The sequence below is a fragment of the Diadema setosum genome, chromosome 20 (genome assembly GCF_964275005.1).
Source record: "Diadema setosum chromosome 20, eeDiaSeto1, whole genome shotgun sequence".
NCBI lineage: Eukaryota > Metazoa > Echinodermata > Echinoidea > Diadematoida > Diadematidae > Diadema > Diadema setosum.
Window position 1 is genome coordinate 32,718,343 of NC_092704.1, and position 144,179 is coordinate 32,862,521.

Consider the following 144,179-nt stretch of genomic DNA (forward strand, 5'->3'; position numbering starts at 1 on the left):
TATACTCTGTACAAATTTTCATGCATTATTTCCGTCACTAAAGAAAAAGAGATGTTCGTTTGTATATCATTATCTTACTGTGGAAAATTAAATAAATATGAACTTGAACTTGAGCAGACTGATTGTTGTCATAATTATAATTTCATCATTATTACTATTATCGTCATTTCGTTAAACAGCTCGTTGGGAAACCTTAGCACAGTTTAATATGACTTTACTCTATCTTCCTTCTCCCAGGTGGGGAATTCGTGCCAAGCCTGCCAGAAATGCAAAGCGCACCTTCTTCTGAGTACATTACTACTTGCAGGTAATGGAACCAAGAACATGGGTTATTAAATAGTTCTTTCATCATTAGTGTTATTATTTTTAATCACTAGTGTTATTGTCGCTATCATGATTTAAACACTATACTTATGTGCCACGTTCGCACGCCCGACTCAGTCGACGGCGTGCAACATTCTGCTCAAACGCTCAAACCCGCCCAAAGCGATCGATAAACCGCCAAATGCCACAGTACAATGAAAGCGTTTATCGTGCTTCCATTCCTGTCACATGCAGCTTGCGTTTTATGTGGTGATTGACTATACAAGGGGCTGTCCCCTACTGGATTTGCATCTGAGCGTCAGTCACTGTTTTGTGTGCAAAAGTCAGGCCTCTACAATAATGTAGCTACTGTTTAAAGCAATTACAGATTTGTCATTTAATAATAAATTATATAAAAAACAAAGCGTGACATTTCCTCTCTATAACCTTGCGCCATACATGTCTAAAGGGTAACAAAAATTTATCAAATCTACATAGATTTGAAAATAAGAACGTTTTCCCAAACATTGCTACGTTTTAGTCTCAGAATAATGTGGCACACAGGGGATTTACACTATGGCACATAAAGAGTTAAGTACCCTAATAGCCTGATTATAAAAATGATCTTTAACCCGGCTGTAAAGTTCTAGAAATAGTCGACTAAGTTAATAAATGTTTTCGGACATTTTCCCCAAAACAAGCACAAAGAAGATTTTATGTTTTAAATCGTAGCTTAACGATGAATCTCGTTTGGGGAAATTTATCAGATTCTCAGTGAATCAAGCACAGACTCTCTCTCTCTCTCTCTCAAAAAAAAAAAAAATATAACTCGAAGCGCTTTCGCCAAGTTGACTCCTTACCTCCATGAAATAAACTCAGTTCGATTTGCATGTGAATGCTCAGTTTCCTCCAATCTTTCTTCCTCTCTCTCCCTATCTCTCTGTCGTTACAAAAAAGAGGAAAAAATGTTTATGATGCGCAAGTGTATGATCAGTATGATGAATATAACTCTGGTACACCTGCCTGTCAAGGTATTAATATCTTATGTCAAAACAGAATGGTCACAGAAAAACTTTACAGGAACATTAACAATTTTGGAAATGCAGTTACAATAATTGGATGCAACAGACTGTAAACTTTCTACACATAGAAAAAACAACAACAACACAAGGCTTTCAGCTTATGAAATTAATGCTTTATATCTAACATGAGAACACCTTGTCGGCAAAATTGTCCTTTGTAGCTGCATCTGGCATCAATTTTCTTTCCTGAGCAGGTAAAACAAAGTGATGGTAAGCATGTAATATCGTGAAATACCGAGACAAATGAATAAAACTCTTGTTCCTATTTTGCACTGACCCCAACATTCGCAATGGTTTCGGTCCTTTGTGAGAATTTGGACATTTTCACTGATGTCAACTATGCATACGTCAACTAGTAATGCGACAAACCTTTAATATTTGCATTCTTTTTTTCTGTTACTGTCATTACTGTAGGTTCAATTGATGATTCAATTATGATTATTACAAGCACACGTCACACGTATACAAACAAGAAGCAAGCACGAACAATGACAAACTGAAAACGACAAGACCACAAATAGGAAACAAGGATAACACTGAATACAAAAGGACATGATATTTTAGCAAATATAGAAACACAAAATTACAACCAAAAAAAAAAGGCAAGAACAAATATGATTATATATAAATAAGATATATATATATATATATATATATATATATATATATACATATATATATATATATGCAAATCATACCAAAATGACGTATTTATTGCCAATCATTGGTGCTTGATTATATCCGTTCAGATGACAAACCATAAAGAACACAAAAAGAATTTAAGGGATTTCTTCCTATTAACACGTGGCACAGCAGATGTAAGTTTCCTTTAATCAGCTTAGTTGATCCGTTTTCCTCCTTATAATTCTTGCCTATTTTATTTCACCAGTTTACCGGCTCTGTTACATTTCTGCTTTGGTCCGTCAATTAAAGCCATGTTTGATTATTCATATATACAGATTTGCTTTACATTGTCACAAGAGCTAAAAGACAATACAGTGCCTGGGTTAAATAACATGGATATAATATCTGATGCTTGATTTCCGGCAAAAGCGAAATAATAATAATGGAAAGAAAAGAACGTGCAGATAGGTTTAAGTTAACAGATTTACCAAGACGACCGACGATACAGACGAGCGCCATCTACGGTTTCGACTCGCCATACGACGCTGTGATCTCAATTCAATTTTTCATTTCATTCATTTCCATACTTCTCGTACATGAATATTACACCAGAAATAATAGTACAAGTTCTTTTACCTTGTAAACAATGTGCAAAAAAAAAACCAAAACAAATACATGTTAATAACACTGTTTCAATTCATTTATTTTCATATTTCTTGTACATGAATATTACATCAGAAATAAAAATACAAGTTCTTTTACCTTGTAAACAATGTGCAAAAAACAAACAAATACATAGTAATAACACATCAATTGCTGTGAAAACTGGTTGAAATCGAAATGGGGTTGAACAACGAGAAGTATGACGGGACCTACATAAAATCTAGCTTGTTTGGCTGTAAGCCCCGAGTAATCAGTGTTTGTGAAAAAGAAACAGAGAACGGATAGAAAATAAGACCAGGCGAGTTATTGGTACCATGTAAGAAAAGCGAGGTATGGCTATGTGATAGAAAAGAAAAAGAAAAAAAAATATAATAAAATGTGAACCGTTATTGTGACCGAGCTATCATTCGTTTCCAGGGTAGAACATGATTTGCATATAGAGCCTACTTTGGTATACATTATAAACTGTTGTTGCATTAAAACTATCACAAGGTTATGTTCAGTAAAACACAAAAAGTAACATCCAAGTCAGCCACTGGCCGGTGGCACGACATTTTGCTCCTGCGACAATAATTTCTCCTATGTTATCTTTCAATACTCAACGTCTGTTTACTGTACATTGATTATACTAAAATCACGTGCAAACTGCCCAAGGTAATACTGTCATCAACTTTTACTTTCCAAAATTCTAAATGCTGTTGGATTTCAACTCTCTACACCGCTGTGTGCAATTTGCTCCTGTTTATATAATTACACGGGTGAGTCCCTAATGAAACCATGCTCTTCATAATTTTTAATCTGAATACACGTGTTACTTTTTGTTAATACACATTGTAACTCACAACTATACATAATAAGTGAGAAGTTATTCTCTTGCCCCTACAACAATAGTTAAAGAGTCCAGAATGTGAGAATACCGAGAAAGAAATATAGGGAGAGGTTGGAGTCGGGGTTAGGATGATATCATACCACACTTTGCCACGTCAGCAAGCTTACACGATCTCTCCTCTCTCTTCTTTAGGTGAGAATTCATATCCAGTGGCGTATCTAGGGAAAACGGCGCCCGGGGCAAGCACGAAAATTGCGCCCCTAATTTCTGAAAAAAGTGTTCAACCCCTACCCCATCCCGGTAGGGACTTTAAACAAAGTCCACATGATGCTTTTTCAAGCACTTAAAAGGGATCTTTTTGAGGGTGATTTAAATGTAATGAATTTTGATAGATTTTGGCGAGAGAGCGCAGCGAGCGAGCCGAAAATTTTTGTATTTCAGCTTACAAAACATGGAATTTTTGTCATTTTTTTGCTTACCAAATCTTACAATTCTAATCAAGATATAGTGACAGCCTTATAGATATCGATTTATACCAAAAAAACTGAGGACTTAAAAAAATACTCTAAATTAGTGCGCGCGAGTGAGCTGAAATTTGTAAATGTCCTCGTCATCATCACGTATTGTTCTTATATTTTTTTTATATAAATTTTGGCGAGCGAGCGCAGCGAGCGAGCCGAAAATTTTTGTATTTCAGCTTACAAAACATGGAATTCTTGTCATTTTTTGCTTATTAAATCTCACAATTATAGTGACGACCTTATAGATAATAATTTATACCAACAAACTGAAGACTTGAAAAAATACTCTAAAGTAGTACGAGCGAGTGAGCCGAAATTTGTATATTTCCGCGTCATCATTACGTTTTGTTCTTATCTTGTTTGATTTGTTATTGTTTTTTTTTGCGCCCCCCCCCCGTAAGTTCGAAACCGTTGACGCCCTCTCTTGATCCAATGGGCGATTGCTTCAGAACGAATGAAATTGCAGCCGCTGCTCCGTGAAACATTTTGCCTGCTAAATATAAAATGACATGTGTGAACACAATAGACACTGCCATTTTGTCATCATCACGTTTTGTTCTTCCTTCTTTTTTATACAAATTTTGGCGAGCGAGCGCAGCGAGCGAGCCGAAAATTTTTGTATTTCAGCTCACAGAACATAGAATTTTTGTGTGAACACAATAAACATTGTCATTTTGTCCGCGTCATCATGTTTTGTTTTTATCTTGTTTGATTTGGTTTTCTGCCCCCCCCCCCCACCATTCTCCCTCCCCCTTCCGGGCGAGTGTTTTTTTTTTTTCTTCTTCTTCTTCTTCTTCTTTTTCTTCTTCTTTTCTTTTTTTCTTCTTCTTCTTCGTTTTTTTTTTCGTTTTTTTGCGCCCCCAAGGAGTGGCGCCCGGGGCACGTGCCCCCTTGCCCCCCCCCCCCTAGATACGCCACTGTTCATATCTGAATTCAAGTCCCCATATTCATGAGTAAGAAATCACCAACATGTCTGAAGATTATAATCCCTTCCTTGAGATATCTTTGAAGTTTGGATCTGAACCTGGTTTTGAAATGATGGAATCAATCTATTATAGACAATCGATTAGGATTTAGAGGGCTAGTTAAATTAAGTACCATATACAGTGCACTCGTGTTATATCGAACATTGTTATAACGAAATTCTCCTTTAATACAAGGAAGTAAAAATTTAAGCCCCGGCAAAATTGTCAATCTTGAAGTACTTTACCATTCGTCTATAACGAAATACCGATACAATGAACATTTGATGAAAGAAAACTGCAGGTCCCTAGGACTTCGTTATCACTCTTTATGCGTCATTGTGTAGACCCCTTGCGTGCCACATTATTCAGAGATATCAGTGTACGCAATGCTTTGGGAAAACATTCTATTTTCAAAATCTATTAAACTGCCATACATTTTTGTATGAAAAGGGAGTCGCCTGTAACATGACATGCTTTCGTTTTGTGTTTATCGACGGTATATCAACCTTGCAGAAAGTCAGATTTAAATCTTCGCGGTGCACCCGGTATATACATGTATCAACCCCCTTCCATATCCCAGAAATCATTGATCCAAACAAGGAGGTACCCAAATAACCACTAGCACTAACTGATCAACCAAGGAGGTTCCCCAATGAACCAGTAGCACTAACTGATCAACCAAGGAGGTTCCCACTTACTGACCTCTTCAACCCGGACAGCGCCCCCTACTCACCCCTCCACCATCCTCGCGGTCCCTGTCGAAGGAGACTACAAAAGAAAACGCCTCCTCAGGCGTACAAACACCTTCTCGTTGTTTGAATACCCCCATTGTTAACGGGTTGCAGTTCGTCGAAAGCAAGTAGGGGTTTCCCCTGATGGCGCAAGACCACGAGCGTGTTGAAGGTGACCATGGTGACTACTTTGTGAAAGGAGTGCGTTCGACCTCTCGGTCTTGCCTATTGTGAGTGAAACGATTAGAGAGGTAATAGTAGACAGACATAGAGAGAAATGGGGGGGGGGGGAGGGAAGGGGGAGTTTATATAAAAAGGATAAAAAGGTAAGAAATCAAGTCGGGACAGTAAAGATAAAAGATGAATAGGTGCAGCAGAGAGGGTTTTGTGTCTACCTTCCTATCAACGTGTGGGAAGCACGCAGTGTTTAGGAGAGAGGGAGAAATTCGGGGTGTATTATAAAAGTGCCGAGATCACACTAAGGATCGACTTGTTGAAAAGTTCGATAAAAATACTTAATAACTTCAAACTAGAAAAAAAAGTCACCAAAAGAGCAAGGAAAAGGTTGAGAATGCCTGGCTGAAGATAATGAACAGAGATAATACAATATTCATTAGATACTACACATCATTTCTGAAGAGAGAGAGAGGGAGAGAGAGAGAGAGAGAGAGAGAAACCCTGGTTATAGATTGTTAAAAATTATACAATCGAACTTGTAGGTCAATAAAACTATCATGTCAGCATATTTTGATGGTGCCGAGCTATAGAAGGTAGAGGCCATTGAATCCTTTGCAATGGTCGCAGTTGAATGGCTCTGTAATGCAAAGAAGGGATTCGACCGGGCATACCCCCAATATACCCCGACTGACTATTAACCTTATCATTCAGACCCTGAAACGTTTATCGTTTTATGACGCGATTTATATGCACGTTATTTTCTCGTATATCAGCAGTTGCAGAGTAAACAATTTTATAATTACGCTTGATTCTCAGCTTATGTTACTCTTATGCTAATTTCAGCACGGGGTTGTATTATTCTGTTATAAATTATAGCCTTTATTTTGTTGTATATTACCTACGGCACAAAACGTTGAAAACACTACATGTAGGTCCTTAAAAGGAATCTTAAATCAATATGTATACAGTGCGTTCTCCATCCCACCCCAGGTGACGCTTGAATGAATCAATAGCTACATCCCGCAGTTAAAAAGTTTTTCATATCTGGGTCTTTCTGAAAAGGTACTACATGTTTAAATACAGACTATCCAAACATGCGTGTATTGTCCACTGAGCGATCGTTGTGCGCACGCACGAGGGTCTGCACGTCTGTGCTTCTGTTCTGTTGGTAGCATTCGCCGTTCACGGAAAGTTACTCCACTTTTCAGATGGTTCGCAGGGATTCCGAGACGTAGGCTAGTTGCTGTGGCGCAACGCAACTGGAGGTGCATTCCCGCTGTTCTGAAGGTGCTGTTAAAAATCAATCTTGTGTTCACTCAGGAAACTGAGACCATGCAACTGCGAATCGCCACGGTTTATATCGCCATCCTGCTTTCATTGGTCATCACGAATGCTGGTAAGGAGCCTGTCATACACTACTCTTACGAAACCTCGCTCTTTGGTACAAATAACAAACAAACAAACAAACAGACAAACAGACAAAAAACAAACAAACAAACAAACCAAACCGAATGCACGTGGAAAAATTTAAGTCTTCTCTCCAGAAATTATTGTATTCTTTATAGTTCTTTATTGTCTGTATTATTCTTATGGTATTTACGAATATTGAAAGCTTTGTTGGGTATGAACACTCTGCTTCTTACTAGAAACCCCCTATTTTTCAAATGTTGATGAAGATGAGCAGTTGGTGCTTGTTTTGATGACATTTGACTGTAATTCGGACAGAAAGACACCTCGTGGCCAGAAAACTTATTTTATGCTTACATCAGTTCCTTGCCCATGCATGTCATCATGTGAGAGAAACGGTTTTGAAATTGAGAAGTTGCATCTAAAAAAAAAAGTTGTAATAAAGTTTAGACATTTTCTTCTCACAAGAACAAGAAGAAGAGGAGCAAGAAGAGGAGAAGGAGGAGGAAGAAGAAGAAGAAGAAGAAGAAGAAGAAGAAGAAAAAGAAAATAACAAGCTATTCCAGGGCAGTGTGCAGTCGACAGTTGACTTTTTTTTTTCATTTTAACACTAACAAGGATTTCTTTCCTCTTTCTCGCATTATTCTTCTTACTTTTCCCCTGTTTTGGTCATTTTTATTTGAACACATGAAAGTCATCATGATTGATATCATGACAGAAATCAATCAAAATCATAAGACAGAGTGCACTGAAAGTCACTGCAACAAAATCGCAGATTTCTGATAAAAGTTAGATAATGTTTTTTGATTGCAACGAGCTGCTGTAGACACAATGTGATCACGTATTTAGTGGGTTTTTTTTTCAGACGCGTGGGGCCGACGTCGTCGTCGTCGTCGAGCGCCGCCCCCTCCACCGCCTCCTGGTGAGTATAAAGAATGTCCTGTCATGTCTAATGGACACACACACACACACATACATACACACACATTATATGATTATAAATAAATTAAGCTTCCTTAATTTGAGGATAATTTCTTTTTTTTTGTGAGTGTACAAAAGTGTTTCTTACCAGGTGGCAGGTTGAATTTGAGTGATAAGGAGGTTCGTCCTTCTCTTCACGTAATTCATTCCTTCTCTCAGACACAACGAGTCCCACTTTTACGTCTTGTGCCGGAAACATTGGCAATCAGTACACTACATCCACCTCTCGGACCGTGACATGGTCTACCCCAACAGCTACAGACAACAGTGGAACACCCTCAGTCGGGTTGGAAATACATTGCCTTCAGCACATTTTCTACAATATTATAGTCATTCACGCATATAATAGAGATTAAATTGATATTTCTCATTTATCTAACCCCATTCTGGTGAACTCATATTGTGGCACATTACTGTTTTTTGCCTCATGTTGCTTTGTAATGTATAGCATAATCATCTCTGCTTTCTGGATACGTTTCACTACCTGATTCACATTGTATTTATCAATATTATTAAGGGGCCCATGGAAGACCAGTGCTTATCTGAGGATTGGCTGCTCTGACAAAAGATCAGAAATAGATAGATAGACAGATATATAGATAGATGAATAAATGAATACACAAATAAAAAGATAAATAAGAACGCTGTTTGCATCTCTTTTTTCCCCCCCTTCTCCTGCTAAAACGTTTTTAGTCATATCGGTAACCTCTGTATTATAATGTTGCCGAAATTATTATTCTCCTTCTCATAAAAACAAAAATTTCAGCTACTTCAGAACCGGTCTTCATCACTTAAACAATGAATTCCTCTTAGAATTGTACGTTCTGTTTTATTTCATAAGTTTTTTTTTTCATCATTTCACAAAAAAGTTAGGAAATCTGGAGCCCTACCTTAAAGCAAAAGCGTACAATCCCTTAAAACTATGTGTATGATCATGATGATTATGTGTCTATGGAGTCCGAATGTGTTTGTGAATCCCATGCCTGTACAGTGTCGGGGTGATCGTGAACGGGCCGTTAACGATCGCCCCGACACTGTACAGGCATGCTAACCTGGAAACATTGAACTGCACATTACTTGAATATGAGACCATTCTGAAGCAAATAATTTTCCCACAACAATAGATATACAATGTACTCTTAAATGAATCCCACAAGGATTGGAACAATCATCCCCAGCATTCCCACTGAATAGTTACTAGCCATCCCCTTTTATGATGATTATAAAACATGTGGAACTCCCCGGTGTGTTGGGGATCAAAATAATGTGTAGCTGTAATACAGAGCGCGGGTGGCCAAGAGATGTAAGGTATTCAGAACAATAATCATTCCATATCTGTTATAGATAATAGAACTGTACCTTATTGGTTGTCATGAGGTCTGCTGGCTAATTGGAACAAATGAAAGGTTTATACTTTCTCACCTCTTTTCACATACCACACTACTCGGCTGAACGATCTCCAAACAAGTGCTAAAAAACGATTAGGTGGGTCTATTATCCCTGCCTCAGTGGTTTCTTCAACAAGACGCGATTTTTATATAATCGATTTTAAGTCATGTATCAAAAAATAATGCCAGAATAATAATACACCACGTCAAAATTCTCAAAATATCATACTTTGCGGGCAATGAACAGGACATATTTAAAGAGCAGTAATTCAAAACAAATCGAATATAAGGCCAACACTGATATCACTTTATAGCAACCTCAGTCGAGTGTCAGGGGCAAACCCGGGCTCTACTTTCAACGAGGGCTCCCACACCGTCCAGTACCGTGCTACGGATAGTGCAGGGAACTACGCGACCTGCACAATACGATTTGTGGTGGTTGGTAAGTGTAATTTAAAACATTACATGTAGTTGACTTTTTTTCAGCCCTTTCTTTTCAACCAGGGCTTGGGAGAAGAAGGTTAACTGAAGAATAAAGATCACTAAAGAAGAAGATTTTTTTTTTTGTCATTTTTTTTCCAAGTAGACCCAAGACTTTTCCTCCATAAAAGAGTACTAACCCTAAAATGTCAAAGCATAACCTGGGAAATCAATTGTACGTCTTCTTTCAACATTTTGAGTATGGAAGTTTTACAAAAAACCTGGCTTATCAAAGTTCAATTGCAAACCTTATAAGAACAATCTAGAATAAGGCAAACCTGTTTGCTGGCAAATTTGAAAGTAATGTTGACTCTCCTTTTCGCGAAATACAGTGTTTTAGCCGACAAGCTTGAACATGTTTCCTTCTTTCAATTCGTTACCCCACTAGTAATTCGTTGTTCCTCTCTATCGGCGCCATCTCACGGGAGTGTTGGGTGCTCAAACGATCGGTATGTAGGCTCGACCTGCACGTTCTCCTGTTCGACAGGCTACTACGTCAGCGGCGGATCCTCGTCTAGAACCTGTCAGCAGACGGGTAACTCAGGTGTATGGTCAGGATCAGCGCCTTCCTGTGCACGTAAGGATTAGAGGAATTAACTATCAGGTCATTGTCCACTGTCTAGCAGACAACCGATGTAAACTTGCTCTCCTCCAAACTTACAACGTGTCACGTTTACTCTCCATGAACTCACGCTTTTCTACCGTAATTCTTCCAATTTCTTGCATCCAAAACAAATGACTTTAACTTTAAATATTACAAAGACCCTCCTTTTTTATCCAGAAAGAAAGTGAAATGTTTGGGTGCGCCTTAAACACGAATGCAAGTATACCCTTTGTCGTTAGTTGTTGTTTTTTTCCGCCCAATGCTCACAGTCGGGGTGATTCTTATGGATGAGAGCGCCGTATACATGAGTGTTTACAACATGTGCTTTGAGATAGTGAGTTCTGAGAGAGTAAGCATGGTATATCTGACTAAACAGGAAGCGACTTAGATGAATTAGGAAAAAAAGATATCGAGCAGGAAATGAACATGATGCACGTATCCATCAGTTCTTAAAAGCCACAAGCCCCAATCAAAATAAGACCCCGGACTGATTTCACCATTCTTTGATATTGTAATTGAAGTAACAACGTTCAAAAATAAGAAAATCACTCTACCACAATTACCTTTCTGACAATCAAGTAATCGGAATGGGCTTCAAGACTCTTATAGAATAAAATTCAGATAATGTATATTGTAAGAAATAACCTACCTATTGTGTATACAGAGAGTATAAGTCGAGGCCATACTGGTTTGAGTTTACTTCCTCTTACGTCACTGTGTCAAGTAGTTAGAATGCAATTCTGCATGGTACCAGATGACATGATGCCGAGAATGCCGTATCAACGTAGTTGACAATATTATTTATTGTCTATAGATAGAGACCATTTACTGTAAAGAAAGTGATGACGTAGCTTCACTCCTATCATTACACGTCACTCCAGGGGTGACCTGTTCGTCGCTCAGCGCCCCATCAAAAGGAAGTATAAGCTGTACAGACGGCAGCTACTATAATAGCAGATGTACGTTCTCCTGCAACCAGGGATACTCTCTCCAGGGTTCCAGTTCACAGTGGACCTGCTTGAGCTCTGGTTCTTGGTCCAACTCCGGATCGTCTCCGACGTGTGCTGGTAAGAAGGCTAGACTATGACAAGTTGCATTATCGTCCAATCCAAAATAAAAACACTGATGAAGACAAAGATCAACATCAAGCTGTGAGCGTCCGTGGGATGAGGACTTTCCAAATTATGTTTTCCGATCTCAGTCTAGATTCTCAATTTATGGGGGAATTGTCATATGCCAGTTTAAACTAGGTCTGAGGAAATAAGAGTGAAATGACAAGCACAGTACTGAAATTTGATCGAAATGGGATATAAAATGAATAAGATATGAAATTTCATTCTCTCATTTTTGCATAACAGTTCATGAAGAGTTGATGATGTCATCACCTTGCACTTTTCTGCCGTAAAAGTGTGATATATACTGTAATTCCATGTTTAACAACTCCAAAATTAATATGATCATTGAGATGTATCAGGATTTGAGATTGTGGCATTATTGGCTACGAACGGAAAACTGGAAATGTCAAAATCTTATTTACAAATTTTATGGCAAGTTGTTAGGGAAAGACGTCATGACTTCACTATTTGCATTTGATCATTACAACGCAAACAACCATCCAAGCAAAGACTTAAGAATGAAATTGCACAGTGATCCCGATGCATCTCCAAGGTCCCTAACTTTAGAAACTGTAGCCAGTACGGATTTTGTGATCGTTTATGTAATCATTTATTCATTTATCTATTCATTTATAATTGTATTTTTCCATTAATCGTACATTTAACTGTTAACCTCTTCATCTATCCGCAATACAACGTGGATCGGCTGCTTAGTAGTATGCGCGCGCCAGGTACCACAGACCGTAAAAAAGAGAGGTTTGTAATTACTGTAAGTGGCCAAAGCTGCAGTTACTACAGCAGAAGCCTGGAAACATTCGGTTGTGAGTGCAGTAACTGCAATAGACTTAACTGCTTCTTGCAATAAATACAAACTTCGCAATGAAATAAACCACTCAATGGGATCGGGTAAGACTCCAGTAACACTCGGCACGAGTGACAAAGGGTTGACGTCATTGCTGGTTCGCGGAAAATTGTGCGTCTCCTCTACGTGGGCATATAAGGTTAAAAAATCGTACTTTGAAACTCATACTGTAATTTATGCGTTGACATCAGACAACTTGTCAGAGGCCGCCAGTGTTGACATGGAGAGATTAACTGATATACGTTTTATGACTTAATTTCCAAACATCTATGGGACATGATACTACATGATATCAAGTGTTCTTGTAAATAACTATATCGGTATAATCAAGACACCATAAAAAGTTAACTCAACTGTTTATTTACCTTTCCTTTTGATAACAGACACCACGGCACCTTCGTTCACACATTGTCCGACATCACAGAGCGTCTACGCCCCAGCACTTGCTACTAAAGCTACGGTCACGTGGTCAACTCCCACGGCAACGGACAACTCTGGAGAGACCATAACTCCAGTCAGAGTTCAAGGGTCGCCTTCCGGGAGCCAGTTCAGTGAAGGCGTCCATCACACCCAATACCGTGCAGTGGACAGTGCTGGAAATGAGAATACTTGTTCCTTCTCTATCACAGTTGAAGGTGAATGCCACTGTCTCGAAGCATAACATGCCGAGCACCGCCGATAATGATCAAGTTCAGTTTTGTTTGGTGGAAGTTAACGTATGATTAAAAAAACAAAAGACAAAGAACATAAACATAGTCATTGACTGCTTGGAAGTCATGTTGACGGTCAGGTTATCACCCATTCTAATAATAGACAAGAGTGCCTTATAGAGTACCAAGTGTGACACCATGGCCATTCATTGCCATAGAAACTAGCTCTAAACAACCTCAGGCAACCTGAATAATCTGTGAACATAACGTTTGCTAACAATGCTAGTATCAGGCAAAATCCCAATGCCCGGATCCTTGAACAAGCGCTAAGCTGGAATAAAAGACGCATCAATTCAATACTTTCTATACCCAATTATTACAACCATTCTTTCCGCGGATAGAGAGAGCTTCGAACATCATTAAACCTGCAAGCTCACACTTTTCCCCCTGCTTAACAGCTACTAAGAAGAAGCAGATCTAACAGGAATAGAAAAAAGAAGAATATAATTATCCCGATTTATTTCAGATTATTTTTTTGATGAAGCAGAACAAAATTGACTAATTTTAGACTAATATTTTCTTATTTTTTATAATTCAGGTCAGATTTGACAGATTACTACTGGCATGCTGCTGTCATATTTATACACTGAATTTACAAAAATTTAGTTGATCTTTTCAAGGTATTTGCAAATTTGTTTTCCTCTTATCTTCAAAACTAAAATTAGGAAAAGTTAATATTTTGTCAACAAACACTTATAATATCGATTTGTCAGCGGTCGTCTCAGTGATATACTTTATTTTGGTCATAATCATATAGTGTACAATAGGTACTAAATCTGCTTGCAGGGTATAGTTAGGCTTACACACTAGGGGTGTATAAACTGTCCACTGCCTACAATTTAGATATTCTTGCCACACTTTGTTCTACATTTCTTTCTCTTAACGAAATACTGGTGTTTTTATTCAGCCTACACAACCTATATATTGGTTTCTTTCCCCTTAGTTATTCAGTGTTCTGCGCAGTTTGTGTCCACGCCCCTACGTGTCAGCTGTCCCAATGGAAATATCCGTGGATCTGTCTGTTCGTTCAGCTGCGTTGTGGGGTACAGTCTTCAAGGTGAAGGGTCAACAGAGTGCCAACTTCAGGGGTCAAATGGAGTCTGGACTCACGGACAGCCATCATGCCAAAGTACGGTCAGAATTTGTTAACATCACAGAGGAATACGCGTAGAACTAGTTTTTTTTTTTTCAATATAGCTAAAAGGATATGTCGAAGTTGTTTTGAATTCGGGTAGTGCATGGTGCGTGAATAAAACTGTAGCATTGTTCAGTTTATCGATCGACATTAACTGATTCTTTAATTCCCAATCTAGTGATGGGGCTCTATCACCCGAATTTACCACACATAATGTAATGACCACACCACTCTGGTCTGTGTTCATGACAGCTCCTTGTGCAAACATTTAAATTTTGGTTCCTGTCACGTTATGACGTCTGCTTTTCCTACTTCTTTATTTCTTTTTTTTTTCGAAGTAAGGATGATGACTTCTTGACAACAAAAGGCGGTAATGAACTAAATAGAGTCTATCTTCAGTAGATATGGAAATACGTATATAAAGCTTGGCGATATACAGTAATAACAATAATCGTATTTGTCACACTGACCCAAGAAGTAATGCATCATAAGACAAAAGGGGCTGAATAGATTGCATTGCTTCACCAAAGACCGCTATTTCCATTTTAGTTTGGTGCTTGAACACACATGCTTGCTATTATTTTGATATTTGGTGAACTAGAAAACCCGACTACATCTATTCTGTCAACTGCTCATAAAATGCTGTTCTCATAATTGACCTTTATCTCTGCTATCAGTTCTACAGTGCCCAAGTATTTCACTACAACATGGAACAGTAGTCGGTACTTGCTCCAGAAATTATGGCACGAAATGTCAGTTTTCTTGCAATACTGGCTATGAGATTAACAATGATGAACTGACATGTACCGCCCAGGCAGGAAGCACATCCGCGTACTGGGTCGGGGCAACCCCCGTTTGCTCGAGTAAGTACTGTTAACACCATGGGGGTGTTTTGCAAAAAAAAAAAAAAAGAAAAAGAAAAAAGAAAAAAGAAGTGAAGTCAACCTTTTAAGCTCATTCTAAACTTATGGTATGCTTTGAGAGTTTTCAATGATGTTCTCATTATGATAACTTTCGAATTCATGTGACAATTTTGGAGACTTTTGCACCTAGTCTTAAATGTACACAATAGAACAGTCGACAAACGATTTATTCTCAAAGCAATAATGGAAAATGAACAGGGAATCCATTGACGTACCATAATTAAAAGTTGAGTTTAATTCATATATCATCTTTGACCTTTTGCGCAGCTCTCCATCTCATTATTTACAGCGTTTTCTGTGTTTACTCTGCTATAGTTACAAAAGGTACAAAATATTTTTTTTAATATTATGTTTATTTTTTCTCAACCCGTTTCATACGGGAACCATGGTGATCTATGTATTAACCCTATGGGGATTTCAGAATTCAGTATGTAACTGGTTTTCATAACGGCTTATGTTGGAAGAAAATAAAGTCGTGCTGTAGTCTTTATCGAAGTGCTCGTGATGTTCCGGGAAATATATCAAATTTGGGTTATGTGTAAAATTATAATGGTAATAAAGAAATAAAGAATATAAAAGCCAAGGAAACATCAGCAGAATTGTGATGAAGGGGAAGTAGTAATTACACGTAATTTAAACGACTTTAATTTCACAAATTAAAATGTTCAGTTACTTTAACTTTTCAATGAACATCCTCATGTCATTGATTAGCTTAAAAATAAAATCCTACACTGTTATATTGTCTGTTGAAAAGCTCAAATGTTTTTATTTATTGTAAAGAAAAAATAACAGTGCTGCATGAAAAGAGAGTTTTACCAGGATCTAGTTATATGATGTTTTGTGGAAATTAAGATAATAAAAGATTGGATTTTGCCATGATTTCATTCCAGGAATACTCTGTACTAAGCCACCACTGTCTACTGCACTTCAAATGGTGGCAACCAGCGCCTGTCCAGCTGGCAATGTTGTACCGTCTGGAAATCAGTGTCAGTTTAGCTGTGCCCAGGGTTACTACCTCCAAGGAAACACTGCTCTCACATGTAATCATGATCGCACTTGGAGTGGGAATCCGCCATCTTGCCATTGTAAGATACTTTTCTTGTTGAATTTCTCCTTCTTAAATAGTGGAAATGATCACTACATTTTTGTTGTTGTTGGTGTTATTAGTGCTGGGTGAATTGATACTAGCCATGTTGAAGTCTTTTCAGCACAAAGGATGATACTGACACAGCACCAATGCTAACTCGTAGAATTCATTACTTGTCTACTTTTTTTTACTCGTCTACTTTTGACTTTCCTTTGTGAATCTTTTTGTAAAATTAATCTCAAGACATTTAAAAAGTAAATACTCTTTCCTTTAAATTTCAGTGAAATTGAACTTAAACTTGAACACAATTTATTATGTCTGCTGATTATATAAAGTGTCATTCAATGATATAAGAGCTTTACTATATATTAAAATCATGACTTGTCTTGTCATCAGGATTGCATGGACCATGTGTGCAACAGATTCATCCTGTACGGCATTTATAAATAAAGATGCGGAATAAGAGAATTGCAATAGGTTTTTATATTTAAGTAGTACCAGAAAACTTTAATTATCATCTTATGTTGGTTTTTTTTTTTGCTCATGTTTTAATTGCATGCAGCGCAAATGAAAACACGTTAATTAGCAAATAAATTCTAACTCCAGTAACGTGTGTATTATCATCGCAAGCATTATATTTCGTTCTTCAGCAATAGCAGATGACGTATAGTACAATGCAAACACTCATGTTCCTTGCTTCTCATTTTCCTGTCAGTGATAACCTGTTCTTCTGACGACCTCCCGGCCCCCGATCATGGAAGAAAGGTGGGCTGCTCAAACGACAGAGAAGATTACGGAACATCATGCACCCTAGCTTGTGAAGATGGGTATGAACCTAAGACACCGGTATCCAAAACGTGCTCAGATGATGGTGACGGGGATGATGAAGGCATTTGGACAGGAAGCGACATTGTTTGCACAAGTGAGATTTACAATTTATATTTAAATGAAGTGCAGCGTGTTTTCATTCTACGTATGTACAAGTAGGGACTTACATTTGTTGGCAATCCCTTCTCATCAGGTCTGCAGACAATAAGGTCCCCATGAACAGCTGCAGTAGACACCCAAAGAGTTGCATTTCATTTGACAAAACATACCCGATATGAGGGAAGCGTTTAATAAATTGAATCTTCAGCTTCCTCAGAAAGGTGGCGACCTCCAACCGCTATCATCAAAGGCAGATATGCACCTGTTGCATCGTGTTGTGAATCAATGGACAACTGAAAGCTGTATGAATTATCATAGCAGGTTGGAGCTCTGACTATCTCTTGTACCGTGAAGGAGTTACGAGAATTTGATTTGATTTGATTTGATTTAACCATGAGAGTGTTATAGACAGTGAGAGTGGCTCGGCACTTCTTTGCAAGTGTTTAAAGTTTCTCAGTCCCGTCATATTTCGGCAAACATTTTCCTATTTTCATCGTATTTCTGCAATGTTCTAGTCGTGACGTGCCCTGCCATGACCCCTCCTACGAATGGCGCCATTTCCCAGTGCTCTTTCATGGGCGTGGTCCAACCCACCACTTCACCGAGTCAAAACTACAGTGCCGTCTGCACGATAGCGTGTAATACTGGTTTTACTATGACAGCGGGCTCTGGGCAGAGAACGTGTCTTTCTACCGGAGCATGGGAAACCCCTGCGACAACTTGTTCAGGTAGTGTCGATCAAAGTCCATAAGTCTTTAAACACAATCTGAAAAATTCTAATGAAGATAATTCATATTGGAAATTATAAGTTTAAGATATTTACTATGAATAATTTATTTTTCATAAAACCGTCATCATAAGTCATGAATCTTTAATCATGATTCTTTAATAAATCAAAATCTGTCCCTGACTTATTTTTCATTACTGTTGCTCCTTGTGGGGGACAGACCAGTTCCGGGTCAGTTTTTGTGTCAAAAGGCTTAATTCTATCTACCTGTAAGATATCTAACATTGCAGATGGGATATGGAATGTGGTAAAAAGAGAGTAATGAAATCAGGCTTGGACCATGGAGCATGTGAAGAGTTTGTTCGCAAAAACCGATAAGTCCATTTTTGAAGATTTGGAAATACGGTCTCTGTCATAAAGTGCAGAATAATACCTTTTAAATGATACATTGGTCACTACATATAAAGGTACATTTTTGAAGATATGGTAAAAAAAAGCAAATTTTTTCTTATCATTCTCTTTATTTTTCTTGACCTTTAATCGCAATTATCTCCATTTGGCAAATATGGACTTATCGTGTTTTTTTTTTGTTTTTGTTTTTTTTTTTTGCGAACAAACTCTTCATGTGTATAATGAACCAAACGTTGTTCGAAGTGATTAATGCCATATTGATGATGTCATAACTGTCTTCCCATTACAACTGAACTTAAAATATGAATCACACTGTTCAACATCAGTGAAAATGGTGGAGTTAGTCTTTTTTTTTTCGTTTGATCCTCCAATCAGATATCACGCCACCAGTAATCACCTGCCCCCTTGATGTGGAGCTCATAGCGGAAGCAGGAACAACATCAGCCACTGTTCAGTGGACCAACATGACCCAACCCCAGGTACCATCAGCTGCCGTTTTATACGTATATATTATACACATGCACACACGAGGACGCACACACACATACACATACAATCTTCATGGATGTAATATACTTTTGGATGACATGTTAGTTATTCTGGACACCGTTTCATGAAAGTTGTCAGTTTCTGAACATACTAACAATCAGTGACCACAGAGCTTCTCATCCAATCAAAACCATTTTTTTTTTGGTACTGAAATAATAGACCAATAACTTGTCAGGGCTGCCAACTTCGAAGATACGCTGCTCTGATTTTCACCGACCACATTATGTATAGACATCATGTACATAGCTGATAATGGAAATCCGTGATATGTGTGCCTTGATTTCATTTATATCTTAATTTTTTTTTACGTTCTCTGCTGTTGTGACTGTGAACGAAAAAATGTCTTGAAGTGCACGATTATCTATAATGATTATATATTTCGCATGCGGTGTATCAATATATTTTGAGAAATACGGCAATGATTCTAGAAATAAGTCCATTATTCGAGCATACTGATGCTTTCTTTGCAAGCCACTGAAAGTGTAGCTTGACTTCCCAGTACACCACGTATATCAGACCATTTTCACCTCGTTTGTCTGCACAATTCCATAATTATTATTTCACATGAAACAACTCTTCACATGGACTTACAAAATAATACAATATTCAACCTTTTCGATTTCAAGCGTATGAATAATCACAAGGACAAAAACTTCGCCTTGGCGAAACTTGAAATCTAAAATGGTGTATACAATCCACATAACCAGGAAAAAAACATACACAGATTATTAAAACGAAAATGATATAGAAATTAAGCGAACTGCTTTAGACGTTCCGTGTACGCTCTTTGGCAGTGATCCACTAATCTCCATAAAAAAAAAAATGATTCCAGTAGATAACATATTGTTCCTTGGAAAATGGTCTCCGTATGACAGTTATGACAGAGCGCTGGTTTTTCAACTCCAAGCGGATATGCTCATCAAGGGTTATCGAAATTTGACATGATGTTATTTGAAGCTAAACTGTCTTGTTCTGCAGGCAACAGATCGAGGGACTGCCATAAGTACACATGTATTCAGCATAGACTCAGTGCAAGTGGCGGGAAATAGTCTGCCTACTTCGCTTACTGAAGGGGATCACACTGTTGTACACCGAGCAGTGGACAGTGCTGGAAACTCGGCTACGTGCTCACATAATGTGAGGGTCAGAAGTAAGTAAGATTTGCTTGAGTAGCAGACCTTCCAGTGCTGAAAGTAATTTGTTAGTCAGTTATGCAGCTGTTGAAGCTCTATTGCACCACTATGCCCATATGCCATGCTCACACCAACAGGTTCTCCCGTGGAGTTCATGTCTCTCAACACACAGCAATGGTGTTAAAAATCACGAACTTGACAAAATTTCCTGGGCAAAGGACATTTTTTTTTTTTTTTACAATGTCTACATAATAATAAATTTACGCAATTATGATATGCCAAAAGATTTAATGGACTCCACTTCAACGTGGTAGCATGACGACTATAATATTATTCACAAGGAAGTATTTGGAGTTTCACTTGAGCACATTTCAGAGTTACCCGTTGAGGACGGACTGATTTTGCTACAACACGCATTTCCCATAGACACCTGCCTGAGTATACCTGGACTATTCCCTGAAATGAACTTCAGCCTATACCTCTCCTTGTTGCCAACCAGTCATACGATGCCCTCCAGTCCAAATACCGGACGATGGTTCGGCCACGTTGACGGCAGGGCAGGGCAGCTGCCAAGGTGGGGTGGTGTTTGGCTCAACCTGTACAATAGCTTGTGACTCTGGGTACCAGATGTACCCGGGAGCGGGCCCCACGTTGGAGAGAACCTGTGATTGGTCAATGGCATCTGGAGAGACAGCTGGCTTCTGGACAGAATTTAATCCAGCATGTTACCGTAAGTGTCATGTACCAGAAGTAATCTTCACCTTCCTATAAAATTAAAGATTAAGAATTAACGACATGATGAGCATTCATCTCATTGTGTTTCTCATTTTCATTTATTTTTTGAAGGGGGTTGGAAGGATAAGGATATGAGTATTGCAAATTCATTCCTAAGGGGTTTTAACAGAGCAGCTCTGGAAGTTAAATCCAACATTAACGGGTATGAGTAAACGTTTTATCAGGAAAAACACTTGTGTATAAAACAACATTATTCTGACAATATTAACATGTTCAATTTCTTCTGTTTTTTATTCATGTTCCAGCTGTGAACTGTACTGTTCCTTCAGTGACCAATGGTCAATCTTCAGACTGCCCCTCTGCTACTGCCGAGTTCAGAACTTCGTGTCAGTTCTCCTGCAGTCCAGGTTACACATCACCCTCTGGGGTTGTCACTGTCGCAAGAACCTGTCAATCCGATAAGTCCTGGAGTGGAAGCGACTTTCAATGCACTGGTACGTGTCAGTGCTGCCGTGAAGTCTCACAAAGCGTTTGAATTCATGCGTTCAGATTCATAGATAAGATATACGTTGAAGCTTACACTGTTAGGGTTTAAAAAATAAACCAAAGAAGAATGTAGAACCATGAGTGCATGAAAGGGATTTTGTTTTGTTTTGTTGTTCTTGTTGAGAATCACCACGAGAGCTTGAATTAAATAGATAGATTATTTCAATAAATGTTAATGTGTTGTGTTTTCTGATCAGTATATTCAAAAGGTTGATTTCTTCACTACATTAGCACAAGATAGCCTTCTATGAACAACATGCATTATTGGTCGTACTGTTCCATCCTGGGATTCATTTTTCTTTTGGCTAAACAGGGCTAAACATCACACTTATTGAACTCTCAGTGAAACATTTATAATATATACATGTGACAGTGAGATTTTGAAAACTCACTACCCTGCGTCTTTCCGTTTAAGAGCTTACAGTGCAAACAATACAGTGCGTGTCACTGCAAGAGTAACGAAACTTTTATGTCCCACCAGAACCGAAGACATGCCCAGGCAATTTTAGCATTTCCTATGGCTCCGTGACGCCCCAGGAGTGCAGCGGCACACATCCCGTGCTGTTTAATACCACCTGCTCCTTTGTCTGTGATGATGGTTTTCGGCTGGAGGGACAGGGGAATATTGTATGCAGCACCGAGGGACAGTGGAGTTACCCGTCCGCTCCAACATGTATAGGTAATGCTCATTTAGATTGAACATTGATATGGACTTATAATACAGGAACTCTTACTTTAAACATGCGACTCCAACAGTTAGCCCCGATTGTTCATAACATCTAGACTTTGGCACATTGATTTTCGTTGGGTGGTAGAAGGCTTTAACGGTGCACCACGTATTCTTTCTAGGGTATCTGTTTGGCCCTGAAAAGGGCCTATACCCAAACAAATACCCCAGAAAGAATACGTGGTACCACCCAACGTTCTACCGCCAAGGAAGCCTTCAAAGATTTCAATATTGAATTTTGTCTGCGTCCAGTGTTAAACCTTTGCCTCAGTTGTCTATTTGATATTCAAAACTATTTCATTAATCAACTTGCAGGTGATCTGCACATCATCAAGTGTCGATCAATATTCACCTTTATCACCATTTAATGATATCATTGCAAAATATCTATTTGTGCTATGTTCACTGCTATAATCAGATATCCAGCCACCGAACTTCAACTCTAGCTGCCCCTCTGAGATCAAGATCTTTGCTTCCATGGGAAGCACATCGAGTATTGTCAACTTCCAGGATCCAATTGCAAGTGACAACTCGGGAAATGTACATGTCAGCAAGTAATTATGTCTCATTTTTTAAAGCTTTGACTTTAATGTATACTAACGCATAGATTAAACTTGCTATGGCAAAAGGCAAAAAACGCCCCCTCCCCAAAAATAAAGTCATTATTGGAAATCAGTTCTTCACATCGAGAGTCATTTTGAAGGTCAAAATTGTGAACAAAATATTCTGATGTTCTATTCATTGTCCAATGTAACATGTGTCTCGGAAGAATGTTTGTAGATATAATAGAACCCATAAATAACCGAAACGCTCAAAGCCGCTGGTCTTAAATTTTTACTACCCAAGACCCCCGAAACCGCTTGTCCGGGTTTTTCTTTTTATAGTTTCATATTTTACTAATTTTTTGGTTTCATATAGAATTTCATATACATAAGAGGTTAATGGTCAACAAAAGTTTGCCAGAATTACTTCTGTGAGACACCATTCTCTTGGTAAAGTCTTAATAGGCTTTCAAACGAACATAGCTTAAAATTGTCAAAAATAAACCTACAGTGAGCTTTTTGACATCATGTTTAATAGAAAGTTGTCGTAACGAGAGCAACATAGCTGTACCTTCTATGGAACCATAGACCATTATTTACAGAATTTTCAGTTGCTAAAGGGTTAATGTATTTTCTTTTGGCGGTAAATACCTTTTATTTTTCGTCATTCTAATCGAATTTGATTTCATCACCCACCCTCCTCTATCTCTCTTTCATGACATCGCTTGTAATCAACAAAGACTGAATACCCACTTTCGACCAGGAAGCTTATTTCCAGAGGGAGTAACAGTCAATGGCTACCTTGCAACTGATGCTGCTGGGATGACAACAAGATGTGATATCACCATTACTGTACAAGGTAAGCTCATCCGTACTCTGCCGTTTAGAATAGTTGCCAGCTACTTGTCTTACGTGTCATTATTTTCATGTTTAGACATGGATTAACGATATTTTTTTTTTTCATGTATTCATTATTTGCCAGCTGTTTTATGAACGTTCACAATCAAAGCAGAACCCTGAAAGACAAATCATATAAAAGTCTCATTATTTTCCCTGTGTTTTTAAGGCTATCTACACATCTTCTTTTAGTCCATAGATGTCCTGCACAGCAACCTCTTCTCCATGGCTCGGTGGTCAACTGTACGGATCCTTTCTATGGCAGTAGATGTTCTTTCTCTTGCGATGAAGGCTACGATCTGATTGGACCATCTGCTGTGTCATGTGACCTGTCAAGCGATGGAAGCCCTGCATGGGAAGACGCTTCTCCATTCTGCCAAAGTGGGCAAAGTTTACATTCTGTTGTAGCTCAGTATGAATTAGATAAATACAGTTTTGATAAATTCTAATATCATATTTACGCTTTCAGATTTCGATTAGAGCAAATTACTCTGTCAGAATACACATCTAAAAATTCAAACTTTAAACACGTTGAACAAAACACAACTGTCAATCTCCTAAAGAGCCGTGATATATTTGTACATATACAGTATATATATATATACGCGTGGTCATAATTGTGTTGCTTTGATTTAAAAAAAAAAATTGTACTACCATGCATGTATGCACGTCTGCAATGTTTAGACATGATTTTAATGTGTGACAGAGCTAATTTCTTTTTGTTTTGATCGATTCAATTTCGTTTTTTGTAAAATCACATCAGATCATCAACTGCTGTTGTTTAGCTGTTGTGCATGAGTTCCTTGGAGAACACCTTGGATATCATTTGCCATTCGTTGTTCTCCTGAGTGAAAAAAAAAATGCTGAGAGTTGAAAACTAGGAGATGCTTTCTTCCTGCTAATCGACTGGTATCTAATGCGGTGAACCCCCCCCCCCCAAACAAACAAACAAGCAAACATAAAACGTGATATTTACCCTACCAAGTTTAGTTATCGTCATTCTCCTCTCTCCCTTGCAGTCCAAACATGCCCCCCTCTCCTCCCGACATACCCTGCTACAGTGGTAGGCTGTGACCCCACGTCCCCAGTGCCGTATGGATCAGAATGCACCATGCAGTGTCCCTTCGGCTTTGTTAGTGTCGGCGAGATCCTCAAGAGGTGTCTGGCCGATGGGGTCTGGTCAACGACCAACTTCACCTGTGACCGTGAGTCTATACCTGATTCTATGAAACTTGCATATTTCTTTTCATGGTTAAGTGTGTATGGACAGTGATGAATTCGGGTATCACCACAGTATGTTTGTGTAGTTTTGTTTTAGTGCTCTACAAGGAGCAATAGTTTATCGCGCAGTTAACCGTATTATATGAATGTAATTGAATCGACGGCTGTTTTATGTTAATAATTTTAGCATTCTTATTTTAAGTGTTTCAATGCATGCTGCTAGGCTTTCTTTGTAGACAATTAAAACTGTTTAAGCGTTTGTTGGTACATGTATGTTGCATTTTCAAGACCTCCAACCTCCCAGGAGAAAGGTCGAGATACAAGGCACACATTTAAAGATACTGTATGTGTGCTAAAAGAGTTTTGTTTCACGCATAGATACTTTGATGCAATGTAAACTTGCACAAAAAAAAGACGTACGCAACATCAGAACTTTTGACTAAGATGAAATAGTCACTTCCCACTACCTTTTGATATTATCTAAAGTAAGACATAAAAATGGAAAACAGTAGGAATGAAATATTCATCAGGACATGCCACCATTTCCTGTGCAGGAAAAGCTTGCAGTCCATTGGTTGAAACAGATGTCATTTCCATCACACCATCCACGTGTCTGTCTGACCCACGTTACCAAGACACATGTCATTTGGAATGTCAAAGGTCAGGCTTCCAAATATTTCCATCTGAATATGTGGACACAACATGCACTGGCGCACAAGTTTGGAGCCGTAACGTAACTGTAGCCGAATGCAAAGGTGAGTATAAGCTTGCTTTTGACCTCCAATTACTTTCACTTGGCCGTGTTTGATGAGACTTATGTATTAAGGTAGACGATGATTTTAATGAATATTGTATATAAATAATATATAATACACATATATAATTGACGTTTCTGTTTTATAGTAAAGTCTTTTATTAAACGTCACATTAAAAGCAAAGGAATTATACAGAATTATTTTGATTTCTGGTAATGCTGTCTGAATAGAGACATGTTTGGAGTATGAGATACTCATGCCTTGAAAGAGGTTTGCGTAGATGTTTCGCAGTGGAGGTACGATCATATACACGCACGATGAATGCTCGTTCGTGGGATTTGAAATTGCATTATGATCATTTACTTCTTTCATTGTAGTCATGGAAAATTTAAATTCACGATAAGTCTATAATGATAATCATTAGTTCGGTAGTTCTTCTTAATTATGAGTCTTTTGTTTGTGACAACACGTCGAGTCCTCTTTCCGAGGTTTACGTCATGTTTTTAGAAAATGTTGAGAACAGTAAACCAGTAAAGGGTGAATACATGATGATATAATAATTATCGAAGTATACCGCTACTACAGTCATGGAAGAAATGTATACTCTGTATGGACTTCTCCTTCAGATACTCAGCCACCGACGTTCGGCCAGTGTCCGTCAGAGGTTGTGGTCTATGCACCTCGGAGCTCGGACACAGCTCTCGTCGGCTGGAATGTCACTGCCATGGACAACAGTGATCTCGAGCCTACCTTGTCTTGTGACCTTCAACCCGGGGTCATGACCCTTGGCATATACCAAGTCAAGTGCAGTGCCAGGGATGATGCTGGTAATGAGAATGACTGCAGTTTCACTGCGGAGGTCAAAGGTAAGCAGTCATTTTGTCTGTGTATATCATCTATGGGGGGGGGGGGGGGGAGGGGACGGCCGTTCTCCGTTCCGCAGCTTCGAAGATCTCTGCTTTCAAGGAGTTTAAACATACTCTGTACATTAGACAGCTTTTAATATGGACATTGATGTGTAGATGTACACCCGTCTCCGTGAGAAGGTCTACAATAACAACATTGAGAACCCAATGCAAAACTTTACGTTTTATAGACAATCCCACGCAGGACCAGGAATAAGTGATCTTCTTACATACGCAGTATTCATTCAGGATTTTGTCCAATAACGACTTTGTGCGCGAATCCTTGGTCATTCTTTTCGTGTGTGCTTCACAAATTTAACATATAACAACTTTAATTAATCACGGTTTATCTTGCTAGACCGTCAATTAAGTCATGGTTGTGAATGGAGCCTAACTGTCAATGTGTTCCATTCCAGTTCGACGTTGCCAGTTTTTAGTCCCACCCGTTCACGGAATCATTGAAGAGGCCTGCAACAATACCTTTGGGGCAGAATGCACAGTCTCTTGTTCCGCTGGATACAAGCTTATTGGATCTAGCAGGGGGAGCTGTGAATTTAATGGCACTGATACCTTTTGGTACTTCGAACAGGATCCAATTTGCGAAGGTATGGACAACCTAAGAAGAAAACTGCAGCTTACAATGATGCATTAACTCCTTCCCCCGATATTCTTTATACTGCATAAAGGGTGTGTACAGTTCTGGTCGAGATGAGGATTTAGCATTTCACGTTTTGCGTTTTGTGAAAATCAACTGTAGATATGAACTTTGTAAAGACCTAATTATTTATCAGTGTATAGGGGTACCAGTCTGGATTAGAAATGTAAAAAAGTCATACTCAATATGGCTATGTGTGTTGATTTTGAGTGAAAGCAAGAACACTATGTCGACTGTGTTCATATCCTTTTATGAATTCCAATCCGTGTGCATGTGTGTGTTTGTAGAGTTTCTTTTACAAGTCATTGAATTGTCATGATTCATACTGTCCATGTGTCATATGATTTTGTGACTATAACTATGATTACATTTTGACTTTGAGATCAGCATTTTAATAACTCTCCGACACATATCTTTATACGATGGAAACGTGTGAGTGCGTGTATACGCCCGCATGCACGCGCGTGTGTGGGTTTGGTCAGGCACAGATTTGATCTGCAGAATATAATGAAAGAATACCAATTGAATTTAAGTTGTTTTTTCATTTGATCCCTTTGGTTCATTTGCGAATGCGTTAATTCACATTAATATATTATCTACCGGTGCATGTCTTAATATTTTCTTCTTTGAACTTTTGCCTCGTTCCCTGGTAGTGATGGGATGTTTCCCACTCCCACTGAACCGAAGCATTCTCGTAACACCTGCTGACTGTGCGCTAGCCAGCAAGGTTCCCTTGGGAACCGTTTGTGTACTGCACTGTGACCCAGGTTTGGTCTTAGAAGGCGACGGTCAGCCGTTGACCTGTCTTACTTCAGAGGAGTGGAGTCGTCCTCTTGACGTGGAGTCACTGCTTTGTGCTGGTGAGGTTCATATTCGGTCACCTTTACGAATGTTCTTTCATAAAGTCGTTTTCTTATCTCAAAGGATTATGTATAGTTCCATGCAGCAGATTACACATGGAAAAAAGAATATTGTTACAGAAGCATGCTATTAGTTTGTTTTAGTGGTAATATCAAGGCAGTATCGATATATTTTTTTTTTCAAATACTGCATCGAAATCGTTTCGTAATGTCAAAAGTACTGCTTCAGTCATCTCTCTGACGGAGCCTTTCGGGTTCTGTATAAAGAATATTATTATTTTTCTATGTCAACTTTACACACCCCAGATCGCACACCACCTGCAAACCTCTCCTGCCCATCAGCACCCATCATGGCTGTCCGGAAGGAGTATAGTGGAGTAGAAGTGGCCTTTGACCTCCCCTCTGCGGATGATGAAGTTGACGGGACAAATCTTATGGTGACGACGGAACCACCTGATTTGAGGACCCCGTACACCTTCGTGTCGGACACCGTGTGCCGATTCACGTTCACCGACTCATCTAACAACAGTGTCGTCTGTGTTTTCCATGTCTTTGTCAGTAGTAAGCTTGAAATTCAAATGAATCTTATGTCTTACCCATTTATTATTTTGTTTGTTTCTTTGTTTTGAAAGTTTGTGTAGCATTAAGTTACATGTCACTCCCAACAGGTATATTTCCGAACTCAAGTAAAATTGCAAAAGTTATTCCAATAAACAAAAAAGATGACTCCTCTCTTGTAATCAAATTACCGTCCTATCTCTATTCTTCCTAGTATTTCTAAGGTAATAGAAAGACTTGTTTGAAACAGACTGTACGATTTTTTGATACAAAGTGATATACTTAACCAAGACCAGTGTGGTTTCAAGAAATTTCATTCTACAGATATGGCAGTAGCCCAATTATACGATAGAGTGTCGACTACCTTAGCTGAACAAAAACATGTCATCCGTGTTTTCATGGACCAGCTAAGCGTAGCATTCGACACTCTTGACCACACTGTCATCAATGATAATACAGAAACCAATAAATCAAATCAAATCAAATCAAATCAAATCGAATCAAATGTTTTTGAAGTGCAATTGGTGATCAAGATATGCGAGTCCTTCCATGTCGGACAATTTGAAAGTTGTTCTGTGCCGAGTCTCAGGGTTTGCTATGTTCGTGTCTCATATCAGATGAGGTGCAGCCAGTAATCGAAGAGTGTCCACCCATCAACGACTCCATTACGGCATCTCAAATCAGCAGTATTCCCTGGGAGAGTCCCTCCTATCTTGAGATCCCTGGTGTGGATCTCACCATGGACTGTAACATGCCTAATCCTGCTCAACTCCCCTGGGGAGACTACCAGCTTGTGTGTCAGGTCATTGACCCACAGAGCGGCCTCTATGCAGAATGCTTGCGGAACTTTTCCGTAAAACGTGAGTTGGTACTCAGCGTACACACAAACACACATTGTAACATGACTTTCGAACTAAAATCTTCTAGTTTTAGAGACCGCCAAGAGAAAACTGACTTCAAAGTTCAAACTCCAGTAAACCTTAAGTTAAATGCTCATAATCCCTATAGGCATTACAGTGAATGTAATTACTTATTACAAGTTACAGTATGCGGTGGATTATCCTTCCTGATTCCTCCCCTGCATGTTATTTTTTTTTTCTGTTTGTCTTCAGCTATACCTTGCCCCCCACTTCGGACACCAACCCACGGCTCTCTGGCCTGTGATACATTTGCCTATGGGAAATATTGCAGTATTATGTGCCAAGAAGAGCATGATATTGGTAGATCAGTAAAGTTCAAGGGAAACTCCTTGTACATTTGTGGAAACTCTGGCCGATGGTCTCCTTCGACTTTTGTACCAGATTGTTCAGGTGAGGAACAGACTATAAACAGCGCAGGCACATTATTAAGTTGTATAACACGCGCTGATAAATACACTTTGGCATTATTACGATACGGAGTGCATATTAAAAAACATACACTTGAATAAAAAAAACCCGCATATGTAGGAAATTGTTATCTTGTATAATTTATTTTGTTGTTACATAAATCTTGTTAAATAGATATAACGAATTATGCATCTTGAATGGAAAATGAATCTTTTAAAATTTGCTTATTCCGTGCATAACCTATCCTCAGGTTATCATTCATTGTGCAAGAACGTACAGATAGTAAGGGGTAGACAGTTCCCACGCCATAAATCTAGTCAAACAAAAAGGAGATATTATGAAATCAATTTAACGGAAGGTATGACAGGACAGAATGTGGCGGCGAGTTCTCTGGTCTTAACGCATTATCTGCATCAGCCATGAATGTTCTGCAGTTCCGTTTAAACAGGACCTAATAATCCACAGAATTATGGGTAATTCCTCCTTCATGTGTGTTGTATCAAAATCAGCCTGTCGTCAATGGGTTAACCGGGTTATAACAGAAGAGGGATACCAGCTCAGCATTATCTGTTGAGTCTACAAGCTTAGAATTTACACAAAGTAAATATTTGATTTATCTTGGATGAACCTGACATGTCTGTCTTCCATTGTGCATTCTCTGTCTTCACCCTTAGCATGCAATCAGATTCCAATTAGAATGCCCTTTAAATGCAGATTGATATTTCTCCACTTCGAATGATCCAGATTACTGTTAGCGATAAATATCCGCAAATACAAGAATTGTAAAATCGAATACTGAACAGACATCATGTACGATAAAAGCTAGATAAAGTAAAATAGGGTGTCAATGCAAGTTCCTTTTCTTTCTTTTTTTTTCTCTTTTTGTCATTCGACAGCAATACGGAAAGGAAGGAGATTCAACCTACCGCTTCGGATCATGTACTATGCAAATTCCTGTCAATCCGGTAAGAGCAATGCTCTTCCAGCTATTAAGGACCAGTTCATTGACATCATCAATGGCAGTCCTTTCCAAGAGATCTGTACCGGGAATCAGTTGTGCACAGCAGATAATGTGAAGGTGGAGTGTGGACAGGGTGACAGTCGAAGGAGACGAGATGCCCCCGAGCTAGCGGACGGGACGGTGTTGTATCAGGAGAAGAACAAGACCATCTTAACCGCTACCATATCACTGGTAAGCAACAGGAATGTATCAACTCTTAAAGACTGACAAGTACAGATGACCATAATTATATTGAATTAACTATCATGTTATACACTAAAACAATGATAATGGATATCAAGTAGCGCCAATTCTTCCAAACATCACTTATCTACTGAAAATTATACGGTAATTTGGAATTGTGTACATAGTTATGTGATTGTGTATGTTTCTGTCAAGGTCAATAGATACAGAAAATGGGTAATCAACTAAGTTATGTTTGGTAGCTTGTAAATGATTTCACTTTGCAAGTCTTGTTCTCAAATTATGATGCAACTTTCGTAGTTCTGTATCTGTGTCAGATGAGATAGGCAAAATAGATATGTTGCGTACTAAATCATATTCTTATTGATCTCCATCAGGTCCTGCAGGATTCATCCGGCGATACTCCTTTGACAGAAGAAGATTTCCCTCATCACCATCACAAAACCCTGGAGAGATTGGCACATGATATCTATCACCGAATCAAGGGTGTCGTCTTTACTGGTGATGATGACACCAACTCTCGTCCTACCCCATCCCTCCATCTCGGTTCTGCATCCACAGACTGCGAAGCTGGCTTCGTTGCTGATGAAATGACGCATATGTGTGGTGAATAATCTATGGATGATTGTGCGTTTCATCATTCTGAAATGATTTGCAATGTCTTTTTGATGCAGTGGCAACAAGAGTGATTTTCGTTGTCAAATTTTCGTTCAGTTTATATTCATATTTTTCGAAGATAAACTGGACCATTGCAGTTACACAATATACGTAACATGCACAAAACGTCGTTTTTTTTTTTTTTTTTAATAAATCTCATAAAAGCAATATACTGTGAGAATCGATACAGAAACCAATAAATCAAATTAAATCATACATGCTGATGTTATATATATGAAAGATCAGAGAGAGAAACTTGAGGGAAGCCTAAAGCTTGTAGGGATTGCAAATTTACAAGGAAATAAAGTTCTTCGGATCACATGAAAAAAAAAAAACAATTGGGTGATTTCTAAATTGAAATGACTCAGAACATGTGAATAGGTGCACTTGGGTCGCCGGGGACTTTTTCCCCCACTAGATACTGATGATTTATTCTTTCTTATATGCTTTATTTAATTCTGCAGCAGCTGGTTGTCACATTTGTTTGTAAAACTTGAGTCACTGATTCTGACAGTATCTTAATCTTATCTGCATCATTTTCAAGTCGCTTGTCCATCAGGCCATTACTTCTGGGGCAAACTTAGCCAGGGAGAGTGCATACCGTGTGAGAGGGGTACCTACCAGGACCAGCAGGCCCAGACTGAGTGTAAGCCTTGTGGTAACGGCAGAGGGACTATTGAAGAGGGGGCGAGGTCTTTCTCCCAGTGCGTGGGTGAGTCCTGAAAATACAAAGTTCGAAAGGCTTTGGTACAGCATGCCATGTCAGCAAACCGTGCTTCTGAAATGAAACTTGGCAAAAAGTTGTGTATGAAGATTAAAAAAACAAACGTAAAAGGAAATCAGAAATACTGATACTATGTCCTTCAGTTAGATGCACTCGAAATTTTAATGATCCATGCAACCTGCCTGACGTCAAGTTGAAATACTAGATGTAGCCATGATTACTTACCACCAGTCTTGTAGTCCTGGTGACATCCTAAAACAAATAATATATATGCAAACAAATCCCTATACTGCTGCAGGACATCATGTTTTTAGGTTCATGTTGGAGTTTGTTAATTATCTAACATCCACTCAACCTGTCCTATATATCACCCTGTCTCTTTAGCGTTGTGTCAGCAGGGCTCGTATTCAGCCACCGGATTTGAGCCTTGTGTCCGATGTGAACGTGGTACTTATCAACCAAGGTCTGGCCAGTCCACTTGCTTGTCTTGTCCAGCCGGCTTGACCACGCCTACTCACAGCTCACCGTCCATCCATAGCTGTCAAGGTCAGCTCATTTTGTTCTCCAAAATAATCAATTTACCGTTTAGCTCTGATTATGTCAATCACACCTGATTTCACTATGTATTGAATTCATTAGATATGAAACATGACCATGGATTTTCTCACTTGAGCAAGACATAATGTTCACCATCAAAATTGTGGGAACTCATGGGATAAAAGTTTGTTCAAATGGTGTTGATAACCCCAAGGGAAACCTATGGCCTAAAATTGGGAGGGTAATGGGCCATCAACGATCCCGGAATCTCAATATTGTTCAAACAATGTACCTCGAGTGGAGAGCCATGAAAGTAAATATGCACTGCTTAAGTGAGCAGTAGACTCTGGGTCTACAACTTTTATATCTAATTCTACGAAATTTTACGACTCAGAGTCTTGTGTGCATGACCGAAGCCAAGTATTTGCACACTGCCAAAATTGAGACTAAAAAATGTGCCTCTGGATTATGTTTGTTACCATTTTTGTTTGTTTAATAGATACTTTATTTTCTGCAAATCATAAAATCAATCAGCAAATCAATATGCATTTTCATGGACATGTGGGAAATATACAAAGTAAATTCGAAACAGGGTCGTTTGACTTGCATAAACAAAGATATATAAGGAAATCAAAGATATAATATACTGTATGCATGTCTATGCAGCGGGGATTACAACAACAAGTTTAGTTAAGAAGCGATTATGCAGAGGGCCGTCATTGTAAGCATAGCTTGAAAAGATGGCCGGCCCGAGGAAAAGGTAGGGACGTACTAGATTCGTAACAGTAAAAATTCTGGTGCGAAGATAGCAGGGGAAAATAAACTCTGACGTGTGATGGTGATAAATGTTTGTGCAACTGCTTGAAAGTGCACGAGGGCAGATAGGCTGGAATTTAGAATAATAAAATTGGTTTGCTGGAAGAGGGAACAATAATTATGCGATGTTGCTATCGGGAGACCAACATTAGTCATATAAATTATTTGTTTTTAGTTTGTATACTGTGATAAAATGTACTTCTTTAAGTTTGCTTTGAATGAAAACAAGGAGACACACTGTTTCAACTCCTCAGGAAGAGTGTTCCATGTATCCGGACCGTGATGTCTGATTGACTTTTGAGCAAATAGAAGCTTTGGATTGCTTAGATGAAAATCTTGGATATGGGTGAATATGGTCATTAGTTACTAAGGCATTATGAAAAAGATGGTAATACATTTTGAGTGTATTTATACATAAATATGACAGTTAGAAATAGATATATATCATGAGCCGTTAAAGTTTTTAGGCGATAAAATATGGGAACAGTGTGAGCCAGGAAATATGAGTGTGTGCATATACGAAGAGCCTTTTTCTGGAGAGTAAAAATTGTGATCAAATTAGTTTTGCTACAGTTACCCCATACAATATTGCAGTACATTACATATGGTAAAAATAAACTGTTATTTAACGTTATTAAAGTTTGATCGTTAATTAAATACTTTATTCTCCTTAAAACACCAGTTGCTTTATATATTGCTGTTGTAATATTCTGGACATGAGTATTTCAAGTTAGAGTACTATCTACGGTCACTCCTAGAAACTCGGTTGAATATTTCTCATCAATGTTTATATCATGAATATATATACTTTTAGGAAGGGTGGGTTGAGATTGAAGAGTATGAAAATGTATAAAACATGTCTTATCAATATTCAATGAGAGCTTGTTACTTTTAGATTCAGATTCAGATTCAGATTCAGATTCAGATTCAGATTTATTCAACACTTTCAATAAAAACAGAGAAAAAATACAGAAAATTGACAACACCATACCACAACAAGAAAAGAATGATCACATTACAAGCATCAGTATCATTACGAATACACAATACCTTTGAAAGTGTTCGGAGACAGACAGAATATAAAAGTCCTGCCCCCATACTATTCCATTTATAAGATACCAAAATATTGATCAAATACATTTCCTTATGAAATAATACACACACACATATGCACACACACAAACACACACACACTGACATATTTTATAAGAGAAAAGTTATCACACCATTTCGGCATACTGATTTAAAACATGCAATCTTAATTTTCTTTTAAACACATTCAGCGATGAACTCTGTCTTATTTCGACCGGAATAGCATTCCAGATTTTGGGTCCATTAAAATATAGAATTATGATGGCATAGTTCTGGCATAAGGCAATGTGAATTTATCTTTAATTCTCATATCATATCTTCTGTTATCACTCATTTGAAAATAGTTAATCACACATTTTGGAAGCATCTTCCTTAAACATGAGTACATAAAAATTGCACCTTTAGAATAATATATATCATTTGATTTTAAGATCTTCAGATTAAAAAATATAGGCGATGTATGGGCAAGAAATTTAAATTTCGATATGTTGCTTAATTCCATATTTTATAGTGTATCAACCAGTGTTGCAATATCCTTGTGGGAATAAAAAAACGTTGGTGTCGTCCGCAAATAAGATAAAGTTCAAACGAGGAGAGGAATTGATAATATCATTAATGTAAATATATAAAAAAAAGTAGGGGCCCGAGGAAAGATCCCTGAGGGACACCAGATGACACGTTAGAATATAATGAGTGACTGGATTTAAACGCAACGCATTGTTTGCGATGACTTACATAACTTCTGAAACACGACAAAGTAATCCCTCTCACGCCATAATTATATCATTTTTCAAGTAAAATGTCATGATCAATAGTGTCAGATGCCTTACTAAGATCCACAAAAACTCCAGTTATGTGCTCCTTTTTAGTAAGCGCATCAATGATATTGTCGACAGATTTGATTGTAGTATAATCGGTAGAAAATCCTTTCCTAAAACCAAACTGATTCATATTTATTATTTCATTTTCAATCATAAACGAGTAGAGACGCTTATAAACTACTTTTTCTAAGATTTTCGATATTACAGGTAACAATGAGATGGGTCTATAATTTTTTTTTTCACCGTTGATGGATCTTATCTTTTATACATGTAGATGGGGATAACATTGTAACACTAATGTACATGAGCGTATTTTGTAGCTACATGCCTATAATCGCTTTTCTCACGATTGTTCTTACATTCACAATTTAGACCCATGTCCAGCTGGTCATACATCTAGCACTGGTTTCCAGCCATGTTTTCCATGTCCACTAGGATTCTATCAGCCTCACCAGGGACGCACAGCCTGCCGCAAATGTGGTGACAACACAAGTACTCAAGATGTTGGCTCAACATCCATCATAATGTGTCGTTAAATGTCTTTTTAAACAATATCATCGTGTCAATAACATTGGGTGTCTTACCAGGCAGTTGCATTTAAGAGATTCGTTGGTGATCCGTCCACATGTACTTTATGCTTTATCCTCCATGATTCATGGTTAGTCTAAAAACTCAGTATGTAGTCTCTCTCTGAGCAAGGTACTGTCCATTAAGGGAGATAGTGATGGAAACGTTATTACATGTATGGCCAATAGCTTGATCAAATGGTTTTTGATTCATCTTAGAGCGCGAGATGTCATGTACAAAGTAATGCAACATTGCAATCTGATCATTTTCCATATCTTTCCCAATTTTTGTGCCACTGCAAATTCACTTCGCTCATATAAATATCTCTCTCAGCCTAAAAGAGTTTATGAGGTGTAAAATGGACCATATCATTTTCTGCTAGGTAAACTATTAATATCTGTCACAAGTGCCACATAATCAAGAATTATGTGAAAGAGTCTCATTGCCAGACGTCAAGGCAAATGTTTTTGCAGATAAAAATCGTCATTTCTTCACTATTTTTATTAGTTTTGTTCAGAACTTTTGCTTCAAAGAGAAGATAATCGTCGATGGAATGGGATTTACATTGGCAATTGCTTAATTAGGTTTTTTTGATAACATCATCATCAGCATAAATGATTGCTTTAATGTTTCATTGTATAACTTTACACGGGTCGCCGAAAGGCATTCAGTTCATTTTTTATTTCAAATCTACTGTCAATGACGACATATTTTTCTTTTGTTTCTATTCAAAATACTAATGGTGATCAGATGTTGTTTAAGCTCGCAGTATCTCTTCATCATACTGCGTTCACCAACAATCCTCAATCTGTAGCTCCTCAGTGCAGTATGGGATTATCTTCTCCGGGCCTGATGTAAAATAGCATTGTTTCCTACGTTTTGACAAAGGAAGATACAGGGAAACAGTTTCCTTTGCGATGTTGTTTGAAACATCTTGGATATCTATTTCATCACGAAGACTTCTTAGATGCCTTAAATAACTGTTAATCTAGTACCGTTCTTGAGTTTTGCAATCTGTATTCTTCTGTTTGCACTCCTGGAAATGAGTTGAATGTTGAAATGAAGTCCTCAAAAGTTTGGATTTATGTATGAACTTAAGAAGGTCAAAAAAGAAATGTATTTTTTTTTTGTCTGTCGTTGGAAAAATGCTTTTGTACTTTTTGTTTTCCTTTATCTCTCTTTGTTGTGCTTTAAGAAAATGGAGGAGAACGGATCAGATAAAACTTAGTTCTCGAAAAGTTTTCGACTGTAGACTTTCCATACTAATTACAACTTTTTGACATACGCCACAGTGTCACAAGACAGAAACCCATATATGTTTCCCACAGTGTGAAATTAATTGACAGTGGATTAGATATGTATGTATTTGACAATCAAATCCTATGCTCATTGTCCTTATCTTTCTACCAATATCTATTGGGTTTACTACATTGTATATTATTTTTATGCAGTTATTCTACATCTGATTATTTATGTTTTAGACGAAATGTGACTCTGAATAACCGAACTGTTGATGGCAAATAAAGTTTGAAATTGAAATAGACATTTTCACACACTTCTGATATGGTTTAAATCTTAAATATATGTCTTTTTTGTAATCGTTCCCATGACGACAAAAATTGTTGCATGTGAACGGGTAACTCTAAGTCTATAAATTCAATTATTATGTCGCTTTTTGACATTGCATAAGGTTAAATTTGTGTTATTTTTCAAACATAATTCGTTGCCATGGCAACGGAGAAGACGTCAGAAAATGACTAGGACTTTAATTGCAATTGATTTGGTAATTCTACATCTATGAATTTAGTCACTTTTATTACACTTTAGTACTAGTTATTTGGAAATAATTATGTGCATTTTTTTCCAAAAATAATTCATTACCATGGCAACTGCAGAAGACAGAGAATAACTAGGACCCTAATTGCAATTGCTTGCGTAATTCTAAATCTGTAAGATTAATCATTTTTCTTACATTTTTATTATGTTATGTTTGGTAATATGATTTTTTTTTTTTCAAAAGAGAAATATTTGTTACCATGGCAACGAGAGGAGACGTCAGAATTCCAAAGGGCTCAATATCCAAATCTCTCTAAATGTGTGCTAAATTTGGTACTTTTAGACAAATTTCAACAGTTGGTCTGATATAATCGGCTATGCCACTGGACTATATATAGTTACTTGTTCGAAACATAAAGTCTTGAAAACTCTTAATCTATCTATTTCCACTATCTGCATGTAAACACATTGCGCCTTAGATTTCTAAATCTCTCCATGATGATTTCATTACATTAAAATCGAGATGTGCTATCTTGTGTGCAGATAATAACAATCACTCGTATGCCAGTACACGGTATACATGTTATTTCATAATTCCCTTCCATTACTGATATCACTGATATCAATGTCAAAGTTACAGGCAATATTTCCCCGTATATGCGATGCACAATGCAATTTTGCTACTACATACTATCCCCAGATTATACCGTGTCAGCATAGATGTTCGTTTGTTCGAAGTTATTATCCTTTCCTCTCAACTGTCACGAGTGCATTGTTTAAAGGAAATCAAAGCCCAAAATACAGGCCTAAACGTGGATTGAGTGAAAGCAGCAATATTAGTAGAGGACATCAGTGCAAGTTTGAGGAAAATCGGGCAATCGATTCAAAAGTAATGAATTTTTGAAGTTTCAGCGCCGTCATCGCTGGATATTAAAGGAGAATACTACAATTCATGACGTCATTATGGACAACAACATAAAGAAAATAAAAATAAAATTCAACCTATTTTCACTTTTCTAGCATAATGAAAGAGCACTTGACTTACCTCTTTCAGAAAGCAGGGGGAATAACATTACCCTTAACGCATGTTAGTAACAAATCGATGAAATGTGTACTTCTTATGAAATATGAGATTTTGAAGAATTTTCCTCATATTCAAGGAAACATTGTGGACTGTGCTAACTCCCCTCAGATCTTGATCATTTGATTTGAGATTTCTCAAATGTGACCAATGTGATTTTTAAATGTGCAGAACACATTTTTGTCAATGTTGAACAATGCGTTGCCAAGGTAACAACATTTTCCCAGTAAAAACATACTAAAATACTGTAAATTGAGCTAACTCTCTCAGTTTTTAACATTTGACTTGAAATCTTGCACATGTGACCGCTATAGTCCATGTCCAACAATGTGTTGCAGGGCAACAGACTTTTAATGAAAATCATACAAAAATATTATGAATTGTGTTACCTCCCGCAGTTTTTGATCATTTTGACTTGATATTTGGCACATGTGACCACGATAATTTTTTAATGAGCAAAACACTTCTGACGTCAATGTTGAACAATGCGTTGCCATAGTAACATCATTTTCATGATTTTTGTCAAGAAAAAGTATAATAAAATATTGTGGATTGAGATTACTCCGTCAGTTTTACGTGGGGATATCAATCACATTCAATGATATTATTTTCTTATGGCTTTATGTGCTGGTGCTGAACAAATACTGCGTGAAATGTTGAATGATATAAAACTGTTTCAATGAAATATTGATTATATAGCTGAACCTCATCCCCCACTTGAAAGAATGATTTAATGTTTGTTTTACAGTAATATGATTAAAGGGCCATGGAACCGAAAATCTGTGACTTTCTGTTCTGGGGTGGGGTGTACCAGGAACACCATCCTTGAACACCCCCCTCACCAAAGCAGCCCCACGAGAAGAAAAAAAAAAAATCCAGATAGTCAAGATTTTGCAGTGCGCAACTTTACTTTGCAGCCAATGCAAAATTTATGCAATCCTTTTGACCATGTATAGTATATATACACGTATCCTGGATTGTCCAGATATCATTTTGTCGTACTGTATAATGTGTATCTCTTTATCCATTTCTTTATTCCATTATTCTTGTCACGCATCTGCTTATGATAATGGTCTCCTGCATTTCTATTAGATTTGCTTAATTAATCTCTTGGACCACAGGTACTTAAAATCTTTTAATTTTTAAAAGTTTTAATTTGCATAAAATGACACCTCTCCTTCATTTTGAATTATCAAGAAAAACAACGCAATACATTTAATTCAGTCATACCTGTTTTTAAGTATTTCCACTCTGAAATTCATATACTTCCTAATAACCTTGTTCAATTGACTTTGTGTTATATTCTTCCATGAAATGGGAATGCAGAAATAAAATGAAATACATATATAAGATCAAATTTGATAAATGTATGAAACAATGGTCGTTCCTGACGGCCAGATTTGCCTAACATACCAATCACGAATATATGCAAATAAGATTCCAAATATGAAACTATATCTAGTATAACACATGTGAATGGAATATCTAATTGTTAAGAAGTCCTCAGAGGAAAATGAATCCATAATTTTGAATATTTGAACAAACAGACCTACTGTTAAACAACAATATAATTATTTATTATTTTCTTCTAAAGAATAATAACAATTTTATATCATCCCGACAAACAGCAGACAATGCACGGTAAAGCGTTTTCACTTGAATTGATTCATCCTCAAAAATGTTAAGTTCTCAAATGTTTAATGTGTTTCTGCATGTAATGTTTGTAACAGTATACCATTATTTACATCTGAAAATTAAAGATATATGTCTTTATGAAGGTATTCAGCGTCTCTTTAGTTTAAGTGAATTCTATTTAATTAGAGTTATTTGGATTCATAATCTCATAATTTTGTTGTGAATTTGTTACATTCTTGAATGTTTTATGTACGTTATATCTACTTAGGAAGTTATTAACGATGCCTGAGTATTCGACAGACTTTCCCTTTTACCAATATACATGTCTACATTATTATTTGCTAATTTTCCTTGTTACCCCTGGTTATCAATATTTGATCTTACTTATTCTACAGTGCTATAAGCTGTTTTTTTTCGCCTACAGAGATTTTCGCGAGTGGGGAGGTCACGGACATTTTCGCGAGGTGTTGTTTTCGCGATTTGACACGGAGACTTATTGAAGTGCACTATTAGCCTAGAGTATGGCGACATTTTCGCGTGTTGTTAAATTCGCGGTCCAGCAGTGATTCGCGGAATTCGCGAAAATTAAACCCTCGCGAAAATAACAGCTTATACGGATTTTGTTCGTTAGTTTGTTTATTTATTTTTGCATAATTTCAACCTATATAGCAGTCACAATCATGGAACACAGAATACCTGCCGCACTGTACATGAAACCATACTGTATAGCGGGAATGAGGAAATAACATACCCAAAATAATTTGATGTCGTGCCTTACACGTACTTATCAACATACAATGTACCGTCTCATGGGATTATGGCTAAAAGCGAAGCAGACTCATAAAAGCCAACGGCCTCACCAACAAACAAAAATAAACATATAAGGCGCAAATCTAAAATCATTTTGTATCCGGGTAATGATCTTCACAATAGAATATTCGGTTTCTAAAGTAAATATAGCTGCCTCAAGATTCGGGGCGAAGTGCAAATCCTTGATTTTAAGTGGCTTGCAAGGAGTGGCGTTACAGTCAATAATATTTGCCGATTACTAAGAATGTTTCTTCTTTTCAATGTTTTTCCTTGCAATGATTATCAAAAAATTGATAAGGCTGATGCATGTAATGAGCCATTACGGTTTACAGGGGACAAAGGTCAGTTTCCTATGCAGTTTCATAGGTCTTAAATTTATTTGTATATCGGATAAAAAATTCACATTATTTCCACTTTTCAAATAAAAACATAACAGAAACTAAAAACATGCAAGGATGGAACATGAAAAAGTATTAGATAACAGTTGATAACGTGACCGTGCATCACAAAACCAACAAAAGTCAAACGACCTCACTTTACTTGAGAACTCAAAATAGGTGAAATGGGTCAACCTAGTCAATCTTGAGTTGTTCAGATTTTCTGAAAGAGGAATTTTTTTTCTACATTATTGTAAAGTTTGGGATCATAAAACAAATTGGAAATTGTGTTTTTAGCAGTTTTTAGCAGAACACTTTTTTTGTGGACCAGTGTGATTAGGTCTGTCCTAGAGTCCCCTTTTCATTGCTTGAAAACTCTTTACACACTCTCCACTTTGAACTCAAATTACTTTTTACAGGATAATGCTACTGCTTTTTTGACGTTGGTTTAAGTCATGGATAGAATATGTTAATATAGTATGTTTAATTCCAGCTTAATGTGTTCATCCGTTCATTGTTGTTGCTATGGAGTTTTTCATCCTGTTGTTTTTTTTTTGTCCCATTCATTGCAGAGAGCGCGGCTTCGTAAGATTAAGCTCTTGAATAGACTTTATACTTCAGAGCCTCTTTTCTCAGTACACACTTTTCCAGAGTGTGTGTTTTCTTTCCAATATTTAGATTAGGAGAGTCCACTTGAATGGAGTTATACATCATTTCAAAGCTTAAAGTCTACTTTTTCATAATCTGCCCGCAACTAGAAATCTATGTCTGGCGACATTTTGTTGGTTTTGTGATGCAGTGTAGGGTCACATAATATAGTTGCGGACAGGCGACAAAGGGGACCAGTTTGAAAGAAAATGTGTAATGCATGAAAATATATTATGATCTGAAGTTATTATTATGTTCAATATACAACAATAGGTACAATCTTAAGATATAATGACGAGATAGAAATTAGTGTGTTTATGCGATTAACTAGACTTTATCATCTTTTTGTGTGGGGAAACCTACAGAAAAGCTAATAAGCTTGTGAAGAATACATGTGTACTTCCACGGAGAGAGAGAGAGAGAGAGAGAGAGAGGGAGAGGGAGAGAGAGAAGGTAGAGTGAAACATAAAACAACACAGAAACAAAAAAAAACTACATACATAGAATTCCATTCAAGGAACATAATACACACAACACAGTACAGATGACACAATGTACATCATTCAACTGAATTCTAAGAAATGTCAAAAAACAAAATCAATTGTGTCAGTGACACTAGCAAAACTCCAATTTGCCCGCTTGTGTGCATACGTTCATTCCCTGGTTCACTTACAAATGCTTTTTATCGTGATACCTTCATTGAACATTATACATAAATGATTTAGTTAATACTTTCTGCATATTTTTTATTCACAAAACAGTCCATTTATATCTTACCCGGCAATCCAAAGAATTTCACTTGCCTTCGACTAAGACTATTTTTGCCAAATCTTTATGCTCCTTTTCTGGCCCTAAATTTTGGAATTCTCTTTTTTTATCGAACCGAAACGAAAATCTGTTGTTTTAATCAATGTTCTCTGTCCTTTGAAGAGATCAATGTAACTATCTATGACCACTCTCTATGAAACGTGACACATTTTTTTCATGTCAAGGGAGGGGGGGGGGGATCTTTTTAATGAACTCACCTTGATATTCACTCAAAACAGAAGTAATGGCGTGTGCGCATTGAAACTTCAAGGAAGACTGCAGCCATGTACTATCGCACCGCTATAGGCTCTAAAACATTCATGGAACCACAGAGGTTCCAATATACAAATACCTTGGATACTAAAGTAACGGCCAGACAGCAACCAATCACATGAGATCTTTCCAGCTGTGGTTCCTGATAAAGCAGGCATTGAGCTTCCTCTCATGTAATTGTCTATAGTGACAGTAAACCTGACAGCGTGGAACATGCGATAGGGGATGTTGCCACGACAGTGTGGTTGCGATGGTAATGTTTGATATTTGTCTAAAGCTAGGTTTGTTGAAAGAGGTCTATAAAAAAATTCAAGCTTAAAAAGCGAAAAAAAATGTCAAACTCCTCTGTACAACTGACTCGGATTATTAATCCCCACACCCACCCCCCCCCCCCCCTCCGCTTAACCACTTTTCTTCCTGATATTGATTTTTCCATGGTTGCAGACAATCGCGGAACAAACACGGTCGCTCCACCGGCCACGGGCGCATTGTCAGTCCAAAGAGGTCAGTCTATTATGAGATTGGGATTGGCGTCACTGTGTATTGTGTGCAGTGTAGGCGACTGTGCAATAGGGCCGCAGGAGGGGGAACCCCTTTTTTGTCATCACTATAAAATCGGAGTTAACCTTGGTGCTAATAAAAATAGAGATTGTTGCTGTGATGAAGTTGTAAAAGCTGCTATAATACCTGGCCACCTTTCTCTCTCTTATTCATCACATTTTAAACTCTTAAAAAATCTGCTAGTTATTCAAAAAGGAGATTTTAAAGGGTTGCTCTCCGTGGATTGAAATATATTGTATATAATCATGTTGTCTTGAATGCTCGTCGCTGATATTCTATAGATTTCGTATTACACAGCACACATTGATTGCCTCAGGAAATGTAACTAGAAGACGCGACAGGCTAGACACAACTGCCCTGCTCATGGTGCATTATTGGATAAGGGAGAGTGTATAATATTATGTTCATCTATCATACTTTATTGCTTCTCTGATCTCCTCCCAAGTTCCATATTGCTCATTTCAATCTCACAGACAGAACACTGCAGTGCCAACTTGTCTTTGATGCACACTTTTTTTTAAAGATTGCATTTTGGTTTGGGGTATTCTATGGCTTGATATATAGCTATAGCTATAGCTATAGCTATAGCTCAACTCTAATCTATACAAACCTTTTGTGTTTATACGGAGACAAATTGTTGTAGCATACATTCAGTTGAAGTTTCATCCAAATTATGTCTCTAATTGATTTGGCTGAAATGTTTTCTTTATTTTTTTTTACATTAAAAGGAAAGCTTATACCGTTAAGACATAAAAAAAAAATATTATTGTGATGCGTAGCAATCATTTATTAAGAGAAAGAGTTTGCTACAAACAAATTACCAACCAAAGACATATTAATATTTTGTACATAAGCCAAATACAAAGGAGAACTTTGATGTGATATCGTTATCACCAACTATAAAATTTGAAAAATATGTGGTTGCTACTTGTATCGCTGTTCTTTGAAAACACAAGAAGTTTTACATTCACAGGGTTATTGTTTGTCAAGTTTACGGGTGCGTCAACTAAATCCTGGTGTAGAATTAAGGTTTCCGAACAACCTTCAGGGAAATTTGCAAAGCTGATTAATGGTTTAGGAACGCCATGTTCTGAAACTCCGAATAAAGTGCGATCGCAAACGGTATGAGTACGAAACGCATTTCAGTTGAGTTGATAAACGCAAAGTCTTTTATAGCTTAGACACGCACACGCCAACCATTGCCAACTACACAATGTCATGTTACTGCGCGATGAAGCTGCGCTGTAACAAGATCACTTTTTCTACTCACGATATGCATGATAAACGAAACAGTTCGAAAACACGCAGCCTATGTCAATTTTATTCCCCCGCAAATTCCCCTAGTTTGCTTTTGTGTGATTTAATCTTATTCGTCGATTTAGGTTAACCTTGGGAAGGAATGACACGCCCTACCTTATCTGTATCTTATATTAGGCCTGCCATACATGTTTGATAATAAAAACAACAACAACAACATAGTCGTCAGCTATGAGTGAAACCTATATAGTAGACGATTTCTTGTTTTTCTGTAACTAAAAGGAGTAAATGACATTACAACCACAGCGTTGAAAGAAGAAGAGATCGATCAACCAATAGACTCGAACAGCCGCACATAACAAACTGAATGACACACCCATGGCAAACAAAGACTGTCCGTGGCAACCCAACATTGACCTGTCAATAAAGTGACCATAAAGACCAAAGGGACAGCGGAGGGTAAAGGTGGGGGTTTCCCTTGCTTTATCCCCCCCCCCCCAGAAGGTATTTGACCGTTACGTAAAAACGTATACATTACTCTTTATATTACTTCACGCCGACTTGCCTGCGTCCCATGGTATACTAGTCTTAGTCGAAATTACGCAGGTCACGTTTCCAGTGTGTCAGCTACTTTCGTGGAGTCTACTTCATTTCATTTTCTTTTCATTTTACTTAATTTCCGACGAAAGTATACAATAGGACATTTGCATATAAACAATGTAAATATAGTAAACTACAATGTGACTTTTGAACATTCAAATGAGACTTAATGCACGTCATTTGTTTACAATGAGATCAGAAGCCTTACCTGTAGAATTCAATCTTCCTGTTAGAACGAAACGATAGGATATATTGCTTGGTAAACAGAAAATAAAACAAATACGCACACAAACGCACACACAGACAGAAACAAATCAACTCTCTTTATACATACACGTGGAAAGAATATTTTCATGATTGGATACTTGTTGTAATGCAACTTTTTGGTTCCCAATGTTTTTGTCCCATAGTGAAAAGCTGATTACGCCTTGCGGGGGAGGTTCTTAAGCAATGTAAAACATAGTTATCATTTTACATGTTTCACTACATATTCACTATCCGCAACTGCACTGTTTTTGTTTTGTTTTTGTTGTTGTTGTTGTTGTTGTTGCTGTTGTTGTTGTTTTTTAACAATAGGTTACCTCAACCTCGAAGAAAGTTGTATGCCTTCACAGTTATTTTATTACAGATCACTTAGCACATCACAATACATCTGCTTCCAAGGCCTCTATACTTGTGTGCGCATTGCCTTGGCAACACAGATCCCCAACGTAGCCTTTTATATTGCACAAAATATTTTGACGTTGCTACGAGCAACCACACGTTACGAGCAAGGAATACAAGAAAATAGAATGTTTAAAATGTTTCAGTTAATGGGAAAATAATAGGTGCAAAACCCCTACAAGTATGGTGGGCAGAATTAGATATTACCAATAAGTCTTAGTTGAGGGGTTTATTTTGATAGGTGTTGCTTTAATGCGGTGTTTGATTTTGAGAGGAGTGCTTCAAATTTAAGAAACTGCACAAGTATGACGTGTATCACCTGTACTGTTGGACGTGAGAATGAATAATTTTAAAGGTCTGTAATCACAGGGTTTTGTGAATGTTAATCACTTAGGATTCTTTGATGCAAATCAAGACTAATGTAAGATACAATTACTCGGGAACTTATCCGTTACGTTGCTTTTAATGGCACCATTGTCATGTTTTCTACCTTATATATACATAAGGAGTTTAATGACTTTATTGGGGTTGTAAAGCAATAAACCATCTGGTCAATTTAAACCCTCAGAATTGAATTAAGAACAGCCCCGGCCCTCTTTCGCATATTAGTTGTCCATGTCCGTTGGTGACTGTTGGCTTTATACTTCAGGAGTAAGGCACTTGCAGAACCTAAAGGCCCTGTCACACCACAAGGCCGTGAGTATGCCTAAGACTTGTTCCAGGTGAGTCGCGGGGTGTACCCCCGGGGTCCACGCAGAGCACCAGTAGGAGGCAATTAGCGCCCACTCCCACGCAGGTAACACGCAACTGCAACGCAGGTACTTCGCAGTGTCCGTATATCGCTCGTAACTGAAAACGGATCGGCTTTGAAGCTTTCACGCAGGTCACACGGAATACACGCGTGTAGAAGGTAAGCAGATCTCGTCTAGCAGGTAAGACGCAACTGCGAAACTGTCTCGCCAACATCCTTGTCCGCCCCCAGAAAACTATCCTGCGTGCTGGAAAATCCCTACTTTCAACAAGCCCGCGTAGCTTGCCCGGAAATTAGGTGTCTTAAAGAACGCGTGTGAAGTACAATGATTAAGTGATATTATAACCAAGACTCTTACAAAGAAAAAAAAAGAATGAAGGTCAAAGTATTGAAACACATCAATAGAACTAAAAAAAAAAAAAAAAAAAAATTACTGTGAATACCAACCATACAAGGTTTCATAATGGTTCTTCGGCAGACAAATATACTGATTTGAATTATAAAAAAAAAAAAAATAGGAAAGGTTAATTCGTCTGCTTGTGTTCATTTTTTCCTCTCAGATCGATGAATTTAAAAGTAAAGATACATTGTATATACGAGTTGAAAGAGCGCGAGCAATCAATTCAAAGGGATGGTATAGTATTGGTTCAGGTGAGAATTCAGCTTTTAATTATTTTGCGATATACTCAGAAATCACTTCATGAAATATCAAAACCACACGATTCTAAGAGGAATGCAAAGTTTAATGCCTCAGATATCCAAATTAAAAGTAAAACAAAGCGATCCTAATAAAAGCTGGTTCCCACCCTTTATTAGGATTTCTTCATTTGGGATATCTCAGCTATTTCAAATCCAATTTTCATTAAAATGAACTTTGATTTTATTTTTTTTTTTATGCTACGAGCTTTCATATTTCATGAGAGGTTTCTCATTATCTCCAAAATCATTACCACAAAACGTTGGAAACCTCAAGTACCATCTCAACGGAAACTGTACAATCCCTTTGATAGGACACATCAGGGAAGTGTGAGGACAAATCGGACAATCCGTTAAAAGGTTAAAAATAAAATTCCAAAAAATTTCATGTTTTTTTTTTCAAGAAATGTACTAATACTCTTGTCTTATTACTGAAATATTATTATGTTAAAGTAATCATGGTGTCCCCTGCTTTATGTAGGAGGTGTTTCTCAAGTGTTTTTTTAATGCAAGATGAATGTAAGTGATATTTTAAATTCTCTTTGTAAATCGTTGCTCTGCAGTGATGCCAGGAGCTGTTGTAGCGTCGTCACGCAGTGATGGTAGCACCAAACCGTCAAAAACTGCTGCATTATCTCAACTCAAATTATTGTAAACTTCTCCTTTAATCGCTACTATCTTCTCACAAACTGGGCATGTATGTTTCATTTCTTTGTCCTTGTTTCGTGTTCTATATACCATTGTTGTTGAATTGGTTGTTACGTAAAGGTCCGCAGATGTGAAAATACGACGTTCCCACCTTCCTGACTTTAGGGAGCTTTTGATTTGCGACGCGGACGTTTAAGGCGACGAGTGTGCTGGCCGATCTCCTCTGTCCCTACGTTGTGTTGCAAAGAAGTTTGAGTTAATAATCGAGGACGCAACCTATAAAAAGCAAAATGGCACTCTCATAATATAGTATCATTGCATCAAGTAGCTCTCTGCAGTGTGAATTGAGCGGACGCAAAAATGACCCAGAACCGATGGTGCAAACTCAGACGATGCAAGATAAATTTCATTATTCAGTTATTAAAGCAAATTTGAGCATACGCAGAACAGTTTTTTTTCCCCCTCTGAACGTCCGCGTAGCGAAAACCTCAAGCGCTTGTAAGCATACGAACGTGGGAGAAAAGGGGAATTCCCATTCCAAACTGCATTGCACAGCGCAGTACTGCAAGACCGCAGCCGACGGGATTTGTATTCATAATGTTTCGCATTAAAAAAAAACAACAACAACAACAAAGCAGCATCAACAGCAACCCCTCCTTTCTCGCCTTCTACCTCGCTTTCTCTCTCTCAGACCCCACAAAAGCGCGCACGCACACATACGCTCACGTACAGCGAGCGAGCACCAGTCGCCAGATTTGAGGGAACTTATCGTTAATCTATCGTTGCGAAAGGAACACTGCAATTACCTCATACTGAAACGAAATCATCCTACTCGCGGTTAAGAGAGACTACATGCTATATAGTCAGGTAAAAGAAAAGCTTTTATTGTTCATTTGATCATACTCACTGATATTCCGTGTATGCTTATTTGAGACTTTCATTTCTACCTATCTATCCATTTCGATTCTATGGGGGAAAATGTCCTTACGAACTGATTATTGTTTTTATCTTAGACAAACGGACAATTAATTGCACGAAGTATCTGATTCTGATTCTGATTCTGATTTTATTTCTGAAATTCTTCTTTATACATAAATGAAGTACAAAGTCAATTGAACAAACAAATTGAGCACAGTATAAATTGCATCTGACAATTAAAGCAAATAAATGATTAATTCAAATATTCAACTTTCCCCTGATACAATTCAAAATGAAAATAAACTATTTTGTGCATGCATTTGTGCAAACATAAGTTGCAGTATATTTCTTGCTCGAAGACAAATTAGGCAATTCTTGATATACAGAAATTCAGGAGACCATCGTCATAAGCAAGCGCTTGACGAGGACAATGGCCTCAGAAATGATTGTCTAAACAATACAACATTGTAAGAATATAACATAATAATTATGTCACCACTCACTGAGTGGCGATAAGGAGAAGGGAGGGAAGAATGAGGGGAAAAAGTGCAGTGGTGCATTGTGCATTGTGCAAGATGTGAGGTGTTTGCGTGGAAATATGTTGTCAATATGTGTTAGTGTTCATGCTTGTTGTATATAATATACAATCACTTCGGAGCCCTTACTTTAACTATAGAAGTGAAAAACAATAAAACAAATAAATAGCAACATGCTCTAACATTCCGATACATATTGAGTTAACAACATATTTTCAAGCTGTCTTTTAACTAAATGAATAGATTTACATTGTTTAAGGTCAACGGGTAAAAAATTCCAAACATCAGGGCCATGATGTTTTAAAGATTCTTGTGCTAAAACAATTCTTGGGTTTTCCAGATTTCCAAAAAATACATGCAGACCAAAGAGCAAAAAATGAATCTTATCTTTGTCATACATCTGTTGTTAAAAAAATGTAATTATAATTTCAACATGAGATTTATTTGGTAAAAAAAAAAAAAATCATTCATTTTATTGACATGAGACTGCACCTAATGAGATTGACAGTAACAAAAAAAAAAAAAAATGTGACGCTTGAATGTCTCGTATGAAGGTGGTCAGTGAGTTATTCTTAACAATGCTACCATTTTTCCAACTTTCCATCTTTGCCAATGTCACACTGGGAACACCTTTTTGGGTGCAACTTTGCACCTTTCAGACTAGTGTCACTATGGGAGCGCCTTTGCACCAAGGGGCAGCTTTGCACCTGTCTGGTCTGAAAGGTGCAAAGCTGCACCCGTAAAGGTGCACTCAATTTGAGATCGGTCTGCACCTTAAAAGGTGCGAAATTGAGCCTTTTTTTCGGTGTGTCCGTTATTCAGTGATATCCATGTTTTTCAGTATTTCTCCCTCTTTGTCGGTCGACAGGACGTATATAAGCGAAATGATGATGACACTACCGAGTCGTGTTCTTCTCGTGCTCTGTGTTTTTTCTCTGCTTGTTTCTCAATCAGGTAAGAGACTCTAATAGCCCTTTGTCACTGTTTGTGTATTTTGAGTGCCGATTGACACAGAAAATCCTATTGCATCTTACACACTGTCCAAAAAGTACCTGGCACAGAAAGAGTTAAAAATAATGTCCGCTTAACGTTCTGAAATATCATATAACATGTTGCGTCAGAAACGCAGAGGACCATCCACATAAACAGAGCTTGATAGGCAGTGGTCCCTTGGTGATGTGACAAACATAAAAATAGAATATTAATATTTGATATGTTCAGTTTTTATTTACGTCGATGTAATGTAGGGTTATTTGTCAACCAGTTACATTAAAAACAACTCGACGCGATAACTTCTTCAATTTGAATGATTTCGCATTACACTTTGCATGGTTGTTGGGATTAGAATCAGCAGTGGCCTGTCCGGTTATCAGGAAGTCGTAGGTTCGTATACTTCTCGAGTGTTTAGGCCCAAGCATATCACATTGTATGTGTGCCCACATAGGCAGCTTTTCCCGGAAATCCCCCCCCCCTCCCTCCCGTCTATCTTCTGCTTCTTTCCCTCTCTCATTTCTATTTTGCTTCCTGGGCACACATGGACTGTGATTTACATTTACATTATGCAGCATTCATTGTTGCACTCTGTTATTTTATTGGAATGATCACGGAATGTTTTCGCATACGTGTGCATGCATATTTGCATAATAACACTGTATTACATGTGTGCCCATAGAGGCAGCTGTTCTATGGAACCCTCTCCATCCTTTTCTACCTCTATTCTTTTCTTCTTATTCCTGCTCTTCGTGGGCACACATGCGACATATGATCCCTGGGTTTCTGTATAATGTACATCACACATGTTTCACTCCCAACATATTTTTAGGGTCTGTGCAATTGTGTATTTATGACTTTGCATTTTTGATATATATTTGCCATAGTCAGACGTCAACACGTTTAAAAGATTCAATGCATCAATAGTATATTATAATGTTCTATTTTTATAGTCCCAAACATACCTCTTCATCTCATTAGTATTTCAGTTTAATTAGTTACGATATAGTTTGATGTATCGAATTGTTAATTGATTATTAGTCATTTTGTGTTTATATGTGATCTGCTTGTTATTCTTGTCGTGTTATGCTCTGTTATCTTGCCATTGGAGGAAGATTTTCTGTATTTTGTAAATCAGACAATAAATGATTGAATTGAATTGAATTGAATGACTGATTTCTATTGTCATGGCTACTGCTATAAACACGGATCAATTCAGTGCTTATTTACGTCGATGTAGGGCGATATGTCAGTCAGTAACATGTACAATAAAAAAAAAAACTCGACGCAAGAATTCATAATTTGGAATAGACTATCAGAAAACACATATATATCATAAATCTTGCTACTCACAGAGAGAGTGATTATGTGATGTACCATCTTTACCATGTCTCTTACTCCCAAAACTCTTGGTACTTTGGTAAACTACAAGTTCTTGAAAATATTTGTTTAAACATTTCCAGTGAGCGGGATATATTATGTGTTCATTCAGTGTTCCTTAATTCATATAATAAAGTGAAGAGTTTGTTCGCAAAAACCGATAAGTCCATTTTTGAAGATTTTGAAATACGGTCTCTGTCATAAAGTACAAAATAATACCTTTTAAAATATATTGGTCAGTACATATAAAGGTACAAATTTGAAGTTATAGTCAAAAGAAGCAAAACAATTCTTATTCGCTTTACTTTTCTTGACCTTTAATCGCAAATATCTCCATTTGGCAAATATGGACTTATCGGTTTTTGCAAACAAACTCTTCAAGTGTAATCATGAAGAATCAACAAAGCTAACAATTAACGTTTGTAGCAAACACAATGTAAACATATGTTTTCATCCGTATGCCTTGTGTTCATACTTTCGAAGCGCAACATTGGAATTTCTCTCTCCCTTTCTTATTAAAGGCTAAATGTGACTCTGCACCTCAAAACAAATAAAAAGTCGCCAGATATGAATATTTAGTTAAGACCATATTCTGAAAGAGCAGACTTTAAGCTTTAAAATAATGTATAATTCAAATCCAATGGACTTTCCTAACCTATCTAAATATTGGAAAGAAAGCACGAACTCAGGAAAAGTGTGAACTGAGAAAAGAGGCTCTGAAGTAAAGTGTCTATTCAAGCGCTTAATCTTTACCAAACCGTGCTGGCTGTGCGGTGAATAGGACAAAAAAAAAAAACCAGGAAGTAAACCACCAGAGTAACAACAATGAAGGGATTATCAGATTAAATTGAAATTAGACATGCCTCATCAACACATTTTGTTCATAATGAATGCCAACTTTCAAAGCAGTAGCACTATCCTTCCAAAAGTTATTAGAGTTGAAAGTGAAGAGTGTGGACAAGGTTTTTTAGAAATGAAAAAGGGATTCTAAATACACTGTACACACATAATCACACTATTCTACCACAAATGTTCGAGATAAACTGCTAAAAATACACACTTTCCTGCCCGTTTTATGATACCAAATTTTAGCATATTGTAAAAGAAGACCCGCTCTTTCAGAAAATATGAAAAAGTCAAGTTCGGCTGGGTTGACCCATTTCACTTTGCTATTTTCAGTCCTCACGCAAAATCAGTGTGTGCGACTTTATGTTAGTTTTGAGGTGCACGGTCACAAATAGAGGGAAAAAGGAAAGAAAGTTCTGTAGTGGAACATTTGAGAAGAATATGAACATTTTGCGATCATCAGTTTGCGTAAAGCACTAGTACATAATTTACAGGTGTAATTAATACCACTTTATGAAACTGGACTAATTTCACATGTCAAGTTTATCTTGATTTTTACGAAAAATTAGAAAATTGTGCGCAAATTGGTGAACACTTGTACCATTGCTTCTGTCTAACATTTTACAGATTGTTGCGGACGTAGGCGGAGACGACGGAAGCCTCCAGGTAAGTTACGAAATCATACGTGCATGTTTTCACATTGCTCGTAAATTCAAAGAAGGAATATTCTTTAATAGCAGGACTATAAATATTGATTTTCTTAATCTTTTATTTCCTAGTCGTGTTCCCTTTCATGTCAATCAATTCTTTAATTTGTAATCATCTTTGCTAAACTATGTTTAGATGCAACATCAGTCTTGTATTCTAATTTTTACCATCTTTTGCCATTATTTGCCTGTTCTTCGTTTGTACTTTTAATGATGTTTTTGTACTTCAAGTTTCTTGTGTTTTTGTTCCAAAGATCTTAGTGTTTCATTCACTAAATATGGAACAAAGTGTCATGAAGCAATTGACACAATTAAGCGATAGTTATTCATTACTTTTTTTTTTTTTGGTATATGTATCAGATGGTCATTTTACTATAATATTATTGTTGGCTCTCTTACAGGCCTACCTCCGGTAAGACATAACTATTGCAAATACTTAGGAATGATAGACGTACACCTACCTAATGGAAATGGAAAAAAAAAATCGTTGCTATAATACAATAGACGTTATCGGGGAGTTGGCTCAGTCGGTAGTGCGTGTGCCTTTGACCCAAGCAACCCAGGTTCGATATCCGAGTCTCACTCAGTATATATATGTTGTGTGTAATCATACCGTCCCCTTTAGCAAAAAGCAAAATACTCTGTCCCTCGGATAGAACATACAATGGTGGTCCATGTGTGACTAGTGTGAGAGAGTCACTACTCAACCACGTAAAAGATCCCGCTTCATTCATTCATCGCAAAGAGCAGGGTGAAGCGGTCCTGTCTCACATCCAACTGGACCCCATGGAAGACCAGCTTAGCATAGCTGAATATATGGGCTAGCCAGCCATCTTCTCAGATCGAAAATGAACAAACAAACAAACAAACAAACAAACAAACAAACAAAAAAAAACACAAATCTTACTCAGAGTGATATATGATTGGAGTCGCTACGTGGCCATTGTTTTGGTGCCCGCCTTGTGATCCCAGATATACGTGTGGAGGTTTCTTTGTTTGTTGTTTTTTTAATTCGAAATCAGGATTGAAAAAAAAAAAGAATATCCAAATGCTCAGTTTTGTAGAGCTTCGGAATGTTTATCTAACCCATGATGAGGCTGCAAACTGTTGACTATCATATTTATTGCGTTTTGAGATTCAAAGTTACCATAATATACATTCCAATTTATTTCTTTTAAGGTATATGCACAACAAACCCTTGCAAACAAATAATGTCTTACCATTAGTCTTATGTGAGCGAGATGCGGCAGTGATAGTCTTTGTCCATGGAGCAGACATGTATACAGTCGACTTACTGACATCATATTTTGCTCAACATTATCAGAGATTGCACTTTAATGTCATATCTTTAGCTCGAAATTGTTTCCCTCCAGTGGAGTAATCCCTCTCCAAACCATTGTTTATGGCATGATGATGGACACCGTAATACAGCAAATGAATACTGATCGGAATGTTTTTGTAGAAAGTATTCAGCTTGATTATCAAATGTTTCCTATTAAAGACAACGTTAGTGGTCACAATCCATCCTTTTTTTTTCCATTTTGAATTTTCCTCTTTCAACTCGCAATGGTGTAGACACGACACCGCCAAAATGGAATTCCCCATACACGTCGTGCAACAGCCACCCAAACAAGAAAGATTTGGGAATCAAGCGTGCCGTAGAACCTGTTGCTAAATTCTGGAACGATCCCAAGGCCAGCGAGGGAGGCTGCTCCGTAAAACACTATAAGTAAGACTGACTGTTTCTAATGCTTTTGAAGTTGCCATATGTAAAAAAGAGTTTATCTTCAGGAATTAAAGGGATCGTATAGTTTTGGTTGAGACCTAATTTCAGGCTTCTAACTTTTTTGTGTAAGACAATGAGAAACGTCTTATGAAATATGAAAGAGCATGTAATTCCATGAGAAATCCAACGTTTATTTGATGAAAATTGGTTTTGAAATGGCTGAGATATCCAAAACAAAGCGATTCTAATAAAGTGTGGGACCGACCTTTTATTACGAACGCTTAGTTTTACTTTGTTTTTGGATGTTACAGTCATTCCAAACCTAATTTTCATCAAATAAACTTTGAATTCCTCTTAAAATGGTAGGCTCTGTGTTACTTTATAAGTGTTTTCTTGGTATATTGCAAAAAGTTAGAAGCCCAATTCTCATCTCCACCTATACTGTACTCTGCCCTACTTTGGCAAAAGGAAGTAAGTGACATTTTTATGAATATTGACGTTTTTATTGATTTGGCATATTTCAAGCATGCTCTATTTAACTGAAAAATCCAAAAGGTACGATTTTTGGCCTATTTCTGAGATATTTAGGTGGCAAAAGGAAGCAAGTGCACAAAATTGCATGAAAAAAAATTGGCAAAAGGAAGCAAGTACCAACCTCATATTATAATTATCACTTGCTTCCCTTTGCCAAATCATTTATATTTACACACAATTCAATTCAATTCAATCTTTATTTCCGATTCAATATACAGTATAGATAAAAATACATGTAAATATGAGCACATTGTGCAAAGGTGCAGAAATACAAACAAAAACAATGAAAACATTGACAAAACAGGAAAGTATTATGAAAAAAAAAATAAGGAAAACAGAATATAGGTACAATAAAAACAAAGGCTCATTGACACTATGTTTATATGTGGTTAACCAGAAAATGGTATGCGCGTAGAAAGCCAGAATAGGCTTGTTATGTTGCACATACCCCGTAATATAGTCGTTATAAAAACTAACTCGAATGCTATTATGATATGTACCTAAAATCAATAACAGCAATGGATATACTTTATACAACATACAAATAAAAAAGAAGACTAATTATCCATATCCGACAAATCAATACTTACTAATCAACATCTTCTTATACTGTCTTTTAAAAGTATTATTAAATTGCACCTCAAGTTTGCTCAAATCTAGCGTGTTCCAAAGAGCAGGACCAGTATGACGTAACGAGTATTTACATTTGTCAGTTAAGAAACGCCATCGATGAAAATGAGTTGAGGATCTCGTATAATAATTATGTACATCAGAGTTCAAAGAAAACATATTTTGTATATAAGGCGAGAGAGTTTTTGCATGATAACGTTGCATAAAAGAACATATTTGCATTTTATTCACATCTTGCAATTTAAGGGTGTGTAATGATTTAAAAAGTTTAGATGTTGGAGCTCTATAATCTGATTTTGTACAAATTCGAATTGCTTTCTTTTGAAGTAAGAGAAGTCTTTGTGTTTGGCAAGAATACGTATTTTACCAGATAGAATTACAGTAAGATAGAACAGATAAAATATAACCATTATAAAGAGTGAACAAAATGTAACCTGGCACATCATATTTCAGTCGATTTAAGATGCCAATTAAACGAGAAATTTTTGTACATACAAAATCAATATGATCATTCCAACTCAACTTACTATTCAGTACAATACCTAAAAAATTTACAGATTCATAAAATTTCAAACGAGTTTCACCAATTTTCAAAATTATATCATCAGTAGTACATTGCACATCTCCGCGTTTAAAAAATACACATTGCGTTTTACTTATATTTAAAGTAAGCATATTGCACTTGAACCAGTTATGTACTTGAAAAAGACTTTTATTTAAAGATTCAATCAAAACATTAATATCATTATGTGAGGCAAGAAGTGAGGTGTCGTCTGCATATAAAATGAAATGAGATTCACGGCAAGAGCTTACAATGTCATTTATATAAATTAAAAACAGTAAAGGTCCAAGAATGGATCCTTGTGGCACACTGGTTTCTATATTTTTAAGAGACGAGCTAAAAGAATCATACACAGTAAATTGTTTGCTTCCATATAAATAAGATCTAAACCAATTAAAGCACACACCTCTAACACCATAATATTGTAATTTTTGTAATAAGATTTTGTGAGAAAGACAGTCGAAGGCTTTAGAGAGATCCATAAATACTGCTAAAACATTTTTACCACCATTAATTTCTTGAATTATTCTGTCCTGTATTTCTATGACTGCCATATCTGTAGACAGGTTTTGCCGAAATCCATATTGACTTTCATATAATAAATCATGCTGGAGCAGAAAACCATAAAAACGAGTAAAAACTATTTTTTCTAATATTTTTGAGAAACAAGGCAGAATAGATATCGGACGGTAGTTTGAAAATATTTTGGGATCATCTTTTTTAAAAACAGGTATAACTTTTGATACTTTCATTTTAGATGGTACAATACCAGTACTTAACGAAGAGTTACATATATACAAAAAAGGTTCAACAATAAAAGGCAAAACATGTTTGACCACAATTGAATCAATATCATCAAAACCACAACTTTTTCCAGATTTCAATGCCTTTCCAATATCTAAAATTTCATCTACTGTAACTGGTTAAAAAAACAAAGTATTAGTGACAGGTTCATTCATATAAGTAAGAAATTCATCATTATTTGTATCAGTTGTATAACCAGCGGATATATTTGATCCAATATTGATGAAGTACTCATTAAAATGTTCAGCAATTTCACTGGCATCATCAATATCAGTCCCGTCATACGAAAACGTTTTTTGCTCATTGTTGTCAATCTTTTTTTCCCTAAAACAGCATTAATGAATTTCCATGTCTCTTTTGTATTACTTTTAATCAAATCACACTTCTATCACACAATCTAAAATACTTTGGCAAAATGGAGCAAGTAACATCCTTATGATATGATTGTCACTTGCTTCCTTTTGCCAATTTTTTTTTTTTTATGTTTGCTACAAATCTATGATACTTTGACAAAAGGAAGCAAGTAACATTCTCATGACAGTCAATCGTCACTTGCTTCCTTTTGCCAGATTTTTCATGTTTGCTAAAAATCTGAAATTATACTTTGGCAAAAGGAAACAACTAACAACCTCATGACATGATTGTCACTTGCTTCCTGTTTCCAAATTATTTACATTTACACTCAATCTAAAATACTTCGGCAAAAGAAAGCAAGTGACATCCTTATGATATTATAATCACTTGCTTCCTTTTGCCAAGTTTTTATGTTTGCTACAAATCTATAATACTTTGGCAAAAGGAAGCAAGTAACGTTCTCATGATATGATTGTCACATGCTTCCTTTTGCCAGATTTTTCATGTTTGCTACACATCTATAATACTTTGGCAAAAGGAAGCAAGTTACATAATGATGAATTTTTATGGGATTATCAAAATTCTTCAAATTGTCATAAATGCATCACCATGACTGGCACGAATGCCGACATTATTTCTCATCACAAATTTCCATGTTGAAGGCTGGGCCTACCCAAAAATATTTTATTTTCTTCATTTGTAGCATTTGTACTCGATGTCACTTGCTTCCCTTTGCCAAAGTAGGGCAGTACTATCCCTTTAACTTTTTCTGCAAATGTAAAAAGAAAATATCAGATAAAAAGCAAAGTAGCATCTGATTATTTTCTTATACTCCCGATGGTTGTAAAATATGCATGGAGATACCACAAACGGAGCTGTAGCTTCTTAATAATACGATTATGCAAGGCTCGAAGTAAGCAGTGGGGCGGAGTCAGAAAAATATGATGTCGAAACCCATTTTTAAAGAAATGGTATGATTTACTGGCAGGAATTGGCCACGAAAAAAAAAATGTAAGTGTGCGTATTGTTGTTGTTGTTTTTTTTTTTAATCTAGGCGGCGAAGTAAATGATGCCTACATTTCAGCTACTAACCGCGACCATCGTTGACTGATCAATTGCCTCAAGTCTTGACAGTTAAATTCAGTCTACACTACGCCAAATTCAGCCAAATCAAATTTTACGTCGGAATTGTATCAATCTATAATAGAAATTATAGGAATACTAGGAATACTCCTATGTTTATCACAATCATTTCGTGAGTATGTGCTGTCATGGAAAAGAATGCTTATGCCTAAATATCATAGGTTACGGTCACAAAGTTTCGCAAGAACGAAGAGTTCATACAGATTTGTAGATATGGGACATTGCTTCTGACGGTCTTCTTACGAAGTTCGTATGAATGCCGTTCAATTCTCAAGACCCTTCGAAACGGAGTGATTTTCATTCATACAATGGCCTTAGAGTTCGTACATTTTTCGCAAGAATGTCTTGAGCTGTCATTACCTCATACTTACGGCCATCTTGCGTTTGTTGTCTTTGTTTTGTTCTTGTCGCAAGATAGTCGTAACGTGTATCTCCAAGGCATATTAAAGTCATTCGTATGAAGATCTTCACGAGTTTTTGTATATTTTTTACAGTCTCAAAAAAGCGATACTGTCAAAATGACATAAGTGCCAAGGAGACAACACAACTGTAAGTAGAAGTGGAGGAGGAAAGAGATTCCTCGTCGAACACCATGAACAGAATAAGAATTTGAAATTCGAAATTTTATACTCCAAAAAACAGAACATTTGCACAAATTGGGTACCTACTATGAGCTTGCAGCTAAAGCTACGGTCATCACAAAGACTCGTACGAACTACGCGTTCGTAAGAATCTCCCTGTTAATGAATGCACTACTTCGTTGAGATTCGTAGATATTCGTACAAATGCCGTTTAATTCTTAAAACAATTTAAAAACTTCTTTAGAAACAAGTGATTTTTGGTTACAATTTCCTTAAAGTTCGTCTGTGTGTGTTTTTTTTTCTCTCAAGAATGCCAGCTTTCATTACGCCATACTTTCGACACTAACGGTGGCCCGGTGGCCCGGTGGCCCGGGGCCACCAAAAATGAAAGTCGGACCACCAAATTTCAAAACAGGGCAAATTTGGTGGCCCGCCTTGGGCCACCAAAATTTTTTGAAAAGTATGTCAATAAATTCGTAACTTTTTGCGCCGGAAATTAGCAGCTAAATTTGTTTAAAGGATGGATGAAAAGGACTGAATGAGTGCCTGAGAGTGAGTGTTGCAAGTTTGTTGAAGTTTATTTATTAGTAGATATGTCCAATGTCCAACTGCTAATTCTTACTATCATAAAACTTAAATATTTGACTCATTAAAAAAAAAACAGGACTTTTAATGTTTTTTAATGGGTTTTTTTCGGGACACCAAATTTTTCTCTCGGGCCACCAAAAATTTGAAATTTAGGATTTTGGTGGCCCAATCGGGCCACCAAACAAAAAAGTTAGTGTCGAGCCATGCTTACGGCCATGTTTAATACCATTTTTTTTTTTTATTGAGGACGCGAAAGACAGGCGTTAGTGCAGGTCACGGTATTCTAAAGTCAGTTGTAAAGAAGATCTTACAAGTTTTTTGCATATTAACAGGTCTACCGTATACAATTTTATGATTATTTATTTTTTTATTTCAAAGTTTTATATTGTCAACACTGGTCAATGTTACATTTAGTGTCACTTGTCTTTATACTCCCCAAAACTCAACAATTGCTTAATTTGAGAGCCCTCAGAGTGAACAAATTAAGGGATTCTTACGATCATCTTAAGAATTTGAGGCTTCTAGAATTGTCTTGCAACACTACGAAATCTACAAAAATCTTGCGTGGTTCTTATACGTTGTTCTTACGACTTCCGTACGGCCGTCTTAGAAAGGATCTTCGTACGACATGGGAAAAAAAGTCTTGGACAATACCATCGACCAGTAACAGAACTTACGAACGGTTCAAGAAAGTTCTAGGAACACTGGTTTCGTACGGCCTTCTTCAGAAGATCTTACAATCTGGTATAAAACTCGTTCTTACGGCGTTCGTAGCAGTTCGTAAAGGCATTTGTGACCGAGCCTTCAGACTTTACTTGTCAACTATAGTAGTCACTGTACGTGGTAATTGAATCCTCCTTTCATACCTGACATTCTTCATATTATCATCAAAGTTTTTAAAATGTGATGCTTTATTCTAATGATTTACTTTTTCTGTATTTGCTTTTTCGGGTTACTAATTTCAAAATGCCATCACTTTGGTGGAACGGGTGACTAAAAGGAAGGTTGTCGTCGAGACTTATGTAATTCTTACTACATGTGTATTTGATTATAGTAATGTACTCGTATTATACGGCTGTTTGCACGTGTGTTTGTACTGTCTTTATTTATGCCGATTGTGTGATCCAGGGGCAACTCCAGGGGTGCATGCAATAGATGCATTAGAATAGACAACGTTCAATGCACTTTGATTGTTTCGAAGAAGAGATACTAGTTTGTAAGTATCAACTGTTGCCTTGTTATTACAGTCCATATCTTCCGAGTAGCTTCGGTCACGGGAAGCAGCAGTTCACGTACACAGCCAGAGACTGTGCTCCTGCTCAAAACACAGCCGTCTGTAGAGTGAACATTAATGTCGAAAGTAAGTACTTTTTGTCCAAATGTTATAAGCAATGGTGCATGAGGCTTTGCAACACGGATAGAGTCCGCACTTAGACAGAAAAGCGGATGTTTGTCGGTCGCAAGTCGACGTACACATTCACATCACACGCACGCACACACACACACACACGCACTCTCTCTCATACACACACACACACACTCACACACACACATAATTTATTTCATCCTTATGTTTTCCTTTCTTTCAAAAACATCTATGGATACGAGACTCTACACTATACCACACAAAACAGCGATTAATAAGCCTGGCAACATGTTGGACAATAAACTAGTGAGAAGTATACTAGTAGTCCCATTCAAAATTGTTTTTAGGCAATTAGAAAAATAAAGTAGCCCCTGATAGAAATTCTTCAGCAAGGAAAATGAAATAAATTATTTTTCCCCTTCTACTCAGTTGACACGTGTGATGCCCACAAACCACCCCTTAACGGCTACCATACTTGCTCCACGTCGAACGGAATACCCTTTGGGACGGAATGTATCTACGGCTGTTACGAAGGCTACGAGCTGGTAGGTGGTGCGAGCAACCAGCAGTACGCGCGAAAATGCATCCAGATTCCCACTTCTCCGGAGTACGTCGACTGGGACAGGCCTTTACCGTCATGTAAAGGTATATACAGACAAGATGTTGACTTTGGGATTAAAACCTTGGGAATCAAAGATGTAACTCCCTGCCTTTCAATTGGGATGGTGAAAGCAGTCAAATAGAATTATCTATGTGATATCTCCTTTTATTTTTTGTCTTTGTTTTCGTGGGCCGATGCAGTTCTTAGCTGTTAGCATGTTAACTTTTCCAGTGATTATAAAATATGAAATGAAGACTACCACCATAGACTGTCATGCTACAAATATGGGAAAATATACACCTATGTCAACATCTTCGCTGCTACACTTTATCATGCTTGTGGCTTGTGTTATACGTAGTAGTGTTACGTACATGATATTCGAGCATTTATTGTGATATTCAAATGTGGATAGAAATAACTGCGCAATAATCGAAATTGGCCACGAATACGTTAGATTTTGATAAACTAGATTATGAACGATTTGATCGTACAATAAAATTGGCAGTGTTGATTATCAAGTCATTGTTAACTTAATCTTGTAGGAGAATAAATTCAAGTGTAAAAGAGTGAGGGTTCACATACCCGTTAATATGACCTAGTTAGAAGACTTAACATAGTTTCATATACTACGTTCGACATAGGTGATATCTAAGTAGGATAATACCCCCCCCCAAACAACAACAACAACAACAACAAAACAAACAAACCTGTTTTCTTACACAGGACAGAGATCGAACTATCAATGAAGTCTCTAATAAACAGAATTAAAAAAAAAAGTTGATTAGCGACTTCACTGGTTGATCGATCTCTGTTATTCAATAAAGTTAATTTATGATAGGGCCTACAAAATAACTGCACGAGTCCTTTCACTAAATTTATATATAATATGACTGAAAACGTCTTAATTTCGAGATGCTTGCATTTTGTATCCCCAAAATATTGGGGTTTTATTATTATTTTTTTTGTGGAGGCTCATAAATAAATGAAGAGTTGTGTCTGTTACATTTGTGTTATCATTCATTCAGAAATTGAATGCAGCGTCTTGACAAATCCTGAGAATGGAAACGTGGTTTGTACAAACGAGAACAAGTACGAAAGTGTCTGCTCATATGTGTGCGACACTGGTTTCAGACTTCCGGACGGTTCGCCAAGAGATATGGTGTGTCTTAAGACGGGCTGGACTGCATTTCCTGTCTACAAGTGTGAAGGTAACTTTGAAATCATAATGTTAGTTTCATATGGGGAGGTAATAATTACGTTGCAGTTTCAGACCAATTTTCGAACAAAGTGATGGTCAAATTTTATATCAACGCGAAAAAGTAGTAGACCAGTATCATAACGATTTAAGATCTAACTGCATGCACCTTCACCATCTCTGCTATTGGCGTATGCCGATATACACCTGTGAAAATAGTCCTCTCCGGTGAATAATCATGGAAGACTGATTTTTTATTCTTTCTACGGATCATGTGTTCTCTTTAGGTTTCAGGCATACAGGCGAATATGCCAATCAACAGAAAATTATTGATCTCGTATAAATTTATATGACAAAGAGTAGGTTTAAGGGAATATGTTCGAGTATCCGGACGTCTACGCCATTCATAGTTTCGTTATGTGCAGTTCGGTAAGTCAATGTTTATATCCATGGGAATCTAATTAAAACCTGTGTGTCAAGGCTAAGGGGATTTAAGAATTCAGTATGAGGGCTTAATCGCTTGTTCCTAGAGATCTGTTTTATTACAGAGACCACCTGCAAATTGCAAAAGTGCCACGAAGAACCCCATTTCATTTGACTTCTGTTAGAATACTTAAAAAAAACCCCACCATTTTGATCATACTGTATAGGACATTTGTTTGCATTGTCCAGGGTGTACTTCCTGATCTTCATTGTGTTTTGGATGTCATACATGTCTTTTTTATTTCGTTTTTTTTTTCCCTTTGAATGGGCAGTGTAAGACAAACCAGGGCATAGGACCTATTATTAGTCAGTCGAATGACCGTGCAAGTTTTTCCACAGAATAATCATGGTGCCTATTTTGTGTTTATTTTGTGTCTATTTGTGCTTTCTTGTGTTTTCGCTTGTTGATTCCCCCAAATATTACCAACGAATCACTAGATGGGGAAGGTCCGAGTTTTGACGACTGCCAACCTCAACCTGGCTGCCCCTCCAACCCGATGGTGTTTTATGCCGAACCCAACGCTACTCAGGCTTTTGTGACGTGGTTAAAGCCTACAGCCTCGGACAATTCTGGCGGCTCAGTGAGTGTCAGCGATTCGCCCCTCCGAAATACCTTTCTACCCCAAGGTGTCTACTCTGCGGAACATGAAGCCACCGATGAAGCCGGAAATAAGGCTCTACTCAGCCTTACAATCATAGTTCAGAGTAAGAACCACACCAGTTAATGATATTGACCTTTCATCATAGAATGTTTTGAACCTTAAATGATTCAAATGTCAAAGAAAAGTCATTTCAATGGATGAAGGCAACACAATGATAAAAATTTCAATTAAAGCAGACCCCAATAAATGTTCTGATCATTAATATGGTACGTAGGTAGGTAGTACAGTCAACTGCCGTTATAACAAAGTCCTCTGGACAGGCAGTTTTCTTACATTATGTATAACCGAACAAATAGATTATAAATAAAAAGAAATACAGATGATAATTTTGGAAGATGAATTTCTATTTTGTTGTAGCCTAAATTTCGCTATAAACGTGTTCGTTGTAACGGGGGTGCACATTTTGTCCTTAATACCGAGATGTCAAAAAACCAAAAACCAAAAAACAGATCGAGACATCACACATCTTTATCTAATAATGTATTAGCTATGTAATGATAAATCCATGATAAGGGGCACTCAGCCTTTCTGACTTTCAAGGTAGATGTGATAATCGCCACTGAACATCATTCTAAAATATATATTTCTTGTCTTTCACTAAAATGATTTTATGACGTCATTCAGTGTTAGGCTCAGACCGTAAGATGCAAATCTTGGGTAGAACAATATGAGTCACGTAATAAAGTTGAGGTCAGAGGTACAACTATTAAAGCGATCATATTATTTTGGGCAAGATGTTGCCATGATTAATCTGCTGCTGCCATAATTATTATTTAATCAAATCAGTCTTACATTGTGGTAAGCACATCTTTGGCTGGGCAAGGTTGAATTGTTTTGTTGTCATGGTTCGTTTTGGGAAATGTCTCAAAATATTCCAAGAGTGTTTTTTTTTTTTCTTGATCTTTTCAGCCGTTTCATCACCGGAAGTTAACAGTGTTTAGATTTTTTTTGCTAATTGTCTCTATTTCCCTTGGCGTTTTGTACTAAAAACCGTGCAGTCATTTATTGCCCGTATCTCGCAACATCCGAGGGGCTCCGATCAAGTTGCAGCCACGGCACAAGGCGGGGTTCCTTCTGCACTTTTTCCTGCAGTATTGGTTATCGTCTGGTGGGTGAAAGGACCACTATCTGCCAGGGAGAGACGTCTCAGGAGGGGGAGTGGCTTAATGCTCCCCCAACGTGCGAAGGTGAGCGACTCACCTCCACTTATGACTAGTTTTAAATAATGCCATTCTAACTTTTTGCTTGAGTGTCTATACGCAAGAGTAATAGTGCAACGTGGATTCAAGTAAGACCCTTAAACTCCAATAGACGCAATGTAATTTCAATCATAATATTATCAGATTTTGTTCTAATGAAACAAAGAAACAAATGTATTAAAACACATATTAATGTTTGATTGTGTTTTCACTTGATTATCCCAGATCGTACCTCTTGTTGTAATATCGATGCACCCGTAAACTCTGATAGCGATTCTATAAAAAATATACATGAGTAAAAAAAAAAAATTATTTTGTGTAGGCCTAATATGTATTGATATGAGTCAATGATTGCCTCTAATAAGTTGTAAAAGTATCATATTTTTTGTTTTATAGTCATACCTTAAATTCTCATAGTTATGGATGTTAGCCGTATTACATTTTTCCTCAACTGTAAAAGATATGATGGAGAAATTGGCAAACATGAAACAACTCAGGGGTGTATCCAGGATTTTTTTTTTTTTGGGGGGGGGGTCGTAATCAAAATTTTTGGACCTTTACCTTTGCGAGGGAGCGGAGCGACCGAGCGGGGGGAGGGTGTGGGAGGGGGGTGTCCCCCCTCCCACGATAGGGAGTTTTTGAATTTTATATCTTAAAATGGGGCCATTTGGTGCATACAAAAGTGAATTTTTCGGCATGGCAGTGCGGCTTAGAAATAAGGTAAATCATGGCATATTAAAACTAAGTTATGAAATTTACGAGGTTTTTGACAATTTGCTGGAACACCTGTCACTTTTTTCCCTATTGTAGGCCTATATAGAGTAAAAAGCCCTCAAAAAACAAAAATGTCTTTTACAAAAAGTGGACCTTTTGAAAATTTTGGGGGGTCGTACGACCCTCCCGACCCCCCCCCCCTTGCATACACCCATGCAACTTCATACATTTTATCATGACTTCATCACAAAAAGAAAGAAAGAAAGAAAGAAAGAAAGAAGCAACATTCTATAAATTACATCGTTTTCTTTTCACACAAACTCTTATACGGCAGAACAATTTGAGAACCTTATCACAATACTAAAATGCTCAATAATGCTTAGTACTCAATGCTCAATTTGAATTGAATTGAATTGAATTGAATAGTGCCACCGTAGGCTACGGTGCACTACTCACACAGTTCTTAAATTTGGCAAAATAATTATGCAAATTGTGAAAAGACATAATTGAGATTGCTTAAATGATACAAAATCCATTCTCATGTTTCGCGTACAATGTGTTTGTATCTCCTCACCATTAGTTCTGGAGTGTCCAGATGCTCCTATTCTTACGGACGGTTCATTTGAGACGAGTCTCACATATCCAATGTACGGATCTACCGTTACATACGAGTGCGACGTGGGGTACACTATCAACAACAGATTCTTGAGGTGCGCATCTGCGCTGGGCTCCGAAACCGCCTTCTGGGAGGGGGAAACCCCTGTCTGCGAGGGTAGGTCAAACTTTGACTGTGGTTCGTAAGTCATGATGTATCTAAACCCCGTGTATGATGATACACTTAACAGCTTTAGGTGCGTGACTTCGTAGTGGAACTAAGTGACAGGGGGATTTCTCTTTTAGTTCGTGTGATCCTATTTTGTGGTTTGAACGGGGGAGTGTTTTTTGTGAAGTAAAATATTCATATACTAAGTACAATTCATGTCATGGCCATACGATGTCATGGATGATGAAATTGGTTATAAATATGAAGATATTATAGTGATGTAGGATGTAGTCGCAATTATGGATTAGGCGGCAATTTCAAAACCCTTCACATGTTCCCGAAGACCAAGTCGGGTTAAATCACAGCTTCTCTAGGTCTCTTTACTAACATTTTGCTTTCAAAAATAAATAGCAGTTTATCGATCTGATTCTTGTTAAAAAAGAAGATTTTCCGTCATCATTTTGTTTCATTTTGTTTCTTTGCCCCACGTACTGTGTCTCTATAGTTGAAACCTGTACCACACCGATACGGTATGGCATGTCAGCGGTGGCTGGTTCAAGTTGCGCGCTGAACGAAGAGGTGCCATACGCAGAGATATGCGAGTTCCAGTGTGATGAAGGGTACACCATAACGGGCAACAACACCATACTGTGTGGGACGGAAGGGGAGTGGTTGCCGAGAGTTCCTGCTTGTGAAGGTTGGCATGGCAAACATACAATTCTCTCGCAGCGTTCACATAGTCATCTACTCCTTTATGTCTATGTAGATTGGATATTAAGCTAGTCTGCAAAATGGTATTTGGAATGATGGTGTGAGGATAGTGAGATATGGCTACTGTACATGGATCACGAATTTCTATTATTTGCCTCCTGCTTTTGCAGAAATGTAATACATACAGTAAAAATGATTGCCGCAGCTATTTAGAGGTCGAAGAGAGCGTCAATAGATAAGCGAGCATCAGCATGGGAAAACCAGGGGTCAATGACTTCAACTCGGACTTCTCATTCTTTGCTCTTCTTCAAGTCATCACCTGTGAGGGCAGTGCTCTACCAAGCCCAGTAAATGGCGGGAAGAACGGTTGTCCACTCTCCTCGGAAAGGTACGGCACTCAGTGCACCCTGTACTGCGATGTCGGATACCAGCCTTTGCAGCCGGTAACGAGGACATGTCTGGCCGATGACAATGACAAGGGATACTGGAGCGACAACGGGACCATCACATGCTCAGGTAAGGGACAAATGAATCATAACACAATTCTCAAATTATACATTTTCTTTTTCATGGTGCTCTAACCTTATTTCCATTTCTAGAAATTTGCGTTTTATTCATCCTCAATACATGAAGTAGGAAAAGGCATTATGTCGGACAGATATTGAATTTACAATAGCCAAATGCTTTCTAATATCGGCCCGCAAACAAGCTTAAATTCGTCACATACATGACATGCTGCGACTATGCATTTATAACGATTGACATGCAAAGGCACAGCCGCTGCAAGACATCCAGAGCTACCAAGTCTCACGCATTCTGCGTGAGACTCAAGCATTTAGGGGCAATCTCACGATCTCACGCATGACACCCATTTTTCTCACGCATCGGGCCAATTCTGCAACTTGGGCCTATAATAATGAGTATAGCTCTAAAGATTAAAGGGAAGGTAAACCCAAACAGCAATGTGGATTGAGTGAAAGCAGCAACATTAGTAGAACACATCAGTGAAAGTTTGAGGAAAATCGGACAATCGATGCAAAAGTTATGAATTTTTAAAGTTTTGGTGTTGAAACCGCTGGATGAGGAGACTACTAGAGGATATGACGTATGAGTGGACAACAATACAAAGAAAATATAAAGGAAATTCAACAAAAATCCACTTTTCTAGAATTATGAAAGAGCAATGGACCAACCTCTTTCAGAAAGCAGGGGGAATAATTGCTACCCCTAACATATGTCAATATCAAGCTGATGGAATTTGTAATTTTCATGAAAAATGGATTTTTGTAGAATTTTCTTTATATTTTCTTGGTATTGTTGTCCACTCATACGTCATAACCTCTAGTAGTCTCCTCGTTCAGCGGTTCCAACACCAAAACTTTAAAAATTCATAACTTTTGCATCGATTGTCTGATTTTCTTCAAACTTTCTCTGATGTGTTCTACTAATGCTGCTGCTTTCACTCAATCCACATTGCTCTTGGGGTTTATCTTTCCTTTAAAGTGATAGTTGCAAATGAAGGTATATTTCCCTTTTGTCTTTCAAAATAAGTGAAAAATAGTCACTTAAGTATGCACCTGATCGCACCAAAAAAAAAAAAAAAAAATTGAAAAAGCTCCCTACCGTGGGAGGCCACGGGGGGGGGGGGGGGGGGGGGGGGGGAGGGGGGGGGGGAGGACCCCTCCCACACCCTCGCTCGGGCGCACATTCGCATGCCGAGATGCCGAGTCATGAAAATCTCACTCATAAAATTTTTTTGAACTTGGCATCCCTGGACATCACTGGTAGACGTACCACGTGACCTGACTACGTAAAAGTGGCTGCCCCTTCCCCTATACTTGTCTTGTTTATACAAAGCGACACTCATCGTGAATGGATGATTAACCAAATACATCAGAAGCTGATTGGTTAGAGAAATGCGAATATTTCAGAATAAGACTTGATGGAAATCACAAAATGACTTTTTGATATTTTCATCAGCTTAACTTATCATCAGGTAGAGTGTTTAACACATTATCAATTTTGTAGGCTGGTATTTTCATTTTCAATCCCCTTTATAGTTGTCAGGTGTACACCACTTCCCGAGCCAGATAACGGAGTCGTGGCATCGTGTAACCGAGAGGGAAACAATGTTAACGTCACAGCCCTGCAGGAGTACAACAGTCGTTGCCAGACGGCTTGTAACAATGGCTACACGCCTCGCAACAGCGCCACCAGGAGGTGCCTGGAAGATGGGACGTGGGACGGGATTGATCAGATTTGTGAAGGTACGTTTACACGAACAAACGCTGCATGATTTTTATCTTCAAGCTCACCCGTGCACTGGGTGACGGACGCTCTGATTTGATTTGATCCCATGATTTTGCCTCAACTTGCATGCTCTCTGCATTTTTGTCATTGGGCAATGCCAATGCCGAATTAGACGTCAAGTTAATCAACATTGGATTTGAACGGCGGGAAAGATGTTGAAACATTCATCGGATATTTATAGACAGGGGAAAATAAAAGAGCACTGTTGAAGGGTGCACCATCACAAACAGAGCTTGAGTTTTATTGAAGAGTAAAGGCAATCTTTTTATGTCTGTGTTTGTGTCTTAGACATAAGAGTAAAAAGAGTGATCAGGCAGCAAGTATGCTGTTCCTTCACGTATGGAAGATGTCTTGTCCTAAAACATTATAGATGATGACTGGCGGGGGAGGGAACATCCCAAATGTTCCATCCGAAGGGTTTGGAATGCTATTGAGGGAGGTTATAAGTCCAGAGACAAAGTCGAGGGACTTATAGCCTCCCGAAATAGCATTTCAAACCCTGAGGGTGGAACGTTTGGTACATGTTCCCGACAACAAAAGTCATCATCTGTTATTATTATATGGGTTGGTCATGGGTTAGGCAAATGTATCCTATCGATTGCGTGAAAAATTATGTTCGTTCAATCGTTTGGAATCGTTTGTCACTTGTAACGTGAAAATGTTTTCCTATAGGAGAACATTGCAAGATCTGCCCATGGGCAAACATAACCAATGTGCCTCCATCACGTGACTGTGTTTAGCCAATCACTAACCGGTATTTGACTAACCCATTTAATATAATCATTTGTGACCCTGCACCTCAAAACAAACAAAAAGTCGCCAGACATGATTTTTTTTTAGTTAAGACCATATTCTGAAAGAACAGACTTTAAGCTTTAAAATGATGTGTAACTCAAATCAAATGGACTCTCCTAACCTATCTAATTATTGAAAAGAAAGCACAAACTCAGGAAAAGTGTGAACTGAGAAAAGAGGCTATGAAGTACAGTGTCTATTCAAGCGCTTAATCTTTACCAACCGTGCAGGCTGTGCGATGAATGGGACAAAAAACAGGAAGTAAACCACCAGAGTAACAACAATGAAGGGATTATCAGATTAAACTGAAATTAAGCATGCCTCATTAACACATTCTGTCCATGATTAATTTAACTTTCAAAGCAGTATCACTATCCTTTCAAAAGTTATTAGAGTTGAAAGTGAAGAGTGTGGACAAGGTTTTTCAGAAATGAAAAAGGGATTCTAAAGACACACCTAATCACACTATTCTACCAAATATGTTCGAGATAAACTGCTAAAAACATGAAAAAAACACACTTTCCTGCCCGTTTTATGATACCAAATTTTAGCATAATGTAAAAGAAGACCCGCTCTTTCAGAAAATATGAAAAAGTCAAGTTCGGCTAGGTTGACCCATTTCACTTTTTTTCAGTGCTCACGCAAAATCAGTGTGTGCGACTTTATGTTCGTTTTGAGGTGCACGGTCACAATTAGCCTATTTTTAGTTGTATTCTACCGCTTAAAACAGGGAGCCGTACATATGATTATGTTACTGCCATAGCACAATTCTTACTGCTTGTGATATAGTCTTTTATATGAAGATTTTGAAATCGCTCTACTTTCACGCAGTCAAGAAGTTACGATTACAAGCTAGAAGTCCGTAGTTCCACTTAGCAAAGGTAATTTTCTACCAACAGACTTCTTTAAAAAAAAATAGATTTACTGAGGTAATTAGGGAATCTGTGATTATAATGATTATTCTTGTGGTTTTTATAAGTGGTACTTTCTATCGCGTCTACCTGACAGCATTTTGACAATAAATAATATAATAAGTTTGTTATTGCATTATCAATGTGTTAATCGATGGAACCTTCTGGACACCTGGCGGCATTTCATAAAGCATTTAGTCCGACAAAAAATGCCTTACAAATATGCCCCCAATCAATCAGATGCAGGGATTTCAGTACCTTATATTAGAAATGATATCTGACAAATTTAATGCTTCAGGAAAATTATGCCCCTACAGGTCTACGCAGTTCCATAAATTGAAATGTCGGGCAAGCTTATACGTGATTTCGCTTTGAAAACGAATGAAGTACCTAACCAACTCTGAAAAAAGGTAATATGCACAACAACAATACATACGAGCTATACATTACTGACTGGCTTATATCAATCCTTGTGAACATAGATAATACGCCCCCAACGGTGGACTGCCCGTCTGATCAGATCCTCGTTGCTGGTGCCAACAAGCTGGAAGCAGTCTTCAGTGGAGATAAATGGGAACCGGTTATAGTAAGTTTCTCTGCTCTATTTCTCGTCAGAACATCGTGAGTCCTTGTCTTCACACTTCACACATCGTGAGTCCTTGTCTTCACACAGCAACATCATCCTCTTTTATGGGCAGATGACGGAACAACAATAAATCCACAATATCCACAACTCTCCCACTGTTGTTTGTATTTTTTTTACTTACCAAAATTTTTCCTGTGTTTCTCAAAGCTTTAGTAAGTATCCGCTACAACCATTTCAACTTCTTAAAAAATCATTGTTCCCCAATGATTTTATGCGGAAGCTGCAAGTTTTCCCTCCTTGATTTGGTGTTGAAATAGTCATTTGCGTGCAGGGAAGTGTTTCATGAAGCTGTTCTTGAAGTTACGAACGACTTAAGAATGACTGGAACACGTTCTGATGTGCTATACTTATCAGAATTTATATAATTCAGCATGAGAACTGATCGCCAGTCGTTCCTATGTTGTTCGTAACTTTAAGAACAGCTTTGTGAAACACCCCCAGGTCAAATACTTTATTGTGATATGAAAGAATTCAAATTGATGGTAAGAAAATGTAAACTGAAGTGAGTAAGCATCTGTGCAGGCCTGATCGCAAACAATTTGATGTAGTGTGTCGCGGCACCGCGCAGTGGGGTGGAAGTTCCAACCCCCCCCCCCCCCCCGACGTTCAATGAAGTTGGTTATTTGGACGTCAAACAGCATGAAAGGCAATTTAAAATACGGGCCTTAATTGTAGCATCTAAAGCTGTTTAGCATGAATTTCTGCTGTACGATGCATACATCTCAAAGGAAAAAGATTGGCAGATTGTATTTGTTTGTTTGTTTGTTTTTTTAATCTGTTAAGGCCTATGATGGAGACCTCCAATTCGAAGCTTACCTGCATCAGGTGGATTCCCAGGTGGTGGATGGTGGCAATGTTCCCACCACTCTCTGGGAAGGTGACCACACCCTGGTCTACAAGGCTACAGATGTCGCCGGCAATTCTGCCACATGTTCTTTTGGACTTGAAGTCAGAGGTGGGCCATTGAATCATGTGCAGCAATAAGTATCCCAGCTCCTGTCAAAAGTAGGACTCTACTCAGCTCATCAATGGTCCTTTAAACAATTTTGAACAAAGCAGCCTTTTTATGATATACTTAAAAGAATAAGATACCTAATTTTCAAGATTTTTAAAGGAAATATCCACATTAATATGGTTACAATAACCAACATGAATTTACTTATTCATTTATTCAGTATTCTTTACCCAGGGGAGCCCCATCAGTGGTTAATACACTATTATTTTTGGGGGCCCTGCAACAGAATAACAAAGTACAACAGTTAATTCAACATGGGGAAATGCAATTAATTTACTATTAGATTCCCTTCTTCGTATTCAAAAGCTTGCAATAAGAATTATAAACCACGCCGGATATTTTGCTCATATACCTATACCAACTGTTTTTTTTTTTCAATAAAAAAAGAATTCTGAAAATTCCAGACCTATTTTATTAAAATCTTGGAATTTTCATGTATAAACTAACAACTAATGAATTACCATCTGTTTTTATCCACATGTTCAAAAGAAATCGCTCTATTCATTGCTACCCCACTCGTCAGAGTGACGCTTATCACCTTCCCCGTACTGTACGGCACTATTTTTGCAAAGAAAACAATTATGTTTACTGGACCCAAATACTGGAATGACCTCCCTCAAGATATTACTTCTTCCTTATCTTTATTCACCTTCAAACGCAAATTAAAACGGCTATTACTTAGTGGATACACACTACCCGTCTCTTAGTAACATTTTATTTCATTTTTTAATACCCCCAGTCTTTTGTCTTTGTCCGCAGCTCCAAGTTATTTAACGATACCGTTATAGCACTTTTTTTTTGTTGTTGTAAACACGGCGAAATATGTACAGTCTCGTTTAAGCGATACTAAAGTATTCATGTGGTTCGATAGTTTGTTCTTAGTACTGATTTTGCACTGGTACAATTTAAGTTGATCGAGATAAACATGTCCGTTCTCCGTATAATTTTACGCCTATAAATTCGGGAACCTACAGTTTTTACAAGCATCATTGCTTTTATGTAGGCCCCATCATATTTCTGACATTGATTTGTGATATCCTCAGATGATAATGACCATTTATATTTGCGTTTAATGTTTGTTTGTCTTTTTTTTTCAAACGTAAGATATGGTTGTATATATTTTGTACTTTTGTTTTATTGTCAATCATTTTGTAATCCCATAACTGAGAAAGTGGAAATATGAAATAAACTTGAAACTTGAACTTGAACTTGAACTTGAACATTCGCAAGTAGCAAATCAATATATAGTTATATATGAACCCTTGCTAAGATCATATTTATTCTACAGTGCTGTCTTTGTTAATGCATGTTATCAGAAGGAAAGGTATGTAGAATGTTTTTGATCATTTTCCTAAAAAGTGTGTCGAACCTGGATTTTTACAATGATCGATTATGAAATAAAACGTGGCATTAGATTTTCAAAGAAGCTAGATATTTTTAACACAATACACTTTCTCGTGCTTCCGTCTTGAAAATGATACATCAGTTCATGAATGTGCAATGAGTCAGTGTGGTTTTCTTTTTACATGTCCTCATTCCGATGCTGATAAAAAGAAAGTAAAATACATTATTTCTCCATCTTCCAATTTCTTGATGTCATGTTATGCTTAATCTTCTACTAGTATGTGACCCAACTCACTGAAGTCTAAACATCTGATGCTGTTTTATTACTGTAAGTTTGTATTTTGTTTTCTTCGGGACATTTTATTTTCCAGTTACAAGATGCCTTGCACTGCACCCACCCGCCAATGGAGATGTCGCCCTCATTGTTGGTCAAGGTACATGCCAAGGTGGGGCTGTGTTCGGGTCTGAATGTCGAGTGCTCTGTGATGAAGGCTACCTTCTCTCTATGGCAGACGACGAGGACGATGAGTCGTTTACTCTGACATGTAACCGAACAGATGATACCACCACAGTAGGCACGTGGAGTGACACCACGCCTCAATGCGATCGTGAGTTCCCCCATATTGACTGTATTCATTCAGGCATTTTTAGTTCACCTGAGCTAAAGCCTCCAATTTCATATTTCGATCACTTATCGTTTGTCGTCAATGGCTCGTCTCTCAGCGTCAATTTCTTTTTTTTCCAAATCTTGATCAAAGACCTAAATTGTTAAAGGATGACATCATCAGCTTACTCACTTGCAGATTCATATCAACTCTTCTAGAACTGTTTGACCTTGTTTGGCAAAAAATTCAAGAACGTTCGCAACTACATAAATTCCGTAATTTGTATTCTATTTTCATTTTCTCTGTTCTGCTTAAACATTTTAAGTCTTTCTTTTCATACTTTTTTTTTCAATGGTCCGGTATTGCCCTTCATTATCTAAAAGTATACTCACATTGTGGATATAATGCACAATATTTGTTTCGCTCATCCAATCACACCAGTTGTCCAGTGCCAGATACCACCTGTTACCAACGGCACCGTATCAGGATGCCCCTCCGGGTCCGCCGAGTACGGGGACGAGTGTCTCTTCCGGTGTGATGATGGCTTCCAGTCCAGCAGTGGGAAGCGGTCTGTGTACAGGGCTTGTCAAGCTGATGGCACGTTTAGTGGAAATGACTTTCACTGCGATGGTGGGTTTGATATCTTTGTTATTTCAGTTTACGTGACCGCTCCAAAAGCTTGGACACTCAAGTGTTGAAATATATTTGTTGGGCCTATTGCAGTTAACAAATATCGTGAATATACCTTAATACTTACAGGCAATAACCTGGATCCTGGTTTATGTGTTCGGTTGAAATGAGTGGAAAAGTCGGCATATTTAATGGTGCAAATGTTTCTGAGTTTAGTAGACATACTTTTGTGAGAGTGAGGTTTGGTGTCTAAGGGTACACATTGTATCTGTGAATAGTTAGTGTTTTTAGCTCACCTGAGCCAAAGGCTCAAGTGAGCTATTGCGATCGCCCTTCGTCCGGCGTCCGTCGTGCGTCGTGCGTCGTGCGTAAACTTTTTACATTTTCATCTTCTTCTTGAAAACCCCATGACCGATTTTCATCAAACTTGGCAGGTAGCATCCCTAGGGGATTAGGAACTCAATTTGTTAAAATGGGCACCATGCCCCACCCAGGGGGCCCCCAGGGGGGCCCAAACCCCTCAAAATTAAGGAATCTGTACAAATCTTCTTCTCTAGAACCAGAAGTGATAGAGCTAAGTTAATACTATGAGTTAGTACATTGATGACTGTAGTTTCAAGTTTGTTCATGGCAGAATCAGGGGTGCCCCCCTTGGGACCCAGGGGAGGGGGGTGGGGAGGGGTCCTAATATGGGGCCTAAATTGTACATTTTCATCTTCTTCTTGATAACCCTTTGACCCATTTTCACCAAACTTGGCAGGTAGCATCCCTAGGGGGTTAGGATCTCAATTTGTTAAAATGGGCACCATGCCCCACCCAGGGGGCCCTCAGGGGGGCCCAAACCCCCCAAAATGAAGGAATCTTTGAAAATCTTCTCTAGAATCAGAAGTTAAAGAGCTAAGATAATACTATGAGTGAGTACATTAATGACTGTAGTTTCAAGTTTGTTCATAGCAGATCCGGGGGTGCCCCTCTTGGGGGCGGGGGGGGGGGGGGGGGGGGGGGTGGGGTTGGGAAGGTCCAAATGGGGGCCTGAATTGTACATTCTCATCTTCTTCCTGAAAACCTCATGATGGATTTTCGTCAAACTTGGCAGGTAGCATCCTTAGGGGGTCAGGATCTCAATTTATCAAAATGGGCACCATGCCACACCCAAAGGGCCCCAGGGGGCCCCAATCCCCCCAAATTAAGGAATCTTAAAAAAATTTGGGCCCTTGTTGTACATTTTCATCTTCTACTTGAGAATGCCTGGTCAAATTTTAGTAGAGCTGTGAATAATTTAGATTAGTGACTGCGTGAAAGGTGAACTTGCGATACTCAGGTGAGCGCTAGACCCGCGAGTCTCTTGTTTTTCTATATACTCGGTGTTTGAATATTTTCAAGGTTATTTTCTCTGTAGGTGTCAAACTATTGTAATAGCTAGAGACATTAAGGTTGCAAAGTAGATGGAAAGTATAATAAGCCATGATGCATTTTATCAATTAGAGGAAAGAAAAAGATAGTGAGAGTAAAAACAAAACGGAAGTGGTGATAAGACTAAAATTTCACAACGCAGCCTGTTATTTTCTTTAAAGTAGTCACTATTGACAAGATGTACACCTTGCAAGCCATAATACAGGCAGGCATTTTCATATCCTTGTTATTTTAGTTCCCATAACATGTGCTTCATTGAGCATCCCCACCGATGGATCACTATCACCCGAGTCTTGTAGCGAGGCTAGTCAGGCTCCTTATGGGACCACCTGTTTGTATGCATGTGATACGGGCTTCCTACACGATGGACCTTTCCAGAAAATTTGTTTGTCGACTGGGACCTGGAACGACGACAGAGACGTCACATGTCGTGGTTAGTGAAATGAGAAACATGTAAAGTACCTAATTAATAGCTTTGAATATTAAAGTTAATACCCCCCCTTTCCTCTAAATTATTTTGAGCAATAAATTAGAGTACAAGTCCTTTATCAAAATAAGGCAGTTGATCCCTTGTCCATTTAGCAAGTTTTGGATAAACAAGGTTAATTTCTGGTTTTAATTTTCTAATGGGTAACTTGTTTTTCTCATCATACTGAAGTTTATAAGCATTCATGTCAGTGCAACACTTTTTTATTACTCCACACAAACCCTCTTTTTTTTCATTTTGACTGTACCTTATAGAAGCAAAAAAAAGACAAACAGGGAACATAAAAGCATGACATTGTATGGAATATGATAATTGATATTTTTTTATTCTACTTAAATTTGAATCTAAAATAAGTTTTGTTCAGCTCACAATGAGTCGTTTATTCAGCAGAAGTCAACTTCTCGACTATGTATCTTCTTACAAAATGAATTCTCTGCAATCTGACTCGATAGCACACAAAATAAAAGGGTTAAAGTTAAGGGTTCTGTGCATGTAACCTTCATAATCAATGAGCCCTGTTTTTTTTTTTATTTGAATGTTTATTCTTTAATCTGTGGCATACATGTTGTTATTACAGACAACCAGCCACCAGTCTTTGATCCGCCATGTCCACTATACGTGGATTACAACGCCGATAGAGGGAGCTCTTCAGCCGTCATCGATATCAACACACCGAACGCAACCGACAACTCCGGCGATAGTGTAGTTCAACTGTAAGTCATTTCGTCTGTAAAGTCCTTTGATTTATCCTCCAAAATTTTTGTCCATTGAAGATTTACATCAAGCTACGATTCAAACAGGAAATGGATATTTTGTCACGTCTGCTTAAAATAGTGTGTTCTCGGAGGCAGAAAATAATATTATAGCTTAACCTTCATCTGGATCAAACGTCTCGACCAAAAAAAAAAAAAAAAATATATATATATATATACATTTTGTGTTTGAAAGTTGTTGTTTTTTTATAGGGATAGTGATACATGCACTTACATTTATGTCAAGAAAAGTAGAATGGTTAGTAAACGAGTACGGCGGTCTCTCAGAGTCGTATTCTTTCTTATGGAATTACTCATACAAACCTTTTTTTCCCGTAGTTATACGCGTTCTTCTTCAATAGTCTATGTATGTAAAGTCAACAAAAAGCAAAAGCAATAATCTGTCATAACTTTGCTCTTATCGTATCGAAACAGGACTTCAAGCCTGCCAGACGATAACAAGTTTCCTGAAGGAACGACAAGAATAACATTCGCCGCTTCTGATGCAACCAACAATCAAGCAACCTGTGACCTCTACGTCCGAGTAACAGGTAAGGAATTGAATTAAGTCTTTATACATTTGATTTGATTTTGATTTTGATTTTGATTTATTGGTTTCTGTATCATCATTTCACATGCACATTCATGTACAAGCATGTACAAACATCGAAATGATAATGATTGGGAGTAATTTGAAAATATCTTTTGGTCTTAAGTGTGATGAAATTTTATATTTTCCCTTTTGGTACAGCTAGAGACAGACATATTTAAAACTTTGGTAGGACCTGCAGGCAGAAACAACATTACCGGTATGTGGTTTAAAGCAGAAAAGTTGCTTTGCGATCGTCTTTAATTACTAGTCTTTGCTTTGTTCAACGCTAGATGCATGCATTTCGACTCTTTTAACGTTATGGTTGAAAGGGATATTTCACCAAAATTTCCCCAGCATCGGAATTCTTTCGTTAATTATGTAAAAAAATATAGATTTGAGGCAGGACAAGAACAAATTGAACAAAATAAGTCCTAGAATATCAAATATCATAACAGAAATGTACGAGGGGGCTCATATTTTATTTGACATTCTTGCCGTAAATATACATTGGAAAAAAAAAGAGGGCATTAATTTAGAATGCTACGGTTCATATGCCATCAACTATTCAACATTCACTCCGTACAGTCAAGCGATGCCAGCAACTTCAGACACCCCATCACGGGTCCGTCGTAAACTGCAGCAGCGACCTCGTTTATGGCACCCAGTGTTCGTTTACCTGTAATGAAGGTTACGAGCTCTCTGGACCAACACAGCGGACGTGCGAGCTGACTGACGCTCAGGGATCGGCGTACTGGGATGGAACTCAGCCCACATGTGAACGTATGATTACCTCTAAAGAGATGTTGTCATCAGGGAGGGGATTCCCGCCAACTTGTTCATACTTACACTAGCACCTTTCCTGCATAATTCGCTCGCTCTGTGTTACTGTCTTGCTGACACTTAAAAAAAATATCATTTGTCGATGTTCGAAACATTTTAGCATATCAGCGACATGATCAGTAATGTTGGGTATGTACATCAATATAAAGTTACATATTGGTGCAAATCACTAACGCCAGTGCAATGTGGTTGAGTGAGGTTTGGATTTTTAAAAATTATTATTCTCATTTATTCGACATTCATTGATTCACATTTTAGAGTCAATCTGATACTTTGCCAAGTACTGAAGACGGCGTAAATAAATGTGAGTATTACCTACTATATGCTGACCCTAGTGAAGAATTTTTAATAAAAAGAAGCATATACGCCAACCCAACCTAAACGCAATCCAAACTGCAAAGTTGAACTTAACACAACCATAAAACTTAAAACAGGAGAGGTTATTGATATAATATTATAGCTTATACTACTGCAGGACGTAACTATTTGTGGTAACGACCGCTTGGTTTCTTCACAGCGAAAACTTGTCCGGCATATCCGGTCCCAAACAACGGCATCAAATCGGGATGCACTCAAGATCCGCCTAACACAGAGATCTACGGCACCCAGTGTATCCTGTACTGTCCCTATGGCTACGAGGGAGTGGGAGACAATTTGCCAAGATGTCAGGCAGATGGGACGTGGACCAGCCAAGACTTCTCCTGTAATGGTAGGTAGTTTAGATACCATGCACTCCCATTATTCTCAATCAATATCCCTGTCATTGTTTTAAGCCACTTGGATCGTCTTAGCGGGGACACTATCCCGGCATAGTATAGGTAAGACCATGAACCTACAACAAAAAGCCTAGGACTTCCAATCGAAGATACAGCGATTGGACCCTGTCACATGTCCTACGTCCCTAGGCAAAAACTAGTAACAATAAAAAGGTTATCTTGGACAAAGACGACCCTGATGATGATGGTGATGTTGATGGTGATGATAAATCTTGATGATCTTGAGGAAGATTTCTGTTATTACTATCATCATTGTTTTCACTACTGTTCTTGTCGGTATTTAAACTAGAAATTGAATCACATTCATCATCATACTCGGAAAATGTAAAAGTTCTTATGATTTCACGCTAATAAACGTAGAGTTTCAAAAAGTGAAAGTCTAGGCTTTTCGTAGTAACAGTATCCACATTGTTGTAATTGTCAGAGGAATGACGAACATCTATAGAAATTACTCTTTGTATCATATAAAAAGATGCGTGAAATGTTTTTTTGCAACTCAGCATACAAAAGACGATCATACATGGTCAAGCACAATGGGCAGGAGTTGCATAGTGTAAGCACTGTAAAACAAGACTCGTACAGATGAATGAATTCATGGATGTCACGTTCTGCAGAAATTCAGATGTTATAAAATCATGAGCTAATGTTGTAGTGGATGCACAAGAAAATGCCGCGGGGTTTTGGTAACATGGTGTTTAACATGATCAATTTCAATCTGTAAAATCAATGTCAATTCATTGTGATTGACTGGAGTTGTCATTATTTCAATACCACCAACAAACCATCAGCAACATCTTGCAATGAGCTCCAACCTCCAACGGGCGGGACGGTCATTCCATCAGACTGTATGTCCAGTCCAGTCTTTGGTCAGCAGTGCGTGGTGTCATGTGACAGGAGTGGCTACCGTCTCCAGCCCTCAAACTTTGCCGTGTTGGAATGTCAGGGGAATGGTCAATGGACACCGGGAGACCTCTCGCAGGTCATGTGTACAGGTGAAGAGAAAATCTAGATTCCAATGTTAACACTCAAAAGCAGACTGGCAATCTCTGTTCCCGGTAACTTGTTCGGATAGGGCAAATACTCGCTATATCAGAAGTCAACACACGTATAGAATACATTGTACGTTAGACACTAGTTGTTGCATTTCGTGATTTGACGTAGAAGTGGTTGATTGATACCGTGGTACTGAGAATAATACATAAATTACCATCATGTATAAAGTCGAGTATTCACTTGAAATATGATTGCTCTTGTATGCAGTTAGAATGCCCAAACAACGTGTTATATACAATTTTCATTACCAATACACGTGCATTCAAGATATTTGATTTGCATACACCTCACTCTAAACATGATGATTAATTACAGTGATTGGAATTATTACACATTCTGTCCATTTTACTTGTCAAACCTATAGAAAATTTCTCTGTAATGTCTGCTTTTTTTATTTCTATGTTTCCCATATCTCCGTGCAGCAACACACATAGGTAAACATATTTTCCCTATTTCATATACTGCATTCTGGAAATTGATCGTCTCAGATTCGGTTAGACTTCCAATGTACTTACTACACACCCAGATATCGAAGCTCCAAATTTCATCGCGTGCCCCGGTGATGAAACGGTCCATCCAGAACGCGGTGAAGTGCGCGCCAACGTGACTTGGAACGTGACAGCAGTCGACAACAGCGGGGAAGATCCCGTGGTATCATGTGACCAGGAGATGGGTGAGATGGATGAAGGTGACCTCAGGGTCAGCTGCACTGCGGAGGACGCAGCGGGCAACAGCAGGACCTGTTCCTTTGAAGTGTCCGTAGATGGTGAGACAGTCCTCTGTGGAGACCCTTGTGGTCTGGTGTGATTTGATCTACCGAAGTCCCTAATGATATTTTTTTTTTCAAAGACGGATGTGACTTTTTTATCTGTTTGATTGTCACCGTTCAGGTGGCGGCAATATAATGGAAACTTTAATAAATAAAACTGTGAAAAAAAAAAGAGTCTAAGAGGGCAAAGAGGAATGAAAACTATTTTGAGATTTTTGTCACAAAAAGTCGAAAATGAATGCACCACTACTGTAGTTCAAAAACAGTTACAAATCATCATCTGCATGTCTTGTGTATGAATTACTGTTCAGTTATAGATAAATTTTGATATAAGAAAGAAAACCGCCTACTCGAGAACTCCATTAAAACGGGAATGCACTACTCTTTCCATTATCGCTCCATATCATCACTCTGAATAAAGTTATGTCGGCAGTTTTGGGTTTCTCATACAATTCAGTTGTACCGAAAAGGTGAAGACGCGTTTAAGTTATTGTTTGTTCTATATTTCAAAAGAAAATTAAAGGTCCTACAAATACCAGCAGTGTTTAATTTTGTTACAATGTAATGCAAAAGTGTTTTAATAGTCGGCAGTGGAATGTTAGCAAAGAACGAACGCGTGCCTGTTGATGTTTGTGTTTGTTGTGTACACGTTACGTGAAAATGTATATTTTCTTTCCTTCCATTTTTGTTATTAGTACGAAGATGTTCCTCATACTTGCTACCTGCACGAAGCTCCTTCGAAGGATCATGTGACACTCACTGGGGGTCTACATGTCATGTGACCTGTGCTTCTGGCTATCACCTGACAGGATCCAGTAATGTCACCTGTGAGTTTGATGGAGCCAAGATGTACTGGGCGGAGACTGAAGCTCCTATGTGTGAAGGTTTGCACGAGTGATTTTATCTAAATAAAAATCTGATAAATGATCAATTAAGAAGATCCCTTTAAAAGTATGAAAAGAAAGCAATATATGCATCAAAAGTGTTCTTGATGGTTGAATTGTACACATTCCTTTATTGGTATCATATATACGATAATTAGATAGTGTGTCGGTAGCAATTTTCTTAACACTTGAAGTGTTGCGAGGGTCCTATTATGATGCAATGACCACGTCAGCATTCTGCCATGAAGTATATCTTCTTTCGTAAGCACTCTGTCCAATAGATTAAACTATTACACACGACAGTAGCATACCCTATTCCTAATCCATAAACTATACTATATATTTTGTGAAGATTACACAAATATCCATAATGCGTTCATGTACTCGGGGAAAATGGAAAGGCACCATCTACCTGCCATACCTGTAGATTCCTTTTGTTTTAGTGCACCAAAATTCTCTTGATGAGTTCCAGGTGTTCCAAATCACAAATTTCTCCTTCCCCAATAAAAATTGTACGAATTATCTGTGTCATAATTTAGACATTGCTCCTGTGATTACCGAGCAAATCCGGCTGGCAGCTTTGTGTCATAGACTCAATTGCAATGAAAATATCCAATAGAAGGATTTGTCTTAAGTTAGCAGATGTATATGAAATAAAGTAGGTATATAGGGAGAGTCAGATCGGAATGAATTGTTTTTTGTTCTTTGCCATCTTTATATCCCCGGCTTGATTTTTATTCTGTTCAATTTGTAACGAGCAGCGTACCGTTGCGATCCACTGGAGCTACCGATGTATGTCTCCGTGAGTCCAGCAACGTGTGCGGGGTCATCCCAGGTTCAGGTGGGAACCTCATGTACCCCTTACTGCCCTAATGGGAGAACTTTAGAAGGCGATGGAGGACCAACTGTTTGTGGAAGTGATGGACAATGGAGCCGCTACCTCAACAGTTCATCCAACATTGCATGCCGAGGTTAATAATGGTCTTCTTAGCGCATTTAGGTGTCATACACCAAACCCTTCTCAGAGGGCTTTCGTAAATACATAATGGATTATGTTCAGATGTACAAAGGGGTTATGTCAACACACACAGGCACACCCACACTTACACGTACACTCACACATACACACACATAATGAATTAAAACTATTTCAGACATTGCTGATTTTAAACTGGAAATAGGCAATCTTTTTAGCTGTGCAATATCATTACGTAAGACTCTCGTAAACGTATCCAAGCAGTATAATGATATTGAGAATATTCATAATAATGATAATAATGATATCAATGACAGTGCCGATAATGATGATAGGAAAGATTCTGATCGATAAAGCACATAACTTTCAATCAAATCTCAATACACAATTAATGATTTCAGACATGTATAACAGCAGCTAAATAATAACTACTTAGGCTTTAAAAAGTTAATAAATAGATTTCCTACAGTATTTCTTTTTTTATCAAACAAGAAAACAGATATGCTTGTTTCATTTTTTCCACGTTTCTTTGTGTTTGGTCATTATTCCAAGACCTCACGGCTCCAACTTTGACGTCGTGCCCGGCCCCCATCACGGCCACCCAGACAGAATCCTGGGGAGTGGAGGTTTCCTTTGACGTTCCTAGTGCCATCGATTCAGCTGATACCAGTCTTGATGTTCTAACGTCTCCTCCTGACTTGACATCTCCGTTTAACTTTACCCAGGATACTCTTTGCACCTACACCTTTACGGACGATGCCAATAACAGCGTCTCGTGTCAGTTTTACGTTTATGTGCAAGGTGGGTTTTGAACACTTACCATTCAGAAATGCACACTTTTCGCTGTAATTGTCCGTTGTCATTTTTGTAATCTTTAGTCGTCATACCTCATTTAGTAATTATCTTTGACATGGTCAACGTTCTAATATATTATTACGTTGACCTCTGTTTATATCATCATCCCACAAATAGAAATGCATTTTATAGTGAACTTATCTAATTTGATTCCGTGAAGCAATTAAAACTCAACTTCCTTCAAGAAACCAGAATACCAATTATTTTCCTACCAGACGATCTCGCACCTGTCCTGGTGTACTGTCCACCGGATCGGAGTCTAAACAGCAGTCAGCAGACGACTACTGTCTCTTGGGACCCGCCAATTTTCGAAGAGGTGACGGGAGACGAGCTTGAAATCAGCAGCACGTATGATGACCACATGGCGGACTTCGTGTACGGCGACCACCTCGTCATTTACACGGCCACCAACACGGACAACCAGAGGGCAACCACGTGCTCCTTCACCATTAGTGTCCAACGTATGTGAAATCTCTATTTGCTGATGTTTTTTAATTCCTCATTACATGGACTTCCAGGTCTTATGCTTGTGGGTTTGTTTATTTGTTTGTTTTTTAGGTGCTAGCTGTGCCATTGATGTGCTGGAAATAAACTGCTGATCATAGCCTGATCATGACCTTTTGAAGGAATGCGTTAAAAGCAGACCCTTTGAATCTCAAGTTGATGCAACATTACTTTGTTCTATAAGCTCTTTAGCCATGCTGTAAGCAAATTACAAAACGCACACACATGCGCTGTAGGTATTGTGCGAGATAATTAAGGCTCTCGTGAAACGCTCTTCCTACTTCCTGTGGACGAACTTTTGATGAGATGTTACTTATCATGGGTCGCAGAACGTTTATTTATTTATTTGTTTTTTAAAGTGTGGGAAGAACATGGGTTTTTCAAGATTTTCAAGAATGAAAGTGTGTATGTGTCCGTGTGTGTGTGTGTGTGTGTGGGGGGGGGGGGGGTTCAGCCTCTCCTTTCCCGTTTTTGCAGCCCCTGCTTAGATACTCTGAATGCAAAAGAGGGCTGTATTATGTGCATGATATTTGTCATGATCCCAACGATCAAATGAACTCTTGAAATAATCCATCAAGAATAATTTGTTGGTTCTCTGGTTTGATCCTATTTTTTTTTTTTCAATCAGCCGTCCCCTGCATGTCCCTTGACCCACCAATCAATGGCGCACTGGCTTGTGACGGATGGACACATGGTACTTTCTGTTCCATTCTGTGCCAAGAGAGCTACGATGTCCCCAGAAGTGCGCTGTACATCCCAGAGCAGTACGTGTGTGGAACCTCAGGCTCATGGCAACCTCATGCTATTGTGCCTGACTGCACAGGTGAGTGAAATTCATGACAAATTACCTTTTTATTCTTGATAAGATTTCAGCCTGGCATGCATAATATCATAACATGAATGTATAATACTAAAATGGTCTATGCTACTACTTAATTAAAGTTGTACCCGTCGGTTTTACGAAACTCTTGCAAGGATACACGTTGGCTAGGTTGTCAAATGCTTGTGACACTTTGACAAACAGTAAATTGTGCTCACTGAGTTTGTCAGAGTTGCGCTGGGGCGCCAAATGATACTTGAATAAGCATAATATTATGTCAAATGTTGAGTATGTGACAACCGTGCTGTTCACCAAACTACGAGAGACAGATTCTGGGCTCGCATTTCATCGACTTAAAAGCAAACAAACAAACAAACAAACTGTATACTCCAGTCATAAACTTGCTCTGCGCGCTGATGGGTTTTTAGTTTAGTTGGCAGCAGCAGCTTCGTCGGCAGCATTCATTGAATCCACCACGCCACCTGAATCTTTCTGAACATTTCAAATCAACATTTCTTCTTCCTTACTTCAAACTTAGGAATAAGATTTGTAGTTTCGATGCATTTCATTGGTCCTATTCATATCTAGTTAAATGTGCCTTTGAACCGAAGCATGAAAAGAGATATTATTTACCTAAAAATATCACGGTAAAGAGATAGCTGACGTAATGTAATGGCGTCAATTAAAACATCAAAAGAGTAAATAAGTGGGAAAATAATTGTTCATCCTTCTTCTTCCCCGCATCAATCCGTAGAAACAAGACGAGGAACTCGAGCAAATCTGCCAAGTACACTTCAGTATTTCAGCGGTTCCTGCGGGTCAAATGAAACCAATGAACAGATTGCCGAGGCGTTCTTACAGCTTCTTGAGGAATCATTCTACCACTCGGACACCTGCACCCCTGACGTGGAGTGCACAGTTGAAAATGTGGAAGTTACTTGTGGCCCGTACAATGGTGGGACTAGGCGCAAGCGGCGGAGCGCTGAAGAGACTTCCGGACGACGACGTCGCTCTCGCCCGTCGACGGCGAAACGACGGAAGAGGACGACAGATGTTGATAGCTCCGACTATGTGTTAGTTGTTGTTGTTCCATTTGCAAATTTGAAAGATAATAATGTTTCTTTAATCAAGAGATAATTTGAGTAGAAGAGTGAAGATGTGCTATGGAAGATTTTTAGTCACTTGTCTTTGTCTTTACATACACTATAATATAATTTGTAAGATCGCAACGGCTGACCTATATAAATATTGATCAACCGCTGCGATCTAATTATTAAATTTGTACACACGGAGATCATTGATTACAATCTGTCATATCACAGCATCATTTTTGTTGGTATCTCGACGGATCGCATACCCCTTTACATTAAAGATTTGAGGTACGCATGAAGCTCAGTGTAGTGTAACTTATACTGTAAAATTAAATGTATCAATGATACACTGAGGCACAAACTAACTTTTTGTAATAACTATTATCATAATTGGTAACCATAAGAGTGTTTGTATTTTTCCATTCACTTTCACCTGATCTTTTATTTCTATCCAACAGAAAAGTAATAATAATAAAAAATAATACATTGATAAATAAATCATTATTAATATCAATTTCTAAGCGATGCAGATCAAAGGTTTTATTCAACATATCACACGAATAAGTGAATGTAAACCGTGAATACTTTGCAGTAGGCACAAAAAACAAACAAACAAACAAACAAACAAAAACCCCCAAAACAAACGTACAAATAATTGAACTTAATCGTTAATTTAATCATTGAGTCACATTGAATGAAGATGATATCTCATTGTTTCTGCTCTGGTCTTTAACACATAAGGAAAATCAGAATTCAATTCATTTGTAATTCACTTTAAATTCATTTGATTCATTTTATATATGTAATAATATGCGTTTGCAATTTATATAATCGAGCTTGGGTCTGCCTGAATTGCTCTGCCGTCTCCGCGGCCGAGCGGTTTAAGGCGTCGGCATTCCATGCAAAAGATCCGGGTTCGATTCCCGGCGGAGACCAATTTTTCAACTCTTGCAATTTTTCCTAAAATTAGGAACAGTAAGAGGAATAATGATATCAAAGCTACGCACCGTTTTCTCCTTTCTTCGTCATATCTCACTCATAGATTCAATTCATTGCCGTTCTCATAGAAACAGATCTGTTTGTATGTGGATGTGTAAGCTTGTGATATTCCTTACTAACGGCCTGTCATCAGTCTTACTTTATATATCACCTTTGTTTTTATTGTCTAGGTTTACAATCAATTTTGAAATGTCGATGGCAATTAACCAGAGCAGCAGTGTGAGCGACTTCGATGCTACGTATAATGCAGAAGGGGATTTAATAGATCACGCATATCAAGCCCTTGAGGAGAATCGGCTGGATTTGTCAAACGCCAGTTCGGAAATCGGTGTCACCCTGACAGTGGACGAAGACTCGTATGATTTCGAATACGCAGAACTTCTCTGCAATCCACCTTTAACGGCTGATAACGAAGACTACCACTGCAGTAAGAATCGTTTTCAAAGTTCTTTACAGGCGTGAAAATCACTTCTTGCATCTTCACTCACTTGCTTGCATAAAGAATATCACCCTTCTCTCTTAAATGAAAAGTAATAATGAATCTCTCGGGAAGGTGATGTAAGAAGAAACTGAGACCAGCCTTTACCTTTTGAATTACTATTACTGACATCTTCACAGAGGAAAATGCGCAAGGTATCCCATACCATATCATGTGGTAGAAGGCCCCGTCTGTTAGCTTTCACAAAGTGATTATTCAGTTTTGCAGTGCAGTAACTTATTACTGCATAAGATGAGAAGAGCTTTCTTAAAGCTACTTCATGCTCATAATCTAACAGACGGTATGTCAGAAAACATTCATAGTACTGTTTGAAAATGATAGGAAGCTTTTTTAAGCCACGGCATGGTTGTGATCTTACAAACGGTATGCCACAACACATTCGTAGAAAAATTTAGTAACTGCTTACCTTCGTGGACCAAATGCGTCTCCATATCAACTACGAGACTGATCATTTTCGTATTTCATAATTATTATGGCAGGGATTAAGAGAAAGCTTGAATCTGTTATAAAACAGTTTTAAAGTAACAGTGCCTTTATGTAGATGTGCATTTATTACCGCCACTAATATTGAATATTTATTTATCTGCAAAATAAAAGTTGAACTCGTGGTTCCTCCTCTATCTGTAACAGCTCCGTGTGGGACAGGGTTCTACTTTGACAACACAACCAAGAATTGCTTGCAGTGTGAAATAGGCACATACCAGAGCAAAGCTGCCCAGTTCACATGTGACCAGTGTCCAGGTGGTCAGTCTACTCTGGAACTTGGCGCCAAAAACATCACACAGTGCATTGGTAAGAGTTCTTCAGGGGTCGGCTCTTTTACTGTTTGAAGGCTATTCGCTACTGAAGGAAAAACATTCTTTAAAGTGATTTAAAATCAGTTGTGCCACCCGGGCATGAAATTCAGTTTCAGTGAAGTTCAGTAAAATATTAAAATAACATACGGGGTTTACAGATGAACTTATTAGTAAATGGACAGGTTTATCTAAAATAACTATCCTGCATGACGTCTGTATTGAAAATAAATTTGTAACACAATATTGTCATCATGATGAAAATAAAGATTTTAATTAAAGATATAAAAAAAATGTGATGATCTTGATGAAGAAAAGAATTAATATTGAAATTCACATGAAATGATGAGCAAAAGAAAAAATGGATATTCATATAAACAAATGCTATTCATCAGGATGAAATGAAGATGATGAAGTAAAAGCCAATTTCAGTGATCAAATGAACAAAATAACTCTTGCTTATCATTCTTACGTTTCTGTGTATGAGGAAATTGAATGCTTAAATCTGAAATTGAACGAGAAGACCATTTTGAAAAACGTTCATGTTTTAACATGTAGATACACACTCATATATGCATATATGTATATATGAAGGGTTTGTTTGCAAAAACTGATAAGTCCATTTTTGAAGATTTTGAAATGCGATATCTGTCATAAAGTACAAAATAATACCTTTTAAATGATATATTGGACACTACATATAAAGGTTTATTTTTGAAGTTATGGTCAAAAGAAGCAAAAATTTTCTTATTATTCTCTTTATTTTTCTTGACCTTTAATCGCAAATAATTATCTCCATTTGGCAAATATGGACTTATCGGTTTTTGCAAACAAACTCTTCATATATATATATATATTATATATATGCATATATATGTGTGTGTATCTACATGTTATAATATATAGTGTATAATCGTAAATAACTATAATACTGATGACACTTGTGACCCATTTCTTCCTGGTGTATTGTGAATTAAATTGATGCTGTTTAATTGGTGATACGCTTACAATGCTTACTTCACTTAAATCTATGGTTGATTCCAACGCTAAACAAAAGTTTGATATAGTGGTATGCAGTGTGCATGAAGACGTAGCACTTTTTTTTTTTTTTTTTTTAATAACAGATATCTGCAAGCCGGGATTTGCCTCCGAGACGGGCCTGGAGCCATGCTATAGATGTGGTATTGGAACCTATCAGAACTCCTCCTTTAGCACTGAATGTAACCAGTGTCCTGAGGGAATGACAACAAGACAAAAGGGATCTAATTCTTCAAAACAATGCATCGGTGAGTTTGCAGCTAGTAACAATCTGACAATATACTCGTCTACTTGATTTCAAGGCTTAAATCACTTTAATTATTATGACAATCATTTTGCATGGCTTTGCAGTAGATGGGTATTATATTTAGAACAACAATCATTATCATGACACTAAACTGTCACTGTCTTTTCTGTTTACTGGAATTAAGGCTTCTGCATTATGCATTGAAAGTCATGCAATCAAGGACACTTTGTAGGCTGTCATGACAAACACAACCCAAACAATCTATCTTTTGTATCTGATACACCTAAGTTTATGATATCCAGTTCTTCGTGTCACTTTGTTCCATACGCTTTCTATGTAAAAACAAAATGTTGTTCTCCCCACAAAATATGCCAAGTTCTAAAATTGCAATTTGACCAACAAATTTGTTTAAAGAGTCATTAATGCGTGCATACACGCTGTCTTTGAAAGTGGCTCTTCTTGAGTGTTTTCTTCATTTCTTAAATGTTATGTGAGATATACCTTTGTACTTAAGAAGTCGTCAAAGAAAGTTTTTTTTTTCTTGTTCGCTCTGATTTACCGTCCTTAATTCAAAGCCTCAGAAGATGTCACTGCTTCAGAACAGATACTTTTAGCTCATTTTGACCTCTAACACTGTGACCTTTCGCAAACGTTGTTGGATTCTCTTGATAAATGCTCATGACGACAAACCCTCCAAAAACAAGAGAAAGAAAAGTTTGCTCGTTATGACTTACCGGGGCAGTAATATTCTACACTTCTTTTTTTCTCTTTATCCTTGTGCCACTCTTCTTCCCTCGATTTCTCCTTCTTTCTTTATTTTCTGTGCACGTCACAAAGAGCCATGCAAGGCAGGGGAGTTTTCTGAGTCCGGATTTGCTCCATGCTCTCCCTGCCCTGTTGGAAGCTACCAAAGTTTGGCTCAACGGACGCAATGCATCCCATGCCCCGACAACACCACAACACGTCACAATGGAACAACCAGTCCCACTCAGTGCATCAGTCAGTAACTTAAAATTGATGTCCGTTGACTGTTTGGTGTAGAGATATCTACTTGGTCTTTACGAAGATGTGTGTGTGTGCGTGTGTGTGTGTGTGTGATACGATGCCGTAAAAATGACCTTAGTAATCTTTTACTAAAACCAACCAAACAAACAAACAAACAGATAAGGTCTGCATATTCCATATCCATTGAAAAACAAATTAACATGTATTCCAATACAATGAGATACAGACATGCGAACATAGGAAGTAATAAAACAAGTAACGACAAAGTAAAACAGTAATATCAAATATTATTACCTATACGAGGTAGTTTTGTGAGGCAATTACAGTTGTTATTTTGCAGGGTCGGGAGTTCAGCGGGCGATATTAGAGCATATTACGAGCATCCGGGGTTTTACATATACAGTGGGCTCCGTTATAAAGAAATCCTCGGGACCGGCAGTTATTCTTTCGTCGTATCGGAATTTTGTTATAACCGAACAAATAAACGATAGAAATACATAGAGTGTATGACATTGCAGCCCAATTTTACTTTGTTATAACCAGATTTTTGTTATAACCGCGTGTTCGTTATAACGGGAGTGCACTGTAAAACAGGGAGATGGGAAGAGAGATTCAACTCCTTCTCTTCCCACCTCATGTAAACATTCCGATCGACCGCGAAGAGAAAACATTCAAGGAATTCGCTGCGTGTCGATTACACGCACCGCAGAAAAACGCCGATAAATCAACTCATACAAAGGTCGACCACTTCCACTAGTTCCAGCAGCACGACGCGTCAAACAATGACAAACTGCACAGTGACCATCAGTTATTACAACTCTCCAAATTGAAACAGAAGCAAAAATAAAGTGTAAAAGCGTTCAGATGTTTGAAGTTCGCCTGTTACAACTACATATGTATCTTTGAAGTTGGAGTTGAATGATATACATTGATGAAAAATTTTTCAATTATTCGACATGTTGGTGATGATCTACAGGTAGTCAAATGTGGCTTGATCTATATCATAGTGTATAGCTGTATTCACGTATTTTCTTAATTTACCTAGGGGATAGGTAATAATTATGATATTGACTGGCCTTGAGGGAGATACCAGATAAATATTGCCCGCACTGAAAGAATATTGCCCTCGTCTTCGACTCGGGCAATATTCTTTCAGTTTGGGCAATATTTCTGGTATCTCCCTCGAGGCCAGTCAATATTATATAAATATTATGGATATGATAGGAAAGCGAGAGACCAGAAAAAGGCCTTTGGCCATTGTATACTCCCTGATTACGATAGGTAAATATTGATAGCCCTGTGGTGGCTATGGTATTTTTGTTGACATACACACATAAGAAACATTAAAACAGAAAAAAACATCAATAGTGCTCATTGATTATCATTAGATAACTTATAATTCATTCATATATGGGTAGTTTCAATTCAATGTGATAAAGAATTAACGAGAGTATTCATTTTTCAAACTTAAATCCAGGTGCCTGTGATTATGAACCCTGTCAAAATGGTGGTTTCTGCATAAATGAAGGCATCGATTACAGCTGCACGTGCCAGGCGGGTTACTCCGGCAAGAACTGCCAGATAAATATTGACGAATGTTCATCAGACCCTTGTGCCAATGGAGCAACGTGTTCAGACTTTGTCGATAGCTTTCAGTGCACTTGTGCTCAAGGATATGAAGGTATGTATACAATCCTAAAGTTTACATGTTTTTAACATGACTATTCCTTATGTTCATAATTGAAAACATCATGATATCATGGCATTCTCTTTTCATTTCATTTCCATCAGCCGAAAGTATTTTTTCTTGCCTCCTTGTCCATGTATGTACAATAACAATAACAAAATATTAGCACGGCGTACCGACCTTGGTGTGAATGTTCCTTTTTACCATTAGAATTAAAACATAATGTGAAGTACATTTCTATTGGGGAAGCGCTCCTCATACATTCTATTCCATTTTTTTTTTTGCCTTCGTAATTATACCATGTAAAATAAAGAAACAAAACAAAAAATAAAACCCGAGCACAATCCAATGATGGAAGTATATTCTTTAACCAGAATATGTGTAAACTTACTTGCGCCCCCAAGTAAACTAAAAAAGAGCGATGATTTGAAACCTTGTCAGATTGTTTCACTGCCAATTTCGATATGATGTCTATTCTCTATCGACAGACATGATACAAACACGAGCAAGATACACATGTTTATTCTCTTTCATAAATGCAAAGTTCACGAACCGAATAGACACTGCAAGAGTCGATATCATTCACTGTAATTCTTTCACTTGAATATGAAACTCCTACCAGGTGTGAACTGTGAAAACGAAATAGACTACTGCCTCTCCACACCGTGTGAGAATAATGCGCCCTGCACAAGTGCCTTAGGAGACTTCGAGTGCAGTTGTCCATTTGGTTTCAATGGAAAGAACTGCAGCGTTGAGGTGGATCTGTGTGCAGGGGATCCCTGCAAGAATGGCGCTACCTGCTCCCAATCCCAGCAGGCAGTGATGGGTTACGTATGCCAATGTGCGCCAGGATATCGGGGCGTGAACTGTTCCATGAATATAGACGAATGCCAATCCAGTCCCTGTCTCAATCTTGGGTCATGTATCGATGGCGTCAACAGCTACATCTGCAACTGTCCATTTGGCTTCTCGGGCAGCAGATGCGAAGAAGATGTTGACCTCTGCGCCAACGTCACTTGCCTGAATAATGGCACTTGCACAGAGATAGGAAATGGGACATTCTGCACTTGTGCTGCAAAGTTTTCTGGAGAGTTTTGCCAGGAGGAAATCACGGCGTGCAGTGGTGTCATCTGCGAGAATGGAGGAACATGCAATGCTCTCTCCGAGTCAAGCTTGGAGTATTCTTGTAGGTGCGTGACAGGTTATACAGGTCTTCACTGTGAGGTGGATGTGGACTTCTGCCAATCAGAACCTTGTCTTAATGGGGCGACATGCATCGATGGAAACACAAATTTCACCTGCGGGTGTCCCAACGGTTTTACTGGCAAGTGTGATATTTTACCTACATTGTATATTCAGTCCTGAAGGCAGTTAAAAGGGAAAATATTTATTTGCCGTGAAGAGTACCTTTTAACTTTCATCTCGATCACAATTTGAGGCCTCGCACGACTCGACAGACTCTGTATACTTTGTCATGTATATAATTATATATATATATATATATATATATATATATATATATATATATATAGAGAGAGAGAGAGAGAGAGAGAGAGAGAGTGAGACGTGTATCTTCAGCTGCTAAACCCCTGGGCCGTCGCATCTTAGCAGTGTGTGTTACGAGATATTTGTATATATATATATATATATATATATATATATGTGCATATATATATATATGCACATATATATATATATATATATGTGTGTTTTTATTGAAGTTTTGTTGTTGCTTTAATACTTTTTGAATCAATTATATTATTATTTTGCATCTTCAGAGAATTCAGAAACGGTTCAAGATGTGTAAGGTCTTTCCCTCTTTAATTAGTTTCGTTATCAACACACACATTTTGTGCAAAAAAGGGGAAAGATATTCAAATTAATATTTGTCATGCATGCACATGTCTGCACAGCACAATCCGGTGAAAAGGGTAGACCACAAGAAAGTCGCGTCCTTTGATTTTGTCTTTTCCAGAAAAGAATGAATATATTTCCACCGGCACTGAATGCCTAAACGTTATCGATTCGGGGCGTTGGTCTGTATATGTGTATTCAATATTGCTTTAGGATTGTGTTCGGAACTATTTCTAATAATGTTTGGTGGTAATGCTGTGAAAAAATACATAACATTTCATTTCTATCTATTTTTGTTTTTCTTTCTTTAAAATGAATATTGTTGTTTCCGACTTTTGCAGGACCAGTATGTGGTGATTATGTGGACTGGTGCGCGGACGCGCCGTGTGGAGTGAACTCCGAGTGTGTCAATGACCCTCAAGGCTTTCAGTGTCTTTGTGAGGCCGGGTGGACAGGGCAGTACTGCCTTGATGAAATCAGTCTCTGTGACGAGCTGGAGCCTTGTAACAATGGCAGCACATGTACGGGAGATCATGCGAGCTTCGTTTGTCACTGCCCTCCAGGATATCAAGGTATAAGTTTGTGAACTCATTCACAGCCAACTGTAGGCATCTCATTGTGCATTATTAATGATGCCCCCATGATCACTGTGGTCATCATTATCATACGATTGATGAGTTCTTGTCCATTTAAAAAAAAAAAATCTTTATGTCAAATTCAAAGAGCCATCGTTCACGTAAACATTCTTACCAAATGCATAAGAGGACGCTTTCTGCCATAAATTCAGTTACTTATATCTACAGAGAACCATGTGTTATTTTTTTTTAATCATGAAACCATATTCAAGGAGAGATCTTGTTTTCATACCCTGTATACCACTGTCAATACAATTATTGTCTATGTTTATTGCATAATTAGATTGAACAACTGCAGGAGAAAAAAAACCCAAATGAATAGTCGTAAATTTGTCAGGCTCTGCACTTGAACATTCGCCAAGTGGTAAAAGTTATTTTTAATGCCAAGAAAGCAATAAATTGCAAGCAAACCTAATGTGTGGTCAACTTGAAAACTAAAATTTCGTGAACTCTATAATATCATCTTGATAACAGGAAGCACATGCCATGAAGAAATAAACAACTGTTCCAGTGCACCCTGTCTTAATGGAGGAACCTGTATCAGGCTGGTGGAATCCTACGAGTGTCAGTGTGTGGATGGCTTCACGGGAACAAATTGCGAGGTCAATATTGATGACTGTGAGGGAAGGTAAGTTTAGTGACGGTCGTTGAGAAATCTTCATGAAGACACTGGAATATGGTACCTCGAATAACTGATAATAATCTTTATCGAAGTTAGTCTGTTCATATTTTAATGATGTGGAATGGGGATGGTGAAATTTCCATGTTCAGACAAAAAAGAAATGAAAGGGAGTTGAATCATGGAGGGATTTAGCTTTGGGAACATGGCATAATGCACTTGTTCTCGTTTCCCTATAAATTCTTTAAGAAAGGAATAACAGAAGACGAGATATGGCAAGATAGGGTATAGAATGGCATTAGCTTTCAGAATGCTTACCATGTCATTTCAGCTACGCTAACGCGTTGTTCACGCGTCCGTGTTTGCAAATGCAACGATGATGCAAATGAATCATTTGAGCGAGGGAAATTCCTCAGCATGGAAATGACAGAATTGCTGTTCTGCCCAATATTATGTTGCGTTTAGGGTTTATTAACAATTTTTGAAGTGTGTAATGGATCAGACAAATTGCAGTAGAAGAAAGTGGAGTATTTTGCCTGTTTTCATGAAAAGATGTAACTCACATGCAACGTGACTGCAGGTGACATGTCCGAGGTACAATCTCTTCTCTCCAAATCACGGTTGATGTCTTACAAACCCTTGTGCACGCATAGTGTGATTGTCATGATATTACATTCGCATAGAGCAGAATGGAAATGCTAGACTAGAGTAATGACACAAAACCTACGTAGAGACCTGCAGGTATGCCATTTTAGATACTCTTCGGATGTGCTGAAAGTACTGAACTTTGTTTCCGCTGTGAATCATTGTAAAATGATTGTCATGTTGTATCTTTTTATTTCATTTCCCCTTTTCTAAGTCTGTGTCAACATGGGACCTGCACTGATGGAATAGACTCTTACACTTGTGAATGCGAGGTTGGCTACACTGGAACTCACTGTGAAACTGACATCCGTTGTATAGATAACCCGTGTCTCAATAACGCCACTTGTTATATCGATCGGAAGAGGCCGCGGTAAGGAGGCAAATCGCATCTTTTGAATCATCTCTCTATAATGAAACGTTTAAAGAGCCCAGGAAAATGTGTGTTGTATGGTTATCATAACATCATTGACACTTACAAGGTATATATTACAAATTTGTTTAACCAGTGAAAATAATATACTAAAATGAATAATGAAAGTTTGTTATAGATGTATTTTCTTTCACTGTCTTCTTTGCGGTGAAGTTATTCGAAGTTATGAATGATAAACCTTATGTCTTGGATAACTACACTTGGTGGTACACGTGTATTGCACATGCATACAGAAAATCTTGTATAGAAATTCAAAAGCAAAAATCATACAGCTAATTTATGTATTATCATTCATAAATTAATGCGGTGTCTCTCATTTTTGTTTTCCCTGTACGATATGAATTAAAGTCCATATACAGAAAAAAAAACAGTCTAGGGGTATTGTATTCTTCCATTGTTGATCAGTCATAGTAATGCAATGATTGTATCATTATTATCATTGTATTCCAGAAAACAGAATTTTACTTTGGCGCCATATATCAGACATCTCTGAAGAATATGCTTCAAAACTGAATAAATCAGCAATTGCATACCTTATGAATTGAAGAATAATGGCTGTAGCCACGGTAACGGCGGAAATTTTGATGAAAATTAAGCAAAACAGAACGCTAAATTGCGCTTCTACCACTCAAGAGGACGTCTTTTAAAATACTTTCTGTTGCACAGATGTATATGTGCACCAGGATTCACAGGTCGATACTGTCAATCGGAAATCAACGAATGCAGAGCACAACCATGCATCGAAGCCATACAATGCATCGACGGTATCAACTCATTCACCTGCGTATGCAAGGATGGTTTCACAGGACCTTTGTGTGACGTCAGAGTCAGCACATGTCAAAGGTCACTGTCAATCTGTCAGAACGGTGGAACCTGCCACGATCGACTTGATGGCGGCTACTCCTGCCAGTGTCTACTTGGGTTTGACGGCAACAACTGTGAGGTATGTAGGAAGCTTGACATATACCGCGTTTATCCTTTGACGTCCAAAAATACCCCTGAATTTCCGTCTTCCTGGGGAGGTGTAAGCCTTAAGGTTTTCTCTCCTGTTCAAGTAAAACAAAGCTGCATTCCATTATTTGAATTGCGTGATTATTTTCTTCGTCACACCTCCCCCCCCCTTACACACGCAAGCACAAAGATAAAAGATTCATAACTTTAATGACCATATAAAAGTAATCTGTACCCATCAGGCGATAGAAAACCACCAGTCTTTAGTGTGTGCTTGTAAAGGGTTTTCAGTTTCAGCAGGATGAGCAAGTGAAGATGCAATAATTCATAGTTTTCATATTCCTTTTCCTAATGATACAGTTTAGAAGTGTAAGTAGTGCCGCAATTGCACTAGGCTCCCCCCTCAAAAAAGAAAAAAAAAAGAAGACAAGACTGTGCATCTACTTGACATACAAGTAGAACTCTTCGTAAAATGTTTAAGGCAGAGTTAATAAATCACGATCCTTACAAACTCAGGGCTGTGATACGTATACCAAGAACCGAAATTCACAAGACTCTAGAGAAAACAATAATTTTACGTGATATCAAGAACATAGAGTTGTGTCTCCTAAACAAGTGATAAGAACTGATAACAATGTTTTCTTTTTAAACTTCAGAACAACATCGATGACTGCGTAACTAACGATTGCGAGAATGGAGGTACATGCGTTGATGGGGTCCATGAATACACCTGTGAGTGTGCGGAGGGGACGTGGGGCACATATTGTCAACTCTCGGCCAATCCATGTGACTCGACGCCGTGCAGGAATGGAGGCCAATGTGACCCCATTGAAGACGGTTTCATCTGTCATTGTCTTGCGGGTTTCACGGGTGAGACGTGTAAGACCAATGTGGACGACTGTCAAGACCACCATAATTGCTCAGCTGGATCAACGTGTGATGACTTGGTATGGCAGATGTATTCCCACAATCATTCCTTCTTCTTTATTCCTACTGCCGTCAAACCCACTGCAGCAACCACTAGTCCTTAAGAGGATTACCCGTGCTTTCATAGCATGCCAACATTTGTTTCAATTGCGAGCAATCTATACAGAAAATCCAAACATGAATTCCTATTTATTTATTAATTTATTTATTCATTCATTCATTTAATTCATTAATCTATTAATCAATTTATTAATTAATTTATTTATTCATTCTCTCACTCACACTCTTACTTATTTTGTTTTATCTATTTCATCCTGCAGGTTCTTTGTTCTAAACATGTCTATGCTGTATGTAGTTCTGACCACATTTCAACCCTTACTGGAACCGTTCTAATAACAATTGTGACTTAAGTTTTGTTATTTCTAAGTTTCTTTTTCTTATCTCAGTTTTAATTGCTGTGATCAATTTCGCACCGCACAAAAGGCATGTACTGTATCCTAGCTTGTCTACGTTCTATATCGTTTTTTCGTTATGTTTTGTTAAAAGAATTAGCTTCCTCCTGTGTGGCATTATTATAATATCAATGACAAGCATTTAAAAAAAATGAAATAAACAGAGGTATTCATGCAAGTGAAAGATCAAAAGGATAATCGTGTTTGTGGGCTTGGATCATTTTCCATATTATGGAAATGATGATGTAAAAATGTGTATTAAATGGATTTGACTCGACGGGTGGACAATACTTTATTGTTTATACGAGATACCCCTACTCGCTGGCACACTTTAAATGATACTGTAAGTTTATTTCTAATAAACTATGCTATTGAAAACATCGTTGTCAAATTAATATAATTATGATATTACGAATACTGAATAAAAAAAGAGGATTATGATACAGAAGTGGAAATAACAGAATATTAACCAATGACGTGAATTACAGGTGAACGGTTACCAATGTATCTGTCCGGATGGTAAGACAGGAGATTACTGCGATGAAGATATTGATGAGTGCGCGAACAACCCCTGTCAAAATGGAGGTACCTGTGCGGATGGTAATGCCATCTACACTTGTCTGTGCTTAAGCGGTGAGTTAAATGATACGCCTGTTGTTTTTTCCTCCTTTTTTTAGTCGCTATATACACCCTAATTCACAATATACGAATGACAGTTGTTCCTGCTGATAAATACATAGTACAAAATATAAGGAAGTTGGTTCTGATGCTATGCTGAAATGTCACAAAATTGTTGTAGACAGTTCGCTACAAGAATAAAATAGATAGTAGACTGAACGAAAGCCGAAGAACCGTGTGCTCCAAAAGTTAAATTTATCTACACCATGCCATCACTCTTTCTGTTTTAAAAGATCATTTTTTTTAATATTATATTTCATTTCTTAGGTTACGGTGGAAGGGACTGTGAGAAAGAAGTGGACGAATGCGCTTCCTTTCCTTGTGCCAACCTTGGAGTCTGTACAGATGGAATCAATAGCTTCGAATGTGCCTGTCTTGAGGGATATCGGTATGAAATTTATTGTGCAGGCACCTCCATAATACTTCCTGAAGTATCTTTTTGTGTGTTTTTGTTTTTATTTTTTGTCTGTTGTTCCTATATGCATTCTCAAAATTGAAATACAGCTTTGTCTAAACCAGAAAAATGAAACATAATACTATACAGAGAGAGAGAGAGAGAGAGAGAGAGAGAGAGATGTATCCCGGCTCAATGACTAGACAGAAATACGTGCCAAGAAATCTTATCATACTCATGGTATATAATTAATGATTTTAAAAATTAAGGTCTGCGTCTCAGATGACATCACCAGACAGTGAGTGCAATAATCAGGCCCATGTTGTTTTTTTTAAATACATTTGTGTGTTATGATAACTTCAGGTTTTTCAAGTGATAGTCTATTGCGTGATGGGTAAGATATAAAAGGACAAAGTTTGAAATAAACATATTTGGAAGGTGGCTATAGATATGTTTATACATCTATGTACAAGTACATGAATATTGTGGTCATGTGTGTACATAAAGTGTTCCTCATATTCCTTCAGGCATGCAACAAGCTGCGACTCAGAATAGCTCATCGGTAATCTTATCACATAACATGCATTGCCTTAATTTTTTTTTTCTTCCAGTGGTGTTACATGTGAAGAGAGGATCAGTTCTTGTGAGTCCAACCCATGCAAGAACAACGGCTCCTGTACGGATGGACTGATACAATTCGTGTGTTCATGTCCGAGGGGGTTTACCGGCGAGCGGTGTGAAACGGGTAAATCATACAACACTGCATTTTCTGTCATAAATGATACTGTTATGGTCAATGCTGTGTGAGAGCAAAACATTATGAATGGTAAAATATCAGCTATCATTGACTGATGTTGATTATTCCTTTGTGTGTTTGAGCGCCAGTTTTTCACACACACACACACACACACACACACAAACCCACCTCTATATCGTTTTACTACCTTCCCCACTCAGAAATGGTTGACTTTTGTTAGCACACATGCCATTTACAAAGGTAATGAACTTTATTACATCGTTTGTGTGTGTTGTTTAATATAATTATAATCATAATATAATTTGAACAGAAATCCTCGGCAACTTCGACTTGACACTGGACCAGAGACTTCAGGTGGTCAATCATTCTGTCCAGACGGAGAGTGACCATCAAAACTTGACCCTTTCTGTTTGGATGTTGGTGGATGTCCCTGCACCATCAGAGAACCTGAGACTGCTTCGTCTCAGTGCTGGAAACTTTACTGTAGCTCTCTATAATCCGTGCAGTCTCACTCTGATGATTGGAAGGTATGAACAATACAAACCTTGAAAGCACATAATGTACACTTCATCGTGTACATTCATAATTTTTCTTCACAATTGACACATTGACACATAATTATTATGTGTTAATGTGTAACTTTCACCTGCCTTGATTAAATAGCTTTATAAAATAGTCCCCCTCAAAAAAAAAAGCAAACAAAATAAGACACAAACAAAGAAGCAAGCCAGTTCAATCTAACTTTGTCTATTTCTTGACATTATCGTGTCCACTTTAGTGGAATGAATCATGAAATGCCCAGTTTAAAAAGAGATTTAACATGACTACCCAAATGCTAGGTTGTTTCAAAAGTGAATATTATTCTTTAATCAAAATATGTTTATGCCACGACTTCTAGCAAGTCACACAAGAATGTCTTTTTGGCAGTATTCATTGATGATGCACTGCAGCGTTCCTTTATAATCTGGCGCTTCATTCTTTGAGTGAAGAATGATATTACGTCACAGTCCTAGGCCTTTCTTTGTTCAATATGGAAAATCCACAACGCTAAATCTAATCCTAATCCCAACCCCATCCTAACCCTAATCCTAAATCTAACCTTAACCCAAGCAGTAGCCAGTTTAATACAGGACAATCCTCTTCAAATGAAAGCAAATTGAATATTTGAATATTTAATTGGTTTGTTGAGCAATGGTTAACAGGCGATGCCGTCAGGTATTTGAAAAGTCCTAGCAGCTGCTGTTGACGTTGAAAATAGTGAAGTGTTGACAAAATCGTAGGGCTTCATTGAAGTGGGGAAATGTAAAACAGAGGCATTTATACGTTGCTAACTGCGTGGAAAGCACGTACAGTTTTCCACACCTGGGGGTGTTTCATCAACGTTTGTCAGTGCTGACAATTTCAGCAAAATCCTTGGTTTTGATTGGATGAGATGCTCTGGTCACTGACTGTTACTATGGTGATTGTCAGCGCTGACAAACGTTGATGACACACCCCCTGGAGTACAAGCAAGAGGATGAGTAGAAAACAAAAATATGAATTAGACAAGTCTGCGTATTCTGTTTGAGCTTTGTTTGTTGCGTACAAAATAACTCTTAATCAGCCGTCATAAATAATTGGTGTTCTTTTGGTTTTTCTTTCAGGCAAGCATACGTTAGCAACCAGTCAAGTCTATGTGACAACCGTTGGCATCATGTCTTCCTATGGTTTGACATACACGGTCAATGGGAATGGCGCGTTGATGGCTCTGAGCTGTTGACCAATCACAGTGCAGCCAATGAGAGTACTATGGGAGAAAACATTGATGTTGCGATCGGATCGAGTCTTCTCAACAGTGGTGAGTTTGATGAATGATTTGCATCAACGCGAGACCCTGATTTATAGGCACTTGATACATACATTTTAGAGGGGTAGGAAAACCCTGGTCATTGGTACTATCAACACACCAAATCCGAATGTAGTTATCGTATATTGTGTTTTAAATTAGCGTGATGATATAACAATCTATATGTATCATCAACCAGATGTAAGGCAAATAAAAACAAACCCTTAGTCGCCTAAATGCAGACATGATACTGTAAATCCCCCTCCCACTCTATGCACCGTTTATTAGTTCTCCGCGATAAGGCTTTTTGCCTACTGCATGGTTGTAAGTATGGACTCTTTAAGTACCTGCCAAAAAGACACAACTTATCGGGATAGTGGTAAGCTGAAAAGGGATTGTATGACTGGTAGAAATCGCCTTGGGCCCGATTTGTTGTCCTGTTCTGTCTCCATCCAGTAGCCAAACTGGGTAAAAAGGAACATAACGTGTGCATCACACACAATGTGCTTTACGGAGAGTCCTCTAATTATCCTGTGGAGAAAATTAGTACTCTTGGGCATGTATCTCCTTTTTCAAACTGTGAAGATAAATTTATGAATTTTGCTTTCATTTCCTAATTCCTGCTAGAATTAGCTTAGACAAAAGGATACTAAGCCGTATATAGTGTTCAAACTGCCATCATTATCGTATAGCTGATGATAAGGCTATCACCTGAAACTACGAGATGTTTAATTAGAACCTACTTTGCCTTTCTGACATATTTACAATCAAATAAAGACAGAATAAACTGACCAGAAAGAATATAAATTATTAGTGGAAAAGTGAGCAAAGAAAATGGGATTCCATCGGGATTCGAACCCGAGACCTCCGGATTGCTAGACCGGTGCTCTACCGACTGAGCTATAGAAAGCCCTAGTGCAGTGTTCGTCCCAGAAACCCTTAATTCTCAATGCTCGGGTGGTCAGAAGCTATAGCAGTGTGTTTGTGTGTGACACACACGCACACACTTGAACCTGGCATAAACCCGAAGGATAATTCAACTTGGGGATAAATGCGAGGGATCACCGAAGTGATGCAGCTTTTTGAGTTTGTAACAAATAAAGACAGAATAAACTGACCAGAAAGAATATAAATTATTAGTGGAAAAGTGAGCAAAGAAAATGGGATTCCATCGGGATTCGAACCCGAGACCTCCGGATTGCTAGACCGGTGCTCTACCGACTGAGCTATAGAAAGCCCTAGTGCAGTGTTCGTCCCAGAAACCCTTAATTCTCAATGCTCGGGTGGTCAGAAGCTATAGCAGTGTGTTTGTGTGTGACACACACGCACACACTTGAACCTGGCATAAACCCGAAGGATAATTCAACTTGGGGATAAATGCGAGGGATCACCGAAGTGATGCAGCTTTTTGAGTTTGTAACAAATAAAGACAGAATAAACTGACCAGAAAGAATATAAATTATTAGTGGAAAAGTGAGCAAAGAAAATGGGATTCCATCGGGATTCGAACCCGAGACCTCCGGATTGCTAGACCGGTGCTCTACCGACTGAGCTATAGAAAGCCCTAGTGCAGTGTTCGTCCCAGAAACCCTTAATTCTCAATGCTCGGGTGGTCAGAAGCTATAGCAGTGTGTTTGTGTGTGACACACACGCACACACTTGAACCTGGCATAAACCCGAAGGATAATTCAACTTGGGGATAAATGCGAGGGATCACCGAAGTGATGCAGCTTTTTGAGTTTGTAACAAATAAGGACAGAATAAACTGACCAGAAAGAATATAAATTATTAGTGGAAAAGTGAGCAAAGAAAATGGGATTCCATCGGGATTCGAACCCGAGACCTCCGGATTGCTAGACCGGTGCTCTACCGACTGAGCTATAGAAAGCCCTAGTGCAGTGTTCGTCCCAGAAACCCTTAATTCTCAATGCTCGGGTGGTCAGAAGCTATAGCAGTGTGTTTGTGTGTGACACACACGCACACACTTGAACCTGGCATAAACCCGAAGGATAATTCAACTTGGGGATAAATGCGAGGGATCACCGAAGTGATGCAGCTTTTTGAGTTTGTAACAAATAAAGACAGAATAAACTGACCAGAAAGAATATAAATTATTAGTGGAAAAGTGAGCAAAGAAAATGGGATTCCAACGGGATTCGAACCCGAGACCTCCGGATTGCTAGACCGGTGCTCTACCGACTGAGCTATAGAAAGCCCTAGTGCAGTGTTCGTCCCAGAAACCCTTAATTCTCAATGCTCGGGTGGTCAGAAGCTATAGCAGTGTGTTTGTGTGTGACACACACGCACACACTTGAACCTGGCATAAACCCGAAGGATAATTCAACTTGGGGATAAATGCGAGGGATCACCGAAGTGATGCAGCTTTTTGAGTTTGTAACAAATAAAGACAGAATAAACTGACCAGAAAGAATATAAATTATTAGTGGAAAAGTGAGCAAAGAAAATGGGATTCCATCGGGATTCGAACCCGAGACCTCCGGATTGCTAGACCGGTGCTCTACCGACTGAGCTATAGAAAGCCCTAGTGCAGTGTTCGTCCCAGAAACCCTTAATTCTCAATGCTCGGGTGGTCAGAAGCTATAGCAGTGTGTTTGTGTGTGACACACACGCACACACTTGAACCTGGCATAAACCCGAAGGATAATTCAACTTGGGGATAAATGCGAGGGATCACCGAAGTGATGCAGCTTTTTGAGTTTGTAACAAATAAAGACAGAATAAACTGACCAGAAAGAATATAAATTATTAGTGGAAAAGTGAGCAAAGAAAATGGAATCCCATTTTCTTTGCTCACTTTTCCACTAATAATTTATATTCTTTCTGGTCAGTTTATTCTGTCTTTATTTGTTACAAACTCAAAAAGCTGCATCACTTCGGTGATCCCTCGCATTTATCCCCAAGTTGAATTATCCTTCGGGTTTATGCCAGGTTCAAGTGTGTGCGTGTGTGTCACACACAAACACACTGCTATAGCTTCTGACCACCCGAGCATTGAGAATTAAGGGTTTCTGGGACGAACACTGCACTAGGGCTTTCTATAGCTCAGTCGGTAGAGCACCGGTCTAGCAATCCGGAGGTCTCGGGTTCGAATCCCGTTGGAATCCCATTTTCTTTGCTCACTTTTCCACTAATATTTACAATCATGTAACTCTCGTGACGCATAATGATTATACAAGTGTAAATTGTTCTAATCCTGAAACCAGGCAAATTCCATGTTAACGCCCTCAACCTCTGGAGTGATTTTGTGGGGGACGATTTGACTCCAGTGCTTCAGACCAAGTGTAATTCAAGTGCTTCAGGAAATGTCATCACATGGACAGACTTTACTGGGAACGAAGCATTTACTCTTGCTGCAATGTTTCCTTCACAGTGCGACGGTGAGATTATTTTACATAATCCATGTGTAATACTTAATACACCGAATTGTTCACTAATGTTTTGTAGGGGTATAAAAAGACATGTATCATTGCCTTATAATTAGTCCTTTAAGGCTGTTCCTTTTGATACAGGGAAAGAAAGACTGGTAGGCAACATTTGGTGACTCGATCATTGTGTCCAAAGCAATTTGAAGATTGAAAGACCTGTAGACAGTGGTTGAGAATAAATATGATTTGTTCCTCTTCACTGGCTGCTCTCAATTTGAATTTTGTGGCATATTTACCTTTAATAGATAAGAACACGCCCTTGGTGATTATGATCAATTACCCTTATTGATAATAAACTTGTCAAAACTGTGTGTACTAAAAGTGGAGGTGGCCGAGTGGATAAGAGCGCACGTTTCTGAATCGCTTAAGCGTGATTTAGGTTCGTGAGTTCGAGCCCCTTAAAGCCAGACACGTTTGCCCTTCAGCAAGGCACTTCATCCACATTGCTGCTCTCCATCCAGGAGTATAAATGGGTACCCGGTAGGATGAGAATGTTAATGTTGGTTGATCAGCATGTGCTCGCCTGTAAAATGGCGACTGGCTGGAATGCTCCCCAGGGAGTGGAGAGTGAGCACTGTCAGTGCTGGCGAGAAATAAAGGTATCCAGACACCGGGGTAATAATAGTATGTATGCCCTTTGAGCACTCTATAGAGTATAAACATAAATTCGTATTATCATTATCCTTATTATAAAAGTGTCATGTAAATGGTACCTGCAGTTGTTTGACCTGACAGGCCTGTATTCTTTTTTTTTTTTTTCAGATACCGATGAGTGTGAGCTAGCCACACCATCACCACCTTGTCAGAATGGAGGTACCTGTGTGGACCAACTGAACTCCTACATGTGCCTATGTCCAGAGTACCTGACGGGAAAGAACTGTGATGAAGAGGTGGATCTTTGTACAAACACCACCTGCCAGAACGGAGGGAGCTGCACCACGCTGAATAGGACCACCTCGTGTGAATGCTCAAACGTATTCAAGGGACCATATTGTGAAATCGCCATTAGTAAGTTAGACGCGAGTTGCAGATTGGTCGATATGCTTACAAAGCAAAAGTACCTTGTGAATGTAAACCAGGGAAATCATAGGTACCATGACGTATCCCCTTATAATGCACGACGACATTAGCCGCATTTTATTTACAACACGCCAATTCCCTTCAATAGAGAACAGACTGTGTTCTTTGTTAACGCAACAGCGATGCATCACGTTATGTTCTTTAGGTCAGGATGATTAGCTTCAGCAAGTCGTGCTGTATATAGACTAGCGACGTATTGAATGATAGATGTCAATAGTAGCCTATGTGGCATAGGTTAGATAAACAAAATGTTTAAGAGTTGAATAAGTAAAAACTACATGTTGCTGTTTCGCTTACTACTACTCATGCTTTTGCTTCTATTTCTTGCATACATACAGGCGTCATTTTGACAACATAATGGAATCTGGATTTCTTTACGTATCTTACAAATTTCTTTGAATAATTGCATGCACGTATTGCATACATTTCTTATTTTTCAAGCTGAGAAGTGACGATTTTATGTATCTGATATTTTCAGTCCATGGAAACTGGAGTGAGTGGACCGAGTGGAGTCCTTGCTCTGAGTCCTGTGGTGGAGGGATTTGGAATCGGACTCGTGAGTGCACCAACCCTCCCCCAAATGAACATGGAATGCCCTGCGAAGGTCATGACCTTGAGGAGGAAGCTTGCAACATCCAGGAATGTCCAGGTAATGCATCCCATTTTACACGTATGCAACACCTCAATGTTACCAGTGATGTACGCAGCCATTATTCTTGCCCCAATTTATTACTTGTGTTCATTTTCCCCCTGCATGCACAGGAGGAGGGATGAGATCGAATTCTCTTTTCTCTGATTAAACTGGTCAGAAACATACCACTGCAGGTATATTGGACTATTATTCCGTCTACTGATTATACTCTTCTTCTGAGGTTTGTAAGCGCTGCGTGAGGAAGCATAGCATCACTATTTAGCATCATGACTTCACCAAGGCAACATTTTATCTTCTTCTTGTCCTCTCCCTACAGCATATTAAATCTTCTCTCTCACTCTCAGGGTACCAATGGTGTCCTTGGCGATCCACTATCTATCATAACAGTGTGTTTCTTAATAAACACTGATAAAGAGAAATTTCGGACAAGTTGAAAGTTGGTGTCCTTGCACTTATACCTTTCATCTCTTCCTGCAGCCTGTCTCACACTCAAGGCCCCGGAGAATGGAACCTTGGAGTGCGAGACGGACGGAGAGGCGCACAATTGCACCGCCAGCTGCCCCGAAGGCCTGGACTTTGTCGGAGATGCAGACCCCTTCTACGTCTGCAGCCCATCCACCAACTATGTGTGGAGCCACCAGCTCGATATCAAAGCCCAGCTGCCAAGCTGCCAGGGTAGGTCGATAAATGCCGTCAAGACTGACTGCTGTTTGCACCGCATTTGACGCAAGCACACCACGTGCTACTCATAAATGGCTGCTGCTTATAGACATGTTAAATTCTCTTCTGCAAAAAGGTATCTTCATCCTTCTTCCGTTGGTAAGGACTTCAAAGTGAGTTCATGCCTGAGTCGGAAAATAGTCGTTAATGGATTCTACGTAACCACCTTCAGATAGGAGGGTGAAAGCATAACAATGTTGGTGACAAAGCCAGTCAGCTGAACGATTCTTTCTATAAAGCAAGCTAAGACATCATCCAATCTACATGAACCACACATTTCTTGTGACTTGGGGAAATGTCCTTTCACCTTAGGCCTATATATGCCCAATTAATTTGAGTCTCAATACAGTCAGCCGAATAAAGGTGCTGACCAGTCTTGTCTTGAGATATGGGGTTGGAATGACATCTCACTTTTGAATTAGAATACTGATGGTGAGTGCAAGATGGGACGGGTTTGCTTCACCAACTGATAACTGTCAGGTACTCCCACCTGATAAACGTTTATTATGTACAGGAACAGAGAATAGTTTGAGACCGTAGTTCCGGGAGTGCCTTCAGTGCTAATTGGTGCAGAAAATGCAGTAGACATGCACTATCAAAAGTTACTGGCACAGAAAGGGTTAATGGGTTCCTCTTGTCTTCCACCTGCTGCAGAGGTCAGTAAACCCAACGAAGTGGCGGCCGACATCAGTTTGCCCTACCCCAGTGCCCAGTGCTCCTCGGAGCAGGATGAGAACACACTGAAGGTACAGCTCACCAGTGCCTTCGACAACAACATAGGCCACTTTGGTTGCTCTGGAAAGAACGATTGCTCCATTTCGAAAATAGAAGTAAGTATTGATTGAAGTGCTGCTATATACATACATATATATATATATATATATATATATATATATATATATATATATATATATATATTATATGTATAACATATATATATATATATATATATATAGCATATATATATGTTTTTTTTTTAAATTTTGTTGATAAGAAGATCGATGTACTGCAATCATCTCAAACAAAGGGAAAATGGGAGATGGTCACTAAGAGTATTCTAGTTTTCTCTACTGGAATGGTTTGAGCTTAAGTAAAGAGATTACCAATCATTTCCTTTCATTAAAAAAAAAAAAGGTAAGCAGAATTGCCATCAAACTAGCATTGTATAAACAGCTTTTCCATTGAAGTTAGTCTGGAAAATATCACTTTATGTCTCATAAGGAATTCAACTGTTTTTCTGTTGTTTGTTCCAAGTTTGTTCAATTTCAGTGCAGTTTCAATAAGTGCACATAAACACATCAGTCATTCAACTAAAATCTGGAGTGCTTCTCTACACCTCCAATGCCAACAAGAACGTGTTCGGCAAAATATTACCTCTTTTAAAACAAAAATGAAATCCAGGTTCAGAACTGCGTTTCTCGCCGGCGACGAGCAACTGGTGACGAGCCCGTCACGCTAGCAGTGGAGGCAATGTTCAATTACACCGATACTGAAGGTAGGTAAATCTGTTTTTATCTTTTCAATGTAAAATAATTTCACTTTACCCCATTCTTGGCTTGTATTTGGGCATTGCAGTTATAGACTATATAGGCATGTATAGAAATTATTGCAAGTGAAGATGATTGGCTAACGATGTATTGCTCTTAAAAAAATTGTACTTTTGTCACGCATTCAAAATTGGTAAGCTGCTAGAAACGCACAAAAGGTTCTGAAGGAATAGAGTTGTACTTTATTTTGGCACATTGCATTAATTTAAGCCCTTGAACTACTGTTGAAATCATGATAATACCATTGACAGGAAAGCAACATTCTGTCATGTGGTTTTATATAATTTATTAACTCTGTTAATGTTAAGTCCCAATAAGTGAGATTGGCTTTTTGGTTTGTAAGTTCTTAAATTCCAGAGAATACGATCTTATATCTTTCATCTTTGTGTGAAAGGAATTTCAATATTCCTTGTAATGACCTTGAATCTCCCCATTATGACACGGCTACAGAGAGTGACCAGCCATCCGTGGATGAAATGAGTGAAACCCTCAACACACTCATTTCAAACGGCTCCTTATCTCTGGAGATGAACGGCGAGACAATAGATCCTGATGCCGGGGGTGTGGTCTCGACAGTCACCATCATCTGTCCTGCAGGACAGGGGTACACGGCCAGGGGAAACTGCGGTATGACAACCGGGGTTTGCATCATCTAAAGTGTGCTCAAGGAGTTTGAAATTCAAATGTTATTTCTGCCTCCAACTTTGCAAAAGCTAAACAAAGAACAGATCTACCGGTTTTATGACCAGCGTAGTAAGAGCAGTGTCGTAATATTAACGAAATCATAGCAAAGAGCCTTGTTTTAAATTCTGTCAAATTTGTACATCATTGGTTTGGGTATAAGACCAGTTATATGAGCAGAAACCACAGTACAGAGATTTTCGAGTGAGCAATTATATTCATCATTATCTCATCATGAATACATTATCAATACTATTTTCCTATTTTTTACTTATCAATATTATCAATAGAAGTATAGGTACCTAAGTACTAGTATTAGTATGACCGATATTATTGTCATTTATTGTTATCATTATCATTTTTATTGTTGTTGTTACAATCATAAATGCTATCGTTATTATAATCATTACTATTGCTACTACTATTACTACTACTACTAATACTACTATTCATATTGATTAGTATTATCATCAATACTATCATTAGTATTTCTATTATTATTATCTTAATATAATCACTTTAGGTAACAAGAATAGTTGCCTTTAACATTGCAGATTCATCGTTATTGCAACCTGGTAATATCGAATATGTTGGAAGTGATTACGAGGGTAACACTGGAATAATTGTTAATTTCTAATGCTTATTCTCTAGAGGCCGTACCAGAACATGATGTTTCATCATCATTGATTTTAATGTATGATAAACACGAATAGTAATATCAAGAGTAGACATGGAAAACAAGAAGATATTAAAATTAAACATGCCGGTAGAGAAAAAGATTATGTTTTCTTTTTACACACAGTTATCTGTCCTGCTGGCACTTACTATACTGTGTTGGGAAATTTGTCCACCTGCGTTTCCTGCCCGCGTAATACTTACCAAGATGAGGAGGGGCAATCGGAGTGTAAGGAATGCCCCCATGGTCTCATCACAGCCAGTCTTGGCGCCGTCAATATTACAGAGTGCATCGGTGAGCCTCATATCTGTAGCTTTCCATGTACAGCAATCTATACAGTCTATTCCTTTCATTCGTATGGCGAAATTATATTTTCGGATCGATTCACCTTTGAGTCAAGTTATGTACATGGAGGACTGAGTGCAGGGAAACGTGACTCGTATGGTAACGGGCGATTCTACGTCCTCATTTTGATAAAGATGAGTAGATTTAGGGACGAGAGTTTTATTAAGGCTAGTACTGTAGGTTTCCCTATGATGGAGGGGATATTGAATGATTATTTTATATAATCTTAATCAAGACAATAAATGAAGAGAGAGAGAGAGAGAGAGAGAGAGAAAGAATTTGCCATGCAAGCTGTAATAATTGACAGCTTATCGAACCAATATGCCTCAGATAGAGCAAATTTCCTTGGAACCCGGGCCTTGGAATATCAAGCGTGTGGCTTAGTGCAGAATGGAAGACATGGATTATGATTTGGAGTAATACTATAACTATGGGTTCTCTCAATATTAGATGTATAACGCAAGTTGGATGAATTTTCAAGTTAAACATAAGTGATCAGAATAAAGCAGAATCCATTATGCTTATTTTTAGGATTGAAGAAGAGAAATAATTGAGTGATAAATAGAGTGTGGGTCCCACCATATAAAACATACATGCATGTCTTCAAACACGCTGTGTGCATAGGCTTGATATTGATATGTTATCTTCCTGCTGTGATCATTGCCATACAGTTCCTTGTCCCGAGGGTTATTACCAAGACGTGTGGGTTGACATTGACAACCCAGAATCAGTCTGCGTTGAATGTCCACTAAACGCCTACCAGGACCGAAGTGGACAGCAGAGCTGTATCCCATGTCCAACTGGCTACGTGACTCTGACCGAGGCCTCCTCCAATATCAGCGACTGTGTTGGTAGGTGTGCAAGTCCACCTTTTGTGCATGGGGATCTACTCGGTTTTTTTTTTTTATGTCAGTTTGCCAATCAATCTTGTCGAGACTAATTCCGTTTTCTTCTGCTGATTTCACTTGCCAGATTTTTTTTTTTATTCACTGAATTTTTGTTATCAAGGAGCACCTTATTTTCCAGCAATTAGAGGAAATGACAATCAACTACATAACATGTCCACTTTACTATGAAGGCAGATAAAATTATCGTGGTTTTTTGATACAGCACAAGTTACGGCAAAAGTCATATTTACGTTGTTGTCGATGTTTGCAAACTGGCTTGCAAATATATGACAGAATATTATACAGTTATTTTTTTTTTTTCCATATTTTGTACTCGACCAGTCATCTGTGAGGCAGGATTCTACGTGGACGTGTCCAATACCTCCAACCCACGCTGTCTGCCATGTCCAGCCAATTCATACTTGGATCAGAGTGGACACCAAGAGCAAGAGTGCATCCCGTGTCAGGATGACCTGGTTACCAAGGGCAACAGCTCTACAAATATCACAGATTGCATCGGTAATTTGGTCCTTTAACGTCCATTTGCAGCATCAAAAGCCCAGTATTCCCTAGTAATCTATGATGCCTTAGTATGCAGCCATATACCACAGAGAATAAAAAAATGTATATTAACATGTTCTCCTCATTATTATAATTTTGGGTGACGAATCCAAGAAATGTTGAAGAGCCCAAATCACTGCCGTATCCATTCTAATTGCAACTGCAGATCAGAGTGATACTGGAGGAGAAATTGTCCAGCTTGACATTTGATTTAAAATAAATAATTAACGTATGTACGAACAGCTAAGAAAGGAAACAAATTAAGCATCTTTACAGGAAGAACCTTCGGACCCATATGGGTAAGGTAGCAAGATTGAGAATGGCCTGTTTTGCATATGCCAGTTAATGATAGATGTGCACAACCTCTCACTAGCTTCTTGATATCTCTCAGTGAGGTAATAACAGTCAGAACATTCCTTGAAATGTCAGAATTCATTGTTTTAGATAGAGTAATGACCTCCAGCTATCTTAATTTTGGTTCTGGCATAAAATCACTGTTGATTTTGTGTAATCATGTGTATCTTTAAATATTTGAATAAATATTTCATGTAATCACATTTCTGTTTGTTAGGAATAAAATAAATGGAATTAAATCAAATGAATGAAATAAAATTATGCCCTGAAGCTTCGTCGGAAACAGATTTTATGTAGGCCTAAATATGTTGACTAAAAATGTATCCACCAGCATGTATTGCCTCATTGGATGCATTACCAAGTACCATTTGATATTGGCTTTTTAAGCTTCTTGCATTTCTAAACGTGATTCTTCAATACAGTGACCGCGAATTGCTGACACAGTTACAACAGTTGTACATTCTAATTCCACACGTTATCAAATCTTTGATTGTTTTTATGTGACAGTTGTTTGTGGCAGTGGAAGTTACTTAGATGTCCAAACCTCGATCTGCCTTCCCTGCCCTCCCGACACGTACCAGAAACTTCATCATCATCTGGAGGAGGCGTGCATGCCTTGTCCCACTGGGATGGTTACCATTGGCAACGCCTCAACCAATCATCAGGACTGCGTATGTGAGTGGCAAAATGAATAGTAGTGCTCACCAATATTCCCGCTCATTCCTACATTTTCCAACCAATATTGTTTTATCCGGAGTCATAGAATTTTAAGGTTTTTAAGGTTTTAATTGATTTTAAAGTCTCCTTTGTCCGATCTGAGAATTAATTCACATATCACAGAAAAACAAACAAACTTATCTTTTACTCCTTCCATTCAAAGTATTTGTTTAGATAACGATTGATAAGGGCTTTTCATGTGTTCAGACTTACATATATGGAACTAATTACAAACCATCAAACATATTCTCGTCTTCTCTCTCTTCTCAATTACCAGTAAATAGCTAGTTCGATGTTGTAAAACTCCAATAGAGTGAATCTCAATATTTATGTAATTAGATGATCTAGTAAATGTTCAGCAATCATTCTACGTTGATTCAATTTAATCATACTATCGACAAGTGATGTTTTAATAGCAGACACGCTCGAATTGTTTTCTCAGCTTTGCGTGAATCTTTCAATTTCCATCTCAGATTTGTACTATTTTTTTTTTTAGATTTAGAGATAAAAGCAAACGCTACATCCATAAACCAGGGTTTCCCAGTGACATAATGAAAACCGCATTATACAACAAAGAAAGCTTTCTTGAATCCTCAAATATGAGTATTAATACACCTATTCCTGTACATTCTTGATTAGATCCGGAAGACTCTACAGTCCCTCCAGTTCCAGAGGGAAAACTGTATACGACAATCATTGTCGGCACCTGTGTGGCTGCGGTTGTCCTCATCACAGTCATCATTGGTGTTGGAGTGGTCTTAAAGAAGACGAGCAGGTTGGTTGTTCGTCTTTTGATATTCTTTTTTAAATTTGTAGTCATCGCCTACCGATAGTTTGTAGCTTATTTCAGATGATCATGTATTTACTCTATCATCCCGACACGGCTGGTGTCGTTATTTCTTCTTTTGTTTGTAAATTCTTGTTACCATGACATCAATATTGCTACATTATGCTTCCAATGTACATGATGCATCTGTTAGTTTCGAAAGAGCAAAATGTTTCTCATTGATGAAGAACCTTGCATTTACAGAATTTAGAATTAAAGAATCATAAGAAGTATATTCTTATATGTGACATTTCCATTTATTTTGATTTGTCATTTAATGATTGTATCAAACGTTGTCATCATTTGCAATAAAGAAGTGTTTCCGTGGTTTAGTTCTGAATCACCAGCTTAATCTATAAATTCAAATGGTAGTTTTGTAAAACAGGAAGTTTACGTTTAACTCATTCACCTCCATGCCCCATTCTTTGCCATACATGAGTCAGGGAGGTGGAAGGAGCGTCTCTTGACCTTTTAGGGGCCTCCGTATGCATGCTCACTGGGACTGTATCATTTTTATCTGACATTCTGCCATGTTGTCATGCAGTCTCCACAGCGTTAGAGATGAGCGAGCTTTAGATCTTCGACGCGAATGCTTAACCCTAACTAGGCCGGGCTATTTAGGTAGATCATAGAGCCGGGGGGGGGGGGCCTCCCAGGCCCCCCTCCAGATCTCGGCCGTCGACCGCGCGATCGCGACGAAAATTGGCACACACATTGCCTGTGATGTTATCTAAAGTACTACGAAGTTAGATTTTTGAAAAATTGTCATTTATGCTAAATTATGCTAATTTATGCATAATGAAATCAGACAATTTGGTATAAATCACTAAATAAAGCCCGAAATGGGCACATTTTTTTGTGTAAATATTCTTTTTAGTGTCCAAAGCAAATATAAGAGAAAAAATATTGAGCCATCCAAAAAAATTTCTTAAGCATTTTATTGTTTTTTTGAATTTCTTATGTATTTCCTTGTTTTTTCGACTTTATGTTTTTCATTGTTTTTTCGATGAAACTTGTCCGCGACATTGTTTCGAACGAGAAAATATGTTATCAGTTGATTTTAATCAATAAAACCCCAAAACAATCATGCTTTTATGAAATTTGACTGTAAGCACAGTTTCCATTGAAATTGTACACGAATTCACGTTTTTTAGCAATTTTTGGTCTGACATGCATGTACATATTTATGCGAAACTTCGGAACCGCGCGCCTGGGCATCGCAAATTTGGTGTCAAAAGATGCGGGAGACTCGACAGAAAAAAGTCATGAAACGTCGCGGCGATAGCTTTTCACGTTAGCGATACATCGCGCGGAACGTCGAGGGGGGGGGGGGGGCCTCGGAGGGCCCCCCCCCCCCCCCCCCGGCCTAGTTAGGGTTAAGACGACGCTTATTAGGCTAAAAATGATGTTTTGTCATGCGCGAGGCAGAATGTTTCCATTGTTCAACCCGGGAGGCAAATTCGTCTTAGCGTTCGCGTCGCAGATCTGAAGCTCGCTATTATCAAAGATGAAAATATAGAATGTTACTTTTTGACATGTGACCACCCTTCCTCTCCCTCTTTCATCATATCTCTTTCCTGCAGCCTGAATAAACCAAATTTCTTCAGGTCACCGGCTGTATCACCAAGCCCAGAGCCATCTGAAATGAGTGAAGGGAGCCTTAATGAGGAAGGCCACATTATGATGAGTCTGAGTAGCTTCAATGAAATGAATAAAGAGCATGAAAAGGACGATGAAGAGGATTTTCATACCCACGACATCCCCGAAGGCGCTCGGCCGTATACCTTGACACCAATCAAACCTTTTGAATGTGATGCCTAGTGATGGAACGACAAATGAAGACCCAACCCTATCACAACTTTGCTCAATCACGGGTTTTACATCGTCGCAGGCATTATCACACATCTCTTTTTTTATAATATAATATGCTATTTTTTTTTTAGCACATTATGTTAACTCAATGCAAACGAAGATGCTGGGGATTGTTCATTTCAGAGATCAAAATATGGTCTTCGATAATTAAACTCATCAACAAAATGTTCTTGTATCCAAGTATCTCCATTGCCCAATTGAGCGCCATTGAATTGTTTGAACCCTAGCCTTGATTTCGGTCTTAATAGACCAGTGAATGATGTACAACAATTGTCATGTGGTAATAAATCTTTAGACGTTTTCAAGCAAGACCCCTGTTCTTAAAAGTAATATGATGATAATAATAGTCCTAATAAGAATATCATTATGACGATTACAATTTCAATTGAATAAAACAGAGGAAATCTAGTTTATAGAAGGCTTGTGGTACTTGTGATACCAGTGCCAATTTCCGAATCTAACCATTGCGGAGGGGGTCAATGAAAGATAGAATATGCATGCATTTGTCAGTATTCTTAGATATCACGTTTTTACCACGACCTTGTTTTCACTGCCGAGAAAGAATAGTAATTTCCGTCCAAATGTTACGTAGGACACTTTTGTCACAAAAAGTGTGTTCATGTTTTGAATGAAGCATTTATTTGATTGGCCGGTTGCCATTTAAGAGTAATGGTGACTGCATTTTTCCCGTCCAGTGATTGTTATTGTATTCTAAAAGTGATTGATATTGTACTCCCTTTGGCCATATTTTGAAATGATATCCTAATGCCTTGACAACATGTTATGCCAGAAGTATATCTATTATTCTGCTCGTCTCTGTATCATTGTACATCGCAGCATGTGTATTCAAAAAGACTACTGCGTTGTGCTATCTGTTCAAAGTAATACGATCTGTAGCTACAAGTGTTTATTAGTTCTCGTTTTGTAGTGCATTGTGTTTGCATTTAGTCATTCGCTTCAAGTTTAAAGTAAGTGTATATGTGACCCTGCACCACAAAACGAACAAAAAGTTGCACACACTGATTTTGTGTGGAGACTGAAAATAGGTGAAATGGGTCAACCTAACCCATCTTGACTTTTTCATATTTTCTGAAGGAGTAAGTCTTCTTATACATTATGTTACAATTTGGGATCATAAAATGGGCAAGAAAGTGCGTTTTCAGCAGTTTATCTTGAACTTTTTTTTTGGTACAATAGTGTGATTAGGTGTGTTTTTAGAGTCCCCTTTTCATTTCCTAAAAACCTTGAACACACTCTTCACTTTAAACTCAAATAACTTTTGAAAGGCATCAATTATAAACAGAATGTGTTGATATAGCACTCTTAATTTCAGTTTAATCTGATAATCCCTTCATTGTTGTTACTCTGGTGATTTACAGCCTGTTTTTGTCCCATTCGTTGCACAGCCAGCACGGCTTGGTACAGATTTAGTGCTCGAATAGACATTGCACTTCAGAGCCTCTTTTTTTCAGTTCACATTTTTCCTGAGTATGTGTTTTCTTTCCAGTATTTAGATAGGTTAGAAGAGTCCGTTTGATTTGAGTTATACATCATTTTAAAGCTTAAAGTCTGCTCTTTTAGAATATGCTCTTAACTAAAATGTCATGTCTGGTGACTTTCTGTGCGTTTTGTGATGCAGGGTCACATATAGCTTTCTGCTTTGAAGAATAACAAAGATAGACTATGTTCTTCTTTCTAATAATGATACGGAGCCATAGGTTGTTTGGGTGTCTTATTGTAACTTTAGAGCTGTCTGATAAAATTCTCATAACATTGTAAATTGTTTGTAAGATTGCTTCATCCAGCCCGATATTCCATGTTCGATACAGCTTTTGAATGATAACATAACCGCATAGTAGTGTATACGTTTGCATTGCGGCAGTTATATTTTCATTAAGTTCAAGTTTATTCTTCTATGTACCAAGGGAATCAATGCTTTCTGAGATAAAAGATATGTTCAAGCATCGAATTGTGTTTTTTTTTTTCAAATTGATAATTCTTGGGTCATTTTTTTTTTCTTGCCACACTGATTGACAAAATGCCTTTCATTGACGCAAAAACGCAAATGCAATACTGGGGTAGGATTCAAATGCATGTACCTCCTAATTGTAAGGCGGGGATCATCTCCCAAACTATCGAGCTTGGGTTCGAGAATCCCATAAACGAGACGTGTACATTGTATATTTTGCCCGCGATTTTCATCATGGCTATTTAATACTCAAAACACAAAATACAACTTGTCACAACTTGTCAGTCATTTGCAGTAAAATCATTTTATTGTGACAAATCTATCATGATATACTGTACATGAAGTTGTCAATTAAGAATTTCATAGTTCCTTACGTGCACTCTAAAAAAAGAAATTGCTATTATTGTCCCACACTTTGGCAAGATTGTGCCTTGATTTGTGTTCCTTCACATATGTAAAGTATCTTAAGTGTGCGATTGTTTATCTATCTGTGCATTTGTATGTATAATGTATTGTAATGGAATTCGGTGAAACTGATTGAAAGGGAGGCCCTACCTGTTTAAATAGTCGTTTGATGTGGTAATGTATTTTTATGAGTGTAAACACTCCATGAATTATATGTGGCTACTTGTTAGTTGTTGACAAGTTGAGATTATTTATACCATCATTGTTTAGGCCGATGGTGCATGCCGGTTGTTGGAAACGATGAACACAAAACAAAGCATTATTAAAGATAAATAATGGATTTTGACGTGGATTACCACGACATGACTGAAGGTTAGTTGATCATCCGGAGGATTCCAGAGTCACTGTAGGATCGTGCAAGATTGTACTCTCATCCTGCATATTCAGCGGGAAGAAAGATGTTTTGACTATGTTGACAGCAATTAGCCCGCATACCTCAAGGTGTATTCAACACATCACCTACATGTAAGTTTGCATCTGTAAGCCATTGTATATCCGTCGCAAGTACCCAGTAAACTGTGTTCTCAAATATCTGACTGCATGCACTGACTCTTTGTGTGTACATTAAAAGATGGTGGCACAACTTCCAGAACACAACCAGCCAACTCCATATCACCCGCGCCCATGATTCCAAAGCTCCAGTCGTCGCCTGAGGACACGGGAGAAGTATATCCCGTGCCCATGATCCTAATTTTAGTTTCTAGAGGAAGTGAGTGAAGTTGGTATAGTTCCATCTAGCACTTACCCCGTAGCCACCAACATGTGCCACCACTTGTGCCACCGCATGGTTGAGAAAGGTGTACCACGTGACAGAGTTGGTAACAGAAATAGGTGTACCAATTTAACAAGTGACACTTTAGAATGACACAATCTATTAAAGTGGTGACGTTGCGGGTGGTGCACTTGTTTTTGCGTGCCGCCTGTGTTGGTGAGCTGCCTCTGATATAACACATTTCAAGTTAGCGCACAGACTGGTAGAAGTTAGAGACATGTAGTACTATAATAAAAGCGATCGTTTCAAACTGTAACAAAACGAATCCCACCTACTCGGCCATCCTGACACGGCTCGTGGAGACATTCAATTGAACAGACACAGTCAATACTGTCACAACACAATATATATAATTATATATACAATATCATTATACTCAAGGTTTCATTGCAAAACGCGATATTTATCCATTTGAACCCGAGATAATCGCGTTTTCTGCTGTCAAGATAGAAAAGGCTAAAATTTTCGAATTTTAACACGATGTAATGCAAAAATGGGTGTATTGGCTGAACTCGACTGATATTATTACCATGCGATCACAGTTTTTCCTCTTTTTTTTTTTGGAAGCGTAGATGTATATTCATGGAATTCATTGATTTGGCTTATTGCAATCATGGCTGTAGCGTTTATAACTGGAGTGTATGTCATTTTTCAATCAATCAATCAATCAATCAATCAATCAATCAATCAATCAATCAATCAATCAATCAATCAATCAATCAATCAATCAATCAATCAATCAATCAGTCACTGTAAATGTGATATTACGTCCTTTCTCGTTGTGTACGCAGGCGCTCGCCTCTGCATGGTCGTGTGCGTGTGTGCATCATCATGGCTCTGCGTGCGATCCCCTCTCTCTCCCCTCATGTGAATGGATTTTGATAGATGTAGGCAAAGTTCGCAGCTACATTAAAGTCTATGTTTTGTATATACAGGCACTTACTTCCTCTCTCTCATTCACACACATATCATCATCATCATCATCACCACCACCACCATCATCATAATCGTCATCATCGACACTCAAGATCAAACACGTTGATTGCACACATGGTGTGGCACGCAACTACACACACGCACGCACATACATTTCATAATTATTTGAACACAGATTCAGGCACAATCTCGCAAATGTAGAAAAAAAATCCAGAGATATCATTAATCAATTACTTAAAGTGCAAGTAAGAAGACAAGTTTATATGTAATGTCAATGATCGGCATAGCATACATATGAAATTCATATTTCAATAAGTTCATGTATATGATACTATTATTTTTTGTTTCAATAAAGTAATTCGATTGCAATGCCTAACACAATTCAATTACCCTTCAATGACGTAAATACACACTGATTGATCTGTGTTTTGAGTAATAACAATGATGAAAATCATGGGTACAGTGAATACTCGGTTGAATTCGAAACGAGCTCGATAGTGTAGTGGGTATGATGCCTGTCAAGCAACAAGGATATGCGTTCGAATCCTCCCTTCTGGGAAGAACACAGTGCCACACAGTGTGAACACAGTGTGAAATCTCTTCACACTGTTAAATCCGAACGTTTTGACAGTGTGAACACAATGTGATTCATCAATTCACAGTGTGAAACAAAGCATCAGTATGTGAACACTCCTTGAAAACCACACCACAGTGTAAAATCATCTTCTTTCAGATAGTCGACTATGTGAGCATACTGTGAACACTCTATGAGCACACTGTGAGACCCTGTGTTTTTTTGTTTCCAGTAGACATGGTAGAGGCCATCACAAATCGCTTACGCCCATCATTATTTTGTTTATCATAACTATGACCAAAATCAACGAATACATCGATGTGAATTTACGTCACTGAATGGCAATTTGTCAGTCAGTGTTGCAACAAAAACAACTCGGAGCAAGATTCATCAAATTGAAAAAAAAAAAATGATTCTACGCCTGTAAATTCAGTTGTCTCGGAAAGCATTGATGCACTTGGAATTATACACGAGAGGAGAATGGAACTTCATGTAAATAATCTGCCGCAATGTAACCTTATATCTTACAATGTGGTTTTGCCTCTAATCATTAATAAATTGTATCGAACATCGAATATCAGACAGGATGAAGCAATTTTTACAAACAATTTACAATGTTATGGCAATCTTACGAAAAAGTTCTAAAGTAACAGTACTATAACGTGAAAACAAAAAAGAAATGTGTGACTATCTCTACTGAAAAAGAAAACGATTTTCAAACCATAAAACTACTATTTTTAAACTTAGCACTTTGACGACACACAAAACAATGCACTACAAAACGAGAATACACACTTGTAGCTACAGATCTTATAACTTTGAATATATCAACGTTGATATCATAGCACAACGCATTCCTAACTTTACGGCACGACTCAGTGAGTGGCAAGATACAGAAACATGATTATACTTTATTTCATTTTGCAGCATTAACTGGGGCAATCTTCATAGTCAAGTGTTGCTTATAGAGATAGCCCAGGCATTTTTGATTATTTTCTCAAATATTCACTTTGGATCTCTCCTTTGTTGTATAAAAAATCAATTTGTTACATAAATCTACTTTAAATACGTTTTCTGGAGTGTGCATTGGATATAATATTTGTACATTTATTGTTCATGTGATCAAGCCAATATTTTGATGAATTCCGTTACATGTACATAATACAGAAACTTGAATGCTGACATACGATGATACTAAACTGAACTGTGAATTTCTTGGCCAATGTCTACGGTACATTGTCGGACAGGGAGCTTCTTAATTGATATAGCTAAGATTGATGTAAATGAACAAATGGCATGGAGTAACGAGTCAGTTTAATTGCCCCTTTACAAGTTTACAATGAAAGTTTCTCATAGCGAGTGGACGGAAATGACTAATGCCACTCTACTCCCAACAGGAATGAAGCTTCCGACATAATACCTCATGACAAAGAAAGAAATTAAAATGTCAATACAAAATAGTTCACTCTTCATCATGCAAAATTATAGTATAGAGTGAAGCACGGACAAAGTGATAAAAGATATTTGATCTAACATCATTGCTTCTCATTGCCGGACTCGAAAGTTCAATATATCTATCATGTGTTTATCACTGACATAAATATTTTCACCAGTCCCAAGAACAGACACAAAGAAGAAATGCCTAATTTCTCCAGGAATGACAAAAATTTACTCGCACTGATTTTAGTTGGACTACTTTTTTTTTTTACTTCCTGAAACAACCTTTCATGAATTATTTGTATGTCAAAGGCGTAATTTCCTCAAGCACTAGGTTATAAACAAAACATGAATACAAAATGTGAATGATGCAGAAACGGACATATACGAGCAGAATATTAAATGTTCTTCTGACGTAACAGTCTCTGATTGTCAAGGTATGAATATCTCTTTTCAAAATATGGGCAAAGTGAATACAATCTATTTACATGTACTTTGCAGTCACAATCACTGGACGGAAAAGGTGAAGCCATTGTTACTCTTCGGGCTTCGGACAATTAAGGAAATTCTTTGTTCAAAACACGAACATACTTTCATTGGCAAAAATATCTTAATATCTGGACGGAAGTTAACTTTCTTTCCTGGGCAATGAAAACAAGGTGTTAAAAACGTGATATCTCAGAATACTGACAAATGCATGAATAAAGCAATTGTTTCTATCTTTCATTGGCCGCTCTCGCAATGGTTTAGGTGCATAGGAATTGGGAAATCGCCACTAGTATCAGGTAATCAGGTACCACAAACCTTCTACAAACTGATTTCACTTTGATTGGTTCATTCTCAAGCGTTGGTATATCAGCTAATCCACCTAGATTTATGCACTACTTCGCTCCTAAACCGACAACCAAATAAAAACAAGCACAAAACGAAACAAAACAACAAACACAGTAAAACAACAAAGCAAACAATCACAAAATTAAATGGAAAAGCATACACTGCTTCACATCGACATGATGCATAGATTATCATTAATACCATAATATCGTTCACATACAAATGCATTGTTTGACTGTTATAAGCTATTAAAAATCAACGAATTATTCTTATTTAACTTAGGTCAATTTATGTATATGTATGATAACAATTTACTCCCACCTATCTTTGGTTCTGTGTTTCAAAAAAATCAATCATTCCATAATTACCCAACCCAGCGTTCTAACGAGTTTCATTTACCACTTCTTCGAACGATTTTAGCAAAGAATACACTTATTTACACTGGACCAAATTATTGGAATTCCCTGAATCATGATTTCAAATCTGCTCCATCTATATACTCATTTAAAAGGAGATTAAAGTCTTTTCTTTTACAATCTTATAATGACGACTCGCAGAATCAGATTAGTTGATAGGCTTACTTTGTTACTCATCCGTAATATCGGCATTGCCGTTCTTTTTATTATTGTAACTATTGCTCAAGCCTTGATTATAAGATTTTCTTTAACCTATACTTCGCAGTTGAAGGGTTTGTTCTATATTCTTTTTTCTTCTTCTCTTTCTTCCTCAAACCTCCGAGGATTGTCGTCTGTGTTGCATATTCCTGTCTATTCTGTTACCTCTTTATCACGCTATAGTCTTGTTTCCTCTTGTGTCGTCAAGTCAGTTTGTTTCTTGTTTTTCCTCCTACAAGTAGACTTGTTGCTGTCCCAGTCCTGTTACATGTTCATACTCTGTTTGTTGTTGTTTTATGTATAACTGTTTGTTCGTCTGTCTCTTAGTGGACTGCCAAACTTTTTTGTGACGAACTTTTTGTGCGGATTTTTTGCTGTGTTCAATTCAATTTTTACATCGGGCTTCTAATACGACATGTACAAGAGGGGCCCACACTCTACAAGCTCTGTCTTTTTAGTGGGTCCCTCCGTTTTTTCACACAGTGCATATTATTGAAAACTATTTCACTTTCGTTATCTTAGCACCTATTGCAATGTATCGCTACTGTTATTTTTTTTCCTATTATTGTTGTCTTCTCTGTACAATTGTATGCATTGTTTTTGTCACTTAAGAAAGTGAGATTTACGTTTGTATATTGTGGAAAAAACAAATAAATATGAACTTGAACTTACCACAAGTTGTTTTAACAGTGATTTATCACTGTAGACATTATCTACCCATAATGGAAGCAGAGCGAATTCAAATGTGAGAAGTGATCAGTGACGTCATGATTTCGTAAGGAATCATTCCTAAAACGTGTTGCCCAGCAGAGCTAGCTAGGTAAGTTTCATATACCTATACTCAGCTCAGTCAATTATTTCCCCTCCTAACTCTTTTCTATTTTGAATTGCAGGTGCGGATACATAACTGAACGGTATATGACCATAGCCTGGCCCGTCAATCATCTCAAAATATTTTGTGAAGTATGCGTCCAACGGATACCCAATTTTTTTTTTATAGGTTATTACTTATCATGGTTGTAAATAAATATTATTGTATTTTTACTTTTTGTTCTTGTTCTTGTTCTTCTTCTTCTTCTTGTTATTATTATTACTATCATTATTATCATTATCATTATTATTATCATTATGATTATTATTATTGTAAATACTATTATCATCATTGTTATTATTATTACTATAATTATTATCATTATTATTATTATTATAATCACATCATCATCATCATCATCCAAAACCGAGGTTAGGATTCAAAAAATACAATTGCCCCTATTTGGGGACTGGAACTGCATATCAGCTTGAACAATATTCATCTGCTGATGATTTTAAGTATGAGAAAGACAAAGATTTGATAATCCTATTTAATCACTTAAATGAAATTTTGCAAAAAAAAACATCCTTTGCACTGAGTTCACAAAATGGATATGAGAATTAGCGTATGAAAGACACATTATTCTTGCAATAATTATGATCATAAAACTTTTGAGCGAAGTTGCGATGGAAGTGGGACTTCCCCTTCATTATGCGTCACTTTGGAAAGGTTCGACCGGTGTCCTGGTATACGGCCGAGGGCCTTGGAGGGAAGGGAAATCTTCTTCTTTGTCCTTTTCATGTTCTTTATCCATTCCATTGAAGCTAGTCAGGCTCATCAAAATGTGGCCTTCCTCATTAATTAGGCTCCCTTCACTATTTTCGGATGGCTCTGGGCTTGGTGTTACAGTCGCTGACCTCAAGAAATCAGGTTTATTTAGGCTGTAGCAAAGAGGTAAAATGAAAGAGAGAGAGAGTGAGTGGAGGGGGTACACGTGTCAGAAAATGAAATTCTATGTTCTCCTTTTAACAGATACAGTGATTGCAATCAATCCAAAACTCTGCTGCACGAGTAGTATCCAAAATCAAGAAACATGAACAAATTTCACCAGTTTTAAGAAGCTTGCACTGGCTTCCAGTGAAAAATCGGATTCAGTTTAAGATACTGTTATTAGCATTTGAATGTTTTTATATGTTTGCTCCACATTATTCAAGGGAGCTTCTTCAAATCTACACACCAGAGAGGAACCTTCGTTCAAAAAGTAAAGATTTATTTGTTATTCCAAACAGAAGAACCAAATTTTACGGAGAACGAACATTTGCTTTTAATGTCCCTACCTTATGGAATAATTTACCTCAGAAATTAAGCAAATCACTTATTCAAGTCTGCTTTGAAAACGCATTTGTTTAGAGTGTAAGCAAGCATGAAGCTCGGTACCATCACTGTAATTGGAATTGTATGTTTTTGTATAATCTTTTCACTTTTTGAGTGCATAGGGACATTATCACTTTGTGTTATGCGCTACATAAGCACTGTCAATTATTATTATCATTTTTGATAATGGCGAGCTTTAGATCGGCGACGCGAACGCTAAGACAAGACGACTTAGCCTCCCGGGCTGAACAATGGAAACAGCTGTCTCGCGTCTCAGAACACTCGCGTATCTAAAATGCTGTGGAGACTGCACGATGACACGACAGAATGTCAGATAAAAATGATATTATATAGATGATAACTGGCGGGGGAGGGAACATACCGAATGTTCCACCCGAAGGGTTTGAAATGCTATTGAGGGAGGTTATTAGTCCCGAGACGAAGTCGAGGGACTTATAGCCTCCCGAAATAGCATTTCAAACCCTGAGGGTGGAACGTTTGGTACATGTTCCCGACAACAAAAGTCATCGTCTGTTGTATTATATGGGTTAGTCAAATCCATCAAATCAAAGATCTTACGATCTTTGGTCAAGTACGTCAACGTCAACCACCAGCAGCACAACGCACTCGCTCGCTCGCTCGCGCAAATGCATACACTGTGCACGCGCGGTCCTAGGCCTTCTGTCATTTGTTACGTGAAAATGTTTTCCCATGGGAGAACATTACAAGAACGTTCGCCCATGGGCGAACATAACGAATGTACCTCCATCACGCGACTGTGTTTAGCCAATCACTAACTGGTATTTGACTAACCCATTTAATATAATGATATAGGCGTCATAACACGCTCCATTCACCTCCCTGACTCAAGCAAGGCAAATAATGATGGGGCATGGAGGTGAAGTCATTGCTTCAAACAACTACCTTTCGAATTTATAGATTAAGCTGGTGGTTTCAGAACCAAACCAACCAGAATCTGCTGTGCTCTTTCAAAACTGTCTTGGTAGCATAATGCAGCAATATATCTTATCCGTGGTAAAAGAAAATGAATGAAATGAAATGGTAGCAGGAATTCATAAGCAGAAGTAGAAATAAGGACTTCAGGCGTGTCGGGATCATAGTATGGATACGCGATCTTCTTGAAAAGGTGTTACGTTCACCATTGGTCTGGGTTAAAACTGCAATTGAGACGAATCACCAACCTGCTCGTTTTCTTCACGACTACGCCGACACCGATGATGACAACGAGGAGGACAACACCAGCCACACAGGTGCCGACAATGATGATGGTATACAACTTTCCCTCTGGAACTGGAGGGACTGTAGAGTCCTCCGGATCTAATCAAGATTTTAAAAAAGTTTCTGTATTAGATACCGCGTTTTCCATTACTTTCCATTACAATGTGAAACCCCGGCTTCTTGTAAGTGGACTTTTTGTTTTTATCTCTGAAACTAAAATAAGTACAAGTTTGAGATTGAAATTGAAAGATAAAAGCAAAACTGAGAAAAGAAGTAGAGAGTAACAGTTATATTGTTACGAATATGGATAAGCAGAAAACCACTGACCAGGGACCCACCTCCCTGCAGACCATGTAGAACAATAAGTGCCTTGTTGTAGATGAAAACCACTCACCCTCCGCAGCGAATTCTCGTGGGCTCAATGTTTACGTTCCGCACGTGCCAAGCACGCCCCTCCATGTTGACACTTTCTAGGGTTTCTCCTCCTAGGATTTTTGGCATAACTCTACCTCATAAAGTACCAAGTAGGGCACATTCCATAACAAGTGGGTTTCCGTTCTAGACTGAATCTCTGATAAAGTACACATTCCTTGCACATTCCGTAAATTCTGTCCATTCCTCGGATTACATCGTTTGGAATTTTATGTTGTGTATAGTCCACTAAAGAATTCTATGTTTTACCTAATATGAAGGTATACGCCCCAAATATTCTATGTTCCTCATAGTTTCCGCATAATTTGAATTGCCCGAATACCTTTGTAAGTTTAAAGAAATACATTGAGCATAGAGGTATAAATATCGATTGATCTGTCTAAGGAAGGGACTTAACTTTGTGGGACTTCGTGAATGAAGAGAACTTTACTTCTTAAGAGGAGCGACTTCTTGAATCTAAGGACTTTAGCGAAAGTCGTTGTGTCATGCAGTTAGAGTAATTAGGCAAGTCCTGTCATAACTCATATTGATCATGTACGTTTGTCAACATGAAGTATATCTGCCAATAAAATAGCAGTTTTTGCCCGGAACATACGCTCTTCCGCTCGAACTGTGTTGCAGCCCTCTCATCGTGATGGTGAATAAATTGTGTGAATGTACCTGATGCACCTTATATCTAACTAATTAACTCTCTTCCATTGCGGAAAATGTGCCTTTCTATTGGGGGTATCATTCCCGCTCGGTAAACATCCTGTCACCCCCAGTAGTCAGTGCAACAACACCCATTTTCCCGCAACACTGGTGTCAGGAGTGGGATGCTGACTTTTACACGTGCCTGGACCAACAAGGGATTTATTGTTTCTCTCAAAATTAATGGAAGCGCAAACCACATGGAAAAGCAAAGGCTTATGACTTTTGTATCTGACAAATTCTCGGAGGATTAAATCGGAATCAATTTCTGCGTATGATAATTCTCTACTCAAGGACAATGAAGATCATAACTTTTCTCGCAATAGTAGCCCTAGTCTACTTACTAGTGCCAACTGATGCCAAAAGAAGTATGGAATTACCGGCGAAAGGACTAATGGTCATCGAAAGTGTTTTCTTGAACATTGAGACCGGAGACAACGAAAAGGTCAGAATTGAATCCGCGCTGGGACACAAAGGTAACAAGGCCCAACGCATCTTCAAGGATTTCATGATACGGGGCGGGAACCTCTATCGTGGAGATGACACTGGAGGTAAGACTGCGACAAATTTGATGGTGACAACTTCTCAGCTGAGCCATTACGGGTCTGGCTTGCCGAGTACGACCAGCGCTAACAGGGACGTGAATGGATCACAGTTTTTCATCACGACCGTTGAGACATCTTGGCTGAACGGGAATTACATCGTTGAATAGACAGACCCGACACATATCACCATGACAACCGAGAGACATCAACCATATTCCACCATATGAGCGAAGAAAAAAAAAAACAAAAAAAAAAAACAGCGGAATCAAACACCATGAAAAACTGAGAATAGCAATAAAAATTGTGTCGCACATTGGATTTGCAATTTCGTACGAGCTCACCCGACTTCATACAAAGGTGTTTTTTTTTTCTTTTACAATCAGTCATTTGCCGTTATTTTTTAATGATTATTGCACTCTCAATTTTGTGTTGTAGTGTTGCAATTTGGAAATACATGCACCTCCAATAATTGCTGGAGGCATGTGGGAAATTTCACTGCTGGTTATATGATTGCCTGCATTGCGTTATGTTTCGATATTCTGTAAAAATTTCGTGGAAATTGATGCGCAAGAGGTTTAGAAAAAATAGAAATATACAGTCTATGTAGTATAGTGTGATGAAATGTTGTGAAGTTGGCACGATGAAGACATATTGAAAACCCTGGCCAGGTTTGTCAATTAGATGATGATGATGATGATAAAAAGGTGCCTAAATGTGAAGAATTAAAGGAATAATTCGATTATGCGCATTGTTGTTCTGATATGGCTGTTGTCATTGGTGATTTGCCCTGCGACTCCGAAAAAGTTGCCTTAGCTGATATTTTTTCAGGCCGCAATGATCCAACTTGGAACAGCATATACAATGAATGACGCAACAGTTTATCGAAATATAACGAGAGCAATGTACGCAATTTGTTTAACTGGAGTAAATTGTTTAAGGTTGGTCAGACAAAATTTGGGAAGACGCCGCAGTTTTATTTTAGTGAAAATGGTTTTCGTTTTCTGACGAACGTTGTGGGTTTAGGGAGGCTATTGCCCTGCGCCTCAGATAAAAGGCGCCTTTGCTGGACGTGAATTCCAGGCCGCAATTGGTCCCCGATCCTATGAAATTTGTTGGATCACAGCTAAAATAATTTCGTTATGGCAAGAAAAAAAAAAGTTTTATATTTTTTAGTTTGTGACAAAATTTTGACGGTATTAAGTGACTGGTTTGTGACGAAGAACACATGTTATGAAGATAACATGTCAAAACCGAAGGTTTCATTAGTGGTTTACGGTCATCCCTAGTAATCCATGTAGTTCAACAGTTGATTCGTCGGGTTATGGTTATTGATCTCTTGTGTCCGTCATGGTAAAGATATATCAACCAACATCCTGGGTCGTTTTATCGCGAGACGCATTTTACGACTTCGTAGCGATTATCTTTCTAGTTTTTTTAGGCGTTTTAGGGATACTCCTGTGCCCCGTTAGCCATTATGTTTCGATTTTTATACTCCTCGGTTTACTCCATGTTCTCCGTTCCCCATTTATTGCCTTCTCCTCTCTGTCTTCCTGTCTCTCTCCCACAACTCTGCTGTCCATTGGACACAATTTTACTTTCCAACTGGCCTACTTGGCCTTTGTCTGACAAAATTCATGGATAACATTTCGGTACACCTGGCATTCGGTATACCCTATGATGCATTTGTTTGTTTTCTTTTTCAAATTTACTTGCTTATTGGCTTTGTGTTTTTATGTGTCTTTGACGTTCAGTGAATATTATACTGAGGCTGCGATAATTTCGTACTGTAAAGTTCAACATCTATGTAGTTAATACCTGGTCGTATTAAGTTGATGTTTCTTTATTTGTTAGAATTAGAAAAATGTTCATACGTGACAATAATTATTCAAACCGTCGATGTTTTGCCTTTTCCCTGTCTTAATTCTATCTTTTCTTCTTTCTTCGAATCCTCTGATTCTTTCCTTTTTTATCTTACTTTCCTTTTTTTTTCATTTTTTTAATCATTCGAGTACATCATGTACATTGTTTTGGATGTCATTCTTTTGTGTTAATATGATTGTGATTTCGTATTCGTATTTGTCGCACTAGCAAACAGTAATTAGGTCAAAGAGTTAGGTTTGTACTATGTAGCCTATTTGTGAGCTTTTAGTCACGCACGCCATGATGAAATGAAATTGCATTCCGGTTTGCTCATTTAGTATTGATACAATAGTGAGTATTATTTAAACGTGTCCACAAGTCCTCTAAACAATAACGCTCTGTCGATGGGGGCATCGACTTCCGAGGAGGGGAGATAGTGTTACGAATATGGATAAGCAGAAAACCACTGACCAGGGACCCACCTCCCTGCAGACCATGTAGAACAATAAGTGCCTTGTTGTAGATGAAAACCACTCACCCTCCGCAGCGAATTCTCGTGGGCTCAATGTTTACGTTCCGCACGTGCCAAGCACGCCCCTCCATGTTGACACTTTCTAGGGTTTCTCCTCCTAGGATTTTTGGCATAACTCTACCTCATAAAGTACCAAGTAGGGCACATTCCATAACAAGTGGGTTTCCGTTCTAGACTGAATCTCTGATAAAGTACACATTCCTTGCACATTCCGTAAATTCTGTCCATTCCTCGGATTACATCGTTTGGAATTTTATGTTGTGTACAGTCCACTAAAGAATTCTATGTTTTACCTAATATGAAGGTATACGCCCCAAATATTCTATGTTCCTCATAGTTTCCGCATAATTTGAATTGCCCGAATACCTTTGTAAGTTTAAAGAAATACATTGAGCATAGAGGTATAAATATCGATTGATCTGTCTAAGGAAGGGACTTAACTTTGTGGGACTTCGTGAATGAAGAGAACTTTACTTCTTAAGAGGAGCGACTTCTTGAATCTAAGGACTTTAGCGAAAGTCGTTGTGTCATGCAGTTAGAGTAATTAGGCAAGTCCTGTCATAACTCATATTGATCATGTACGTTTGTCAACATGAAGTATATCTGCCAATAAAATAGCAGTTTTTGCCCGGAACATACGCTCTTCCGCTCGAACTGTGTTGCAGCCCTCTCATCGTGATGGTGAATAAATTGTGTGAATGTACCTGATGCACCTTATATCTAACTAATTAACTCTCTTCCATTGCGGAAAATGTGCCTTTCTATTGGGGGTATCATTCCCGCTCGGTAAACATCCTGTCACCCCCAGTAGTCAGTGCAACAACACCCATTTTCCCGCAACAATATGATCATCAGTTCTAGATTTTATCTGATTAGATTAAGTCAAAGTAGAAAATGATGAGACGATTCTTGGTCTTTCATTAGATCATCTAAACACGTGAATATGGAAATTCATTCTACTTTATAGGAGTCTTACAACACCTCACTAGCTATTAACTGGTAATGGAGATTTTTTTTTGTCTGTTTATTATCCCTTTAAGCTTACTTAATAATTATGTATACTTAAGAAAGAGTATGAATGGGAGAATAATCGATAAGGTTAGTCGTTCATCTGTGATATGTAAATTAAATCTCGAAGTGGACAAAGGGAACTATGACATAAATCAAAACCTTCAAGAAAATCTGACTCCCTCTGGTAAAAAACAACAAAAAACAAACAATATTCGCCACAAGATGTAGTAATGAGTGGGAATATTGTTGATCACTACTATTCCTTTTGCCACTCACTCATGCATTCGTGATGATTGGTTGAGGCGTTGCCAATTGTAACCATCCCAGTGGGACAAGGCATGCACGCCTCCTCCAGATGATGGTGAAGGTTCTGGTACGTGTCGGGAGGACAGGGGAGGCACATCAAGGTCTGGACTTCAAAGTAACTTCCACTGCCACAAGCAACTGTAACACACAAAAAAAAAAACAATTAAAAAAATAGTACCATGGATGGAGTTAAAATGCATCTACGTGAACAACACACGTCATGGACACTGTGTAGCAGAATCACATTTAGAAATGCAGGATGCTTATTAAAAAAGGCTTATATCAAAGGGTACTTGTTACTGCATACAAACGATGGTGGATACATTCTTTGCAAACACATTAATAAAATCTGTTCCTGACGCAGCTTCAGACCATATTTCATTCATTCCATTTCATTTACTTCATTCCTAACAAACAAGTAAATATAATTAAAGTGAGACATTTCTTAAACAAAATCAACAATGATTTTACATCAGGACCAAAACAAAAATTGCTGGAGGTCATTCCTGTATCCCAAACCCTGAATTCTGGCAAGGCAAGGGATGTTCTGTTATTATATCAGTAAGAGAGGTGCGGGGCTACTGAGGAGTTATTGTACATCATAATTAACTGGTATAATAGCCTTTCTCAATCTTGCTTCCACACCCACTTGGGTCCAAAGATTATCTGCCTGTAAAGATGCCTATTATTGATTTTGTTTCCTTTCTCAGTTCCTTCCACTTCTAGTAAGACCTTCGGTCGTGTCGCATAGCGTCCACAGTTTCCCCTTCTTTCTTTCTTTCCTTTTTTTTTTTCATGCGGCATTGCAGCTGGCTGGTATATCACATATAGGAATTGCAATTGTTCATGTTTTCCATTTTTCGAATCTTTCCCCGTGTCTACGGAAGCCGGAATGTTTAAACCCTAACATTATGTTGTATTCACAATATCACTCCCATGTCAAAATTGCTATTAGAGCAACTGCTATAGTGTGCAGCATGTGGTTACTTGTTCTCATTTTATCACACACACACATATAATATATAAGTGAGAAGAATCTTCTGTACCCCGAATATTAATAGTCATTCTCTTTTGTTTATCCTTACTTTTGGTCTTTAATTTTTCCCGTGCTCCTCATCCTGTACCCCACACTAGGCTTTTGTTGGGACCTACACTCAACAAGCTTTGCTTTTTAGTAGGTTCCATCGTATTTCTCTTTGCATATCCTTTACTTTGATTGAAAATGACACATCGACCGCTATGTATTATGTTTGTATTCCTATTTCTTTATGTATGTATCCAAGCTGGACATTCTGTATTATCATATTTTGTTATATCATGTATTCTTCATCGAGAAATACGAAAATAAAATTGAAATTGAAATTGAAAATTGAAATTGTTCGTACGTGCGTTAATTATCTATTTCCCATGAAACGTCAGGCTGGACAACTTCTCATTCAGTATCACTTTAACCTGTAGTTGAAAAGTGCTTTGCCAGTAATTTAGGTCACTGAACATTTCTTGCATTCATCAACCAAAATGTAAATACACTATATATATCCTGAATCAGGGCGGTAGTAATTGTTAATGCCACGATTGTGCATAATAATGATAACGGTGTTTAATAATAGTACATCCTACACTCCCTGTGGTATACTTTTGCATACAAAGGCATCATTGTTGATTACTAGAACAGGGATTCTGGAAATGAAAGCTAAAGACTCAATTTACCAATGCAATCTGTGATGTTTGCAGAGCCGTTGCCCTTGGTAACCAGGCCATCTGGACACGGGATGCACTCTTGCTCTTGGTGTCCACTCTGGTCCAAGTATGAATCGACTGGACATGGCAGACACTGTGGGTTGGAGGTATTGGACACGTCCACGTAGAATCCTGCCTCACAGATTACTGGTAGAGTAAAAAAAATATGAAAAAAAAAACCAATAACAATATTACACTGTGTCATACTGGCAAGCCCAATTGCCAAAAAAAAAAAGAAAAAAAAAATCAACGATAATGTAAATATGACTTTTGCCGTAACTTCAATTGCTGTATCAAAATATCACGATTTTTTTCTACAATAACAGTAAAGTTGACATGTTATGTAGACGATTCTCAGCTCTAATTGCGGAGAAAATGAAGTGCTTCTTTATAATAAATTCAAGTGAGTTAAAAAACAAGCAAACAAAGCAATAACAAAATAAAAACAGCAGAAGAAAACTAAACGAGATTAATTGGTACAGTGACATAAAAAGAAGAGATCCCCATTCAAAAACGCGGACTTGTTCACCTACCAACACAGTCGCTGATATTGGAGGAGGCTTCGGTCAGAGTCACGTAGCCAGCTGGACATGGGATACAGTTCTGCTGTCCACGTCGGTCCTGGTAGGCGTTCAGTGGACATTCAACGCAGACTGGCTCTGGGTTGTCAACATCAACCCACACGTCTTGGTAGTTACCCTCGGGACAAGGAACTGTATTGCAATGATCGGAGCAGGTGTACGACACATCGAAAAAAAGGCTAAACACACAGCGTGGTTATACGTATGTATGTTTTATCGGCTGGGACCCACAATCTACAAACTTCGCTTTTTACCGGGTATACTCCCATGCCCATACCAAAAATCATTTATCAGTCAAATATTAATGTTCTTTAATCCTCCAAGTAAGTATGATGTACCCCGGTTTATATTCTATCACTTAATTGATGTGGTAATGATTATGATGTGATGGAAACAAACAAACAAACTTGAACTCGATTTTGAATGTGACAATTCACACCTCATGCATTATACACAGCATTTGTTATTAAAAGAAGCCATAACAATTACTACTCCTGGTACTGCTCCGAATCATAATCCGTGTCTTTCATTCTGCACTATACCACATGCTTGGTGTTCCATGGAAATATGACTCGATATGATCTCGATAAGGCATATTGGTTCGATACGCTATCGATTACAGCTTGTATGGCAAATTGATTCTTTCATTTCATTGATATTCCATCCATCCGTTCTAGGGACAGATAACACGAGTCCTAATAATGTATATATAAATATTTTCTTTTTATCGGAGCCGTTCATCTTCTTCAAAATGAGAGTGTAAAATCGCCTATTACCGTACGTGTTACATTTCTCTGCACGCAGTCCGTCCATGTATAGACAATCTCATAAAGACAGCTACAACACGCATTTCCCATAATATAGACGTTTGCCCGAGTATCAATCAGGACTCGTCCTCTACGGGTTAAGCAGAAAAAAAGACCCTTCTGCCACAAGAGTGACGCAAATGGACTGTATCAATAGCTTGCTGCACAATGAATGCTATAGGCTTAAAAGCTCACCGATGCACTCTGTGATACTGACGGCCTCAAGACTGGCTGTGATGAGACCATGGGGGCATTCCTTACACTCCGCTTGCCCCTCCTGATCTTGGTAAGTATTACGCGGGCAGGACTCGCAGGAGGACAAATCTCCAACCACAGTATAGTAAGTGCCGGCAGGACAGATAACTGTGTGCAAAAAGAAAACATAATCCTTTTCCATTCTCCATTCCTACTCTTGATAATAGTTTGTGCTTTATTGTACATTAAAATCAATGATGATACTACCTCATGTGCTGGTACGGCTTCTACAGAATAAGCATTATCCATGAACAATTATTCTCAGTTTTACCCTCGAAATCCATCATGTTCGATATGAGCAGGTTGAATTAGCGATGATTTTGCAATTTCAAAGGCAACTATTTTAAACATCAAAAATAAATATATTATGACAAGATAAAAACAACAGAAATGGTGATGATATTATTGATAACAATGATAATCTTTATGAAAAAATATATTTTTTTTTCAAATGGTGCCAGGGGTAGTAGTAGTAGTAGCAATGACATTGATAAGTAATAATATGATTTATATCGAATAACAATAACATCATGATGATAACATCGATTATACTAGCACTAATGCTAATATTACTACTGATAATGCTGAGAATAAAAAAAAACCCCACAATTATATTGATAATGTATTCAAAATGAGCTTATGATGGAAGTTCGTTCACTCAAAATTGTCTGCAGCGTGGTTTCTGTGGCAACAGGCGTAAGGACTACTCGTAACACCCGTCCGGCATGCTGGAGATACAATGAATAAAACATTCTACCCAAACACCTGCCAAATCAATGATGTACAAATTTTTGACCAAATTCAAACCAAAGGTCTGATTCGTTCACAACACCCTAGTACTTTCACGCTACTGCTCACAAAACAAGAAGGTCTGGATTTTGTTTTGCTCTTGCAAAGGTGGACACTGAAACAACACCATTGAATTCTAACTCCTTGAGCACACTTTAGAGGATGAAATTCCCCGCCGTCATACCACAGTTTCCCCTGGCCGTGTACCCCTGTCCTGCAGGGCAGATGATGGTGACTGTCGAGACCACACCCCCGGCATCAGGATCTATTGTCTCTCCGTCAATCTCCAGAGATAAGGAGCCGTTTGACATGAGTGTGTTCAGGGTTTCACTCATTTCATCCACTGATGGCTGGTCACTCTCTGGAGCAGTGACATAATGGAGATATTGAAGGTCATTACAAGGAATATTGAAATTCCTTTCACCATTGTTCACACAAAGATAAAAGATATAAGGTCGTATTCTCTGGAACTTAAGAACTTACAAACCAAAAAGTCAATCTCACTAATCGGGACTTAATGAACCACATAATAGAATGCGGATGTAGTGTAAATGGTGTAATCAATATCTAAATACTTGTGCAAGGGCTGGAATCAATGCAATGTCCCCAAAATATAGCACAACATTGTAAACAATGTCTGTAATTCATCAGTCTCTGGGCTGCAATGGATATTGATTAATAAAACACCATTTCAATTAAATGAAATGAAATGAAATAAAATAAAATTAACTTAAATTACATTACATTACATTCAACAACTCCCTTCTCCCAGAACCTACTTTGCCTTTCTAGAAACTAGAAAAAAGTAGCGAATTTTAAGAAAAAACGTAATTAACAAATTGTCTTCATACACATTAATTTCTATACATGTCTAGCTTTTAACTACAGTACCTAAACACAATTCAAGAATGGGGTAAAGTGAGATGAATGAAAAAGATAATCAGCTTTTTCTACCTTCAGTATTGGTGTAATTGAATGTTGCCTCCACTGCAAGCGTGACGGGCTCATCATCAGTTGCTCTTCGTCGACGAGAAACGCAGTTCTCGACCTGGATTAATGAACACAGGATCCTATTTTGTAGAACATGTTTTCTCTTTGCATTTGAGGTGTAGAGATTCTGAAGCTCTCCAGAATTCAGATGAATGACTGATGTGTTTATGTGGCCTATGTGTCGTGTCTTCAGAAACACATTTTGAAACTGCACTGATATTGAACAAACTTGGAACAAACAGAAAAACCATTAAATTCCTTATGACACATAAGGTGATATTTTCCAAATTAACTTCAATGAAAGCTTTTTTACAATGCCATTTTGATGACAATTCTACTTACCTTTATTTTTTTTTATGAAAGGAAGTGATTGGTAATCTCTTTATTTAAGCTCAGACCATTACAGTAGAGAAAACTAGAAGACTCTGTGACCATCTTCCAAGACTCTATGTGACCATCTTCCTTTTTTCCTTTGTTTGCGATCAATGCAGTACATCTTAACCCTAACTAGGCCGGGGGGGGGGGGGCCTCCGAGGCCCCCCCCCCCTCGACGTTCCGCGCGATGTATCGCTAATGCGAAAAGCTATCGCCGCGACGTTTCATGACTTTTTTCTTTCGAGTCTCCCGCATCTTTTGACACCAAATTTGCGATGCCCGGGCGCACGGTTCCGAAGTTGCGCATAAATATGTCCGTGCATGTCAGACCAAAAATTGCTCAAAAACGTGAATTCGTGTACAATTTCAATGCAAACTGTGCTTACAGGCAAATTTCATAAAAGTGTGATTATTTTGGGGTTTTATTGATTAAAATCAATTAATAACACATTTTTCTTGATCAGAACAATGTCGCGGACAAGTTTGATCGAAAAACAATGAAAAACATAAAGTCGAAAAAACAGAGAAATACATAGGAAATTCAAAAAACAATAAAATACTTAAGAAATTTTCCTGATGGCACAATTTTTTTCTCTTATATTTGCTCAAGACACTAAAAAGAACATTTATGCAAAAAATGTGCCCATTTTGAGCTTTATTTAGTGATTATACCAAATTGTCTGATTTCCTGCATCATTATGCATAAATTAGCATAATTTAGCATAGATGATAATCTTTTTAAAATTTAACTTCGTGGTACTGTAGATTACATCATAGGCAATATGTGTGCCAATTTTCGTCGCGATTGCGCGGTCGACGGCCAAGATCTGGAGGGGGGGGGGGGGGGGCCTCCAGGCCCCCCCCCCCCCCCCCCCCCCCCCCCCCCCGGCTCTATGATCTACCTGAATAGCCCGGCCTAGTTAGGGTTAGTCTTCTTATCATCAAAAAAAAAAAAAAAGACTCACAACACCTCATTACTTACGTCTATGTTAGAAATGGAGCAATGGTTGTTGCTAGAGCAACCAAAGTTCCCTATGCTGTTGCTGAAGGCACTGGTGAGCTGCACCTTTAGTGTGTTCTCATCCTGCTCCGAGGAGCACTGGGCACTGGGGTAGGGCAAACTGATGTTGGCCGTCACTTCGTTGGGTTTACTGATCTCTGCAGCAGGTGGAAGACAAGAGGAACCCATTAACCCCTTCTGTGCCAGTAACTTTTAACAGTGCATGTCTACTGGACTTGGCATTATATTTCACTTTTTGCTAAAAAGTGTATTGCTACCCCTCCCCCCCCCCCCCCCCCAAGACACACAAGGTATATTTAGGGTATGGTTAGCCTATGTACATGTATATGCCCATTCCCGCCATCTGAAAACATACTAATTCTATCTCAGGACTGTCACAATTGTCGAAACTCCAAAAGCGGGTTTTTCGCAGGACTCTCCTGCCTTTGAGACCCCCCCCCCCCCCCGCACTGCTTATTTCAAGTAAGCTATCACTCCAACCCCCGATCTCTAGACAAAATTGAGGGGCCAGTGTTTTCATTTTTAGAAATGAAACAATGTGAGGACCTTTGCTAACTGGATTGAGACTTAAATTAACAGTGTAGGCCTAAAGTGAAGGGACATTTCCCTATTAATGTCATCAAGAAATGTGTAGTTCATGCAGTTTGGATAATGACTAAGCTTGCAAGAAGTATGTTTAGCTACTTGTAAATGCAACCCATTATGCTTTTACTTCCTCTCTGAACAAGTTGGTTATGTGGGATATGTGAACGACTAAGTGATTGTTTGAAGCGCTTACCTAGGGACAGGGTGAATTGATTTGATTGCAGAAGGGAATCTCGTATGATCAAAAGCAGCAGCCATTATGAAAACACTTTTGGGAGACCAGCAAAGCTAGTGGTGTAGCGGTGATGTCTGGTTATTTTTTTGAGACAGAATCCATTCTCTTTGTGAACCTGTGTATTACATCAACCATGGACCTATAGGTCCATGCATCAACCTACCCTGGCAGCTCGGTAGCTTGGCTTTGATGTTTAAATCAAGCTGATGGCTCCACACATAGTTCGTCGATGGGCTGCAGACGTAGAAGGAGTGTACTTCTCCAACAAAGTCCAGGCCTCGGGACAGCTGGCGGTGCAATTGTACGCTTCTCCGTCCATCTCGCACTCCAAGGTTCCATTCTCCGGGGCCTTGAGGGTGAGACAGGCTGCAGGAAGAGATGAAAGGTATAGGTGGTGACTAACTTTCAACTGGTCCGGAAATCCATGTTTTTTAACTAATAGTAACCTCTCTGTTCCAATGAGTGAAAAATGACGA

The 144,179-nt window shown here is 38.1% G+C and overlaps 3 protein-coding genes and 1 pseudogene across 3 annotated transcripts in view; 3 read left to right on the top strand and 1 right to left on the bottom strand.

The window, feature by feature from the left end:
• The first annotated feature begins 5,862 nt into the window (after nt 1-5,862).
• LOC140243616 (E-selectin-like) lies at nt 5,863-18,265 on the top strand. Its single transcript, XM_072323282.1, has 11 exons — nt 5,863-5,948; nt 8,168-8,224; nt 9,986-10,113; nt 10,639-10,728; nt 11,637-11,822; nt 13,116-13,367; nt 14,474-14,571; nt 15,392-15,440; nt 16,391-16,540; nt 17,303-17,509; nt 18,030-18,265. The coding sequence occupies exons 1-11, from the start codon at nt 5,863-5,865 to the stop codon at nt 18,263-18,265; spliced, it is 1,539 nt and encodes a 512-aa protein (XP_072179383.1).
• Nucleotides 18,266-20,840: 2,575 nt separating this feature from the next.
• Nucleotides 20,841-119,965, top strand: LOC140243617 (uncharacterized). Its single transcript, XM_072323283.1, has 70 exons — nt 20,841-20,908; nt 21,375-21,496; nt 22,761-22,896; nt 23,981-24,162; nt 24,801-24,986; nt 26,384-26,623; nt 27,079-27,267; nt 27,971-28,177; nt 28,484-28,738; nt 29,353-29,595; nt 30,960-31,255; nt 31,645-31,873; nt 32,484-32,636; nt 33,033-33,194; nt 47,619-47,691; nt 62,611-62,723; nt 63,159-63,374; nt 64,356-64,538; nt 65,447-65,713; nt 66,669-66,857; nt 68,164-68,355; nt 68,852-69,043; nt 69,370-69,573; nt 71,118-71,324; nt 73,556-73,659; nt 74,503-74,674; nt 76,450-76,686; nt 77,125-77,313; nt 78,962-79,159; nt 79,791-79,926; nt 80,401-80,516; nt 81,143-81,337; nt 81,915-82,106; nt 82,962-83,165; nt 83,753-83,992; nt 84,691-84,879; nt 85,641-85,850; nt 86,408-86,656; nt 86,926-87,171; nt 87,843-88,037; nt 88,789-89,107; nt 90,295-90,551; nt 91,254-91,415; nt 92,542-92,703; nt 93,540-93,701; nt 95,185-95,388; nt 96,017-96,724; nt 97,596-97,820; nt 98,358-98,511; nt 99,362-99,517; nt 100,244-100,520; nt 101,185-101,475; nt 102,396-102,540; nt 102,853-102,973; nt 103,591-103,724; nt 104,047-104,263; nt 105,380-105,573; nt 108,786-108,959; nt 109,770-110,015; nt 110,566-110,736; nt 111,217-111,414; nt 112,114-112,289; nt 112,861-112,954; nt 113,457-113,633; nt 114,490-114,657; nt 115,380-115,559; nt 115,938-116,114; nt 117,018-117,185; nt 117,867-118,002; nt 119,637-119,965. Exons 1-70 carry the CDS (start codon nt 20,841-20,843, stop codon nt 119,872-119,874), a joined length of 13,767 nt encoding a protein of 4,588 aa, XP_072179384.1. The 3' UTR covers nt 119,875-119,965.
• Nucleotides 119,966-132,466: 12,501 nt separating this feature from the next.
• LOC140243618 (peptidyl-prolyl cis-trans isomerase B pseudogene) lies at nt 132,467-132,784 on the top strand (annotated as a pseudogene).
• A 3,492-nt stretch (nt 132,785-136,276) lies between these two features.
• The window catches only part of LOC140243619 (uncharacterized), a 62,019-nt gene continuing 54,116 nt past the window's right edge, over nt 136,277-144,179 (bottom strand). Inside the window, exons 50-57 of the mRNA XM_072323284.1 lie at nt 143,867-144,052; nt 142,845-143,020; nt 141,452-141,545; nt 140,682-140,858; nt 139,649-139,816; nt 138,600-138,779; nt 138,037-138,213; nt 136,277-136,464 (exon numbers count right to left, since the gene is read on the bottom strand). Of these exons, the coding sequence (XP_072179385.1) occupies nt 136,277-136,464; nt 138,037-138,213; nt 138,600-138,779; nt 139,649-139,816; nt 140,682-140,858; nt 141,452-141,545; nt 142,845-143,020; nt 143,867-144,052 (1,346 nt within the window). The remainder of the gene's footprint in view (nt 136,465-138,036; nt 138,214-138,599; nt 138,780-139,648; nt 139,817-140,681; nt 140,859-141,451; nt 141,546-142,844; nt 143,021-143,866; nt 144,053-144,179) is intronic.

Coding starts and splice junctions, on each gene's coding strand:
- LOC140243617 (XM_072323283.1), top strand. CDS start 20,841: ATGCCCTCCAGTCCAAATACCGGACGATGGTTCGGCCACGTTGACGGC. Junction 21,497..22,760: donor GTTACACATCACCCTCTGGG/GTTGTCACTGTC, acceptor TGCTATAATCAG/ATATCCAGCCACCGAACTTC. Junction 108,960..109,769: donor GTTTCCTTCACAGTGCGACG/GTGAGATTATTT, acceptor TTTTTTTTTCAG/ATACCGATGAGTGTGAGCTA.
- LOC140243616 (XM_072323282.1), top strand. CDS start 5,863: ATGGCGCAAGACCACGAGCGTGTTGAAGGTGACCATGGTGACTACTTT. Junction 11,823..13,115: donor ATCGTCTCCGACGTGTGCTG/GTAAGAAGGCTA, acceptor TTTTGATAACAG/ACACCACGGCACCTTCGTTC. Junction 16,541..17,302: donor AGGAAACACTGCTCTCACAT/GTAATCATGATC, acceptor TTTTCCTGTCAG/TGATAACCTGTTCTTCTGAC.